The sequence below is a fragment of the Chrysemys picta genome, chromosome 14 (genome assembly GCF_011386835.1).
Source record: "Chrysemys picta bellii isolate R12L10 chromosome 14, ASM1138683v2, whole genome shotgun sequence".
NCBI lineage: Eukaryota > Metazoa > Chordata > Testudines > Emydidae > Chrysemys > Chrysemys picta.
This window is the reverse complement of record NC_088804.1, coordinates 31,535,434-31,679,612: the sequence shown is the minus strand read 5'-3', so window position 1 is coordinate 31,679,612 and position 144,179 is coordinate 31,535,434. Positions and strand designations below refer to the sequence as shown.

The window sequence follows — 144,179 nt, the reverse complement described above, 5'->3', positions numbered from 1 at the left end:
TCGTCTAGCTGGGTGCTCAAAAAGCCATCTATTGACACAAACAATCTCCTCAATTACCACCCAGGGTCTAAAGTTTCATACTTGGTCAGCAGCTCATCCACGTGCAGAGCCCTGCAAAGCTCTGTCCTATCTCCCATCCTATTCAACATATACATTAATACCCTAGGAGGATGCCCCGGACTTTAGGGTCAGAGATATGTAGATATATATTTTCTTAACATCAATCACATGGAACATCATCACCCAGTTTTGCCAGTAAATTATCACCACCTTAATGAAAAGTAGCTAAAACAAAGACAAGTTAAAGGGTGGTATGAGTAGGAAGTGGGAAGCATTTTGAGGAACTTGCAAAATCATAACACTATATTCCCCTTCAAGGATATCTGGCTCCTAATCTTTTAGTTTGGTCTCAGGTTTCTTCCAGGCTCTTCTAGGCTCCAATGAGAGACCTTAAGTACTTTCTGCCACTTAATGCTTATGCACTGAAGAGCCTGTTTGAGGCCAGAATCTGAAGACATGATAGCATGATTCAGCCATGATGGGAGAAAAGACGAGAGACTGTACTTCTGACAAGCGTCTCTCTATTTCTCATGGTTTTAAAACATGGAAAATTTTCACTTTACCACTTCCCAAAATGACACACAATAATAGCAGTCTATTCCTATTCTCCGGCAATGGGCCATATGCCCTGATTTTTGTGGCTTTTGTTTTTAAATTCTTCACTACCTGGGTGAAACAGTGAAACAGATACATGCACATACTGAGAACAGGCAAAGACAAGAGATTCTTAGAAACAAAGAGATGAATGCAGTGGGTCAAATTCTCAATGGTGTCGTGCCACAAAAGAATATGGCCCAATGTGCATTATAGAGACACATCCTGAGGGCCTTATTTAGGCTAAACTCGAAACTCCCATTGAGTTCAATGGGGTGGAGGTAGTCATAAAAGTGTGCGTAAAGATCTCAGGATTTGCCCTGCAGGAAATAAACACAAATGCAGAATGTTTCCATCATGAATAACAGTAGCAAAATACATTACCCAAAGCAATCTCTCTCCAGTCACCACCTCATTCCTTAATATTGCCCCTTGTACATTCTACTGAAGAAAGGGGAATGAATAATAAAACTCAAAAAGCAAGGAAAGAGGCAGCACTGTCCAACAGAACCATTTTTAACCTTAAATCATAATGGAGATATCCCATCTCCTAGCACTGGAAGGGACCTTGAAAGGTCATTGAGTCCAGCCCCCTGACTTCACTAGCAGGACCAAGTACTGATTTTGCCCCAGATCCCCAAGTGGCCCCCTCAAGGACTGAACTCACAACCCTGGGTTTAGTAGGCCAATGCTCAAACCCACTGAGCTATCCCTCACCCCCAATAATAATTAAGATGATTTACTTTAAGTAGGTAAATTATCAAGTAAGTTTGTTCAATAAAAAGTAAACCAGTTAAACAGTTGGCGGTTATAATAGGGAGTTCTGCATGGCTGATAAAATTGGAAGCGGAAAATAAAAAAAATCCCTCAGTAATCTGTTATTCTTATTATTTATCATCTGTATTTTGGTTGCTCCTAGTGAGCCTCATTCTGCTAGGTGCTATTCATATTCATAGTAAAAAACTGTCCCTGCCCTGACAAGCTTACAATCTATACAGACAAGAGAGATGCAGTTAAGTATTGTGTTCCCTGTTTTACATACAGAGAGTTGAAGCACAGAGAAATTAAATGACTTACTCAATATCACACAGCTGTTTCTGGCAGAGCCAGGAAATGAACACAGATCTCCTAAAGTCAAGCCACTGCCTTAAGCACAAGACCATTCTATTTCTCACATGAACATAAGAATTGAGTTGGTGGTTGTAACTGAATGGACCAGCACCCATATTACAAAGCCACCATCTCACTTGGATCTAATTTCCTCTCTTGCAAATAGGTTTAGGTTGGCACATGCATGAAAGTCAGGGTTAAAGCACAACACTAAAGCCCATTGTGTTACTACTTCTCTTGCTATACTGAGCCTGTGGATAAAAGGCAGGATTTCAATCTCCAGGGCTGTTCATCCAGCCTGTTTTGGGACCAGTAAAGTCACTTACAAATTAACATACCACACTAATGTAAATTTCAAATGCAAATTTCAAAACGGTTTAACTTTAATGTTTCTCGGCACCTTTGGAAAACAAATACTCCTTTTGCAAAACTGCAGATGAAAAGCTTTGAACTCCTAAAAAATGTTTTTTTAAATGTAAAGTGCTAACAATCACAGTGCACCATGGAGAAAAGTGCCACAGAAAACAAAAACCAGCTGCAGGAAATAAATGAAATAAATAATAATAAAAATCCTCTTGTGTGATTTCTTCACTGGCTTGGCAGAAACTTGCACTTGATACGTGAAGAGCTCTGTCTGAAATCGTTAATAACAAAAACAATCACCAAATGAAAGAGCAGCCTTGCAAGCAACCATCCATAAAAAGAAAGCCAGTTAATTAAACAAATCACAAGCTATCTCCAGGCTGTCTCTCTCACTTTAAAGTCCACAGTGCAAAAAAGAAAAAAAAAATCTCATCAAATGATATAATCATAACAACCTCAAAATAACTCACACATATTTCCAGATAAATCACTTCTGAAATACCAAGTGCTTGAGAAGGCTAGAAATGAAATGCTTTTCCATCCACTACCTTGGGTCCAATTGCTCCTTCTCTGAGGGGCGCTGTGAATAATGGGTCATTTTCTCTCCATTTCCCCTCTGCTGAACATTCCTTCCTGTTCCTTAAAGGGTCACTTTTTAATATATAACTTTAATTAACCTCTGTATCCATCTCACATGGTGTCTCAGGATTGTTCTACTACATCCCATGACATGGCGTTGAAGTCTCAGAGACTCAGCACTATTCCATTGTTGAGACCCACAAAGCCTCCTCTGTAGGGCCAGGGATCTATGGCTGCAGTAGCAAATTGGCGGGAGAGGTGAAGGAGGAGGGTCAAAGGTAGGGGCGGGCAGTTGTGCATTGTCACCCTTCAAAGCTCATGGAAAAGGTAACAGAGTTAGTGGAACTGGATCCGCATTAACTCTTCTGAGACTCTCTCTGCACTGTGGCACGACCTCTTCCATCCCTTTTAAAGGGGTTCTGGGATCATAGTAGCCTGGTAGAAGTTTTGATGGTGTGGCTCCATTATAAGGCCCTTATGAATTTAAAATCTAATTTGAAGACCAATTTGGATTGGAATCAGAAGCCAATAAGAGGATGATGTCAGCATAAATATGATGCATTTTCTCCTGTGGGCGCCAGAAAGCAATCTCTGGCCATCTGAGATGAACCAGCTGCCATTGCTGCAAAAAAGATGTTGGATAATGTGCAAATAAAGAATTATAGTAATCCAATCTGCATGTTATGAAAGTTCAGAAAACAGACTCCAAGTCCATCTGGGCTAAACAAAATTTAATCCCAGATAAATATCTCAGATGATGGCAAGATGGTTTCATAGTATTTTTGATGTCTAAAACAAAACACCCCTTTATAACTCCACCATGTGTCGTTTAATGGGATGTAGAAAGAGAATAATGGAAACGTACTCAAAGATCTTAGGGCTTGTCTACATGGAGGGGTAATAAGCACCACATGATTTCTAAAGCACACTAATGTATTGTGCATTAATTAGTCAGTGTAGACTCTGCTGGTGCACACTAAAAATTCCCTACTATGTTCCACCAGCAGGGTCTATGGATTGATTAATGAGCAGCATGTTAGTGTGCTTTACAAATCATACTCCCCCATAGTGTGCATTGCAGCTCTGTGTAGAGAAGCCCCTAGACAATTATCTGTATTACAGCACCACCTAGAGGCCCCAGCTGAGACTGCAGTTGAATGGAGACAGTCCCTGCCCCAAAGAGCTTGCATTCTGAATAGACAAGACAGCTCAAGGATGAAAGGGGAAAGAGAGAGACAGGGAGGTGAAGAGGTGACTTGCTTGAGGAGTTGAGGTCAAGGGCAGAGCCATGATTTGATTTATTCTCTACAGAGCTTGTCCTTAAAAACTTCTCACTTTTCCTAAGTACAGAAGTCCTACAGAGATGTGAGGATCGTCACCTAGTTATCTAAAGCAAAACTGGAATGGTTTTTGCAGACAACCACTGTCGAATCAGTTTTATTCAGATTTCACCTTAATTGGAGCAAGATTTACATTGAATCTAATTTCAGCTGCAATTAATTACAGGAGAAAAGGTCACAGATGTAAAACTCCAGTATAACTATGCTGGAGGAATATTGACATTGTATGGTATTAACTTGGCTCCTATAAAGAACATAAATAACTAGAGTAAAAACAACCATTAAGAAACAGAGAAAATGTACCTGTTGCTTTTTTATTAGAGGTGGAAAAAACCCCATAAAGTGAGGTTTAAAGTCATATAATAAAAAAGTGCTGTGAAATCAGGGAACACTGATGAAATGTCTCAGGTGAAATTCCAAGCAGCACTATAAACAAACAACATTGCTGCATATGAGCTATGCCTTTTCTGATAGTTAATAAGGAAAATTGCTCCTGATAACAAAAAACAAACCAAAATAAAATTGCATGCACTCTCAACTATAACTGCAAAGCTGATTCCTGAACACTTCCATGACATCACACTACCTGTAACCTCTGGACACATAGGGCTGAATCTTACATTTAAATCAGCTTCTGCTCCCCCCAATCCTGGGGCCCCTGGAAGCCAGAATAGCTTCCTGGTCTAAATCATGGTTATTGCACAAGCCTGGGCCCTAGTGTGCTCCCCTCCCTGCCTCTGGCACAGCCTTTATGGAGAGGGGAGAGTAAGTAACATAGAACTGGCTATATTGACTTTACATCATCCAGGAGATTGCTTTAGCCCAGGGGAATGAATCCCTGTCTCTCTCTTTAGGGCAGTTTCCCAGCCACTTTGCACCATCTGCATTGAGCAGCCCAAAATGTCTGGAACAGACTGAGGTTCTGGCCCAATAGGTCTCATGGCAGATTCCTCCCACTGCTGACTTTAGAGGGAGTTGGATCTGCCTACTAAGACACTCATTTTATTTTCCATCCCAAACTATGGTCATGAACCAATTAGAAATTTCCTCAGCATACACTGAATACATAGGAAAACAGAGAAGAGCAGATGGTTTTATTTTTGACATACCTGTGTCTCTTCCTTCATTTTCAACCTGTGGTACACCTGCCCTTTCTGCCTATTGTTCACTCCCATGCCTATTTTTATGTTATTCCTTTTAGTTGGATGATAGTTCCAAGCAACACATACTCCCCCTCCTCCACTGTAAAAAAATAAATTAAAAACAAAATCTGAAAACATGCACCACCTGTCTAACAATCACACATCTGCATTACAAAGGACATAGAGGATTTATTTAAGGCGGTTATGCAGGGATACAAATAGGAGTAATTGGATGAAATGAAAGAGGAAATGCAATGTTAATATAATGGAAAAACTTTGTGACAATGAACTGTATTAGTCTGTAAAAGTCTCCCTATGGAAATGTCTAAGGTTTGTATCTAGACAGTTTTAAGGTACAGAACACTAGACAAAATTGTAGAATTATGATCTAGCAAGGATACATTCATATTGGATCATTGGGGCCTTTTCTACTTCTAATTTCTATGATGAATCTATCTTATTCCATGTTTTGTATTGTACTGCATGTCTTGGGTATTGTACTATTTGTTTGTATTACTCAATGATACATTCTCTATTGGTTCAGATAAGATCACTGAGGTAGGGATTTTGTTCTTTTTTCCAAGATTTCCAAGATTTTGTTCTATAAAACACTATGCACAATTACACTATTAGGTCAATAATAAATAAGCACAATAATACACTATCACAAAATAAAGTATGCATATTATAGTGGTCAGTCCTATGTGTCTCACTCACTCCCAGACAGTTCTAAGTCTTTTGGCCTATCAACTACACAAGAGTTACATAAGAACGGCCATACTGGGTCAGACCAAAGGTCTATTTAGACCAGTACCCTTGTCTTCCGACAGTGGCTAATGCCAGGTGCCCCAGAGTGAATGAACAGAACAGGTAATCATGAAATGATCCATCCCCAGTCGCCCATTCCCAACTTCTGGCAAACAGAGACTAGGGACACCATCCCTGCCCATCCTGGCTAATAGCCATTGATGGACCTATCCTCCAGGAATTTATCTAGTTCTTTATTAAACCCTTTTATAGTCTTGGCCTTCACAACATCCTCTGGCAAGGAGTTCCATAGGTTGACTGTGCATTGCATGAAGAAATACTTCCTTTTGTTTGTTTTAAACCTGCTACCTATTAATTTCATTTGGTGTCCCCTAGTTCTTGCGTTATGAGAAGTACATAATACTCCCTTATTTCTTTACACCAGTCATGATTTTATAGATCTCTATCATATCCCCCCTTAGTCATCTCTTTTAAAAGCTGAAAAGTCCCAGTCTTATTAATCTCTCCTCATATAGAAGCCGTTCCATACCCCTAATAATTTTTGTTGCCCTTTTCTGAACCTTTTCCAATTCCAATATATCTTTTTTGAGATGCGACGACCACATCTGCACGCAGTAGTCAAGATGTGGGGGTACCAGGGACTTATATAGAGGCAATATGATCTTTTCTGTCTTATCTATAATTATAGTTAGAGGAGTATTCTGCAACCCTCCATCCAAAGATAGAACCTTCCATTGCAGAAGTCAAAGGATAGCATAGCATCAGTGCTGATTTGAAACTTACAATCATAAATAAGTGGGAACGTACCCAGAGCTCACACTTCAGTTTCACCAGACCCCCAATTGAATATGCTGATGAAACTTGCAGCCAGGCAGGGCTAGGCATTCTTGTTGTGCATCTTGATGGAATTGATTTGCTGTGTTTTCTGATGAATTTCATTAAATGAAATGTCTCTGGCATTTCATACCCCTCCCCTCTCTCTTTTTGCCTTGTGATCAGCACTGTAGACATGAGAAGAATGGAATTACAAATAAGGGCATAATGGATATGAATTCTATATGGACTGTGTTTTGACCACAGATAATCAATTATTTATGTATTGTTGCCTAATTCCCCCTCTTTTGGGAATTATATGCTGCTTTGGTACTTACAACTGCAAAGCACTTCCAAGTTCCTCTCAGACATAGTGTAATCTGATTAAGGTATTAGGGCTAAGGTGCAGAGGTGACCTATGTTAATCCTTGAAGATTTCTCTGATGGGCTGCACTGAAATGAGCATTCCATATGTAAATTCCAGGGGTTGGCAACATTTGGCACACGGCTCGCCAGGGTACGCACCCTGGCAGGCCGGGCCAGTTTATTTACCTGCTGATGTGGCAGGTTCGGCCGATCACAGCCCCCACTGGCCGCGGTTCGCCGTCCCAGGCCAATGGGGGTAGCGAGAAGCGGTGCGAGCGAGGGCTGTGCTGGCCGCGGCTTCCCGCCGCCCCCATTGGCCTGGGACAGCGAACTGCAGTGAGTGGAGGCCGCGATCGGCCGAACCTGCCGCGTCAGCAGGTAAATAAACTGGCCCAGCCCGCCAGGGTGCTTACCCTGGCGAGCTGTGTGCCAAACGTTGCCGACCCCTAGTATATTCCATAGGAACCTGTTAGTCATTACTAAAACTTGAACCAAAAGTGATTTTTCTTTATATATATATATATTGTATATTTATTGTGGTATATATATTAGCAATACCGCAATAAATGTCTCTCACTACTGCAGTATAAAGACCTGACCCAAAGCTCATTAAAGTCAAAGAGAGTTTTTCCACTGACTTCAGTGGGCATTGGAACAAGCCATACATGGAAGGGATGTCAAATTCATATGGATCAATTTCCATAGACTCAAAGAAATGTAGGGCCGAAAGGGACCTTGAGAGGTCATTTAGTCCCACCCTCTGAGCTGAGGCAGGACCAGCTATATCTAGACCATCCCTGACAGGGGTTTGTCTAACCTGGCCTTAAAAAAATATGAGGGGGATTCCACAACCTCCCTTGGAAGCCTATTCCAGGGCTTAACTTTATTTATAGTTAGAAAGTTTTTCTAATATGTAACTAACCTAAATCTCTCTTGCTGCAGATTAAACCCATTACTTCTTCTCTTATGTTCAGTGGGCATGGAGAACTATTGATCACTATTGTCTTTATAATGTTAACATATTTGAAGACTTACCAGGTCTCCTTCAGTCTTCTCTTCTCAAGACTAAACATGATCAGATTTTTTTTTAAACTTTACCTCATAGGTAAGATTTTCTTAAACCTTTTATCACTTTTGTTGCTCTCCTCTGGACTCTCTCCAATTTGTCTACCTGTACGTGCTGACTTCCTGAGCTCCTGGGGGTGCTCTGCCCCAGGCCTTGCCCCCATTTCACTCTTTCCCCTAAAACTCACCCCACCTCTTCCTGCCCTGACCCAACCACTTCCTGCTGTGCTCCGTCCCCTCCCCTGCCTCTTCCTGTCCTTGCTCCTCACCTTCCCCTCCACAGCGCCTCCTGCAGGCTGCTGAACAGCGTATCGCGGCAGGTGGGAGGCACTGGGAGGGAGGTGAAGGAGCTGACCGCGGGGCTGCTGGTGGGTGCCCATGGAATCCTGGCCTATGTGTCCACGTCTTTCTTAAAGTGTGGCATCCACAACTGGACACACTACTCCAGCTGAGACATCACCAGTACTGAGCAGAGCAAGACAATTACCTACCAAATCTTACATATGACACTCCTGTTAATACACCTAGAATATTAGTCTTTTTTTTTTTTTGCGAATCATAGAAGTTTAGGGTTGGAAGAGATCTCAGGAGGTCATCTAGTCCAACCCCCTCCTCAAAGCAGAGCCAACCTTAACTAAATTATACCCCAGCCAGGGCTTTGTCAAGTCATGCCTTAAAACCATCTAAGGATGGAGATTCCACCACCTCCCTAGGTAACCCTCCTAGTGAAATAGTTTTTCCTAATATCCAACCTAGACCTCTCCCACTCCAACTTGAGATCATTGCTCCTTGTTCTGTCATCTGCCACCACTGAGAACAGCCGAGCTCCATCCTCTTTGGAACCGCCCTTCAGGTAGGTGAAGGCTTCTATCAAATCCCCCCTCACTCTTCTCTTCTGCAGACTAAATAAGACCAGTTCCCTCAGCCTCTCCTCGTAAGTCGTGTGCCCCAGTCCCCTAATCATTTTTGTTGCTCCCCGCTGGACTCTCCAATTTGTCCACATCCTTTCTGTAGTTGGGGGCCCAAAGCTGGACGCAATACTCCAGATGTGGCCTTACCAGTGCCGAATACAGGGGAATAATCACTTCCCTTGATCTGCTAGCAATACTCCTACCAATGCTGCCCAATATGCCGTTTGCCTTCTTGGCAACAAGGGCACACTGCTGACTCATATCCAGCTTCTTGTCCACTGTAATCCCCAGGTCCTTTTCTGCCACTTAGCCAGTCGGACCCCAGCCTGTAGCAGTGCAGGGGATTCTTCTGTCCTAAGTGCAGGACTCTGCACTTGTCCTTGTTAAACCTCATCAGATTTCTTTTGGCCCAATCCTCCAATTTGTCTCAGTCACTCTGGACCCTATCCCTACCCTCCAGCGTATCTATCTCTCCCCCCAGCTTAGTGTCATCCGTGAACTTGCTGAGTGTGCAATCCATCTCATCATCCAGACCATTAAAGGAGATGTTGAACAAAACCGGCCCCCAGGACCGACCCCTTCCGAAGGGGCACTTCGCTTGATACCAACAGACACAGAGCCATCGATCACTACCCATTGAGCCCGACAATCTAGCCAGCTTTCTATCCACCTTATAATTCATTCATCCAATACATACTTCTTCAACTTGCTGGCAAGAATACCGCCCGAAGATCCTTTGCTGCAGTACTTCTGCCTAACCATGTAAATTGCGCTTCATGGAGCCTCAGTCCCACTCCCCTCAAACCACACTGATCTACTACCATCATTGGACAATTCACAGAGAGAGATCAAGAGGCAAATTTGGCCTTTCTGTGGTAACTAAACCTTTAGGTATTGTTTACTCAGCATCTTCTCGTTACATACAGCAGCGATCAGAAGGAAAACACTCTTCCCTTTAGGGCTACTGCTATCTCTGTTCTCTGTCTCCTTTCCCAAAACTTCTTTTCTATTTCTCTCTCTCTTTCCTATCTGTGCCTCCACTGTTCTTCCCTCTGTATTTCATTTCCTGTGTGGTGTTCATCTTAAGTATTTGCAAGAGATGTGTCTTATTCATTATCTGGTATCTGGTTCCAAGTAACTGTGCATAACAACAAGACCTTCACAGCAACCTATCACTCTCTGTCTGGCAAGCTCAGTCCTTAAAGACACAGCTCCTAATACCTGCAGCTACTAACAGTTCCAACCCCCTGTGGGATTCTCTGCCACCCCTGCCCCATTGTATCTGCCAAAATGATCAGCACTGAAATAATTAATACTGACACGCAAATGTTAGCATTGGATTTTAGAGGTGACACCTCGGAAAGATTAATTAATAAGGTGCAGGGGAGTTTCACACGTTTCAGTCATATCTATATTTATCTATTTGGTGATATATACTATTCTATTTATTTCCCCAGAGAGAGCTGTCTGGAGTGAAGGAGTTATGGAAGTTTATAAGTCCCCTACTGCCTCATCTCCAAGTAGTTTGCTGGGCCAGGGCTGCTCAGTCACTCAGTGGGAGGGGACAGCCTGACTCAGACAGAGAGAAACTAGGTTTAGTTTCAGTTTTAACTTCAGAGTTTGGGAGCTAAGAGGAAAGCAGAACAGTCACGGAATTTCTGATTAACATCCCCTCCCTACAAATGAAGCCTTTGAACAGCTTTGGGATCTACATAGGTCAGGCAGTTCTAGCCCTGCAGAGACCCAAACAGGCTTCAGCTACGGAGAGCCAGCCAGCACTTCCACAGAAGTCCAGAGCAGGGAGCCAGGAGAGGACTTTGCCCCAACCAGTGGTGAAGACACTATCAGAGGACCCCTTTCTTTGTTTAAAGGGGCCAACCTTCACAGAGCTGCGGTACTCGTTTTCAGACTCACCCTCGGCATACCATCTGCCTAGGACGGTGCCAGGGAGGGACATGGGGTTTGGGAACAGTTGTAAGTGTTGGGAGATAGGAAATTTTAATACTTAATGGTTAACCCTAACCTTTCCCTTCCCCAGATCATTTTTTTCCTGCTTCCAATAAAGCCCCCCTTTGCTATATTGTCACTTTGGGGTGTGTCGTTTCTGTGGGGTTTTTGTTAATGTACTGTATTATTTCTTGTGTACTGATTCTTATACTCCTTGCAAGCAGTGGTAGTATTATTCATTTCCCCAATGAACAGCATCCCCTTGTGTCTTAGGCACAGAGAGGGGTCACCTTGGGTGGAGGCACCAGGTTGCACAAAAAAGAAACCAGGACCCAACCCAGGTGAGGAAAGGGGAGAAGCCACTCCAAGTCGCAAACACCAGGATGGAGACTTGCTTTAGCCATGCTTTGGGAGGACGGGGTACACAATACATTAATATTATATTATTTGTGAATGGAATACAAACAAATCCAGATGCATGTGGAAGTTAAATAACTCTCATTTCATCTTACAGTTTAGATCAGCTATATAAAATTAAATCTAATTTGATGTCTTTTTAAAAAAATATTTAATAAGGAGTATGAATATTTATTGTACACTTCCTAACTTTGCTGTAATCATTGATCTCATCTATCTAGTTCCCTTTCCATTATGGCTTATGGAAGAAAATAACTTGGACTGTCATAAGTACAAATTTACATTTAATAAAGAATAAAACTATAGTACAACATTAAATTAGTTTCTCAGAACTGTCCAAATAGGAAGAGGACATTCAGATTTAGAAACCCCATGATCATAAAACAAATCTTAGGAAAAAGGGAAAGTAAAAATTAAACATTTCATCATGAAAATGAGGAAGATGGTATTTTGATCCACACTTTTCTATCCAGACATTATTCAGCTTGCTGGAACATTAGTTCTTCAAATTGTTTTTAATTACAGGGCCCGAAATAAATATGCACCACCATTAGCATGCTCAGGTTGAATACAAGGGGGTACTCACTTTCATTCCAGTCAAGGCACTATTCCAAGGTGATTTATATTCTCATTATAGGCTGTTGCCTTTCCTATGTAAATTTGTAATCAAATATTCTCAACGGGTGATGACAAATAATTTGGGTAACTACCGCTAGCAGCCTGAATCCCAGTCAGAGGACTTCAGGAGTCTAATTGGTGAATTACACACACACCACACACATGCACAAGCACACAGATATCCTCCCCCCTTCCTCCTGGGTACATTTTCCAAATTATTAAATCTAACAACATCTGAATACATGGAACAAACAACATGTAACTGGTGACAAAAATCTTTTACTATGCTTAATTTAGCAAACTTCTTTCTCATTATATGAGCTATTAGAACAAAGGAACTTTAATTAACTTACTGAATCTTTGGTCATATATTTGCAGTGATAATCTATCATTTTAATAGGCTGTCCTATGAGTGGATTTTTTTAATAAATGTTTCACCAAGTGAACCAACAAAATAATATCTAATAATTCCCTATTCATGGTTCAAATATTATGCATCATTCTATATTGTTTAATTACAATTTTATGATAGTTGTAGAATGCACAAGTGTCTTTTCAAGAGGGCCATATTTTCAGCTGGCATAACATCACTGAAATTAGTGGAGTTACTTCATCACAGAATTTGAATCTTAATTTTTATTCAGGTTAATTTTTAAAAAATGGAAGCAAAAAAGTTTGAGGGATGAACTTCAACATCAAATAGCATCTTCTACAAAACTGAATGCCTGAATTTTCAAAAGTGACTTTTTGGGTGTTTGGGACACCTTAAAGGGGGCTGCATTTTTGCGAAGTGCTGAGTGCCCACCCTCATGTTCCTTTAAAATGTTACAGCTTAGGTATCCAAAAATTGAGGCACCAAAATCCCTAGTCCCTTCTAATAATTTAGGCTAAAATACTTTTTACTCCATTCCCAGCTTTCTCTTTCCAGAAAGTTGCGTGGGAGAAAGAAGTTGTGTGCCTTTTTGGTTTGCTTTTTTTCCTTCCCTCCCCCACCCCCTCTTTCCATTATCAACACTGTGCACAAAAAAGCTCTGACAGAATCATATTACCTCTGAAAAAGAATGGGATGGACTTGACCTACTAGATCTTTTCCATTTCTGGTTTCTGTGATCCTGAGAAGAAAGAATGACTTTGTGAAGATAGAGATTTGACAGATATATTGTAGGGTTGACAAAAAAACCCAACAACCCTAAAACAAAACAAAACAAAAAACCTATTAGATGTTTATAATAGCATTCAGCTTTTGATCTTTAACCAGAACTCCCCTTCTGTAGAGCAAAATTTTCTCTGTATTCTGCAAGACTTTGAAGAACATGGACTCATAGTCATGAAGGGGAGTCCAGCCACTGAATCTTGAAAAAGGCATCTTGGTGAATTGTAGAGGTAATTACAAGAATGAGAGGAAAGATGGCTATATACATGAGTGTATATACACCCCACACAGTGAATTTCACAAAGAAGTTCTCTCTTTGGAGTGAGGTGATGGAATATGAAAACTTCAGTGGGGAACACAGTAAAGAAAACTCGATCCATTAAACAGTACATTAAAATGCACTCCCTATTCCTAGGAAGTCAAGAGATCATTAAGAGAAACAAAAGCACAGGGTGGTTGTGTGGGCACACTAAGGGCTTGTCTACACTTAAAGTGCTGCAACAGCACTGCTGTAGTGCTTCAGTGAATATGCTATTTAGGCTGACGGGAGGCCACCCAGAGATGCGGTAGCTAGTCAAGGGGAGAATTCTCCTATCGATCTAGTTCTGTCTACACTAGGAGTTAGGCTGGTTTAACTGTGTTGCTCAGGGGGTGGATTTTTCACACCCCTAAGCAACGTAGTTATACTGACCTTATTTCCTAGAGTAGACCAGGCCTGAGTTCCATAGGCAGCCTGGTGTGCACTATATGGCATTATCCATATTCCCACAGGACAAGATGGTGTGATCTACCCACAGCCTCCAGGCACAGGGAAGAGAGGTATAATTCCTTCCTGTGTGATCGCTGCTGCTTCAAAGGGGGAGTTTAGATCAATAAGGATGGTACAGCCTGATTCTCTCCAGTCCACCTACCCCACAGCGTATTGGGTCCATTCCCCTCGTCCCCACATTCTCTGAAGGCTGTGTGCACCCTTAGGGACACATGGACAAAAAGGTCTCTGTGTCCCCCATACTCAGGGACTGTGATTACACATGTTCCTCCCCAACCACACAAGTAAAGACAACTCACAATCTAGCCTATGTATGCTTCTGCCCTATGCATCTGAAAAAATAACCAGAGGTCATTTGTATACAGAACCAAAGGGCTGTCATCAGTATTCAGGAGCTGGTTTGCTAACACATTTAGAATCATGAAGCCAGTGATTATATCTGAAAGAAAAGGCATAAATGAGAAAACAAAAGAGAACAGAATAAAAATTCTTTCCACATTTTAGACCTTTTTCCGGAATTCTGTGCACTCCCATTGGAGGTAGGCAAACAACTTCGGATAACAAAGAATTGATCAGGACCACGTCTGGAAATCAAACAGAATCTGGGCCAGAGCTTGTCACAGTTCAGTTAACTTTGTCTTCACTCTCATCTACCTCTGCACTTTCTGCTGTCAGCTGAGGCCTGGAGGAGAAATGAAGCACTGTCAGAGAGGCTGCTCTTTTGTATTACATTCTGCTCATCCGGGACTTACAAGAACAAGAAATCCCTGGAGAAAGCCTCCTCCTGTGAGATTTCCAGATCTTTAGAACAGAGCAGTTGGGATAATTTCAGATAAGCAGCCAAGCTTTTTTAGACTTATCTGAGTTGAACCACTGAACCTTTCAGGGTTTGCCCATTAATAGTTATCATGCCAGAGAGATGATTTTTGGAGAAAACTTAGATGGGAGGCAGAATAAAGGACATAAAATGAGACTCTTTTCTTAAGAAACGTTATCAGGAAATTTGAAGGGAGTTGCGTCTGTCCTTCATTGGCAGGGAGGAGATTAAAAGGTGACAATGGAAGGTTTCTAAGGGCACAATTGTCTCTTGTCCTGTGCACAGGGGAGCAAGAGCTGTAATTCATTTCCTTACCCAACTTTGTGAACTACCTGCATTGCAAGTCACAGATCAGGGGCTCCTTGAGGCTACTATTCCTCCTCCTGCTCAAGTGGTTGGGCAGGGGAGGGGAATGGGTGAAGACAGCACGGAGGGGGCGTAACCAGTTAAACGCACCCTGTCCCCAAACTAGAAATGAGCCCTGAACACACTGATGCTTGGGCTGCAGTGCATGGCCACAGGGCTCTCAGACTGAGCATGCCAAGCTAAGGAAGAAGATGGGGTATGATCTGGGCAGACCCCAGAGCACTATGCAGGATTATTTCCCCAACAGTGTGCTTTTGGAGAGAGCAGAGAGTACGAATTCAAGTAGCTTTAACCACCATGGAGGGCAAACCGCACAGCCTCAATGGCAGAGCAATGGAAGGAAGGCAGGTTTCAGTGCTTAGGGGAATTAACATCTGACTGGTCATGTAACAGATGGGAGACACACAAGAGAGTACATTGATGAGACTGGGACCAGCCACTGCATAGGGGGCTCTTTACACTCTCTAACCTCCTTGTGCACCTATTCCAGGGCCAGTTACAATCTATCCCAAATGGACTATCTGGGGTTGTACTGGTCATTCCAACAATGCTGAGGCAGTGCAAAGGAGGTGTGTACTGGTCATAGCTGGCCAGCTCAGAATTCCCCTGGCATGAGGGAGCTCATAGCTGATGTAAAGCAGTGGTAGCTAGCTCCTAAGCCATCCCTTCCTGGGTATATTGGAGACAGGTCTGGGGTGGGAGGGGCATGCAAATCCCTCTGCTAATTCTCAATTGCAGTTGCTGGAACATACGCTGAGACTGGGAGTAGAGCTGCAAATTGCAGAGAAGCAGGAAGCTTTAACCCACTTTTCTGTGCTGAGTGGATCTAGGTACAGGAAAGAATGGAATTATATTAGAATGGCAAACCATGGAACCTCACATACCGAACAGATTGGGCACTACAGAGATGTTAAAAAAAAAAAAAGACTGTCCTTTCAAATAACATATAGAGGAATGTGCTGTCCAGATTTCACACTCTCCTCCCTGCTCCATTCTCTACTTCCATGTGCAATCACTAGTCTTTTAAAATTCCAGCCTTAATGAAATAGGTAAGCTGCTGAAAAGATTAAACTAGAAAATACAGCAGGAATACAGAATGAGGACAGGTGATTGATCTTTGAGAGGGTATCCAACAGTGCAATGAAATTCTCAGGCAAGTTCTTTTTTATTTCTAAATGGGTTTGATTCAGAGGGATTTTATAGCAGCTAAATCATGCAGTTGGCAGGGATTGTTCAGGCTTTTCAGAGTGTTATACTCTGAAAGATGTCAAATTTGGCAGAAGCAGTAAAGCTTCATGAATTTATTGTTGTTTTCCATTGAATGCTAAAAACCAGAGCATCTAGAGATGACATGGCAAAAGTTACAACACAATTTGTGTGGACTCACCTGTTATCCTGGTGAGCACAAAACAGACATGTCACATGTACCCACCACAAATGAAAGCCACCTGGGCATGGAAAATTAAATTTTCAGTTGCGTGTAAACTAGTGTGTAACAGGAAGGAATTCTCCCAGTTTCACATATAGGCCCTGATCCTGCACACACACATAAGCATGTAAGTTTACTTATGTGAGTAGCACTATTGAAACTGCTAAAAGTGTACACATGCTTAAACATTTTCAGGGTCGGGGCCATAGTTTGGATGTTTAACTACCTACAATCCATTGTTTACGGACAATTGCCATTTTGGGGGCAAACTGGACCACTGTTTTTTCAGCTTTTGCAAACCGAATGCAAAAAGTGTGAAAACATTAAACCAGCCCAAACTCATTGATTTTCTGTTGCTGTTTTGCTTTTTGAAGGGGGTTGGACTTGGTTCTGGTGGATTTTTTTTGTCTGTTTGTGTTAAACAAAATTGAAACTTCATTCAGGTTTACTAAGCTTTATGCAAATCTTAGCTGAATTCCAAGTGAGAGTGGGCACATATTTGAGTGAACCTGGAACAGAGAAGTAGTTATGATTTTGAGTGGAAATCAGAATCAGTGAATTCTCTCATATCCTTTCCTCTTTCAAAGTTTAGCCAATTGAAAAACAAATGAAAATTTTAATGAAAAATTAAAAATTTTGATGAACATTTTGAATTTTTTTTTTTAAAGTCTACTATCTTGGGGCTTCCGGCACCTATGAACAAATAAACAAATTATCTATCCAGCCTATTTGCAAATGTATCTGCTACTTGTGAAATGAATGCAAACCAATACTCCCCCAAAAAATTCTTGTGTCCTAAATATTTAAATTCTCAAATAAAATTATGTTTAGATACAGTTCCAGATTTTTTTTAAATAAAGGTATTAATAAATGTTTTATATCTGCTTTTTTGTTTTCCCATGGCTTATATGGTCTCTACAAAGCCAGGTACTACAAATATACTCACTAATGTACATATCTTCCGAATAAGTGGGTTACATAATGACAATTACCACATGAAAGTTCTAAGAGTGTTCTGACCCTTTGTTTACCCTTGCAAGGAGTCTTTTCTTGCTGCTACATGATACACATACTAATGTTAATTTTTCTGTGTAGTGACAGCAATGCTAAGCTCTTATGTACATTACAAACAGGTAAAATATATCCAACCCAAGTTTATCATGGTGGAAAGAGATGAGATTGTTATTCACAACAGGAGAATGTCATACATTTCTATATACTCTAGTTCAGCATCTTTCTAATTTTATAGACCCTGATTTACATGGGTCAGTGTTTGAACTTCGACGATATTGGTCTACTCAGGAAATGACTTAAAAGGGATGGAGGTCGTGCACCTTTCGGGCAGTACTATACTTAGTCAATGCATAAATAAATTGCTGCACTCGCACGTCAGCAAAAATACATGTCCTAAAGCCCTTTGATGCCAAGAGCAATGTCTGTTAGAAACAAAAGGTTAAATCTGTAGAAAAAAAAAAAAAAAATAAAAAAAAAATTGCAAGGATGCAGTGATGGTGTGAAGGGAATCTGGCTAAATCTTTAGCATAAGTCCAGCTTGATGTTCACTATGAACCTACAGAAATGGAGGTTACAGTAGTTTCTCTGTATTCATTAGTGGATTCTGTGTGGGAATTACCATTTATTTACAAACTAAGATGCAGATTACTAAGATATTAGGTGTTCTTTGTAGACCTGATCCAAAGCACATTGACATTAACAGGAGTCTGTTCACTGACTTTGAGGGTCTTTGGATAAGGCCTCAAATGACAGTAGGCAGTGATAAGAATTACTGTGCAGTTCACTGTGCTCAACGGTCCTCTTTGAAAACCTAGCTACCTATTCAGAAAGAAAAATATATTTCTTCATTGAAAGGATTTTGTTTATGATTGAAGCTACTTTGTGATAGCTGGAATGCACTCAGAAACATAGTTGTTTTTAGTAGGTGTAAGTTTTTCCTCACTGAATTTGGGAGAGCAGTAAAGCAACTCAAAATTTAATAATCTTCTATTCTTCTAAATAGTAAGGAACTATTTCATTGTGGAATGAAGAGCTTGAACAATCTTAACCCAGATTTCTCTTGTGTATGCACAAAGTCTTGAGTGAATTTTTGGTGCATGCAGGTAATAGAATACCTACCGCTTCTGCACTCATCTGACAGAATTTCCATGGGCAATTCATATGTAACAGCAATTACCTACAGTTGTCAGTGATTGTGCGAGCACAAATGGCGGCCAGTTTTTGATCTGTGGTCAAAGAATTTAATATAGGCTTTAGAGAAAGAGAGTGTGTTCCCTAATCAGTGAAGACATTAGTGACTTCCAAGGCTGAGTGATACAAATAAAGATCAAAAAGTTTGGATGCTTAACTGAATTTCTCCAAACGATAACCTCTAAACATTTTCAAAATTCCCCCCTACCCCCAATTTCTGATTTGGTTTCATTTAAATCCTAGGCCAAAGTTTAGAATCAGCTCTTACTTTATTTGAACCCACAACAATAGCACATCAAGGAAATACATGCCATGAGTTTTTGCTCACCTTGCATTGGCATTGTGTATTTGCATACAGAAAACATTTAACTATTTGGGCTCAATGTACAAATCAGGGGTCTTGGACACAACAAATTTGGGTGTCCATAAATGCATTACAAAACATCTTGGGATTGCATGCTACCATTTAAATTTATTTTCAGTATCCTGTACACAGTTGAAATAGAGGATAACCAACTCTATATAACATTTTTCGATTATTGAATAGCAAAAGGATAATCTTGTTTCCATACAGAAGAATGTCATGAAAAGTCATAAAAAGTCAAATTTTGTTTTAAAAGAATGAAATTCATTAAACAAACAAAAACGAAACTGTTAAAACAAGGCATTTGAAAGAAACAGCTGTTAAAACGAGCCCTGAAATCTCCATGCAACATGAGATTTTTATTGGCAAACAATTAAATCTGTCTTTAAGTGCACTTTCTCTGTAGAAGCTAATTTATAATCTTATCAGGCATGTCTCTCAGAAGAATTTGCTCCCAACATAAGTCTTTATCTGCACAATGCAGAATACTAACAATTGTCTTGGATATTTGTTTTCAGCGTCAAAGACTGAAATTCCAATATGAGGTTCTGACTGCTTTCAGAATCTGATTTTATTTTTTAAAGTGCTATCACTTTTGTTCATGTGATCTGTCAGAAAAGGAAAATATAAGAATAATAAAAGGGCGTGTTCCTGTAAGGAAGAGGGGAAAAAGGTGACAAACTGTAGAACCAATTTGCTACAGCTCATTTGCTGTTTTATCATTTTCCGAAGGGACCTTTTTTAATTTCAGCACTAGTCATTAAGGTATTAAGTTTTATGATAAGCATTAAGAAAGTTAGAGGCAAGGTGGAACTAACAGAGTGTACGTTATGTATATTTCACCCAACTATGAAATCCTGTGACTTGTAAAATTTATGATTTTATATACAGCTTAATTTGTGATATCAGTGCTCATATGCATATAACTTTGCTTTTTCTATAATACTGGGTGTGAATCAATAATAAATTTGCTTTCTCAGCCATAACATGCAAAGAGATTTTTGCCCCTAACTGGAACAACAACAAACAAACAAATTTCTCTTTTAAATAGGACCTACTACTCCCCATTTTTGTCAGAATCAAAGCAGGAAGGTAACGGAGGCAGAGAATCAGAGAGACAAAGAGGAGGAAGAACTGGTTTCAGTACAGATGGAAGCAGGGCCGGCTCCAGGCACCAGCTTCTCAAGCAGGTGCTTGGGGCGGCCGTTCCGGAGAGGGGCGGCACGTCCAGGTAGTCGGCGGCAATTTGGCAGAGGGTCCCTCACTCCGCCTGGGAGCGAAAGACCTCCCGCCGAATTGCCGCCGCAGATTGCGATCGCGGCTTTTTGTTTTTGTTTTTTTGTTTCAGCTGCTTGGGGCGGCCAAAACCCTGGAGCCGGCCCTGGATGGAAGAAGGGAAAAAAAGTAGACGGGAAACTGTTATAAAGAAGAGAGTAGTAATAATGTTGAAAGACAACCAAAATAAGGAGAAGTTGTAATAGGCCAGATTATGGGTGGTGGTTGAGCTACAGATAAATGATCTGATTCCACAGGCCACTGGTCTACCCTAGTTATTCATCTTGACAACATTCATAAGAGAACAAAAATAAAGAGTTTTCTTTTAACAAGCAAATCACAACCACTCTGCACTGGTTATTTCTTCTGTTGCCTGACAGCCAAAATTCCAAAGTCGTGAAAAACTGAACCACAACAATCACACAGTGTTTTGCTAGATTTTACACCACTGTGGCTCCTGCCAACTCTTTCACCTCTTTCATAAACAACTAGCGCTGCTGTCCCAGTCTCTCCTTTTATTTGGCTCAGAACACCTGATAGCTAATTCATAGTTAAGATAATTAGCTTTCAGTTATAACCAGTTACACTGTCATCTGTTCAACTTGCAAATGCCTGGAACTTGGAGCGTTTCCAATTAGCATGTTCTGGTCCATGCACTAGTAACATACAGCTGGGAGCATCTCTGCTATGAGGGGATTAACTCTTCACTTGCAAACCGTACTGCCATGTCTCATAGAACAAACCCATCTGGATGTTACCTCTCCTGATCTGATACAGCTAACTACTGCTCTGGAAGGTGGAGAAACAGAAAGAGAAAGCATACATAGGGTGACCAGATGTCCTGTTTTTAAAGGGACAGTCCTGGTTTTTGCGACTTTTTCTTATATAGTTGCCTATCACTCCCCACCCCCTGTCCTGTTTTTCCACAGTTGCTATCTGGTAACCCTACGCATACAGGAACTTGCCCTTAAGTATCCAAGCCACTCTAAGTCATTCCACTTCATCTCTTCATCAGAGCCATGCCCCAGTGCTAAGACATACAGAATAGTTTTCTGTTGTAATAAGTTCTATGACATATGGAGCATAAATTGAGCAGGGCTTTAGGAATTATGGTTTATTTATTCATATGAAATGATAGGTGAAAGATATTGCAGGCTGAATTAAGTAAGTTGGAGATGTCACAGTTACTGACCTGCCTACATCTCTGAATGTAGGTGTTTTTCTTGACTCAAAGCTGATTGACTAGCTGGCCTCCTCTCTAGAAACATTATTACATTGCATCCTTTCCATACCATTCTGTTGGTGCACAGAGCAGAATTAGCCTTTTCCATTCCTCTTTGTCCTTTGCTGTCGCTGCTTCCATTGGCTATATGGTGCTGAGGTTGACTCTTCTGCCCTCCCTGTTAATTAATGTTGCCAACTCTCATGATTTTGTCATGAGTCTCATGATAATTATTGTTTCCCTTAAAGCCCCAGCTCCTGGAGTCAAGTGGATATGTGATGATTTCAGCCTTCATTCTTAAAGAAAAAGTACATTTCTTGCCCTTGTGGCTGTGGAGAAAGCGTCAAAATGTGAGCCAAGTGCACCCTAAAGGTTCAAAAAGAACCCAAGTTCTGTTATTTTTACATAATCTCATTTTTGGTGAGCCTGACTCATAATTTTTGAACAGTTGGGGTTGGCAATACTGGTTCTTCTTAAGGTTTATCTTGGATGTCCTGGTTTCCTCATTACTTGAGAGCTTCATGTGGGAATCTTGTGTTGGCATCTGAGTACATGGCCCAAACATGTCCAGCAATTATTTCTGATTCTGGTGGAAACGGAGCTGCTGGTTGCCGATTACTCAGATTTCTCTTCATTGGTAATGAAGTCTTTCCAACTAATGAACAGAATCTTTCATAGGCACTTATTTTCAAAGATTTCTGTCTAACATTTTTATAGATTTCCAGCTCTTGCAGACTTGTGTTAGCACTGAAGTTACATTTGAATTGATACAGAAAGAAACATGGAATTCACCAGATGGCAAAATGAAAAACCTAATCGACCACAACTGCATTAGTCTGAAATTCAGGTAATCAGTCCAAGATGTAAGGGCATATGGAGCAACAGATGTCAGCAGCAACCATAATCTTTGGATTGCTAAACTTATATTAAATGAGAAAGATAAACTTAAAACAGAAAGAAGTAAAAAAAATGAAAACAAAAGAGTACTGCAAGAAATTGCAGCTTGAACTAAGGAACAGATTTGACACATTGCCAGAGGCAGAGGAAGGTGAGATACAGACAGGACCTGAAGAAAAAAAAAAAAAGGAGTGCTCGGAGACAATGTGATTCAAGTTGTAGCAGCCACAGCTGGATATAAACATAGAGCAAGAATTGGATAAGCCAAAATATGTGGCATCTCATCGAAGATTGAAAATTACTGAAAGGAAAATTCCTGAATGCTATGACCAACAAAATATTGAAAAAAGCAAAAGAGTACAAGAAAACAGATAAAGCAGTGAAAAGCAACACCAGGAAAGATAAATGGAGATATGTTGAAGCTGCTTCTGTGATAGGAATCCTCAGAGCCATTGCCCAAGTGACTAAATCCCTGTGTGGAAATTGCAAAATTGGAAATGGGCGAATGAAAAGCAAAGATGGAAAAATGCGTAGCTACAAACACTGCAACATAATTCCTCAAATTCTGAGGAGGTACTTCTAGAAATGCTGTTATAAAGCAGTAGGGCGGCTAATACACAGATTAAAAGATATTTTAATACATGTGCTGCTTTTTTCTGTGACGTCTGATGTGGATTTATGGCCATTCAGGGAGGTGATTAAGGCACATAGTCTCAAGTCCTGAAGTGAAAAATGGACTCTGACTCCTAAAACTTACTAAGATTGAGGTTATCTTAGAACTCTTGATACTATCTTCTGAGCACTCTTTCTAGTGGCTACATGAGCACACTGCATATATAATATCGCTGAAATTGTGAAAGGGAATTGGGTGTATACAAAAAGTAAAAACATGTTGACCCAGCATGACAGAGAAAGTAATACAGAAAATCCATTAAAAGGGTTTGATCACTAGCATTGTTTGTGCCTCTTGGAGGGTGAGTATCCCTTTGTTCAGAATTTTGTTGACGGGGTTAGGCCAATGACTGGAAGCCTGGCAAATAAATACAACAAGAAGAAAGGGCTGGTTGTCCAGTCCTGTCAGCTCTGAAATCTGGACAGCTTTTATTATTGACCATGGATCCCATTCTCCAGTCCATGTGAACTGACCAATTTCTCATTGTTTAGTACATGCAGTGCGATCATTCTACGTTGAGGATCTCGTTTGACGACAACTGTCTTGATCTGTAGCCGAAAACACTGTGTCTATACAAAGAAGTCTGGTATAGTCTCTAGCAACACCAGAGTGTGTAAACTATAATGTTTTAAATATGGCTCTATAACTCAGTTGTATGAAGGAAGTTTAGCATATTTTAATAAGATTAGTGAATGTAGTTAAACACAGTAAAGGGTAAATGAAACAGTCTTCTGAACTTGTAACTAACCAATTTTTTCATTGCTGATAGGGTCTATTAAATGGTGGTTTTACTAACAAAAGTTCCCTGCTGTCTTATGCCAACTGCAGATTACAACATTTCTCTGACTACCAAGTAGAGTGGGAGGTGGAGAAAAGACTGGGTCCATTCTCTTGCCCTCTCCACCCAAGTGGTCTGGGGAAGGGAAGAAATAAACATGCAGTGTCTGCTTAATGCTTCATGTCCCTAAAATCCAGAGATTGCACCCTGCATGGGGATAGGATATTACTCCACTGCATGGGTATGCAGTATCAGTGACAATCTAGCCCTTAGAGAACAAGACAGAAAGAACATCATGAAGATTTAAAGGAGTTAAAGGAGTTTATTGTCCAGGTGGGAAATTCAAGTGTCTGAAGTAGAGTAACCATAAATTTTGCAATCCAGGTTTTTGAAGGAGCTGTAAAGCTATTTGGTGCAAAAGGAAAGCTCAGAACGAACTGTGGCTGATAATGGGAGGCAGGTTATGATGAGTGGTTTTAAATTATGGTTGGGGATATGTCTGAGCTGAAGCAGGTTGGAACAGAAGAAAAATATCCAATTCTATTATATTGGTACTTTATACCATATTTTGTGATGGTCAAATAAAGTTCAATTGTATAGAATGATTGTTACTTTGTATTAGTGGTGTGTATGATAGTTCTGAACATATCTGCCAGAGTGCTTTATTCAAAGAGACAGAATAGTATTTCATAGGGCGATGATTTCTAAAGCTCTTCCTATAATAAAACGTCGCTCTAAAAAGAAGGAAGGAAAATAAAACAGATTTTGATTTTTTGGTATTTCAGTTGAAGATGAAGAAGTGAATATTTGAGTGAGCCTATTATGCTGATGCTTTGTTGGCCTTTAAACACTTAGGAGAGCGGTGAGCACTGAATACCAGCAAGAGTCAGATTAGCTCAGTACCAGTATATTTAATCTCCAGTTTTCACAATTTTGTGGAGATTTTCATGATATACATCTAAAATGTTTCAGAAAGGCTGGGAAATGAATTTCCTATACAGTTATTGTAATGATGCAATGTGGGAACACAGTAAGGCCCTGGCAGTGAATCATTTATACCTGAAACACCATTACAATGTGACTTGTCTACGAGCTAAGGGCCGATTCTAACATCCTTAGAATAGTCCCATTGGTACTACTCCATACCTACTACCCAACACAAGGAAGGATGGGAGATGAGACCCAAAGGAGCAGTCTGCTTGAATAGTCCCACAGAAACTGTTAGAGCCCACTCCTGCATTTGCATCCAGTCTCTTGCAAGATCAGAGCCTCAGCTAACTGGCCATACTATGGCTCACTTTTGGAAGATCAGTGGTGATTTGAGAAATTTATTAGGCTATCAAACAAAGATAACATGAAGAGAAGTTGTGTTACGAGAATAGAAAACCAAACCAAAAAAAAAAAAGAAAAGAAAAGTTTTAAAAATCAATTTAAAATTTGGAGGTTCCAGTCTATTTCTATAAATTGAAATTTCTCACATAATTTGGACCAAAATGTGGATGTTGCTGACTCTCCCCATCAAATAACTTGAGTCCAGTATTTTCCTGCCCTAGAATTTGATGAGTTCTTTCTTTTATTCAGGTTCTCATACTGCCCTCATCTCCATAATATCTGAGTGACTTCCAGTTATGCATTAAGTGACGTGACTAACATCTGGTTCATTCTGTCTCTCATTCTTTCCCTGGGGGAGAAATGTTGGTGCAGTGTAGTGTATTTTTTGATAGATTTTTTTAAAAAATGTACATGCTGCTATGTGCTTGTGTTAGAGAAGGGAAGGTTAAAGAAGTGAGCCGTGCACTCGGAGCATAATGCGATGTGGCTTGTGATGATCCTTAGTTCCCATGGGAGTTCATTCCATAGTCTAGGACTGGCCCCGGAGAAAGTGCTGTCTCTTGCATAGACAAGGTTTAGTCTTGTGGTAGAAAGTTCCAGTATATCTGAGGTATGGAGTTATCGACCACAGTCTTTGTCTCCTTCTGAGGATAGTGGCTAGGCATACAGTACATGGTGTGCTCCCAAAGGGTAGGAAAACTAGATAAAAAGGAATAACTGGTCCAAAATGTGTAGTCATGTGTGTCCTTAAATACAAATGTATGTGTAAGTGTTTGTGTGTTTTCTGCTCTCTAAAACCATTTTGGAATAATTGAGAAATTAGGTGAGTCTGCCTGATCTTGAAGAAATGCCCAATACATTAGAGAAATTGTTCAAGAGCATTTCAGCCTTGTGAAAATATGACCTCTGTAAGACTGCCAAAGAAAGAGAGAGATCTACTGTACGGATGATGTGCTGAGTAAGTGCTGGTCACACAAGTTGAAATTGCTACACAGCTTTAACTGGAGCATCTTATTCTTCCAGAGTTACAAAATATTTGAAATAAGACTAACTTGCCCTCCTGGGCCAGTTACCTCCCTTTTACACAAGGAAAAGTAAAGGATGGGAATCCTTCATTCCAAAGTCCTTGTGTTTGTGTAGCTAAAACCATTTAGCTAATTTTAATATTTTATAATCACATTGTGACCCTGGGATTGATAACAAATAGTTGTCAGGGCATCATGACCATCCTGCCCATCCCTTATTGTTAAATGGCAGGGGATCCAGCGAGCATGATCCCTGTTAGGGATGGCCAAAAATACTGTCGAAACTACCTTTTGACAGAGAATTGGGTTTTTGACAAAACGAAAAATTTCATGCAAAGCAAAACTTACACTTTTCTTCACAGTCAAACTTTTCCAGGAGGGTGTGGGTGGGAGGAAGTGTCTGCCCAGCTATAGTCCTGCTATGAAAAAGGCTGACAATCATTGTTCCAATGAAAAGTTAGTTCTATAACTGTTTTGTCTAGAATTACAAGCTTGATAGTAGGTCCTGGACAATACTTATTGTTCTGTATGATGGATTTGTTTCAACAAAAAATATTGCCCAAAATACAGTAATTCTTCCTTGCCACCTCACCATCCCCTTCTATTTGCGCTGATAGCCAGATGTGAAATCCTGCTTTGCCTATTATTGATTTTAAGTTGGCATGCCATTATGCATGAGAAAGTAATTGTTTGGACACACACTGTTAATATGCACCTGGAGCCATCACACACTTTCCTAATGGATACAACCAATGAAACCATTAATTATAGAAGGAGCCGTACTCACTGCTAAGGTTGCCGCTAAAGTAACTGTTTTTTTTGACATTTGTGGCATGGCACCAAGGAAACAGAGTTGCTGCATTATCCATTTCTTATTAGTTTAGTTAACTAATTGTGACCCTTTACTGGAGAACACCAGTTCAGTGTTAGAAAAGCCGCATTTAACTCGTTCTGCTGCAGATGTAGCTCTTGCAAACTTGTCTTCCCTTAAACCTCCTTTCTGCCTCATAAGCAGAACTGCTTGAAATTTTACTGGGTTTTGTGTGTGTGCGAGAAAATGTTTGAAAGGAAATGAATGGGCTTAGTTTGGTTTGAAATGTTTCACTTTTCTCCCTTTTCAATTAAAAAACTCCAGAATTTTTGTCTTGGAAATGTTCTAGTTGAATTTTTTATTCTCTTTCTCACCCTTTTTTCCATTGTAAAAATTGAGGAGAAAAATAATATCGAAGTTTCAAAAACAGGGAAAATTAAATATGGGAGAGAAAGTGGTTTTTGGTTGCCTGTCTCTTCCCTTTTTTGCATTTTAGCCCCTTCTTAATAGTAATAAGGTTATGTGGTTACTTAAGCCAACAAAGTACACACTTTGATGGTTTTTATATAACTTAATGCAATGTTTTGTTTGGGTTTTTGGGACACAGTCCTAGCTACCATTAGTCTCAGCAGAAGTGGGTCTTGATGACAGATTTGGAGGACAGGATTGTGAGGTCACCATGAGTAACATCGCAACCCTTGCGAGGGGAGGACTCTCTACATCTACATTTCAGCTGAACTCCTAGGGTGAAGTTCTGGACTTACTGAAATCAATGGGACACTAGCCATTGACTTAACTGGGGCCAGAGTTTCACCCGCAGGACCAGGCTGGGCTGTGGAGTTAAGCTGACTGATTCCATACTGCAGAACCCCAGTGGGCTAAAATTTGATCTAAATCACACTGTTCACAGTGATTTTAGGTCTGTTAGCCCCAATCCAGCATGGGCTTAACTTTACTGAGTCATCCCCCTGAAGTTTAAAACTGTGTGCATATATATTCAGCAGTGAGTCAATAGCTAAATTGCTCCTAATTATTCGTTATGTTAAAGTGGCATTTTAGGGAGTAAACTTTTTCCAAAACTTGTGTTGTGTGAATAAAAACCTAAAGTGATAAAAAAAATGAAATAAAATCAACTCTATACCCTCACACCTGGGTTTAACAAAACTACGCCAAGTAAAAAGTTACAAAAGTACCTTGTCTCTACTCAGATCTCACACTGAGACCACTATTGCAATATAAAAACACACTTTATTTTTTGCAGTGACAAGCTAGCCCAAATGACAGTTAACCTCAACAGCAAAATTCCAGATGAATTTATATAGGAAACATCACAGTGCATTTTAATATGGCACTCAGCTTAATTAGCACTTGGGCAATTCCTTTTGTTCTTCATAAACCAAAGAAAGAATTGTCAAGGAAGAGACAGACGGTAGTGTACCTGCTGCTTTCAAACTAGCCCATCACCACTACCAAACTAATACTTTCTTTACACTAACTTCCACTAAACAGTGCTAGATTTTTAAGTCTAAAAGTGGCAGGTTTTCCCAGGGTTGAATCTGATATCAAAATCAAGGTTTATTAACATTACAAAGAGCACAGCTGTCCTATGGTGCCCCTTTTAACATTCTAAGCAGCTGCCTTGAGGCGATGCATTTAACCTTGGGAAATGTGATAGGAATTCTGGGATGTCAGAAATCCTTGACAGCTAAAGCCTTTTACCTCATCCAGAATCTACTGTACGGCTTTAGCTCCCACACTGAAAGAAGATGAGACCCTTATTTTCATTTGATGTTTATCAATTCTATTCATTGCACTTAAAATTGAAGATACAGTGGCTTTTACTTATAAACAGTGATATTCCATTTATGCTCAAAGCAGCCCTGTGATGAAAATATTCCTTTTCCCCACTGAGAATGCTATTAGGAAGAAAGCACTCTGAAAAATGTTTGTGCTAAATGTTTAAAAATAGTTCTGTAGATTATCTATCCCTTCCTGCTGTTTTATAGCAAAATGATAAATTTCACATTCCATTTTCCTACTATATCACATGTTGCCATCACTACAGTTAAGCGGCTGTCACTGTTTCAGTTTTAAGCCCCTATTTGTCAGGGGTTTTCAGCGTGGCTGTAACAGTTCAATTCATGCTGATGCTTCACATACCAAGTCTCACTTTGGGACCTTCTGAAAGGAAAGGTGCTACACAAAGCACTTCACAGACTATAAACTGTCATCACCTCTGAAATGCAGCCACTTCTGAGGGTGGCAGGGCAGGTAAGGGGGAAAAATGGTAGCCAACTGGACCATAGTACATTGCACAACAGCAAGAGTGTGGAGGGAATATTGGTTCAGGACACTGGACAAACACTAAAATTTAAAAATATACCAAGATTAAAAATCTTTAATGTCCATGAGGGTCAAACAAGGTTTCTTTTTCTTAGGTCTCTGCTGAAAAGCCCATATGGTAAACTACTGGGACCAGCCTGATACTCGGGGCCCAATTCAGAAGTTAAATTAAGAGTCAGAAATAGAAAGAGAGGCAAAGTTAATGTAGTTTACAACAAATAAGACTCCTTCCAGACACTTTTAAAAGTAAACATATTTAGATTATTTTGGACATACTTAGACTATCTTCAATTCTACCTACTTATCAATTGCCTTCTATGATGAAATAACTGGCTCTGTGGATATGGGGAAAGTGGTGGACATGATATATCTTAATATCTTGACTATAGCAAAGCTTTTGATATGGTCTCCCACAGTATTCTTGCCTGCAAGTTAAAAAAGGATGGATTGGATGAATGGACTATAAGGTGAATAGAAAGCTGGCTAGATTGTCAGGCTCAACAGGTACTGATCAATGGATCGATGTCTAGCTGGCAGCCGGTATCAAGTGAAGTGCCCCAGGGATTGGTACTGGGGCTGGTTTTGTTCAACATCTTTATTAATGATCTGGATGATGGGATGAATTGCACACTCAGTAAGTTCGCAGATGACACTAAACTGGGGGGAGAGGTAGATACAGTGGAGCATAAGGATAGGGTCCCGAGTGACCTAGACAAATTGGAGGTTTGGGCCAAAAGAAATCTGATGAGTTTCAGCGAGGACAAGTGCAGAATCCTGCACTTAGGACGGAAGAATCCCCTGCACTGCTACAGGCTGGGGACCGACTGGCTAAGCAGCAGTTCTGCAGAAAAAGACCCGGGGATTACAGTGGACTAGAATCAGCAGTGTGCCCTTGTTGCTAAGAAGGTTAATGGCATATTGGGCTGCATTAGTAGGAGCATTGCCAGGGAAGTGATTATTCCCCTCTATTTAGCACTGGTGAGGCCACATCTGGAGTATTGCACCCAGTTTTGAGCCTCCAACTACAGAAAGGGTGTGGTCAAATTGGAGAGAGCCCAGCAGAGGGCAACGAAAACGATTAGGGGGCTGGAGCACATGACTTACGAAGAGAGGCTGAGGGAATGGGGCTTATTTAGTCTGCAGAAGAGAAGAGTGAGCGGGGAATTGATAGCAGCCTTCACCTACCTGAAGGGGGAGTTCCAAAGAGGATGGAGCTAGGCTGTTCTCAGTGGTGGCAGATGATAGAACAAGAAGTAATGGTCTCAAGTTGCAGTGGGGGAGGTCTAGGTTGGATATTAGGAAAAACTATTTCACTAGGAGTGTGGTGAAGCACTGGAATGGGTTACCTAGGGAGGTGATAGAATCTCCATCCTTAGAGGTTTTTAAGGTCCGGCTTGACAAAGCCCTGGCTGGGATGATTTACTTGGGGTTGTTCCTGCTTTCAGCAGGGGGTTGGACTAAATGACCTCCTGAGGCCTCTTCCCACCCTAATCTTCTATGATTCTATGATTCAATGTATACTTCATCTCTGGCCCCTTTAAGCATGAATTTTACCTGCTGCTCAAAAGTCATAGATGATATGTTAGTTCCCTACTTAAACACACTTCCACTGAGTCAGGCTCTCTTATACATCAGTACAACATATCTAAATAGCTCTAGGGTAGACTGTGCACAACTCACACATCATGGGAGAAAAGAGAAGAATTAGCAAGAAAAACAATATACTGTATGGTGTAAGAATATGTAAGACAATGTAGGCCACCCTCTTCTTTAAGTAGCACCTCCCAGCCATTCAGAATGTGATTTACACCAGCTTAAATTCAGTTACACATTAGTAAGTACGTCTAATGGAATCTACCCGATATATCATGTTGCACATTTCCAAATCTGCCCCTCAGTACTGAGGTATATAACTGTCAGCTTTATTGAATGTATCTGTACGGCATGGGTAGTTTAAAATATCTCCCAGCATGCATTGCTCATAAAACCAGGATTGGAAACTTCTGGACCGGTCTTTTAGTCATTTCTTCCCCTAGCTCTAGTGAGGACTCTGGAGGGGGTGGTTGCAGGACATAACATCAATATACCTATTTCAAAAAACAAAATGAGGGAACTGAACCTGCTGATATTTGGTTCCAAGGAAACCAGTTATTTCTGTCTGTTGCATGGAATATTTAAGCTGTACCCATCAGCTAAACTTTTTGAAATGGCTGCTTTTAAAATTTCATATTTAGGTAACATATTGGCAAATCAAATTGAAGTTTACTAATTTGGGGCACTTTTTTAACCCTATGATTTAATATGGCTCAGATTTTCAAATTGAATTCTTTAGGCCATAATACTTCGCTTATAAGCTCATTGCGGAAGATAACATTTCTTGTACATGTTCTCTGTTCACAGCTATCTCCACCTAATGAGACTCTGCTCTTACTCAGGTGAATTTCTCTAATGATCTCACCATAATCAGCTTCCTGTGCTGACTAATCTGAACTACAGAGTATTATTCTGTTGATTCTATTTTAGCACTTGCTATTTGTACAGTTAGGAAATGGGGATATTTACACTGTGGATTCTTACATTGTCATCGGAGCTCTACTCATTTCAAGCATGCTAAGGGCACAGTTCTGATCTCTGCTTGAACAAAAAGTAAAGAATTTAAATAGTAGTAGGTATCCCCCCCTTCCAGGATATAAACACAGGGCAACATACACCTCCATCTGTCACGAGAGATCCATTTGTGCAGATCTGCATCTCAAAATGGGCTTTCCTTATTTATGTATGCTTGTAAATAAAATAGAGTCAATGTATAACCCATATGTAGGTCTCTTCAAAAGTTTTGTTTGTCCTCTATGTGCCTCATCCTGACCATTCTCTCCAGAGTCCATGCCTTTCTTGGCAGTTTTCAACAGGAAATAATAACAAACCATGATAATTGCAGTATGCAAGCAAGTATCTAACAGCAGTATGAGAGATCATCTTCTGCTGATGCTACAGGGTCCAATCATCTTAGTTAACATATGTCTGAGCAGGAATATTTACTCCTATTTCCATATGTTCCAGACATCTCACTTGAAGAAGTGATCTTGGCAGCTCTCACAAAATAAGCAGGGTGTCCAAGAAATTATGTCGGTGCTCAGTAAGTGAGACTCTTCCTTCCAAGTCTGTACAGTACCCATGTTTCAATGGGATTGCCATGGTTCTGTACTGACTTTCAAGAATCACGTTATTAGCCAAGGTGTGTTGGTTAAATTCTACTCAGGTAGTTACTTTCTTCCTTATTCCTTCCCACTGTAACTTAATCCAGATACGCTATTTGTCACTACCCCTCTTGAAATCACTATTGCATTGTGTTTATACATCAAAGATAGTATTTTATGCATCAGTCTATCCACATAGATGAATAACTGCATTTATTACTGATTCTATGATATATAGAGTGTTACTGAATATTATTATATAATATGCAAACAAAGTACATCAAAAGAATGTTAAGGTCACACAATCAAGCACTTAAAAGTTGGGAAATGACAGAATTCAAGTTGCCCATGCAACCTTAATTTGGCCATCGTGTGCGCGCGTTAATTACATGATCACAGAGTACAGTTTCCACAAATGACACCAACTTCAGGATAAAAAGTGCTCTGGGAAAATTACCAAATAAAAGATGATACAATATAGACATGTAAGGTTACAGAGCAGAGATAGCTTGAGGAGGTGGGGGCATTGGTACGTTGCTTAAATTGGGAAAGGGCAGTATTACATTGCTTTCCACCCTACATGATGTGGTGGCTTCAGAGCTGTGTTTTGGGTCCTGTATTTTATGTGAATATATGCTGCCATTGTAGTCTATTTTGAAACATTTAAATCTGGCTATCCATTGCTATGAGGAAGATAAGCAAATTTAGTTGTCCAAGGCAGCTGGATATAAGGAGAGTGTTCTCTGAGCGGTAAAGGTTGTAGGTTCTTCAGTTAGGGATGCCCTCTAACTTCCATTGATTTAATTCTGGTAAGTCTGATGTCCTTCTGCTCAGCTTGCACCACCTGTTCAGTAATGCTTCTCACACTGCCATCTCAATTGGTGGTACTAATCCTCTCAGTCAAACGAATAGATGTACTGTTCAATGAGAAACTGAGTTTTGAGGCTGACATTTGACACATTATCAAGCTATCTTATTACCACATCTGGGTGACCAGATTAAAATGTGTACTCTCCCATGCAGATGCCAAGATTCTTGTTCGTGTTATCATTATGTCCAGCCTTTCCTAGTGCAATTCACTTTTCTCTGTTCCAAGGAACAAAACTGGCTATGTCACACCTTTTCCAGTGTGCTTTTACAGACATTTAGGGCTAAATTCTGACACTCGATAACTTGAATGGGTATCAGTTACAGGAGATCAATATATTATGAAATAATTGACAGCACTGCATTCGTAGTAGCCAGACATTTAGTTGATATTTTTAAATATATATTTTCAACTACATTCCGCATTAGAGCAACGGGCCAAATGCACCATGAGGTAACCCCACTGGCTTCAGTGTCATTGCTCCCAAGATGAAGTTAACCCAGTGCATCATGGGTTTAAAACAGTGGTTCTCAAACTTTTGTACCCCTTTCACATAGCAAGCCTCTGAGTGCGACCCCTTATAAATTAAAACCACTTTTAAATATATTTAACACCCAGGGCCGGCTCCAGGCACCAGCTTCTCAAGCAGGTGCTTGGGGCGGCCGCTCCGGAGAGGGGCGGCACGTCCAGGTATTCGGCAGCAATTCGGCGGACGGTCCCTCACTCCGCCTGGGAGTGAAGGACCTCCTGCCGAATTGCCGCCGCAGATCGCAATTGCGGCTTTGTTTTGTTTTGTTTTGTTTTGTTTTGGCTGCTTGGGGCAGCCAAAACCCTGGAGCCAGCCCTGTTAACACCATTATAAATGCTGGAGGCAAAGCAGTGTTTAGGGGCTGACAGCTCGCGACCCACCATGTAATAACCTCATGATTCCCTAAGGGGTCCTGACTCCCAGTTTGAAAACCCCTGGTTTAAAATATACTTCAGTATGATATATTTAAATATATCATTTTTCAGTATTAAGCAGCCCATCATTGTTATTATTACAGCATTTTATCAGTAGAAGTAAATTAATTTATTTTATTTAAAAAATATAATTCTTGATACCCATCTAAATTCAAAGACATAGTTTGGTTCCAGTGGTACTTGAATATTGTGAAAAGTTTCAGTGTTTAATTTTGAACAAGCCTGTTAATATTCATGCCCAAACGTCCTCCCATCTGACTCAAGGGAGAGGACTCCACTCTTGTACGTTCCTTGGTAAAGTATTCTACAGTCTAATGTCATACTTTGATGAATTCCTTGATATTCAGCCTAAATATTCCTTTGCTAAATTTCATCTCATTAGTCCTAGCTATATCCCCATGGACCATGCAAAACAATTCCTCTCCCTCTTTGATGTTTATACACTTCTAATACTTGCAGATAATTATCAGTATCCCCCTTTGTCATTCTTCAGCCAAGCCATGCATAGTTAGTCTTCTTAATCTTCCATTGAAAATTAGTCCCTCCAGCCCCCTTACCAGTTTTTGTTGCTCCTCCCTGAAATCTCTCCAGTTTGTCAGCAGCTTTCTGACTAGGTGCCACGAAGGTACAGGATATTCGAGGAGAAAGCTCACCACTGCCACCTAGAAAAGGGCTTTCACCAGAGGCAATCTGAATTCTTCTGGGAACATACAGCATCATGTGAGACAGGATCTGGCATCTTCTCTCCATGAGCCTAATCCAATAGCAGTTGAAGTCAATGGAAAAGCTTCTAGAATCCTTTGATCAGGCCCCATTTGAGCTTCCTCTCCAATGAAGAAAACACAAGGGGCATCCAGGCTGCCTTTAGTGAAATAACTATCGTGGGTGCCAATCCATCCTCCCAAAGAAGCCTTTATTTGGCCCTACTAATGGATCTTTTCTGAGTGTGTTCTTGGTTCCAGGCCAAACAATGTGAATGGGAACAGAAGTGCAAAATCCTCCCCTGAGAAGTGGCTGGTCTTTAGAAGCAGGAAGTGGATCCAGAATAGAAAAAACAAGTGACCCTCGAGGTTGGTTATATTTGTATTTTGGAGACTACGCCCATCCCTTGTGCTTAAAGTTAAGTATGTGCTTTAGTCACATTAACTGTAATGGCACTTAAGTACATGTTAAAGGTTAACTGTGTACTTAGGTGCTTTCCTGAAGAGGGGTGGATATCCATAGGTATTTTGCTGAATTGGAGACACAGAATATTGGCCAGTTACAGTGACATGTGACCATGTCACATGATACTGGAATCCATCTTAATCCTTGTACTTTTCCACTGATGAGGCGGGGGTGGGGACAAGCACAGACAGGCAGGGCTTGGGCAAGCAGCAATGCACATACTAGATAGGGTGACCATAATTCCCAAAGGTTGGGCCTGGTGTCGCTGCTCATTTGAGTCCTTCCTGCCCCCGCGTGCAGCTGGGACTGGTGTCGCTGGTCACTCGAGCCCTGCCTGCCCACCACCCAAGCCCTGTCTCCCCCCCTGTGCAGGGATGGCATTGCCACTTGTCCCGCTGCACATTCTTCCTCACTCCACTTTTTTGACAACAGTGGATATTTGTCCCATTTGCTCTTGAGCAAGTTGGCAAGAGCTCCCTTTTGCAAAAAAAAGTTGGGATGGCCAGGACAGGGCTTAAAAAAGGAACTGTCCCAGTGAAAACAGGACATATGGTCACTCTAACTCTAATATTTCTTTCCCAACAGGTATATCTATGAAAGCCCCTCTTATTTCCTTTACCACCCTTGTCAATCATTAACGCTCTCTGCCTTTCTGCGGCTTCACCTTTTCCCCTCAAAACCTTTAACCTGGTTCCCTCCCCAATACTCCTTTTCCACTGCTGTTTTTTTTTTTTTACTCTCATACATTTGTCGAGTGTCACAACAATGTGGTCATTCGGGTAGCTCCTTGTTCCTTTCATTTTATCTAGGGAGCTACATTTCATGCCTTTTTTTCTCTTTCAGATCCATACGTGTGGCTGTAATAAAGATCCTTTTTGTTTGCCATCTTCTAGTACTACACTATGCTAAGAAACATAAGGCCATCCCTGTGCTCTGCCAGTTCTCCTTAGAATCTATGCTACATGCTAGTTCTTTTAGTATCTCATTATATGTGTCATCGATATCTTGCTTGGCCGAAAGCCACATGGCAACCTGACAAGATGTAGTGCAGTTTGGCAGTTTCCATACAGGGCACAGCTGTCAGCATCTCTTATCCTCCATTTCAGAAAATCAGCCGGTACTGGTAAGCAATCATAAGCTAAGACTAAGCAGTAACTGTACATCCTTTTTAGTAAGGCAGAAATGGAAAAATCATTTCAGAGAGAGTTTTCTGTCCTGGCTTTTCCGGCAGCTCTTTCTCACTGATGAGAAATCAGAAAATTCTTTTTTCTGTTTTAGCCTTTCAAATCAGAGAGGCTTTCCCATCTTCATTCTACTACCTTGCTGCTAAAGCACAGCACACCGCTTGAAGGCACATAAAAGAAAAGCTTCCCCTTACATATATGAACATATGCTCTGCCTGTGAAGAACATATACTCCAGGTGCTTCCTCAAGCCACTGTCAGGAATGCAGGGTATTAGCTTATTGAACGAGAACAGGGAGGTTTTCTGCCATGTTGCCTGATGTCCTATGCTATTAATTTTTATATCTAACGCTGTGGAGATCATGTGACTTGACAGAGTATCGAAAGCTGCATAGGAGAAGGAAAAGAGGAGGGAACCTGCGGGGGAGAGAAGGGATGCATAAAGTGAAGAAAGGGAGGTGGAAAGAAGGAAGAGGAAGACATGTAATTTGCCATGAGTATCAAATGAAAAGTTTCTGTTTGGGTACCTATGAGTGGCTCTTTCCAGAGAAAAAGAGGTATATAAATATAATGAGACCCATGAGAGGAGGAAACAAGAGACACTTGCGACTACTCATGTGAGGAACTGCTCACCACTGTTAACAAGGGGATCACAGTCTGGCCCATTACTGTTAGAAGCAGGGAGTACATAAGGTTTATTTTTGTAGTTATTAGTGATCCCTCCCTCCCTCCCATAAGTAGTCCCACTGCATTCAACTACTCATGCAAGTCCACCATTGCAGGTCAGCATTGTAGACCCTGTCTAACACCTGTGCCTAATGCTAGTGACAAATGTACATAACTGAAGATAAAAAATGCTCATTATCCAGTTGTGAATATATTCTTGGAGTACATGCTCACCAATATAAATAAGGGCTGTATAATCAGGTCCACAGCATCATTGCTCTATGGGTGTCATTAGTGATCTCCATGTATCAAAATAAAAACAGCCCCATACATGCAAAAATGTAGCAAAATGTGCAAGGAGCAGATATCACTTTTGAAAAAAGGATATTTGAAAATAAAAAAGAGACCCACATTTGTTTGGGTTGGGCAGTAAGATGCCTACTATGGAGGAAGCAGATGAAATACTTATACATTATAGCTAAATTGTATGTGGAGTATATAAATCCCTGGATCTCTCTAACCTTGAGTATTTCATATCCGAAGTTGAAATTACATCTCTCAGTGCCTTGGATGGTGAGACTACTTAAACTCCCATGTCACCTTGCAGGTTATACAGGCATCAGTGAATGAACTGTAAAATTGTAATAGCTATTATGGATATTACAAGAAATGGGGTTAGAGATGCATGCACTCCTAATCAGTTTTGGTTTCGTCTATACATTTTTCTGACAGGCTCCCGTCTGAGAGTTTCCATATTCCTTTCTCATTTTTTCTACTCATTTTTCTTTGTGTTGTTCAGACACCCTGCTTCAAACCTGCGGGGCAGACTGCATAAGAAAAGAAAGGGCTGTACTATGGACAGTCTAACAAATCTATGCAGTAAATGATCAACTGTAATGCCTGGCAGACAACATAACAGATCATAGAAATGAGACCTTTGTTAGAATATTACAGTACTGAGGCTGTATGGCGTTACTGCCTGTGGCTGAAGCAGTGAAAAAAGACTTGACTTCAAAATGTGTACATGATCAGCAAGAGTGCCTGTGAATTGATCCCATTTCTAAACAGCACTTCCATACTTAACAGAATCAAAGATTGTTTTGACATATTGAAATTCACTGACAATGTATTTTCTTCTGCCTAATTTGCCATCAAGAATAATTTATTAGACTGGAGGAAAAAAAAAAGGTAAATGGTTATCTCCAGGGGATATGTTGTCTCCCAACAGCATACATGTTAGCTGGAAAAGGGAGCTGCTTTAAAGAATTTCAGCACAACACCCTCACAGCCTCAGCTGAGGGTGCCTATCATAAGGTAGTTAAGATGGTGAGCAGCCTTGGAGTTATACTAGACACATTACTGAGTCTGTAATATTAAAGTCACCCAAAGCAAATTCTTCTATCTCCAGCTAGCAGAAGACTATCTAATCGTCTCAGGTGATGACCTGTCCACAGTAGCTCAGATCTGTCTCACCTCCATGGTGAAATATTGTAATTCAGTCTGTCTGGGTCTGGACAAAAGTTCATGAGAAAGCTGCAGGTGATAGATAAAGCAGCAGCCTATCACCTAAGAAGCATGAGCTGAAGAGAGTATATAACACAGTGCTTCAAAACTGGCATTCTCCCTGCATTCTCTACTAGATTCATTTCAGGCTGCACTATACAGCCCTTAATAAAGTAGACCCAGGGCATCTGAAAGACTTGCACTCTTTTCAGAACTCAGCAGGCAAATATGATTGCCTCACACAGTGCAACTAACAGAGTGCAGGAATAAACTTGAGGGAGCCAAAGGAACAGCCTTCTGAATAGTAGGCTCAAGTCTTTCAGAAACTCAGCCAAGGGAGATCACGACAAACCCCGGTGCCTGTCATCTTCAGCTCACACTGAAACGGCAGGACCAAAATTTTCAAAATTAGGACTCTAAAGTTAGTCTCCTAAATCCTTAGTTAGTGCTTCTGAAAATTAAAGCAGTAAATTATAGATTTAGGAGACTAACTTTAGGGTCCTATTTTTGAAAACATTGACCTCGCTTCTTCAAGAAAGTATTGTGGAAAGAACCAGAGCAGAAGGTATCCAATGTAGCACTTAAAAGTTAGATAACTTCACCAAAGTCTAGGGCAGAGAATAAGGTGTCTGTGATTGACAGATCCCACCGTTTTCTATAATCCAGGTACAGTCCCTAGATATTACAGCAATATGAATTTTAGAAATGCTTGTAGATTGATCTGGGTCTTGCTGTCTACATCCAGACTGTTTAACACTTAGATCTCGAGTCTGGAAGATTATTAGCACATAGTAAAACCAATGGCCATTTATTGAGCTAGCTCTCCAGGTATTCCAGAGCTCATCTCTGTACACCGGAGGAAGGAGAGGCCATAGACACCAACTTTCTGTCTCCCTATTTACTCCCCAATCCTTGGAGCGGCTAGGAGATGATTTGACCAGTTAGAGCAGCCCTGAGGCAGCGCTAACTTCTGAAGGCAGTAAGGCCCCATTTGACTAGATCAGGATCCCTGGAGCAGAGCTTGCTCTGTACATGTCTCCTGAATACCCATTACATCAGGAGGGAAAGGGAGGTGAGGGCAATATACAGACAATCTGCTTATATACAAGCAGAATCCCCACCTTAATGCTTAAGAGAGGCACAAATGAGAAGAGTGGAGTTGAAGATCTGGCCCAAAATTTAAAGTTAGCATGACGTAAGCACACACAAAAAATGTGTTTCATAAAGTGCTTGTTTATGTCATGATTGAGAACTTTCAAATCCATTGTGAATTTAAATGTTTAGTATACATTACAACTTAAGCTATCTCCAGCAAATCCTGTCACAGGAAAATATATCCAAATGTTTCTGCTCTGGCAAAATTAACTACTATTACAGAATGGAGACAGAATATTAATTTTGTTCCAATAAAATTGGCTGGCATACATGTTTGTGTGTGCCAGGCAAGAGGTCATTATAGAAACAGCAAAACAAACCTCTCCACTGTTCTTGTTCCAGCACATTGCATTTAGATTTTAAAATCATGACTGTTGGATACCTTTCCTGAAGTGATGTACAATATCTACTATGCCAGCAGCTATATTCTTTCATGAAATGACTTTGCTGTAACTCTATTTCGATACCCATTTCAACATAAACAAACTTTAACAGTCCTGCACACAATGCCAAATCTCCTTCATTCCTAATTAAGATGAAGGCAAGTAGTACAATTCTCTAATTATCTTTTATGTCATATTTATTTTCTGGTGAATTATTAAATAATGATTAATAGCCTACATTCCAGTTGTATACCTGCTAATTCAGGAGGAAAAATATCAACCCTGTCTACTCATTCAGTTAATGGGCATCACTAATTGAAAAAATGTTCTTTGCACATACCAGTAACTTTCCAATCATTTACTTATTGAAAAGTTTGGCAACTGAAATAAAATGAATGACACATTAATGGAACTCTGCGGAGTGTGCATACTGCTGTGTGAAGCATGCATTCTCCTTTTTTGCAGACAACAGACTTTATCTCAATGACAGATAGATATCACCATCTATCAGTCTCTGCAAAAAAATAGAGGCTGTCAACAATAGCAGTTGAAGTTTGGGGATACTGATTACGTCCCAAATACGTTAGTTTTTATTATAGTTATTTCTGGCATGGTTTCTGCAGTGGGATAGACAGCATATTAACAACCTGACTTGAAAGTGTATTACTCTCTGAGGATCACAAGGGCCACAGTCTGCTGAGTCGGGGATGTGGTTAGGACAGTAGCCATCCCTGCATATTTGTTAATATCTAGCAACAGGTTTTGGGGAACCTGTTTACAAAGTAGTTATAAGGAGTGGTGCAGGGATTGCTGTTCCTAGGTTCCCCTGAAGCATTCTGGCCTATGCTCAGGGAACCTTTTTTCTGTGGTTGTAGCTCCAATTAGGGTGACCAGATGTCCAGAATTTATAGGGACAGTCCCGATTTTGGGTCTTTTTCTTATATTAGGCTCCTATTACCCCCTACCCTCGTCCCGATTTTTCACATTTGCTGTCTGGTCACCCTAGCTCCAATCTGTCATCCCCAAAGTACATCAGGAGAAAAATAAGAATTTGTCCCACAATGTGTATATATGCTGTAAGTTCTACCAATCAGCTGTCTTTTAGCTATAGTCAGTACTAGAAAATTTAGGATAGCTGTTATGCCCATACTGCTTTTTTTTTTTAAATCATGTATTCTAACTACAGTATTCTTACAGCTAAACTTCACCACACATTTACCGAGGTACAGTGGTTATGATATAACTGAAGCTAGCAGACACCTAAGCTATTAGACTTGAGGGGAAAAATATCTAGAAACAACTGCCACTTTGTTTACAATAGAATGCCAGACTGTTTACTATACAATATGTTTCTGACACCAAACTTCATAATCATTATGATCCCCTTGTTAGCACTTTATTACAACATACAAATGCCTCTGAGAACCATTGTTAAAAAAGGAAGATAAGAGAATCTACAGTATATAATTGAATTTAAAGACAAGAATTAATCAGTTCATAAACTACCATACATTAATCTCATTGAACAGTTGCAGGAATCTAACCTCTAAAGTTAATACAAAGGTAACTGGAATCCCCCGGTGAGAACTATTCATACCCATTAATTGTTGCAATACAAGATACCATAGGTCTGAGTCCGCTGCCTGTTCTTCAGTATTTGAAATGTGCTTCTCGGCAGAGTGGAGGACACCGCTGGGACTCATTTGACTCTGACTTTCACATTAATTTCGTTGTGCTGTGAAGAGCAAAGACAAAATCAATGTCCATCAGTGATTATTCAAGGTAAAATATCTAGTGATATTGAATACCAATGGCAGTAGTGAGCATTAAACTTACTTAAGGTTTGTTGAGTTGACAGAACCATTTATTCCAATTCCACTTCATTGTCTATGATGCATGAGCATAGAAAAATAACACAATTATGAAAATGCTGGATTACAATGTTTGGCAATTTAGATGTTAAAGTAATGAATGTATTGTGAATAACACTCCTGTAGCAGTGTACCGGCTCAAGAAAGGATTGAATCATGCTATGATGCAACACACCTCTATGCTAAAAACATGCTACACTTTGACTATATTAATTTTTGGTGATGGACAATTTATTTGAGGCGTGTGGCTGATCTGCACTTAGAAAAATTGGCAAGAAAAGTGGCAGCTCTCCTGTCCCAGTCTCTTCTCTCATTGTTCCCCAATAAACAGTGAGTGAAGGCCTGGCCTCATTGAAGACAATGGGAGGTTTTCCACTGATTATACTAGACCAGGATTTCACTTTATAACTTCTAAAAACTTTGCAAGCATAGCAACAAAGGGCATGAACTGAATGACTATAAGGCTTTTGTTGCCAGTTGTTGTGAGCACTTCTCAAAAGTTTCCCCCTGGGATCCTTATACAACCATCCTCCTTTCCCTCAAAATCTCACTGTTATTTTGAAAATACCATGGGTTATAGCTTAGATAGCTTAGCACATATTTAGCAATGGGGGATCTGATTCTCCTCTCACTCAAACCAATCAGAGTAAATCAGAAATAACTCTAGTATAATCAATGGAGATGAAGATGGTTAGAAAATATTCCACAAACCAGAAAATATTAATTAAAAGAATCAAAATTCTTTTTCTCAAAAAACAGAAAACAATTTTTATCAGCTGTAAGCTCACTGTTTTAGCTATAAGTAAGTAAATTCAATGGAGGGGATGATAAAAAGGCAAAATTTTCCACATCTGTCACACACACAATTTGTTTAGCTGAAAAGCCAGTTTTCCATTTAAAACAATTTTGATTGAAAATTTTTCACCAGCACTAAGTAGCACAAAATTGGTGTGACAGTAGCATCATCAGGATGAGATGGTTAATTCCTCTAATTCTGATAGCCATGTACAAGCATTAGTAGAGGTCCTAGGAACCAGATTGCTAAAGAGTTTTCCATTGGGTTCTTCCAGCCAGTGTCCAAGAGGTGACTGATATCTAAGTAGCAGAGTGGTATTTCTAAACAAATCAAATATATTCAGAACACAAGTAGGTTCACATGCTAACATCATATGAGATTCAAAACAGACTTTTCATCCGGAAGAGATATTGACTAATGCAACACTGAGTCAGTTAAGTGTCTATGAAGCCTAAGAATAACATAAGGGGATTCATCTACTCAGGACGGCATTCCTGACAGACAACATTGGAGGCATTTGGACAGTACAGGGATTGGATAGCACGTATATATCCAGATAGATAAGTAAAAATTTAATATACAATTGGGGTTACCATAAAAAAGTAATAATTGAATACTTATTGTAGAGCTTAAATACACTAGTTATTGGTTAGCAATAGTAAAGAAATCACTGCTGATCAATATTCCACTTTTCTCTGTTAGATCTAAAGGTAGCATTCACTCAGATAGCACTCACCCATAAAATGAAATCAATGAGGCCCCATCTTGTACGGTGATGAGCACTTTCAACAAAGTGCTGGGGAGTCTCAGAGATTTCAATGGATGTTGAGGGCATTCAGCACTGCACACAGGATCAGGTCTTATATTATGAACTACTGCCCCTTCCCCCCGCACCCCGCTCTCCTCCAGTGCTGTCATTGTCATCGGAGTGACTATTTAAAACCACAGGGGATTCTCTCCCAACATGCTGGTCATGGAGGCTGCCATCTTGAAATGAGAAACTAATTTTCCTGAAAATGTATACCCACATTGACCCTGAAATACTGCCCAGTAATGATCCTAATAAATCCTGCTAGTCACCATCTGAATAAAATTGTCAATCTCAGTGGCACATCTATATTTACAGTGCACTGGAATCAGATCCCAAAACAACCAGGCACGGGATCTTACACCAACAGCTTTCCTTCCCCATATCATATGTGGGGAGGAATAATGACGTTAGGAAACGGAAGAGGTCACTGTGATAAGAAGTCACTGAACGTGGGAGAAAGGCTTTTACAGGTGTGTGTACCCTCTCACTGCAATGAAAGCAAGCCTAGTTCCTAAATAGGAATCACTAGAATGTTTTAGTAACACAAAATCTTTGAGTTTTTCCCCACTTGAAGAGGAAACACTGTTCACTGTTTTGACCTATAGCAAAGAGACACAGGGAAAGGAGAACTAGAATGGAATTTAAAACAAGAACTCTGAAAAATATAAGCCTTAGGGGAAGGGAATTTTCTTTTTGTTTTATGTTCATATTTTATTTTTATTCCGTGTTTTGTCCTCATTGGCATTATAACGAATTAAATTCTTCTCTTTAAGTAAAATTCCTAATTAATATTTATTTATAACCCAATTATAGTTTTGCATTGCCCTATAAAAAGACTATGTTTGTATATGTTAATCTCTGCAGCTGAACATACAATAAAACCCCAACAGTGTCTCTTTGGTACCATAACTGCTTTTATTGTCCTGAAGTAGCACAAGCTTTCAATCCACAGTCTACAGAGTACAAAATAAAGCCCCAGTCCTACAGTGAGATGTGCCCAGAAAGAAGGTGCAGCAGTCTGGGGGTGTGAATCACAATGGGAGACTTAGGCCTAAGAGCTTTTAACTCAAGAATAGAGTTTTATATGCAGGTTTACTTTACATTTAAGCCTTTCAAAAAGTTGTATAGGAACCCTCCTCCTAAGTGCTGCTAGGAAATGACCCCCCCCCCAAAAAAGTGAGAGAACTAAGTTGAAGAATTCAGTTAAGCTAATGAAGAGAGAGTGAGGTCATGTGAATAATAGAAAATAATCTTTTTTTATTATAATTTACGATATGCAGGGGAAAACTGGACTTGTGGCCACAATAAATAAAATTATTTAATGCTAATACTTTGCAATTCTATTGGCCATCCATAAATCTCAAATCTCGTTACAAAGTTGGGTAGGTATATTCTCTCCATTTTAAAGAAGAGTAAAGTGAGGCATGCAACATAAAATGGCTTGCCTAAGGTTGTAAGTAGTCAGTGGCAGAGTCAGATCTAGAATCCAGGACTCCTGCTCCCAAACTCCACTCACAATACACTAAACTGTGGCTTCCTTCAGTAGCAGAATCTGTGCACATAAAGGACAATCCGTGTGCATGCTACTGAAAAAAATTAAAATGGTGTTCAGTGTCATAACTTTCAGCTGCTAGCTTCTGCCTGGCCCAAATGAAGGCCAAAGATATCCTGAATGTGAAAGAAAATATTTGCTGTTTGTAAATTGATTTTTGTTTCCCCTGCTAAACTAAAATCAACCATGCAGATCCAGCCCCGTCAGTTTAAAATGTCATGCAGTGCAGCATAACAGTCATTCAAGTGACACTGTCATTCAAGTGATCTCATAAGTTAAAGGGGACATGCCAAGGACAGTCTTGTACAGTGATGTGAAACTAATATTTCAACTAGCATCTCCTACAAAAATGTCCACCCTTAAATTATTTTCTTAAGTGTGCATAAAGATGTGTGTTCCTAGGGACAGGAAGGATAGAGGAATTGTGGAGACTGTTCATTTGTTTTTCAATGTAACCACAATCACTCTCTCTTAGCCATAGCCAAAGAAGGGAGGGAGCACCACTGAGCAAATACACTTGAATTAAGCTTATTTGTCAGAAAGGTTTCTATGAGGTCCCTAAAAATTACACTGACTATATTGACAGTTGCGTGCAGTGTTCAACTTGTGTTCTTTGATATGGGAGTTGGTGGTCCACGGTGATGTAGAAGGCTTCAGGGTATTCTCTTGGGAAGAAGGTTTGAAAAGGCCTACACCTTGGCACAGTCTGTTGATGTCTAAATGAAAGAAAAGCATCGCTTTGCAAACAAGTTTATCAAAAGGGTTTAAGATGGGTGTTTTGGCAGTATCTGGAGAAGGGGCAAACTCCATCAGAGTCATCTGTTCAACTCCTCTTTCAAATTGGTGGTAGAATTGGAGCTACTGCCCTCCCCACTTCCCCCAAACCTCACTACAGTGCTTTCTACAGCTCTGATCTTCGTAAAAACAAACATTCAAGACATACAGCCATTTTGCCATTTGAGTAGTAAGTTCAAGTTGGAGAGGGAAGGTAGCCCCTCTCCTTCCTCTCACCATGAAATAATGTTACCATGTTGGCAGCTTCTTCAAAACATTTGGCCAAAGAAAAGCTGGTGCAATTGATTTGCATCAATCATCTAATAAGCTGCTTCTTACCCGGTCATGACTATGATTCACAACCCAACTAAAATGCCTACATTCTTCCAGTGTTTGTCTTAATGATTACTATTCCACCAACTCTTTTAGAGTAGTTACCAGCTTTAAGAAACTCTTTGTCACATATGCCTTTGTGAAAATGGCAGCAATAAGCTCATAGGTGTTCTGTACTGCCACTTATGCTAAAATTGCTGCGTATCTTGCTGGTCAAAGAGTCTGAAACCATAAGGGAAGCAGTGGCAGTGGAAATCAGTTTTAATAAATTGTCATCAGACTCTTGATTCAGTGTGTCATCGTTGCTTGCACCACATCTCAATGGCCGAATTAAAACATATTTCTAACCCAGATAGATATAAATTGCAGAAAGGATCCTTTCAAAAATAAAAATAAAAAAGAGCTGAAGGCCATGTCATAAAACGCCTCCACTTCCTCCTCTTCTTTGTTTGTCATCTTCCTGGCAAGATGAGTTGTCTGACAAATAATTTATTTTGAGAGCAGTCAAGAATGCAAAAAGGATTAGCAAAAAGAAAAAGAGTCATCCTGGCACTACCAGGATCAGCGGCAGCAGTAAAATTGGGAAAATGCCCAGTTTACACCATTTTAAAGCGTAATAGAGCTCACAAAATACTTTGTCCTTTCCTTAGCACAAGATGACTTCGGTATATGACTGAACTGTGCTTATGTACAGTAAATAGGTAGTTCTCTGTTAAAAGCAAATGTTGATTACTGTCCATGAGTATGGCTTCTAAATAGCTAACTGATACACTGTATTGTTATTTGTTAACTATTTGCACCTAGAAGCTCCAGAAAAGTTTGTTTACTTAAACATTGGATTCAGTGGGAGCAGAGCCAGCTGCCATATATTATGTCAGTGACTCTCTTTTAAATATATTCCGTGTTAGCAGATATTTTGACATTTTCCTTTCATTTTCTGCTTATTATTCTCATTCATTTAAGCTGTGCACCTAGCATTCCTGCATAGCTAAGATCAGTTTATGATTTGTGACCTTCCTTGGAGGTTTTTAAGGCCCGGCTTGACGAAGCCCTGGCTGGGATGATTTAGTTGGGAATTGGTCCTGCTTTGAGCAGGGGGTTGGACTAGATGACCTCTTGAGGTCCCTTCCAACCCTGATATTCTATGATTCTATGATTTCACATCTCCAGTTTTCTTTTCCTCTTCCAACTCTTAGTCCAGCTCAGTTACTGTCTTCTGGTATGGTACTTTTCTGTATGCTGCAATGCCCAGAGTACTCTTTTCTTCTGTGAAGAAACCCACAGATGTTCTTTGTCTCCAGCTTTGCACAGGGATTTGCTGAAATTAATCACTAACTAGTTTCAGTCTTTCACTGGAATCAAAGCTCATATGGATTTTTTTTAAAGGTTTAGTCAAAAAAATTGCATTCTTTAAAGAATTGTAGAGGATGCTTTTACAATTTATAAAAAAAATGAATTTTCTTTTTAAAAATATTGTTAAAAAAACAAAACAAGAAAAATTGGCCCCTCAAAATCTATGTAAATCACAAAGGACCCAAAGTATGCACAGATAAGTACTCTATTTTTAATTAAAATAGCAATATCCAGATCTGTTGCTGGCCTGGCAATATGCTTATGTCTCAGAAATCAAAGAACAGCATCTGAGGAGGAAAACAATGGAGGAAGCAGGTCATTCTGGGGGAAATCTCTATCCACAGACAACCCCTCTCACTACAACCTCATTCTAGTCAGATGCTATTGGCCCTCTTGGAATAGGGCAGAAGAGCGATCCTTGGAAAACATAGGTGCTATGTCATCTACATGCACTTGTATCTTTGCTAGAAGGTCACTTTTCCTACAGCTACTGTCAAGTGTCTGCCATAGCGGTGTCTATAAGCCCCGTCCTCCATCTCCAAAAACAACCATCTCAGCAATAGTATCATAGACTTTCATGGTTACGTCCATGGTACTGGTTTATTAAACCGTAGGTGAAATCCTAGTCCTAGTGAAGTCAATGGCACAACTTCCACTTACTTCAATGGCGCCAGGATTTCACCCTGTGTTATGCTACCTACTCTCGCCTATTAGCTGAGGGGGGCAGCAAGAATGGCCTATTCTCATGATGGATAACAGCTATGGTGTCGTGGTTAAAGTAATGGCTATGTTCAGGCACAAGAAGCACTGATACTTCAATCAGTGGCACACCCACAAACTCCTGAAGGGAAGGTTTTTGTGAAAGAGAGGGGTTTGCATTGCTACACCCAGTCTGCAGTGACCCATTGCCAAAACACATCATTATGGAGCTCAGACTATGCACCTGGTTCACCATTGGAAGAGGTCTTTGTTTCTTTGCTTTGTGTGTATTTCTTCTTGTGTGTACGTAGAGGAGAGGTAAGTCAGTTTACTCACCAATTCTGTGCTACAGAATTCCTTTGTTTGACAAAATATTTGCACAGATCGCAAATTTATATCCTTGTGCGAAAGTACAGCTGGATTTCTGTAGGCACCCTCTAAATACTAAAAGTGGAAGTTACAATAGGATTCACTTTCTTTCTGTTCCAAGGAATCCAGTATCAGTCTTTACCATAAGATAGTTACACACAATTAATAGTTTCAAATTCCTTTTACTGAATAACATTCCAAAGATAAACCATTACAGCACAGAAGTTACAATGCATCCTAGCTAGACTAATGACACTAATGAGAGACTTGTTATTTTCCTTTAAAATGAAGTCTATAACACAGGGCCTAAACCCTACAAAATAAATACAGGGATTGAGACTTCTGACAATCAGAGATCTTCTGCTTTCATGTAGGCTCACCCTGTGTATTCTATTGACAGTTTAATAAAACATTCAGTTGTCCTACATAACCAGCTGTTTCAGCATCCATGCTATTGAGTACATACTCAACTTCAAATAAGAAAAATTCCTGACAATGACTGTAGCGGCTAGGCTCACACATGGTCTTTGGTTCAATGATGTTATACACCTCATGATGACATTTGGCCTCCAGTCCACATTTCCTCCTGTATGGTGTTTTTCCAGTCTCAATCCCACTGACTTCTGTGAAGTTACAGGAAACTGTACTAAGATCCAACCTACAGATTCAGTCTGGATTCCCCCGGGCAAGTCTATCTCCTCTCTACTGGATCTGACTGGTGCTCAACATGGCTGAAGTTTTGTATCCCTGAGAGAACTCACTAGTGATTAGTCAGGAGCATGCAGCTTCTAATTAAGGGTTTTATGTGTATACAGGCAGGAATGTCTTCCCTTAATGAAGCCTTCCACACCACCTTCAAAACAGCTACTGAGCATGGTTAGCAACTTCCTGCACTCCTCCTTCTACTGTGCTGAAATAGCAACTACGTACTTGTATGTGGTCACTCAAAGGCGCCATACTGCCACCTTGTCTGGGAACGTTTCCATATCAACACAGAGCAAGTAGAAACAGCAGCTGTAATTACAGCAACAAGGTATTTTTGTCTGTTTGTTTTTTGCTGAACACCATGAAATAAGAAAAAGAAAAGGTGGCTGCACCAACATTTTACACATTAAAAATAATTAATTAATTAATGGAGATATCCCATCTCCTAGAACTGGAAGGGACCTTGAAAGGTCATCAAGTCCAGCCCCCTGCCTTCACTAGCAGGACCAAGTACTGATTTTGCCCCAGATCCCCAAATGGCCCCCTCAAGGATTGAACTCACAAGCCCGGGTTTAGCAGGCCAATGCTCAAACCATTGAGCTATCCCTCCCCTCTATTCTTATGAATTCACTTCACTCATATTGGTGAGAATTTCTTCTCATCTCAGTGAAGATTTTTGTCAGGTTCTATGTGCAAGGATCTCACTTTGAATAAATATTCATGCAGGTGTTTGCACTGGAGATGGTCTCCTGCCCATTTTGGAAAGCTTTACTATTAATTCCAGGGGAATCCTGGTGAAGAGAGCCAGCACAAATCGTATGCAAACCTTTTTGATCTCTTATGTGGTACATCTACATGGACCCTTTGCTGGCCCTTTGCACAGGTATGAATTGTACCTTCAATAGGTTCATCAGACAGCTACAAATATCCATAGACGACTTGTGAACAGACAAGTTTAAGAAACACTATTCTATAACTTAGGTGAAAATAAATTAACCGGGAATATTCATTAAAACCAATGACTGATTTGCTCATACAAACTATTCCTTGAACAGCTACAAATAATGAATTAAAAAAAAAACTTATTCACAAGGAATTATTGAACAGAGAAGAGTTAAGTTCCCTAGATACAATATTTGTAAAGAATAAATTATCAGTTCTACTTATTCTCTAAGTGACTACAATAACACGTTAATACAAACTGTTTTTTCAATATAACAAGATTGTTGGGGGGCAGTATTGTTGTATTTTAAATGAGCTTTGTTTCCCAACATTTATTTTATTGAAAAAGAACATTTGCTTACTTTTATAGCAAAAAGATATTTACTATACAAGCAAATAAGAAAAATGGTTTCAGGCACTGCATTTTTATTTGTTGAAGCTTCAGCATATAGAGTGACAACACTGAATTGTTTTAATTTGCAAAGAATTCTTTGTGTGATTACTTTGTTTTGCTTCAATTTAGATCTGCCAGCTTGGAAATGGCTATTTAAAGGTTTGTGGAGGTTGTCAGCATTGTTTTATCACTGCGTAGGCTTATATTAGTGGAGGTTGCTTTCACAATCGGCTTGTATCTTGAAAGTTTAAGACATCTTGCTTTACTAGGCAGCATAGAAATCTGGGGATATATTTTCCACTTGGCTGAGGCCTGAAATCCCTTTCTGGTGGCACAAATTGCCCCTGCAAAATGCATGCGTATTAAATGAATTGTGCCCACAGTTCAATTTCTGGGGCAGCCTCTAAAAAATATTTTCCTCAAGGTTTAAATAAAATTTAAGCTTCCCAACTGAATCTGAAGTGTTTTGTTCACATTCTCTGACAGGAAAAAAAAAACCAAAATGTTGTGGCAAGCATTTCCACAACCATTTCCAGCCCTGATCCAGTCAAGGAACTGGAATGATACCATGTCAGTTATGTGACAAATCACAGCTCTAAAAGGATAAAATCCACCCATGTGCTGAGTGACCTACATACCACATAACTCCCACTTGATGCATCTATTGTGGATTCAGATGGGCCTTATGTGATGGAAGACTTGCATTAGTCTGCTGGATGAATTTCACCCACAATGAATACTTGCAGGCAATCCATAATGTGTTTTTTTTAATCAAATAATAAATGTATCTGAGCAAATTGTGATCTGCTTAGGGATAGTCCATAAGTAGAAAAAGAAAAGAAAAGTTCATTTAATAAATTTACTGAGGTGTGGGGGAGCTTACATATGATGGGAGACTGCAGGAACTAGTATCATTCTTTCTTTTAAAGCAGAAATGGTTAAAAAATGTGCAAGATCACAGAACAGGAAAAAACACTTAATCCTTTTAGTGTCTTTCAGAAATCAGAACAAACCACTTATTCAAATCCTGTGTGCTTAATCTGATCTGTAACATATACTTACTGTTATTTGTATTGTACTGTCAGTGTACGTGCACTAGACATGGGCTGTACAACTGCACTGTGGCAGACTAGATTTCTTAGCTGCTTCCACTTCCAAACCTAGGTCCCTCTCAGTATTTATGACTAATTTTTTTCATTTCTATGCCTTCTTGCCATTACAGTTTAGGTAAGGTGAGCGAACTTATAGAAAACGGGAGGTTTGGTGAAATGCACCTAGGCGACATTGCATGACAGGAAGAAATAAGCCCATTTGCAAGTATTCTCAGTTTACAGCCTCTAAAGCTTGAGAGGACTTCTGGAGTTAATGAACATACATCTACATTGTTTTCAACCTTTATTTTCTATTTCAAATTCTTCCTGCGCCTGCTATTTAGTCCTTTCATTTAGGGTGACCAGACAGCAAATGTGAAAAATCAGGACAGGGTGGGGGGTAATAGGAGGCTATATAAGAAAATGACCCCAAAATTGGGACTGTCCCTATAAAATTGGGACATCTGGTAACCCTACACTCATTATGCCAGTTGTTCCACTTAAATCAGTGAGGCCATTCATACAACAAAATGTTCTTCAGTATTAATAAGGGTGGAAGAATCTGGTCCTCTGCTTACTCCTACAATTGTGCTAATAGCATTATTAGTAACAGCATCTTACATCTATTGTAGTTTTGGGCACTGACAAATCCCTGGCTGGGATGATTTAGTTGGTGTTGGTTCTGCTTTGAGCAGGGGATTGGACTAGATGACCTCCTAAGGTCTCTTCCAACACTAATATTCTATGATTCTATGGGTACGTCCAGACTACCCGCCAGATAGCGATTGATCTATTGGGGATCGATATATCATGTCTCGTCTAGACGTGATATATCAATCCCCGAACACGCTCCTGTTGACTCCAGAAACTCCACCAGGGCGAGCGGCGGTAGCGGAATCGACGGGGGAGCTGTGGCTGTCTATCCCGCACCGTGAGGATGGGAGGTAAGTCAAAATAAGATACGTTGACTTCAGCTACGCCATTCCCGTAGCTGAAGTTGTGTATCTTACATCAACCCCTCCCGGTGTAGACCAGTCCTATCTATTCAGCGGAATTCACTCTTGTTTTTACTTTGTTAGAAAGAATTCTTTAGGAACTAAACTTTTCACTTCTACAAATCCAAGAATCCCAGCATGCATTTATGCCCCTAAGGTGGAATGTGGAGAAGTAAACCCCCATTAGCAAAGTCCTTTTATAAAATAAATAAGCCACTTGAGCCACTAGAGCACTGATCTTATCTTCAGTTCTGAGATAAGATCTGTCCCAACTTTCCAGCTGACTGTGTCACACAGTAATTTTGTCCACATTGAACTACAGATGGTGATACTGTATGATTCAGATGCACACCTCCCAACCAGAAACTTAACAAGGATTTCACTAGTTTTCATGCAGAAAGGGGATTTTTTTTAAAAGCTTTCATAGGTGATCCCCTTGCCAGGGAAGGTTCTTTACTACTTTGTACTAACTGTAGATGGCAGGTGAAATGAACTCAGAGTAGATCGGGCTTTCAGGCATAGTCCTGAGCATGGGGTGGCTTGTAGCTGCACTACTCCAGAAGCCACACCAGGTATGCATTCAGTAACAAAGGCACATTTCTTTCAGAGTTTCCTTTTTTCATAAAAAGAACAGGAGTACTTGTGGCACCTTAGAGACTAACAAATTTATTAGAGCATAAGCTTTCGTGGGCTACTGCCCACTTCTTCGGATGCATATAGAGTGAAACATACATTGAGGAGAAATATATACACACATACAGAGACCATGAACAGGTGGGAGTTGTCTTACCAACTCTGAGAGGCCAATTAAGTAAGAGAAAAAAACTTTTGAAGTGATAATCACGATAGCTCAGTACAGACAGTTTGATAAGAAGCAAGTGTGAGAACACTTACAAGGGGAGATAGATTCAATGTTTGTAATGGCTCAGCCATTCCCAGTCCTTATTTAATCCTGAGTTGATTGTGTCTAGTTTGCATATCAATTCCAGCTCAGCAGTCTCTCGTTGGAGTCTGTTTTTGAAGTTTTTCTGTTTTAAGATAGCCACCCGCAGATCTGTCATAGAATGACCAGACAGGTTAAAGTGTTTTCCCACTGGTTTTTGAGTATTATGATTCCTGATGTCAGATTTGTGTCCATTAATTCTTTTGCGTAGAGACTGTACATGGCAGAGGGGCATTGCTGGCACATGATGGCATATATCACATTGGTAGATGTGCAGGTGAACGAGCCCCTGATGGTATGGCTGATGTGATTAGGCCCTATGATGATGTCACTTGAATAGATATGTGGACAGAGTTGACATCGGGCTTTGTTACAAGGATAGATTCCTGGGTCAGTGTTTTTGTTCAGTGATGTGTGGTTACTGGTGAGTATTTGCTTTAGGTTGGGGGGTTGTCTGTAGGTGAGGACAGGTCTGTCTCCCAAGATCTGTGAGAGTAAAGGATCATCTTTCAGGATAGGTTGTAGATTTCTGATGATGCGCTGGAGAGGTTTTAGTTGGGGGCTGAAGGTGACAGCTAGTGGTGTTCTGTTATTTTCTTTGTTGGCCTTGTCTTGTAGGAGGCGACTTCTGGGTACTCGTCTGGCTCTGTCAATCTGTTTTTTCACTTCAGCAGGTGGGTATTGTAGTTTTAAGAATACTTGATAGAGATTTTGTAGGTGCTTGTCTCTATCTGAGGGATTAGAGCAAATGTGGTTATATCTTAGAGCTTGGCTGTAGACAATGGACCGTGTGGTTTGTCCTGGATGGAAGCTGGAGGCATGTAGGTAAGTGTAGCGGTCAGTAGGTTTCCGGTATAGGGTGGTATTTATGTGACCATCGCTTATTAGCACAGTAGTGTCCAGGAAATGGACCGCTTGTGTGGATTGATCTAGGCTGAGGTTGATGGTGGGATGGAAATTATTGAAATCATGGTGGAATTCCTCAAGGGCTTCTTTTCCATGGGTCCAGATGATGAAGATGTCATCAATGTAGCACAAGTAGAGTAGGGGTGTTAGGGGACGAGAGCTAAGGAAGCGTTGTTCTAAGTCAGCCATAAAAATGTTGGCATACTGTGGGGCCATGCGGGTACCCATAGCAGTGCCGCTGACTTGAAGGTATATATTGTCCCCAAATGTGAAATAGTTGTGGGTGAGGACAAAGTCACAGAGTTCAGCCACCAGGTTAGCTGTGACATTATCGGGGATACTGTTCCGGATAGCTTGTAGTCCATCTTTGTGTGGAATGTTGGTGTAGAGGGCTTCTACGTCCATAGTGGCCAGGATGGTGTTTTCTGGAAGATCACCGATGGATTGTAGTTTCCTCAGGAAGTCAGTGGTGTCTCTAAGATAGCTAGGAGTGCTAATAGCGTAAGGTCTGAGGAGAGAGTCTACATAACCAGACAAGCCTGATGTTAGGGTGCCAATGCCTGAGATGATGAGGCGTCCAGGATTTCCAGGTTTATGGAAATAGAATAGCAAATAGAATGTCCCTGGTCGGGGTTCTAGGCATGTGTCTGTACAGATTTGTTCCTGTGCTTTGTCAGGGAGTTTTTTTAGCAGATGGTGTAGTTTCTTTAGGTAATCCTCAGTGGGATCAGAGGATAGTGGCTTGTAGAATGTGGTGTTAGAGAGCTGTCTAGCAGCCTCTTGGTCATATTTCAATTTATTCATGATGACGACAGCACCTCCTTTGTCAGCCTTTTTGATAATGATGGTCAGGGTTGTTTCTGAGGCTGTAGATGGCGTTGTGTTCAGCATGACTGAGGTTATGGGGCAAGTGATGTTGCTTTTCCACAATTTCAGCCTTTGCACGTTGACGGAAGCAATCTATGTAGAAATCCAGTCTGTTGTTTCAACCGTCCGGAGGAGTCCACGCAGAATACTTTTTTTTGTAGTGCTCCTCAGACCCTACGCTACCAGCACTCCTAGCTATCTCGAAGATCTGGGTCTGGGGAGTATCGGATGTGCAGCCCTCTGTCCCACCACATACTTGAAGGCAAAACTCAGCCAGGTCCTACCATAAATGCACAGGAATGTTGGATGGGGGCCTGTCACAGGGGGACCTCCCTCTTCATGCATTTCTCTTTGCAAACAGTCCTCACATTCACTCCACTATAGGTCCAACACTGTGTGCGTTATTTATAATATCTTATACAAGCTCATGTCCCCACAGCATAAGGCTTTTCCCAAGTTTCAACCTGCTAGGCACAGAATGAAAGGGAAGAAGAGTCTCACCTCTCTGAGATCCTGGGCTTCTTTACCCTTCCTTCCAGCCTCCCCCTCTCCCTTCCTGTCTCTGTTTTAACCATCCCCAGCTAATGAGCTGAATGCCCTAGTTAACCGGTTAATCACCCAGTCCTTAATTATCTCCTCTGTTTGGCCCCTGAGGGGAAGCTTACAGGGTGGTGAGTCAGCCTTAGGCTACTCCCACTCTGTCACAGGGTCTTACTGCTCTGCTGCATAGTACTATTGGGGAGGAATGTTACATTTTTATATGTAAAAAGACTTCTCCATGGCAGGGATACACTGTTTTCATTTCACATTAGTTGCCCAGCAAGGATCTCCCTGTACTGAGGAAGGCTGAAATGTTTTATTCCATTGGGTTTGTGAAAGCAACGCGTACTGAAGAAAAAGATACAAAGAAATAAAACACTAATAATACTAGATCAATGGAGGGTGGGAGCCTAAATTCACTGACACTGATCATTATTGATGTGTGGGATACACAAAGCCAAGAATATTGGATACTATGTTGGTCCTGCAATAACCAACCCTAGTCCAGTTATAACAAAATATTACCTCTGCCAAAATAAATCCAGGTCAGTGAGTGTTTGAAACAAAGCTAACTAATCTGTTTGTTTGTCAGTATGATAGTCAATTAATGCTATGCCTCTTGCTGTCAGTATCTGATGCTGGACTAACATCTGCAGCAGCTGCAGTGAGTGCACAAGGAAAACAGAACGCTATTTCTTATTTAGATTGGGGTTAGCGCTCCACTGGACCTACAATGCAGCATGGCTACCATGAATCAGCAATAACAGATTGATTGAAATGCTGCATAGCCTTTCACGGGGATTAATATTGGACTTGCTAAAGAGCTAGATTAGAAGAAGGAATGACCACTTTCATTTATGGGGTGTACAGCAGAGAAAGGAATAGACAACATACATTAACTCTAATCAATATAAGAAGCCTCCTCTGAACGGTGTTCAATTTTAAAACCAAGCATGCATTATTTTCACTTATTGCCTTTACTTTGAGCCATTATGAAAGTCTATACCCTTCCTTCTCCACAAATGGAGATTCTACAGAAATGTTGTCACCCAGCAGGAAACTATATAGTGTAGAAAAGAAACCTTTAGTCAACTTAAAAGGATTAATGCATTGCTTTCAACAAAAGCTCAGCAGGTCTCCCTAGTCAAGCTCTTTGAGATTACTAAGATTTTTGTTTGTTTGATTAAAACAAGTGTAAACTTGAGATTTCATGTAGGATAATCAGGTTTGTTTGGTACCAAGGGAAAAGTGGCCCTCTTGGAAAATCTCATGTGCTCAGATGTGCAGACGAGGAGGCAGTAGGGATAGGAAAGAGATTTTGTGTATAAAATCCCAAGCTTAGCATAGTTTTCATTTTTTTGACTGCTTTAAAGCCCATACACAGAAAAGCTTCTTATAATTTCATAATGAAAGATTTGAACAGTTTCATTACATTTGATGGTTCCAGTTCTTGTTTGGGTGGTTACACCATAACAAGAAGCTTAGAATCAGTTTCATGTCATTGTTAAAGTACAAAATACTGATGGTGCTGTGTGTGTAGAAATATCTTGTGTTATACACTGAAATGAAAATAGATTTTCACTATCTTTGAACAACAAAAACTGAGGATCATATCACAATTATGTTACAGACATACATAAAGTACTATAATGAGAGAGTTAAAAACCTGGACTGAAATTGATTCCAAAATTAAAAATAAATAAGACAAACTGTATATTGAACATGATCTCCTACATAATTTGGAATTTCAGTGCATTACTTATCTGTTAATCAAAGTCACCTTTCTTGTAACCTTAACTGTTTGAATATATTTTCTGTTAGAGTGTCAATACAAGTCAATAGAGAAGGTCACTGAGGCTGCTTCACAGTTCACCCAGTGTCCTTTATCATCATCATGGTGTATTTGCTGAAGAGCCAAACAACTGAAGCACTAAGCAAAATCAGCAAAACTTGCATCCTTGGAATTGCAAAAACAATAATTTCAATTAAAAATAGAGCTTGTTGACAGATTACATGAACTAGAGAAACCCTGATAATTACAGTGGGGGTGAGATGCCAAAAGGTACAATTGTCCTGCTGTAACATGACACTGTTAGCAGACAAGCATTGTCTTCTTTGTGATTGAATAAGGAGAATACACCTTTGGGGGCTTTATGGTCAACTCTCCACCCATCCACACAATAACTGGATGAGCCTTAAATATTTTGGAAGTTTAATTCAGCTGCACAAATATTTGGGCTTAGTCCTGCAGATACCGCCTTTCCATGGTTACTTTACAAAATCTAGTGGCAGTAGCAGCAGTGCTGTCCTTACTACTTATATTGCTATAGTGTCCAAAATATACAAGGTATTTTCCAAACACGTGTTTTCCTGTCCCAAAGAGCTTGCAATGCAATGGCAGACATGACTCACCATTCCCAGATCACCCCTTTGCAGCACTGCAGTTGCGCTATTTCAGCTTCCCCAACACATTCTTCAGCCTACTATATCTATTGGCCTTTATGACTTGGCCCTCTGGCCAAGCCAACTTAGAGCATTCCACCCCTCTAGAGAAAGGGCAACAAAAGCACAAAACAAAGGGATCTTCAGCCCAGCTAGGATCAGCATCCAGACCCCTTCCATACAGGCCAGGCTCAGCTGCAACAGCCTGTCAACTCCCACCAGCAGGTGCTGGGCTCAGATCCTCCCAACAATCCAGTCCAGGTCCACCCGCCTACAAAGGGCTCAGGCCTGCACTCCAGACAGCTCCTGGCCCTCAACAAAGTTTCTTGCCCCCAGGTGGGAGGGCGCGAGCAGGCAGTCTGATATCCTCCAGTCAGCCCTAAACTGCCGGGTTTTCTTCCTCTTAAGATAAATACCCGGTGCAAGCATAGCAGGCCTGGGCTAACTAAACAGGGCTGTCTGGCCCCAGGTCTCCTGCACCTTAGAGTCTCTGCACCCTGTTACAGAGCTCCAACAATACATGGGGGAAATAGGAAGACTGGTGGATGAGGGGGAAAAAATAAAATCATAGTGTTACTTAGTTGTGTTTCAGACATCTAGTTACAAATGTGTTCTACAATATATACAAAATTCCTTCCCGCCCCACAAGGCAAAGAACCTTTTTACTCAATCAGCCATCCTCTCCTACTGTCAACTAAATGCAATGCCAACCAAACACAAACAGGGGTTCGGAATGTTATCCCTGATCCTGTCCTTTTCTGTCCAAACATCCTCCACTATCCAGCTTTCCTTTCCACACTCTGTCCTTTCATACAATCCAACCACACTCTGTCCCCACACTAACTGGCAATGGAGAGAAGATGCCAGGAGAGAGAGAGATGCCTGACTCAAGTGATGCCAGATAGGACTGCTTGGTCCTTCTGCTGTCTGACCAGAGATTAGAGGACTAGAATTTGCAGTAAGTTGTGCAAATTGCAGACTGTGCTTGAAAAGACTCCAGGGGAGTTTGAAGGAGTCTGTGGGACTATTACTTGTTTCCCAGCTTCAGGAAGCTGGTGTGCCCTACAGAGTGTTTGAATACTATTCCACGAAGATTGGGAAGGGTAAATCCTCCAAGAGACGAACTCTAGTGAAGTGTATATTTGAATTATATTTTGCATTTGAACTTGTGGTAACAACAAGTATTAAAACTTGGGGAGGGAGGAAAATGGTCAATTTTATCTTTAAAAAGTTGTTATTGACAATATTCATAAATGTTTCTAGGGTTATAGGTAAACTTATGCATTGAAAGATAGATTTCATAAACATTTTCCATTAAGAAGTTTCAATCACTCTTGTTCTCTCACAGATTTAACTCAGATAGATAGAATCCTGAAAAGATTAAACTCCGTTCTGTACCACAACAGAGAAGTAAGCTGAGCTACAGGAAGGGGAAAGAAATATTATACCTGAATCAGGACAATCCTGTCACATTTGCCAAGGTTTTAATTGTGCCCATTAAAAATCTGTTTTCAAAAGTGTAGTGATAAACACATTGCACATGCCAGGTAAATATAAGGAGCACAACCCCTAGGCTTTCTGGACCTCTCACCGGGTGCTGAGTACCTTAACTCAGCGGAAGTTGAAGGCATTCAACAACTTGCAGAAAGGCACACAGCAGCCCTCATAACTGACCCTTAAATTCATTTTGTTTGTTCTTCCACTGGAATTTTCGAAGGGGCCTAACACCTAATGATTTAGGCACCAACTCCCAATGACTTTCCAAAATCCCAGCCTTCATGAGTAAAGTCAAAAAAATCCAGTATGAAAAACTCCAGAAATTCCAGTAGAATGAGAAAGGACATGGATGTGAGTGTCTGTACGTCTGTCCAGGTTTGTCCATTTATTCTTAAGAACATTCCTAGGTTGGGTTAAAACTAACATTTTGTAACTAGTATTTATAAATCTGGATGTTTTTCATTTTAATTTTGCATATGTTATTACAATACTCTAACCACAACAGGAAATCTATAGAGAGCAGACATCCCTAAAAGATGTAAATGTGCTACTTTGATTTGTTCTGATACCGGACTACAAAAATAAACTCAGGTATCTTTACATTTTAAAAGCTTATCCGCACTGCAGGTTTTTATGCAGTGAGGTCCCATTTTAATTAAACAGCCCTCCTTTGGTTCTGCAGAATCTGTGCTCGTGGTCTGATGGAAGAAGCATTTAGTCAATTAACTATTTTATTAGCCAATTGATTTTCTTCTGTAGGTTCTTAACTCCTTGTACCTGTTAGGAATGGTTATGAAAGCTGAATAAATTGGTTTCTTTCATCTCTAAAAGGCAACAATAAATATTAAAACAGTTTGAACAAGGTTTCAGTGGGGAACCTAAATACGAATAAAAAATACCTGCCGTGTATTATACAATGTAAAATACTAACTGCTCGGAGCAGCACAGTATTTCAATAAATCATTTTGTCACACTGACCTTTATTAATATACTGTTTCCCAACTTAAAGCATCAGTCCTGCTGCTTTAAAAGATCTTTTTGGTGTGAGAGACCCGAGGAGTCATCAGGTAACAAAATAATGATTTGTTATCCAGAGGATTCACTAAATCAATAGTTTAAGAGGAAACATAAAAAGATGAAAATTATCATTGGAGCAATTTAATTTTTGAAACTTATCTGGCATCACAAAAGGACAAATACCCATTCCTGAAACAAACAGAAAATGTGATTTATATAACCAGTTAGTGAACTCACAGGAAAAACAAACCACCATCACCATCACTTCCATTTCCAGTAGATAATAGACTGCTTAATTTTATGGAACATCCTGCTGTTATGAAGTGCTGAAGTGATGCAATGACAATATGGCATTATAAAATGCAATTCACTACACTGGCTGAAATGCAGCAGATTTATTAGTTTCTTTGTACCCAGGGCCTAATTGGACAAGTTATCACTGTGTGTGAGGTAAGCATTTGTGCGGTGATGGAAAAAAGACCCTCTTGCCACAGTGCATGTGTTCCTCTAGAGAACCCTCCGTGTTTAAATACAAAGGAATGAAGAAAGCTCCAGCTCTAGTTAAAGATCCAGACTGTGGTGGAGCTAAAAGTGTGGGGTTTCAGTTGGAGGGTGAATCTGAGCTGGGGGATCAGGCTGGATTGAAAAGCACTCAAATAACACTTTCACGAGGTTTCTTTTGTTGTGAACGATAGGGATCGTGTGGGAACCTTTGTACTCATGGATCTTAGGAATGTTAGCTCACTTTGGTTTTGGATACAGATCAGAACCAAGAAGTACAGTGAGAAGGGGAGCAAAAATGCAGCGATCAACTAAAAACAATGGTTTTGTGATACCACCCACAGTACATTCCTCATCCTCCATACAGCAACTATCTGCCCCTCCATTCGAAATCCAGTCCAGTAAGGAAGAATGTGTCAAAGAAGTTTATAGCCTGGCAGAAGTGGGATGTGCTTGAGGAGCAGCTCATTTGATGCTTCCACTGTTGGAGACATATCTGCTCTATTCATGGGGCTGAAATCTTCAGCCTACATGCATTCCATGGTCTGTGATCTCTCTCCCTTCCTGGTTACTAGCTCTGCATATGAGTTAGCTACAGAGGATGGAGAAGATGATGCGGTAATTGTTAGGTGCTCCATAAAATTTTCCCTTTCCACATATTTTTTCTGTAGATGAGTTTATAGCAACATATTAACCCCTGAAGTGCCGCTATAGAAATTAATAGTATTTTCTGTGAAATCAAAGGGTTTGCTTCATTCCATAGACATATGACTTGGGAGGTGCTCTCAGCTCCTCCCACATTTTTCCTTTCCTCCCCTTCTGACAGCCCCTTCTTACCCCCTTCTGCACTGCTGCTGCACTGCAGGCATGGCTCCCTGTGTAGCCTCTTCACCCATTTGCCTTCCTCTCCTTATGTCTTCTTTGATGTTCCTAGTTCCCCCCACCTTGCTTACTAACCTCTCTCCTACTCCTTGTGGTTCCCTCCAGCCTGCCCACCTCTGCCTGCTTCCCTAGCAACCCAACTCCCTACCACTATTCACAGGTGCCAATTTTGTCATTTCCCCAGGGGTACTTGACCCCCACTCCACCCCTTCCCCAGCACCCCATCCTACCCCACCTTTTCCTGACCTGCTCCGCCCCTGCCCTGTCTCTTCCCACCCCATTCTACCCCTCCCCTGAGTACACACCCTGTCCTTGCTCCGCCCCCTCCCCCCAGTACATCCTGCTTGCCACTGACAGCTGATCGCAGTGGACGGGAGGTACTGGGGGGGAGGAGCTGATCGGCAACCCATCACACCGAGCACTCTCAATTTTGTTTCCCATGGGTGCTCCAGACCAGGAGCACCCATGGAGTCTGCACCTATGCCACTATTCCTCTCCCATTCTCCTCCCTGTTTGCACCTCCCTAATATGGCTCTCCATCCCTGCCAAAGACTAGGGAAACATCATCCTCAATGCCTATATGAGCCTCCTCATATACCTGTACTTTCCCTTTCTTATCTCTCCACCCCTAAATTACAAAAAACAAATCAGGAATGAAGAGATCAAAGTCAGCAATCATTAAATTTAAATGCCAAATGAAAATGCCAGCATATTGCATTTTCAAATCCAATTTAATCAAAACATACTAAGGTTATGCTTTACTTTTCCCAGCATGTGACATCTATGATGCAGACATGGCATTGCTATGTTAGCAATGATTGCATTAGGGAGTGTCAGACATGCTGGAGACACTAGATTTTTGACATTTTTGAATTCACCTGCCGTGCACCCTGTCTAGCCAGGCCCAGAGCACTACAGGAGAAGCAGGGTATAATAAAGTTGATTGATTTGTGTTTGTCACTCTGTGACAGGGTCGGTAGCTCACCGCTGTGGCGCCTCCTCCTGGCCGCTTCGGGGAATTAGTTTTGCGCCAGTAGAGCGCCCTCTTTGGGTGGCGTTCCGTCTGTCGTCTCGCCTCTGTGGGGTGCACGGTCTGGTGTTGCTCCCGACGTCGGCGTCCTCTTCTGGAGCACTGCCCTCCGGCAGTGTCCCTCTGTCCAACCACACCCCCTTCCGGGGGGGGTTAAACAACAGCCCCACACCTTCAAGTCCGATCCTCTCCGTCTAGGATCCGGTGTGGTTCTGACCGGCCGCTCCCTGCGGCCCGTGGCTGTGCGTGGGGTAGCACAGCAAACAAAGGGGGGAAAAGGGGGGGGGGGGGACTCAGGCCCGCCCACTACTCTGAGTCCCGGTCCAGAGGCCCTCGAGTGACAGTCTCACTGTCCTCCTTCTCCTTACTCCTCTGACTATCCCTCTGGACCGCTTCCCCCAACAGCCCTTCACTACGCTAGGCCTCCTCCTCCCAGGCCTGCCGCCTAGCAGGCTATGGAGTAGGGCCTTCTCCCACTCTCTGGCTGGACTGGCCTGCACTGCGCTGTCCGAGGTGCTGGCCTCCCAGCTCTGGAGACAGACCTTCCCCTCTGAAGGCCTGGGACAGACTGACTGCTCCTGCTCTGGGCAGTCTCTTATATGGCTGAGGCGGGCCCTGATTGGCTGGCCCCAATCTGTGTTCTGATTGGCCCTCTGTAAGCCCTTCCCTGATTGGTTGGGCGGCTGCGCAGGCGCCTAGACCTGCTGTAGCCCACCCTCTCTGAGTGTGGGCAATCGCCCCACCACACACCCTCCCCCTTAAGAACCTTCCCGGGGGGGGGGCATCCTAGTCGGCCTAAGGTTCAGGAGCTCGGAACTTAGCCTTTATCCCACAGTGTCTCGGCTTACCGGCTCACAGTCCAGAAACATAGCCCTTGTCACGGAAATTAGTCTTTGCTACCAGGCAACCCGGCTTATCCGCTGCCTCAGCGGGGGGATCCCACCGAAACACGCTGAGGCTTACCAGGTCCGACGTACCAGTCTGTCGATTCCCTGAAGCTGTCTCTTATCCGTTCAGCTGCCGGAGTGTCCCACGGGTCCCCTGATTCTCCACGGGTCTCGTGGTCCACCGCCTCGGCTGGTCCCTCCCACAGTGAGGCTCCCTCTCGACCTGGAGAAGTCACAGTCCCTAGCGGTTCCAGGAGTGTGGGCTGGTCCTCCACCGGGGCTTCCCGCAAGGGTTCTTCTCCCACGACCGTCTGCCTAGGCTGGGGTATGCTCCCTCTTTTCACGCTCTCCGTGCATTTGGGACACACCCCGTACGACCGTGACGGATCCTCTGCCGTCAGGGCTGACTGTCTAGGACCTCGGCAGTTGGATGGGGGCTTGGCTGCCCCCTCGCAGACCACCCCCTTCGCTACAGAAACCCTTCCCTGATCCGATTCTTTGCCCTCCTCCCCTAGCCTGGAGAAGAAATCGGCATTAGTATGGGCCTTACCCGGTCGGTGGAGCACCTGGAAGTCGTAAGGCTGAAGGGCGAGGTACCACCGCATAATTCTAGCATTTGTGTCTTTCATGCTGTGGATCCATCGCAAAGGGGCGTGATCTGTGATTAATTTAAAACTATTCCCTAGCAGATAGTAACGGAGGGCGTCGATAGCCCACCGCACCGCCAGGGCCTCTTTCTCTATTGTTGAGAAGTGTCTTTCTCGGGGGAACAGCTTCCGACTCAAATACAGTACGGGGTGTTCCTCCCCGTCTACTTCCTGGGAGAGTACTGCACCTAGGCCGACTTCTGAAGCGTCTGTTTGTAGAATAAACTCCTTCGTGAAGTCGGGGTGCCGTAGTACTGGTTCTTGAGTGAGCCGTTCCTTGAGCGTGTTAAAGGCTCGCTCGCACTGCGTAGTCCACTGTACCTGTCGAGGCTGGGAGTTCTTCGTTAGGTCTGACAGGGGGGCGGCTATAGATGCAAAGTCTGGTACGAAACGACGATAGTACCCAGCTAATCCCAAGAACTGACGCACTTGTTTCTTCGTCGTGGGGGTGGGTACATCTCTGAGGGCTTGTACCTTGCTAATCAGGGGTGTTAGTTTCCCCCCTCCTACTGTGTATCCCAGGTAGGTCACTTCTTCTTGGCCTAAGTGACATTTCGCCGGGTTAGCTGTCAGGCCGGCCGCTCTGAGGGCTTGTAGCACTGCTGCCAGGTGGTGTAAATGGCTCTCCCAGTCAAGGCTATAAACCACGATATCGTCGATGTACGCCGCCGCGTATTGGTCGTGGGGCTGGAGTACCTTGTTCATCAGACGTTGGAACGTGGCTGCTGCTCCGTGCAAGCCGAACGGCATGGTTACGAACTGGAAGAGGCCGAAGGGCGTAGGGAAGGCCGTCTTCGCTCGGGAGTTTGGCGTCAGTGGGATCTGCCAATATCCTTTAGTTAAATCTAAAGTTGACAGGTACTTGGCTCCTCCGAGGCGCTCTAACAGTTCATCCACTCTCGGCATTGGATAGGCATCAAAACGAGAGATAGCGTTGACCTTTCTGAAGTCGATGCAAAACCGGGTCGCCCCATCTGGCTTCGGTACTAAGACGATAGGGCTTCGCCACTCGCTCGTCGATTCTTCTACCACTCCCATCTCCAACATCGTCTCCACCTCCCGCCGGACGGTGTCCCACATTTTCTTGGGTAACGGTCGATGGTTGTCCGTCACTCTCTTCCCGGGGTCTGTGGCAATATGATGACTCATTAGGGTCGTCCGGCCCGGGCGGGCCGATAAGACATCTGAAAACTTCTCCAGCATCTGTTGCAGTTGCCCTCTCTGTCTGGGGTCGAGGCCTGACCCCACCACAGCCGGTCCGGGGTCGGGAAGATCTCCTGCTAGGGGTCCAAGTTCCGACTCTGGGGTGGACGGGCCGATGAACATGGCTTCCCGGGCCTTCCAGGCCTTTAGGAGATTAATATGGTAAATACGGGTCTCTTTGCGTCGACCAGGCAGTCTGACCTCGTAATCGACTGGTCCCACTCGTCGGATCACTTCGTAGGGACCCTGCCATTTGGCCAGGAGCTTCGACTCGGACGAGGGCAGCAGCAGCAACACCCTATCGCCTGGGGCGAACTTCCTCCCTCTGGCCCTTCGATTATAGAGGCGCTCCTGACCTGCCTGGGCCCGTTCCAGGTTTTCACGGGCGAAGGCCCCTAACGTTTGGAGTCGCTCCCGGAGCTGTAGTACGTAGTGTGTGGTCCCAAGGACCCGTGTTTCCTGTGCTTCCCACTCCTCTTTCAGGAGGTCCAGTATTCCTCTGGGCTGCCTGCCGTATAGGAGCTCGAAGGGCGAGAACCCCGTCGAGGCCTGTGGTACCTCTCTTATTGCGAACAACAGGGCCGGCAACAAGGTGTCCCAATGTGAGGGGTCCTCCTCCACAAACTTCCGCAACATGGCTTTTAGTGTACCGTTGAACCGCTCTACCAAGCCATCGGTCTGCGGGTGGTACACCGATGTCCGGAGGGTCCGGATATGGAGGAGGCGACATAGCTCAGCTATTAACTTGGAGGACACATTGGTGCCCTGGTCTGTCAATATTTCACCGGGTATCCCCACCCGGGCGAAAATCTTTACCAGTTCACCCGCAATGGTCGGTGCCGTCGCTGTCTTTAGGGGAACGGCTTCGGGATAGCGTGTGGCGTAGTCCACGACTACTAGTATAAAGCGGTTCCCTGTCTTGCTTCGCTCAAGGGGGCCGACGAGGTCCATCCCGATCCGTTCAAAGGGTACCCCCACGACTGGCATGGGTACCAGGGGTGCAGGAGCTACCCCTTTCGGTCCGGCTCGCTGGCATTCTGGGCACGAGGCGCAAAAGTCTGCCACTTCCCGGTGGATGCCTGGCCAGAAAAACCGGCGGGCCACCCTCTGTAGGGTCTTCTCGCGTCCGAGGTGTCCAGCCCAAGGGTTCGCGTGGGCTAAGTGGAGGAGACCGGCTCGCAGTCTCCGGGGGACCAACAGCTGACGGAACGTCTCCCGGGTCTGGGGTTCCTGCGCTATTCGGTACAGGCGATCCTGCCATACCTCAAAGCGGGGGCCCTGCGGAATCCGTTGCGTCCCGTCCCCCTCAATGACCGGGTTGGTGGCTTGCTCCCAGGCTCGGCTTAAGGTTGGGTCTTCCCGTTGCTCACGTAAGAAGTCCCCGTCGCGCTCTAACTCTACCCGGGCGTCCTCCACCGAACGGGGTCTGTCTCCCGGACAACTCGCAGGGGTCTCCGCCGTCGAGGAGGTCCCCTCGCCGGGGTCATCGCTTAGCCTGCTCCCAAGCAGCCCCGTTCCCGGTGCTATAGTCCTATCCGGTCGGGGCTTGGGTGGCTGATATCTTAGGAGGACCTCTCCGAAGCCGGGCCAATCTCGCCCCAACACCACCGGGTAGGCCAGCCTAGGGGCCACTCCTACTCGGAGACCCTCCTCTCGGCCGCCTACTCCCATCTTGACCCAGGCTGTGGGATACTGGCAGATGTCCCCATGCACACACTGTAGGTAGATCGGGGGTCCCGAAAGATTGAGATTTGGGACGAGCCCCTCTCGTATGAGGGTCTGACTACACCCCGAATCTACGAGGGCATTGGTGGGGTTCCCTTCCACCCGGACCGGGACTATCAACTTTCCTGCCCCTCTCTTCCGGGCCCGTTGTCCGGCCATCCAGGCCTGCCCGTAGCTGCAGTCCATAAAAGGGCAATCTCGACGGAAATGTCCTTCTTGACCGCAGTCCCAGCACCTCTCTCGGGTCTCGGCCGTGCTTGTGCCTCCTCCGGGGGGGCCTGTTCGCTCAGGGGGCTGTCGCTCCCTCCGAGTCGTCCCCAGTAGTAACTTGGGTCGGGGTTCAGGGTTGGGAGGCCTCGGACGCCCATGGCTGTGGCCTGCCAGTGGTTCGGAGGCTCCCGCCCCACGAGAGTTTACCTTCTCTGCACCGCCCTTGCGACCAAGGCTTCCAGCCGCTCGGGGTGGCGCCTCCGCCCCCTCTGCCGACAAGTAATCCTCCATTAAGGCCACTGCTGCGGGGAGGGTGGCCGGTCGATGCCGTCGCACCCAGGCCCTCCCTCCCGGGGGTAGGATCTGGGTGAACTGCTCTAAGGCTACCAGCTCCGCCACCTGGGGTCCCGTCAGGCCCTCTGGGTCCAACCATCTCCAGCAGTGGTCCCGGATGCGTTGGGCCACGGCGCGGGGTCGGGCTCCCGGAGGATATTGTTCTTTACGGAGACGCTGTCGGTAGGTCTCTGGGCTAATGCCGGTATGGTCTAGGATGGCCGCCTTGACTCGGGCATACTCGAGTGCTTCCCGGGGGTCGAGGCTCCGATATGCGGCCTGAGCCTGCCCCGTCAAATAAGGGGCTAGTAACGTGGCCCAATGTTCTGAGGGCCACCGGGCAGCAGTCGCCACCCGCTCGAATGTGACCAGATAGGCCTCTGGGTCATCCTCGGGCCCCATCTTGGTGAGGCGTATTGGTAGGGCCTCTGGGGTATCCCCCAGTCCGGTTCCCATGGGGGCGGCAGGGGTGCCTCCTGCCGGCCGTAACAGTGCGGCCATCTGTTGCACCAAATGTTCCTGCTGCACCCGCTGCTGGGTGGCCAACTCTCGGAGGAGCTGCTGCTGATTCTCTTGGTGCTGAGTCATCAGCAGCTGCTGCTGAGTGGTCATCTGTTGCAGCATTTGCATCTGCTGCTGGTGCTGCTGGGCCGACTGCTCTTGCTGCTTCTCTAGCAGCCATTTTAATAACTTCTCAGCCTCCATGTTGGGGTTCAGCGGGTTACTCCCGGTTCAATCCCCTCACTCTGGACCCCTTTGGTGGGTCCGGGTCTGTACCCACAATCTGGGTCGACCGTCTGTCTGCGCAAGACACTGCTCTGGGCAATAGTCCGCAGTCTTGGCGCTGGCCCCTCGTATCAGGGGCGGACCGCTATGCCCGCATTCTCCACCACGTGTGACAGGGTCGGTAGCTCACCGCTGTGGCGCCTCCTCCTGGCCGCTTCGGGGAATTAGTTTTGCGCCAGTAGAGCGCCCTCTTTGGGTGGCGTTCCGTCTGTCGTCTCGCCTCTGTGGGGTGCACGGTCTGGTGTTGCTCCCGACGTCGGCGTCCTCTTCTGGAGCACTGCCCTCCGGCAGTGTCCCTCTGTCCAACCACACCCCCTTCCGGGGGGGGGTTAAACAACAGCCCCACACATTCAAGTCCGATCCTCTCCGTCTAGGATCCGGTGTGGTTCTGACCGGCCGCTCCCTGCGGCCCGTGGCTGTGCGTGGGGTAGCACAGCAAACAAAGGGGGGAAAAGGGGGGGGGGGGGGACTCAGGCCCGCCCACTACTCTGAGTCCCGGTCCAGAGGCCCTCGAGTGACAGTCTCACTGTCCTCCTTCTCCTTACTCCTCTGACTATCCCTCTGGACCGCTTCCCCCAACAGCCCTTCACTACGCTAGGCCTCCTCCTCCCAGGCCTGCCGCCTAGCAGGCTATGGAGTAGGGCCTTCTCCCACTCTCTGGCTGGACTGGCCTGCACTGCGCTGTCCGAGGTGCTGGCCTCCCAGCTCTGGAGACAGACCTTCCCCTCTGAAGGCCTGGGACAGACTGACTGCTCCTGCTCTGGGCAGTCTCTTATATGGCTGAGGCGGGCCCTGATTGGCTGGCCCCAATCTGTGTTCTGATTGGCCCTCTGTAAGCCCTTCCCTGATTGGTTGGGCGGCTGCGCAGGCGCCTAGACCTGCTGTAGCCCACCCTCTCTGAGTGTGGGCAATCGCCCCACCACACACTCATTCAAGTGGCTTCCAGTTCGATGTTTCTCACTATCATTCTTTCGTTGTCATTTGGAGTCACTGAAATTTCAGATTCCAAGCTGTTGGGTTGTCAGCTAGTTCAAAACATCTGCACAGCAGGAACAAAATTCATTGTCCTCTGTGCAAACTGTTTTGGTAGCTCTGATAGAGAGCACAGCTATCCCTCTTTTATGCTCTGGTAGATAATATTCTGCCTTTTCTCATGAGAAGAAAAGTTTTTATTTGATAGATTTTTTTCCCTATTTTTTTTTAAATACAAAAAGCCTCAAATGCCATAGCAGCATGCGGCCAAGGGAGTTTACAGTGAATTTGAATCACTGCATGTCCTTATTATAGTCTCTCCTTAGATTTAAAATCTTGGTGACAAAAAAGTACTGGTCTCTGAAATTGCTAAGACTAAAATGTGATGCAGCTATTATATAACATGACTCATGAAGCACCATACTCTTAATTGAAGCATTAATAACAACAGAACATAATTGTTTGTATTTGCTAGTCCAAAAGTTCTTTCCATTGAAATTTATCGTCAGTGAATCAGCTTGTTCCTGTGAACTTGCCAAACAATTGCATTCTATAAGAACACTTTACATCCTGGCCAAATTTACCAGGCTCAGCCTAGGAGTTTTTACAGCCTAGGGATTTAAACAAACAAAAAAGGAAGAAGAAGAAAGAAGAAATCAAGTTTTTTTTGTTTTTTTTTTAAATAATCTTTATATACACAGCGTGGTTTGTTGCTGTCAATCCAGAAGGGCCCTGATGGGAGACACAAGGTCACTGAAGCTGAAAAGAGACATTTCACAAGTAGTTAGAATGAAAGAAAATCCCACTGGGCCTTTGAATTTACTATTTCCTGGCTAAAGGGACTCAAAATAAATGTATCACTCTCTGGAGTCACCAGCCATATTCTATCTCATGAGGCTAACATTACAGTCAGAATTAAAACAGGTGAAGTGGATGAGACCGTTATGTATTATACATACATCAGTGACTTGGCAGCTGTACATGAGGGGACTGGTTCCATTGAGAAGTCAGCAGAAAAGCGCTCATTGACTATAATGGGGCCAGGATTTTACCATCAAAATGTTTTAGGAGAGACCATCTGATTTCACTTTCTTCAGAAAGTGAATAGTTGTATAGGTATATGGAAGTTTAAAGGAGGAAACTGATGATGATTCAGAAGGATCGTCATTAAATTGCCTCCTTACCGAAAGCAAAGTTTATTTTCATTTTCCTTAGAGGAGCATATGGTTCCATTGTGGGAAAAATCTTTCAGGATTAGGAGCAAGCAAGCATTGAGGTTTGATAGTCTGGGGCCTAAACCCTAGACTCAGGAGATCTGGATTCTGTTCCTAGTTCTGCTACCGACTTCTTAAGTGACCTTGGACAAGACATTGAATTTTTCAGCTCACCATCTTTAAAATCGGGATAAAAATACTTCCCTACTTCATCTGGGTGTTAAAAGAAAAAGAAAAAAGATTAATCTATGTGTGGTGCTGATACTACGATGAGTGCCCTAGAAAATCCTTTTTAAAATAACCACAGTGACATAACAAACCAGTTATAGGTCAAAAGAAACATGTTCACATTGGAGGCTCAAGAGGTGCTTGATGGAACTAACCCGTCACACACTTTTGGAGGTTCACCATGTGTCCGTCATACAAGGTGATTTAGTGAACAACCTTGTCAGCACTCTCTCCTGTCCTTGAGAAAAACCAAAGAAACTCTCAAAAGAATAAACTGTGCTCAGACCTGAATTCCATGTCTGACCTCACACAAGGCCCAGCTGCGACCTACAGCTGGGTCATTCAGTTTAAAATTGACAAACTCACTGAGGGATGTGGGGGAACTGCAGCTAAATTGTGTAATGTCCTCCCTTATGAATTAAGAGAGAACTCAATGGCCAGCATTATACAACTAACCTTTATACCTCTATGCAGGATATGAGTTACCTGCTTTAGCTTGTTTTGACTAATTCTTCCCATCATTAGTGAAATTTGGGGTAATGGTTTAATCAAGCAACTGAATAATGAGGAAAGTTGACCTCCAAAAATAATATAACAGAATCATAATTGTTTAACTATGAGTTCAGAAAATTTGCCACTTAAACTTTCTGGACTTGATGCTTAATATTGTGCTGAGCCTGCAGCATTATGTCCAGTGTTGTCTGTCATGTTGTGTGACTGATGTCATGGGACGTGATACATCGCAGTCAGGCAGCCATCCACTAGAGTTAGAAAAAAAAGCTTTTTTTTCTATGGCAGAAATGGGAGTCCTCTGAAGTAATCTGTTAAGTTAAAACGGCAGTTAAGCTCCTCACCAGTGTTTCATGCTCTTCAAGCCCTCACAATCATACAAGCAGCTGAGTGCTGTACATCCGCTGGACTTGTGAGAAAGAACAAGTCAAAAATTTGTTTTGCCTGTAAGGCAAAGGCTCTTGATGAAGGCTCTTGATGAAAAGTGACCTTTAAAAAAAAAAATCTGCCTAAATTCTTGCCACTGATTCTCTAGGAAATTCAGCTTGCTTCAAACTAGAGTGACCAGACAGCACGTGTGAAAAATCGGGATGGGGGGGGGGGGGGGGTAAATAGGAATATATAAGAAAAAGCCCCAAATATCGGGACTGTCCCTATAAAATCAGGACATCTGGTCACCCTACTTCAAATGCAAACTTCATCAGATCAGCTGAAACCTCAAGGTAACAATCCAAAGGAGATGACTGCCTCATCATCTTGCTCTGAATTTTTTTTTTTCAGGGAGGGGCTAGAGGGGTGCATGTCAGTATTTTGCAGTTTGATGACACACACAACGTTGAGACATGAATTGAGCCATAAATGCTGAATGTAAGGGCTGTATTTTGTCCTGGACCTGAATGTGCAGCCCTCATTGATGTTAACTGGAGTTGCTTACATTGGGATTGAGGGGGGAGATATGGTTCTGAGTGCCTTGAGGATCAAAGAAGACTGAATGGAAAGGAAGAGGGAGGTTACATATTGCTCTTCCTTTGTTTCATCATCCTCATCAAGAGACTCTGGTGAAGTGGTGGGTTTTGAATTTGTTCATCCCTGTGTCAAGATCTTCATGGTTCTTCTGAGTTCTAGAGGCAGAGAGCTCCATAGCAGAGAGGCAGCCACTATTTGTCCTGCTCTCTTGACCAAAACTAACTCTGTTTTGGTCAAGAGTGCTCTTTTGCTTAGAGAGCACAGCCCTTATGGTAAATCATCTTGGAGAGAAAGGCAGCTTAGTCTTTGAGAAAGCCTAACCTCAGCCCACTGATTGCTTAGTCTGGCATTGGACCAGGAGCCCACATGATGTCCAGTGCACTGAAGAGATGTGTCAGAATATTCTTATGTTACTGCTACATTCTGAACCAACTTTGCTGGGGCTCTTGTAAGCATTCCTACGATCACGATCAGAGGGCATGAATTCAAGGATCTCTGTGACTAGGACTGCACCCATTAAGTGGAGGCAGAACTTTGCCACTTATAGAAACAGGAAGGTGCTTCTAACAGCTGTTGGTGTCTTGGTAACCCAGAAGCGGTGTAAAAGCTGGACGGACAGCCTGGTTATACTTCCAGCTATTTCCCCATTTCACACAGTGCAGTTTTAGCCATATTTAGCTTCAGCCTGCATTTTGGGCCCCCCTGTTGTTGACACACTCTACTAGACGTTGGTCATGAGAAGCACACTGCTGAGAGACTCAGTGGATCAATGTTCATCTGTTGCTATAAGAAGACTATCCATCAAGGTGACCAATGCAGTCACTAGCTGACAGTCATGGGAAAAGTCCAGAACGATGGCGATGGCAGAGGTTAGGTGCAGCTGGACATGGGTCTTTGTCATATACTTGGCTATGTTGCTTAGAAATGGGAAGTGGGACACCAGGCTGTAGTTTCTTTGTATACACTCCATTAAATGTACATTGAGGAATAGACAGTGCAAAGTGAATTGAAGCTACTCCTGATGCAGATGTTCAACTAGTACCCCTCGATTGTCCCCAGGAGGAAGGGAATAATTTAGTTTGCTTCTCAGCTCTGGCACACTCTACTAGACAAGCTGATACATGCTTCTATGAGCAAATCGGCTTCTAAAACTTACTTATTACACTATACAGTCATCACATTAGAAATGATAAGATGACCTGGAAAAAGTAGAGATAATGCAAGCTACAGGATAAATACTGAAAAGAAATACCAGTAGAAATGGTTAAATATGATTATGAGAACATGAGAAAGAGAGCGGATATAATTATACTTCATCAAGAAGTATAAACTGTATAAACATTGTAAAATTCTATATCTGGAACATATGAATCAAACACATGTATTACAATTCTACTACTTATATGTTACTACTTATGCATATTCAAGCAAGCTGCATTCCCTATTAAGTTTCCTACCTCTGAAGTGTGACTTTATGTTCTACCAGATCAACGCATACCTCATTTCCTTTGAGAGCCTACCCACTCATACTGAGGGCAGCTTGGTTATGTTCCTAGTAATCAAATTAGTTTTTCTGTAGCTTTCCTTTGTTTAAAAGAATATGCCTTTAATAAACACTGGATGGAGCCACTAAATTGCATTTACAGTAGAGGCAATATACTATATTCTTCACTTGGTGAAGAGAGAGGACCTAAAATATAAGGTTTGGAGAAGACTGCCGGAAAATGAAGTTCTTGGAGACCAAGCTGTATATACACTGATGAAAATGCACTTTGTAGATAAGATAAATATGTATGTGCAAAGTAAAAATAGTGCAATAGTAAATAAAGATTTACACTCAAGTAGTCCCGCAGAGGATTAAAGTTATGCACATGATAAGTGTTTGCAGGAACAAAGTCTTAACCTGTTAAAAATAAAAGAAAACAAAAAGTATGTGCTACATCAGCCTTGCAAATTTTTACATGCAAATTTACCAGCCAAGGCACATCTAGTTACCTACTTCTTTCATGATGACCATTATAATGAATAAAGTGATATTAAAATAAATTACTTGCCTCAAGCAAGTGGGCAAATAGAGTTATGCCAATTTATATTAGACAAGTAAAACCTCTGAAAGCTTAAACATGTTCTTCTAGCCAAATCCAGACCCTCTTAGGCTGGACAATTTAATAGGGTGCTTATTTTTTAATCTCCTTCCTCTGATGAATTGGAGGGATGGCCATGGTTGGTAATGGGACATTGGATGAGGAAGACAAGGGCTCTGAGATGGCACAAAGCATTCTCTCTCTCAGGTGTTTGGGGTGGCTGGTTCTTACTCGTGTGCTCAGGGTCTAACGAATTGCTGTGACAGATATGGCAAATTCCTATAATATTTCTGGGAGACCTTACTGAATTAAGTTTAAGTTTATTATTGTGGGATTGTCTACAACTAGGTTGAGGCATGGGAAATGTAAACCCTGGGGAAGGGTTATGAGAGTCTAAGAACAATTTTAAATATTGCTCCAGACAAGGAGGAATTTTTGGGACAAACAAAGTTAAGTGGGTTCACATGAAATACCTTAAGGGAGAAGAATGCAAATTCCCACATCTGGACCCAACTTTTTGAAGCTGCGCCCTGAAGCGAGACCAGTTGTCTGGCTGATTATCTGTTCATGGTCTCTGGAGATCAAAGAGCCAGACTATAAAGGGAAGGCTAACCTATCTTGTTCTGGGCAAAAGCTGTTATTAAACTTGTAACCAGAGAAAAATCCCTGTGTGGGGTTTGAAAGACTGATCACCTACCAGAGCCCTTGTTGGAATTTGGGGAGGGAGATCTCTGGGAAGCTTAATAGCATGTGTGGAAGCTCTTTTATTATTTTAATAGGTTTTCTCTATAATCCTTTAATTTTAAGAATAAATATGTTTGCTTAGAAAGAGCAGTGTTGTAAGTTATAACTGTGGGGAATTATACTGTTTACAGCTGCTGGAGAGAAAGCAAAGTGCAGACGCTGGCCATTTACAACATCTGGCTTCCTGAGGAATTCACAGAGTAGGTAGGGAACTGTGCACCCTGGAAAAATCATGGTCAGGTGGGAGAGAGAGAGGTTTCTGCCCAAGAGACATGACAGCAGAGGAGGCAGGAGACTAGAGTGGGTGCTCTTGCTGGACCACAAAGGGAGAAACAAGGGGGCCAGTTCCTCTGAATTGTGATAAGTGCCATACATGTGATCAGGAAGGAAGTTTCTCCCAGGTCAGATTGGCAGAGATATTGGCGGCGGCAGGGGAGGGGAAGGGGGGTGAGGGAGGGAGAGGGGAGGTTGTTTTTCTCTGTAGCTAGAGTGACCAGATCACCAAAGACAAATATCGGGACGCGGGGGGGGTTGGCGTGGCGGGGGGCGGGGCCAAAAAAAAAAAAAAAACACCTTCCTCCGCAAGCGCTGGAGGGAGGCCCGGGAGACTCAGGGGAAGCGCGGGGCCGGGGTAGTGAGAGTCCGGCCTGGCCCCGAGCAGGCAGGACTCAGTTGGGTGGTAGGGCGAGGAGGGGGGCGGCCCGCGGGGCCAGGCGGTGGCTGTTCTCACCCCCGGGCAGCGGGACTCGGGAGCAGCCGCTGCTGCAGCTCCCACTGCCGCGGGGGAGGAAGCGGCCATGGCGCTCCGCAGCTGCGGCTCTGGCGCCCCCGAACCCCCCGAGCCGGGGCCTGCTGCGGGGACCCAGCAGCGCGCACGCTGCGCCCAGCCCCTGGCCAGTGTCTGGGCTGCTGCCCAGCTGGTGCTATCCTGCGGCGGCCCCGGAGTGGGGGCAGCAGGCCCCAGCCCCCCCGTCCCGCAGGGGAACGAACGGGGCTGGGCTGCCGATGCCTCCGCCCCGGGGCCGCCGCGCGATAGCACCAGCTGGGCAGCCCAGACGTGCCTAGCCAGGGGCTGGGCCCAGCGTACGCGCTGCTGCAGGCCCCGGCTCGGGGGGTTCGGGGGCGCCAGAGCCGCCGAGCGCCATGGCCGCTTCCTCCCCCGTCGCCTGGCCCCGCGGGTCGCCCCCCTCCTCTCCCAACCACCCAACTGAGTCCTGCCTGCACTGGGCCAGGCCGGACTCTTACTCACCCCGGCCCCGCGCTTCCCCTGCGTCTCCCGGGCCTCCCTCCAGCGCTTGTGGAGGGAGGGGGAATGGTGAGCCCGGGGAAGAGGCGGGGATTCGGGGAGGGAGCCAATCGGGGGAGGAGGGGGCGGAGTCGGGGCAGGGGGGGGGGCGTGAGCACTTCCGGGCTCGAGGCTCGGGGCATTTCCTTGTTTGTCCGGTTGTCCCGACCGCACGTCGGTCGGGACGCGGGACAAACAAGGAAATATCGGGACGGTCCCGATAAAATCGGGACGTCTGGTCACCCTATCTGTAGCATGGGTGAAGGGGTCACTTGCCAGCATTATCTTGCTCTCTCTCACTCATTTCCTCTGCCATTGTGGATGGCCTTAAGCATTGGAGCACCTCGGTCCCTTTTGTTCGCTTCCTGTGGCACATTACAGTCTAATCTCCTGTGGGCTGTAATGCTTTGGTCTAATTTTGGTTGTTGTGTTTAGCATGCAAGTGCTTGGTGCTCAGGAGGTCAGATTATATGGCCTGGCTGTCCCCTTCTGGCCTTACATCTAATGAGGTCTGCCTCAACAGTTTGATAAAAGACATCAAAACGATAATGTCATTATCGCTTCAGGTGCACTGGAACAATTTGTATACTAGGGGTCGTGAGAGCCATTGAACCAAACTGTAAACCCTGTGTATGATAGAAACCACTTCAAGCCAGGGGGTGCGGCAGAACCTCTAGTTCCAGCACCTATGCATGGCTTTGACGTTGTTGAAGATATGCACTGAATTTCTAAGTGAGTGAATTGGAAGCATTAGCTCAAGGGATGAGTGTCTGCCATAGCAAGCCGGAAAAAACAGGGAGCCCTCAATAATATCACCATACAGCAAGTCCTGCCCTTCAGATATAAATTTAAGAAAGAAATTGGACTCAAACTTCAGCTAAGTACCATCACCAGGGGTAACTATTCCATCTAAAAGAATGTTAGGCCTGAAGGCTCTGTGGCGCTTTATAACACGTATCTCTTATTATTGTATCCGTTCCACATAAATTAGAGTATAGATTTTGTGTTCTTTTGTATAAAAGTACAAGAAAGCTAATTCAATGCTCTTTGGGGGAAAATCCATATTGGAAGAAAAACAATCTTTTAGATGCGGACATCTGATTTAATAATTCTATGGTAATTAGCCAAAACATCCAGAGAGGTCATGGAAGTTGTTTCAGTTAGTCCATATTTCTTTAAAGAAAAGATTTAAGTATTTCTGTAAAGGCTACTCTACTCCTGCAATTTACCATTTCAGCAGACTATGCAAATAATTTCATGTCTCTTGTTTCACTAGTGATTGGCAATTATAGTGATATAGGACATTTCCACCGAAAAGGTTACGTTATGCGGAGATGTATTACCCAGATAGTCATGAACAGGCACAAATCATTCCTGAGTTTTTTCCTCAGTATGTTAAAAAGAAATCACCAATCATCATCCATTTTCATATGTACATTTTGGGCTCAGTTTTGGCTTCAAGCCCGAGGCTGTGGGTAGTTCAGAGATGCACTCCCTCGGATGCTCAGAGGCACTGTGCCTAAGGAAGATACAACGCTTTGCACAACAGGAGTGGAGAGTGTCGCTGACATTCTTTAGTGGGGTTCAGGATATGCTTCTCCCCCACACACATTGGCAGCTCTGCTGGTTGGTGTTGGGGGAGGGCAAGGTCACAGTCCTTGCTTTAACTATAGGAGGTTAGTACAGACAGACATGTAAGCTTAGAACAGTCCTTGTATCCAGGGGATTATGCATCAGGTGTGCCGGGGAAATGATCTGGTATCCATCCCCCTCTTTCACACCTGCACATGGGTAGGCACAATGAAGCCCTTAAGCTTCAAAGTTATAGGGTCTGATTGATACTGCAGTCCTTGCCTAGGTGCTCAGGCCAATTTACTTCGTTAGGATTTCTTGCACTGCCACAATACAAAGAATCATAACTGTAACAATCTTTTAAGGCTCTAAAATGTGACAAGACTGACAATTGCCAGAATTCAGATTACTAATTCCTCCTGTACCCTCTCATTTGAGAGTGTTTGAATCCAGCTCATCATACAGTGAACAGCAAAGAGCTTCTTTGCTTAATCATAAGAAATAGGATCGGATTCTCCATTGCATTGCCCATGTGAGGGTGTAAAATGTGACTGCCATTTTGATTGAGTGTAGAATTCTCATTTGGAAAGGAATATGCGGGGGAAGAAACATACTATTTGGCTGTGGAAGTTGTGCTTCTTAACGCTCACAAACTTGGCTATGTGCTTATTCACGGCAGCCTATACTGGAAGTAGTAACTATTTAATGAGTATGATAATACATTGTAAAATGCCAGAAGGAATATATACATACTTTCCTAGTGTTCTCTGATTAATTGGTGATTTGTAAAATTAAAAAATACAATAAAATAAATAAGAGAAAAATGGAGTTTTCAAGCCTGAGCATAACTTGCAAAGAGATTTGGCTCAATAACAGAGAATTTAAAAACACTTGAATACACAGATTATGGAATACATGTATTGGAAAAGTGGTTAGCAAAGCAAACTGCAAGGCTCAATAGTTATCAGTTTCATTAAGAAACATTTTATGTCCCTTTTCAAGCAATTTTAGATGAATAATAAAGCTGCCAGCAATCAGTTTTAAGTAGCATAAAGCTTATCTTAAAGGCAATTACTCTCATCAGCATGGTGTCTTAAAAAATTAGCCATGACGACCCTGAAACCTGGTCGCAGTTATAATGATTTCTAAATGGTGGAGTCCCACCACAGCAATTTGCTATCAGTGCTGATGCTTCTCTATCAGGTGTTTATATAAGGAAGATATGCTACGATTATGCAATGCGGATGGATCTTAATACTACTGATGGTACCTCTACTTGCAGAATCAATAAGGACTTGTTTAAAGCAGTAGTTCTCAGCCTCTAGTAAATGTACCCATTGGTTCTTCAGACTTTTGCATCTGGGACTCCGAGCTCCCCTACTGGTAGAGCTATGTCTTCTGGCTCAACAAAAATCCATCTTCCAAGTACTCCATGGAGAGGTGGTGGTGGTGAATAACTACTATAGGCATGAAGCTGCAGTAGTTTCTAGAGATTCCATCCTTCTTCACTTTCCACAGAATTGCCCCTGCACATATCCCATTTACTCAGGCTATAAAGAGGGACTAGGTTTTACTTCTTAATGATAACTTATAAGCCTCTGTACTGGGCTGTACCGTTTAGTCATGCACATGTAAACATGCCCTATAACTGTCTTGGGCTTCTCCAAATTCTACTGTGGAGGTGAGAGTGAACAAAATTGAATAGGAGACATTGCCAAGCCAATGCAAGTCTTTTTAATCTGATAAACTGGTAAAACTGCCCCCCAAAAAGTTTGGGCATAAAGGCTCTGGTTTTAGTTGTTTAAATATTTCAGTAAGTGCTCAAAGAGGGGGAACGTGTAAATGTAAATTTTAATGTTTACATATGGATGTTAGTAAATTCAAATAAAATGTTTGCCTATAGACCTTCGATCCTGAACTCCTCCTCTAGCTACACAGGAGGGTAAATGGAAATAACAATGCTTAGATCTTATATAGCACCTTCCAGCAGAAGATCTCAAAGTGCTTTATAAAGGAAGTCAGTATCAAGATTCCCATTTTTCAGATGGGGAAATGGAGGCACAGGAAGGTGACGTGATTTGCCACAATCAAGCAGGGCAGTGACAGAGCCAGAAATAGAACTTGGGTCTCTTGAGTCTCAGGGTAGTGTTCTACCCACTAAACCAGTGGTAGGTGTACCCCTGGAGGTACGCAGAGGTCTTCCAGGGGGTACATCAACTCATCTAGATATATGTCTAGTTTTACATCAGGCTACATAAAAAGCACTAGCAAACTCAGTACAAGCTAAAATTTTATACAGACAATGACTTTATACTGCGCTATATGCTATTCACTGAAATGTAAGTACAATATTTATATTCCAATTGACTTTTTTATAATTATATGGTAAAAATGATAAAGTAAGCAATTTCTCAGTAAGAGTATGTATGCTATTACACTTTATGTCCTATTTTGTAAGCGAAGTAATTTTTAAGTGAGGTGTAACTTGGGGGTACGCAAGACCAATCAGAATCCTGAAAGGGGTACAGTAGTCTGGAAATGTTGAGAGCCACTGCATTAAATAAACAACACTGCTCTGAAAAGAAACCAGAGTGTAAGAGATCTCCACGGATGAAGCCTCATCTCTCAGAAGGCACAGTCCCCAGTATGTGAATTTTAGGACATCAAGTAAGCCCAGCTCAAGTGACTACAAAAGAATATATGCAACTCTCCTATGCAAACCCTTGCCATTTCACTGCAGTGCTTCTGTCTTTCAAAACTCAGAGGAACTCAATAATTTGCAAATAATGTTCAAGAATAATGTGTAACACACACACACTAATTTGGGTTTCCATTCATTAATAAATCCTTATCCTTCATGATAGGGGGGGATGGTGACCAGAGGTAACTGGGGGAGCGGGATACCGGGAGGAAATACAAGGAGGAGGGTACAAGACAGGAACCCTCCTGATTCATACTGAGAAAGTAGGGCAATTGGCTAGTTATCTTAGGTGCATGTACATGAACGCAAGAAGCCTGGGAAACAAGCAGGAAGAATTGGAAGCCCTAGCACAATCAAGGAATTATGATGTGATTGGAATAACAGAAACTTGGTGGGGCAGTTCACATGACTGGAGCACTGTCATGGATGGATATAAACTGTTCAGGAAGGACAGGTTCGGGAGGAAAGGTGGAGGAGTTGCATTGTACGTAAGAGAGTGGTATGATTGCTCAGAGCTCCGGTATAAAACTGGAGAAAATCCTGTTGAGAGTCTGTGGGTTAAGTTTAGAGGCAAGAGCAAAAAGGGTAATGTTGTGGTGAGCATGTGCTATAGACCACCAGATCAGAAGGATGAGGTAGACGAGGCTTTCTTTGGACAACTAACTGAAGTTTCCAGATCACAGGCCCTGGTTCTAATGGGGGACTTCAATCACCCTGACATCTGCTGGGAGAGCAATACAGAGAGCAGTGCACAGACAATCCAGGAAGTTTTTGGAGAGTGTTGGGAACAACTTCCTGGTACAAGTGCTGGTGGATCCAACTAGGGGCCGTGCTCCTCTTTATCTGCTGCTTACAAACAGGATAGAATTGGTAGGGGAAGTAAAAGTGGGTGGCAACCTAGGCAACAGTGACCAGGAGATGTTTGAGTTCAGGATCCTCACAAAAGGAAGAAAGGAGAGCAGCAAAATACAGACCCTGGACTTCAGAAAAGCAGACTCTGACTCCCTTAGTGAGCTGATGGGCAGGATTCCCTGGGAGGCTAATATGAGGGGGAAAGGAGTCCAGGAGAGCTGGCTGTATTTTAAAAGAAGCCTTATTGAGGGCACAGGAACAAATGATCCTGATGTGCAGAAAGAATAGCGAATATGGCAGGCGACAAGCTTGGCTTAACAGTGAAATCTTTGGTGAGCTTAAACTCAAAAAAGAAGCTTACAAGAAGTGGAAATTTGGACAGATGACTAGGGAGGAGTATAAAAATATTGCTTGAGCATGCAAGGGTGTAATCAGGAAGGCCAAGGCACAATTGGAGTTGCAGCTAGCAAGGGATGTGAAGGGTAACAAGAAGGGGTTTCTACAGGTATGTTAGCAACAAGAAGGTGGTCAGGGAAAGCGTGGGACCCTTACTCAATGTGGGGAGGCAACCTAGTGACACATGATATGGAAAAAGCTGAAGTAATCAATTCTTTTTTTGCCTCAGTCTTCACAAGCAAGGTCAGCTCCCAGACTGCGGCACTGAGAAACAGTATGGGGAGGAGGTAAGCAGCTCAGTGGTGAAAGAACAGGTTAAGGACTATTTAGAAAAGCTGAATATGCACAAGTCCATGGGTCCAGATCTAATGCATCCTAGGGTGCTGAGGGAGTTGGCTGATGTGATTGCAGAGCCATTGGCCACTATCTTTGAAAATTCGTGGTGAGCGGGGGAGGTCCCGGACGATTGGAAAAAGGCAAAGATAGTGCTCATATGTAAAAAAGAGAAGAAAGAGAACCCGGAGAACTACAGACTGGTCAGCCTCACTTCAGTCCCTGGCAAAATCATGGAGCAGGTCCTCAAAGAATCCATTTTGGAGCACGTGTAGGAGAGGAAGGTGATCAGGAACAGTCTCCCACAGTATTCTTGCCAGCAAGTTAAAGAAGTATGGATTGGATGAATGGACTATAAGGTGGATAGAAAGCTGGCTAGATTGTCAGACTCAACGGGTAGTGATCAATGGCTCGATGTCTAGTTGGCAGCCAGTATCAAGCAGAGTGCCCCCGGGGTCGGTCCTGGGGCCGGTTTTGTTCAACATCTTTATTAATGATCTGGATGATAGGATGAATTGCACCCTCAGCAAATTCGCAGATGATACTAAGCTCGGGGCGAGGGGGAAGAGGTAAATACACTGGAGGGTAGGGATAAGGTCCAGAGTGATGTAGACAAATTGGAGGATTGGGCCAAAAGAAATCTGATGAGGTTCAACAAGGACAAGTGCAGAGTCCTGCACTTAGGACGGAAGACTCCTATGCACTGCTAGAGACTAGGGACCGACTGGCTAAGTGGCAGTTCTGCAGAAAAGGACTTGGGGATTACAGTGGACGATAAGCTGGATACAAGTCAGCAGTGTGCCCTTGTTGCCAAGAAGGCCAACAGCATATTGGGCTGCATTAGTAGGAGCATTGCCAGCAGATCGAGGGAAGTGATTATTCCCCTCTATTTGGCACTGGTGAGGCCACACCTGGAGTATTGCATCCAGTTTTGGTCCCCCCCCCCATTACAGAAGGGATGTGGACAAACTGAAGAGTCTCCAGTGGAGGGCAACAAAAATGATTAGGGGACTGGGGCACATGACTTACGAAGAGAGGCTTAGGGAACTGGGGTTATTTAGTCTGCAGAAGAGAAGAGTGAGGGGAGAATTTGATAGCACCTTCGATTACCTGAATGGGGGGTCCAAAGAGGATGGAGCTCGGCTGTTTTCAGTGGTGGCAGATGACAGAACAAGAAGCAATGATCTCAAGTTGCAGTGGGGGAGGTCTAGGTTGGATATTAGAAAACACTATTTCACTGGGAGGGTGGTGAAGCACTGGAATGGGTTACCTAGGGAGGTGGTGGAATCTCCATCTTAGAGGTTTTTAAGGCCCGGCTTGACAAAGCCCTAGCTGGGATAATTTAGTTGGTGTTGGTCCTGCTTTGATCAGGGGGTTGGACTAAATGACCTCCTGAGGTCTCTTCCAACCCTAATCTTCTATGATTCTATGACTGCTGTCATCCTGACGGTGTGGCAGCCATTTGAGCTCTGTAGTTTCTGAAGATTCCTCAGGGAAAATTTACACACTGTTTAGCAACTATGGACCTTCTGACTATGCCCAGAGGCAATTAGGCTTTTTGTAATAACTCTCAGAAGGATTCCACTGAGAATTAATTTTTGCTGTCTCTCTCTGTCTTCAGTGTACACTAAAAACAGCAAATATAATTACGTCTCTGAACATACAGATAAAGTATGTCCCAAACCATGGTTCTAACGGGTATCTATCTTTTTCAATACTTGGCAAGATGGGATAAAGAGGGATATGGGGAGGCCAAATCTCTTGGCTAATATTGGAGGCTGTAGCTTAAGCTTCATTTGTTCTTCAGACAGTTGTTCTAAAACCCATATGTTCTGGGTGGATGGATGTGTGTTCTGATAGCAGTACAATTATATTTTCATCTCTCTTTCTCTATGATAAATCTGCCATTATCATTCCAAAATCCCAATATGTAAATACATCACTATCTTATGTATCTAATCCTATTAAAGACAAATCAGCAAGCTTCCAGCCTAACAATCAGTATTTCTGATTTAAGGATCATTGAGGTGAATGGGATTTCTTCAGCAAAGTGAAGGAAGAACAGACTGTTTAGCACTCATTACTTTATGCTTCTATCTGCACAAGAACTGAGGGCCTGATCTTGCAGTGCTAACACAGGATAAAATTCTATTGAAGTTCAAAGGAGTTTTGCCTGAGACTGCATGATTGCCAGTCAGAGTAACAAAAAATACAAGGACATGTTAGGAGAATGATTTAGTTACAGTTTGAAATGGATTCTCTCAACAGCTCAAGAAGCAAAAATCAGCAGCATTTTTTTCGATGCAACACTTAGGCAATTTGTTTTTGATTTCAATATCTTGTGTGTTTGTTGCTTTATTAAGGTGTGCAGCAAGGTTACCTTTAACCGCTGCACAATGTCATCGGCTTGTTCCCCCATCAACTGATTCCTCTCTCCTATGAGCCTCAAATGCATAAGTGAGTTGATTAAATCATTTATTTTTGTCAAGATTTTTTAAAATTCAATATTTCTAATTATAGAAGAAGGCAACACAGAGGCACTGATGTCTTCTGCTGATTTAATAAACAGCAGATTTAATTAACTGAAACACCAGCACTTTATATATTAGAAAGGAAAGTAGATTTTTTAATAGTTCAGTCATATCATTTACTTCATTGCTCAAATGGTACTTTTTCAATTTCAAGCTATTTTCAACTGTAACTTGTCCAAAGAAAAGTAATGATATGTAAAGTTCAGGGGAACACTGGCCTCATAAAACAGCATTACATTTAAAACTTAATGTTGAAGAACATAACATGAAGCATCCAGTTTGAAGAAAAGCTGAATGTTATAATAGATCTAGTACTGTAAATTGTAAAATTAGAAGCAGATTAAAAATACTTGGCAGGGTTAGCGGTCATATACTGTACATTAACCCATGCCAGATTAAGCCTTGAAAAACATCCTTTCTGAAGCTAAAAGATGAAACATCAGAGCAAGGAGAAAGTCCCTTAAAATACACCCTAGAAAGGGATTAGGAGGGGGAAAGTATAGAAACAGCCCTGCAGAATTGTCATGAGATTTTGGCAACCTATATATTAACAACAACAATTAGTATCCCTAACTTAGTTCCTGGTTTCAGTGGCCCTTCTGAGTATTGCATAGTTGAGGGATAATGACAAGCTAGCAATGATCCCGCCACAGCCTCTCTTACTCACCTGGGATGTCTCTAATGACATATTTATATAAATATAATTTGGGAAAGGAGGAGAAACAAGTTTATGGCACATTTTGTTCCTGTTTGAGGTTATATACAGTGTTATATACTAAATAAGACTTCTCCACTTTGTCTCATTCATTCAGCTCTCTAAGATTCTGCCCCCATGTACTCCCTGTGACTAATACCTTGACTCATGGACAGATCCACTTAAATCCACAAACTCAGTGGGGTAAATAGAGCTGTTTAGGAATTTTCCATCTAAATCTTTTTGCCTACAGACAGAAAATGGAGGATTTGACAAAAAAAAAAAAAAAAAGCGCTCAGGGCTGAGAGTGAAGAGGCCTATTCCCAAGCACCAGGTTTGAACCACACTTGATAATGATAAAAAGAAGCTGATTAAAATATTTGTTTCAAAGCCAAATTGGAAATGTATATTAAATAATAATTAAGGGAAATAATGTGTTTAATTTTTCTAGCTATATTTTTTCTTCCAATGGATATTTTAAGGACTAAAGACTAGGAATGAAATCCTGGGCCCATTGAAGTCAATGGAAGTTTTGCCATCAGCTTCAACGGGGCCAGGATTTCACCCTAGAGGTACTTTAAATACAGATTATAGCTTTATGTCTTAAGAAAAAGCCCCAATAAAATATCACCCAAAGATTGCTTTGCCAAAGAGTCTGACAGATAATACATCATCAAAAGGACAACCAGAGAGGATGATGGACACTCACTGAAGTGACAGAAATCCAGTTTTATCTATATGCATCATTAGACTGTTTGGTTTCTGTGCCTCTAAAGGTGGATTTCTTTTAAGACAAGTAGACACTAGATCAGGGGTCGGCAACGTTCGGCACAGGGCTCGCCAGGTTAAGCACCCTAGCGGGCCAGGCCAGTTTATTTACCTGCTGACGTGGCAGGTTCAGCCGATCGCAGCCCCCACTCACCGCGGTTCACCGTCCCGGGCCAATGGGGGCGGCGGGAAGCGGCGCGGGCGAGGGATGTGCTGGCCGCGGCTTCCCGCCGCCCCCATTGGCCCGGGACGGCAAACCGCGGTGAGTGGGGGCCACGATTGGCCGAACCTGCCGCGTCAGCAGGTAAATAAACTGGCCCAGCCCACTAGAGTGCTTACCCTGGCGAGCCGCGTGCCGAACGTTGCCGACCCCTGCACTAGATCTAAGCTATGTCTTCACTGTATGCAAATCAGTAAATTAACCTGTGGTAGCCTAACCTATAATTAGGCCTAACCTAGCCTATAGTGCGATCACATTATTGTGCTGTCATACCCCATGTCCACATTGGTGCTTAACCTGGCTGTGACAACCAATACAGGTAGCTGGGCATATATTCCAAAATTCATAACTAACTGTGCCACTCTGCTTGGATTTGCAGGGTGTTATGAGACAATTTGTCTGCCCACCCTGGAGATTGAGAGAAGAAAAGGTCTAGGCCTGCAAAATTCATTTTCTGGCAGGATCCATGCTGGTGCAGTGGTGGTGTGTAGGTATGTGCCAGAAATATGGATCCTGCGCTCCTTAATAACTCGGACTAACAGCTGCTGCTTTTAATGGAGTCAGTGTTTTCTTTTCATGCCAAATGTCCTTCTAATGCATTCAAATCAGTGTTCAGGTCTGATTCTGGCATCCAATCTTTTCTTCAAGGAAACCCTGTTGTACTGATTATGAGACTGTCCAACACTCAATAAAACCTTGGTCTCTAAATTTGCCCTGGATAATAAATGGAATCTGGCTATGACTAAGGAAGCAGCCATATGCCCAATGTCCATCTTGAGTACTACACCTATGGTGAGAAATTGAATAGGAATCACATATTATGCAGTTCTCCCCTTAGCTGCCTCAATTTCCCCACTTTCAACTGAAGTCTGAGGTACACCAAAAACTGAGGAATACATCAGTTTCCCCAATTTCAACCAGGGTCTTTGCCACACCACCACTCAAATGTGCCACAGTTACCCTTGTAAGAGAAGGCACTTAGCATCTCTATAAGGATGTGGGTAGGTTTCCTCCCCGCTCCGCACTGCCCCAGCATCAGCATGAAGCAGCCAATGTTTAGATTTGCCTCACTGAAGACAGACTATTATATAAAGGGAGTGCTCACCACACCATATTCCCCCTTCCACACAGTGGAGCTATCTCAACGGCCCTGCATTTCCACTCTGAGGCAAATCAGAGGAATTTGATGTCTGTTAGGGAGGCCTGTATTCTGTTGGCTGCTGCCCGAACCCCAATCCCACACCCATGTATGACCTTCAGGTGCCAGTGGGGTCACTTGTCTACCCCTTTGTTTCCAAACACTAGGAAATTCTGGTACTTTCTGGAATGATGTTGGCCTGCCCCCTGCCAGAGTTACCCCGGCCACAATGACCTGACAGTGTATGTGAGGTCACCATCTTTAAGAGCATGCCACCCTATCCCCTGCCAGCATGACCTCGTACGCATGGTGCGTGTGAAGTCGTGCTGTACAGGGGGCGCCATTTTGAAGTGCCAGAGTGGTATCCTCACATCCAAAACCAGACAAAACCACGTCCAGTTTTGTCCCAGTATCAGATAGGGGACAAACCTCTCAAAAACAGGACCATCCAATCAAATACTGGGCGAGTGGTCTTCCACCTATGACTTGGGAAATCCCAGATCAGTGATTCTGAACCCTCGGACTGTCTTTGCCCCTCCTGGAATTCTCCTTTCTGCCCCTCATACTCTGTCCTGGAGCAGAGAACCCAGTAAACCAGCCACTCACCCTGCCTCCAATCCCTGGGAGCCATGAATGTATAACTCTGTGCTGGAAGGGGAGAGCAGAACCAGCCTCCTGCCCCTCTAGGAGCCACCATAATTCATTTTTGGTCAGAGGGCTTATGGGAATGGATTGGAGGGCCATTATGTCTCAGCTGTCATGACTGCCCATCTTCGCTGCAGTTACCTCAAGGTAGCAATATGCATTAACAACTGGTTACCTCAGGGTTTGCCCTATAGCTCAAGGAGTGGTGGTTACCTCATTGTATAGCACTGGTAGAGGCATATGGATGTTTGAAAACAGTGCGTGTTAATAGGCTTAATCATAGGTTTTCCCAAGTTAAGTCTGCAGTGAAGACATGTCCTGACAGGGAAAAAAAAATAGCTGGGTGTTAACACCTCTGTGAGTACCACCATCTGCATAAGTACATTATGGACTAACTAACTATTAAAGTTTTTGAATCAAGGATGCATCTGATGGGGTTTCTCACGCTTGTGTAAATCATAACTCCATTGACCGCAAGAAAGCAGAATTAACTCAATGGAGCTATACCAATTTATACGAGAAGCTGAAACTCTCCATCCTTAGCTGAAGTTTCTGTACCATTTAAATATCCAATCCTGTGAGAGGAATCTCATGAGAATGGGCGTTTTAGTGGGACTCCAGTCAGACCAGAAACTCAGCATCAACAGCCAGATATCTGACTTTAACCTGAAATACCATTAAAGGATATGCTTTTCTGCAGTATGAACGCATAATGCCTTAAGGCTAGTAAAGCAGCATAGCTATTCACAAAATCACCTTATAACCCTGGGTCCGACTGTGACCCCCTTACTCACATGGATGAGCAGCTACATGCATGAGAAGTCTCACCAATGTGTATAGGTTGCACAATCTAGCTCTCTGCGATCTGAGGTAAATGGGCCTGGATATTATATCTTTGTTCCTACTAAATGAATTAATGCTAACAGAGGCGAGCCATGAGATCAAAAAGGTATATTTCCTACAGAATTCTTTTTCTCCCTGGATCCCAAGTGAAATTTAAATCAACATTTTTAACTGCCTGTTATAACTTTGCGATAATGAAACAGAAGAGTTATGTCTAAACTTTGGAGCAACAAAAGCTAATCTAGTAGCTGGTAAACCAATTTTGCTGAAATTTGTAAACAGTATATTATGTGGATGAGCCTGCTGATGTCAGTAATTGTGGACTGAGTCCTTTATAGTTGCTTATTCTAACACAGCTTTCCAGCCTGTTAAAATGTCATATGGATAAAGGAGTAAATTCTGACAGCTGTGACAGGATTATTGTTGCTGAAAAAAAAAAATCATCACATCCCTGGTACTCATATGTTCAAGTACCTCTATTTTGCTTTTTCTTTGGCCCTGCCTGAACCAAAATTACTTTTCTAGACAAGAAAAGAAACATTAAAAATTAATTCACTTTTATGCTTTATATTGTAACAATAGGAAGCCAATACTTTAGGGGTTGTATTAATGTATTTTGTTAAGATTCTGGGGGCAAGACCAGATTTAGCTTTTCAGAGACATGGCCAAAATCTATTTCATTTGTGCACAAGTGGTCACTGTGGGATTTTACTTGTAAATACATTAGATGAAAAGTATCACAGAAGCCTGCACTAGTGTTCGGCACTCAATCTGTGCATCCATGTGTTTTATGGATAAGGATGACCCCCAAAATGATATTTGCAATGCTCTAAAAATTACTCCGATCTTTAGGACCATAGGAATTACCAGACTGGAGCAGACCACTGGTCCATCTAATCCGGTATCCTCTCTCTGATTGAGGCCAGCATTTGATGCTTCAGAAGACATTTCAAGGACCTTGCAGTAGACAACTGTAACTTCTTTTATTCCTTTGTTCTCTCTCTCATCCCAATATAAAACTGAAACAGCTTAGGGACTAAAAGAGTGAAAGCAACTGCTACCAGTGCTAGCATTGGGATATTCTGTTTCCTAGGGTTCACTGCTGAATTTAGTAAAAGGACATATGTAAGTTCCACTACTTGAAATCGTGATTTATGAGTTTTGAAATATCACCCCAGAAACACCAGCTTCCAGTGCTGAATAGATTCTAACTATGCAGTAGATATCAGCTGTAATAATCAATGATGTTATTGGGGTGCATCTGAAGGAGCAGAAGTGTGCAAAGTATTTGATTAAGATTTAACAAGTACTTAACAGTAGACTTAATTCAAGTTTTACCTTCATGGGAACATGCAATATTTTGTTAGGGTTCTTTTCTACTCAATAGTTATGTTGTTGACTCCAGGCAGGGCAGGCTATTTTGTACAATCTGGATGTCTGCAAAATAGTGTCCAAGGCAGCTTTTACTGGTGCATTCCCATTAAATTGACTGAAACAGCACTTATTTTGGTGCCCAGGCTGCCTGAGCCTGCCAGGTGTACTTAAGAAGATGTGCAGAAGCCATCTTGACTCACCTTCTTAGGTCTGGTTTACGCAAAAGTTGTACTGCATAAACTATACCACTACAAAGTGGTACAACCCCTCCAGCGTGAACACAGTTATACCATGATGCAGGTATTTACAGCAGCATAGCTTATCCCTGTAAAGGAAACGGAGCAAACTACACCCATATAAGGCATCTTTATACTGGTATATCTGCATCCATATCAAGGACTGTTCCAATATAACTATCAGTAAAAAATGATACCCCAAACCAACACATTAATACCAGTGCAAAACTATCAAACAGTCCCTAGAGGAAGAAGCTACATAGAAGGTATTCTCTCTGATCAGTCACAAAAATCACCACTGTGATAATGTGTCTTTAAGGAGAGTGGTCTGCTACCCTATTGCCATTTGATAGTCCCTCATGTATACAGCCTGGAAATCAATGTACATTTCCAGTATTTGAGATACTAACCTTGACATTATTTCTTATTCTTATTATACTGGAGTTACAGGGAAACATATTCCCTTGAGAAAAATCAGTATTCTGTTCTGTTGTTTCATCAAAGGACTGGTGACTCTGTCTATTTATTGAGACATTTGATATTCTCTTCCTATCACAGATGACATCTCCCCATCTCAATACAGAAGATCAAAATAAACCACATTGTTATTACACTGTTTTACAAGGGTGCCCTAAAGAACGAATGAGAGCTAAATCCCACAAACACCAGACCATTTATGAAATACTTGTCCTTTTCAAATGAAGGTAGCTTTGCATTTAAAAACAGGCCAACATATGTGTTTGCCCATGAAAATAGCCACTTTATCAACTATTTAATAGAAACATTACGTTTGAGGAACACAAAATTGACAAATAAAATGTCAAAAAGACTTCATGATGAGGTTGCATGAAACAAGTCACTACCTTTTCACAGCTCTAGTTATTTATTTCTATTCTATTCCCAAAGCAAAAACAAACAAAAAACACAATAAATCTGGTAACTCTGACCCCAGGTCACCTAAAGTATTTAGGTGCCTAAAGATGCAGATAGACTGAAATCAATAGGAGTTGTGCACCTCAACTGCTTTTTTGTAAATCCCACTAGGTGCTTGTCTGCACTTCATATGCCTAAATACTTTAAAAATCTGGCCCGATATCTAAAAAGTATCACATGTGAATGAACTTGGCAGTACAGCATGCATCAGAGAATAACTACTGCTGCCCTATGGCCCAAATGATCAGAGACTCCATTTCATTCCATTCCCAAACCTTGCAGCCGCTTGCTGCATCCATTTTGTTTTTGCAGAACTCACATTTCCACTTGCTAACAGGCATTTCATGCTCAATTAACCAATTTGCATTTGTGAATGTAGAGTTTTACATTAGCAAACAGGTGCACTCACAACACTGACAATCACATTTTGAAAGGTTCATTTGGAGATGTCAAATACTGATCTCCTTATACTTGAAATGAACTTCAGGCTCCTGCACCCCCTCCCCCCCCCCCACTTAAGCAGTTTTATTTAGAGGATGAAGCAGGCATAGGATCTGATTCAAAGCCCTTTTAAGTCAATGGAATGACAAACGTTGGTGGGCTTTTGATCAGGTTATGGAGAACTATTTGTGACCATCATTGTGTTTTAGTCAATTTCTGCTCCCCTTGATTTTTACTATTATTTGCATTGTGTAAAGGTGATACCTACTGAATGGTGAAAGCAGAACACACTACACAAAATGCCTTAAGGTGTTCTTGCTTGAAAAATTCTATAGCTTCTAACCTTGACAATATCCTGCCAAATGTCCTCTAGCTGCTTACTCTAGCGTAGAATGTAAACAAGAAATATGCAGCGACTTTAGAGTCTTTGACAAAGCATCAATTATACATTCATGGACATTTTGTTTCTGTAGGTACTTTACCACTGAGACATTTGGGAGTTCAACCCTGACCAGTAAGAGGTTGTGTCACTACCCGCCTGCAACTCTGGGTGCATTAAAAGGCTATGCTGTTATGCCTTACAGCCCTGACATCAACAGCCAGCATACAAATCACACCCTGGCTTCCACCACTCAGTTACTATTTAAAGAGTCACCACAACACTCTCCCAATTGTGAATTTCTCCAAAACAGTCTGCCCGGTAGTGTCCAGCCCTCTCGCTGAACACAGAGAAACTAAATTCATTAATCCCTTAAAGAGACAGTACCCAGTAGTTTATTGCCTTAACTGGGATTAACAAACTCTCAATTTTAATCAAAGCACTGAACTGGTTTATAGTAAAACGTAGAACAAGCTTAACAACAAGTAGTCATGGGTTTAAGTGATACCAAGTATAAGGAATAAAGATAGAAAGTTACAAGCAAACAGAAGAAAAAATACACATCTAAGATTAAAGCTTAATTTCAGCAAGTTCCAGTCTTTGCCTAAACAGGTTTTTCACCAATATTCAGATCACAGAGACTTCAACAGCTTTGGCTGCAGAATCCATCATTCTGTGATTTCAAGAGCCCCTTTAGTCCCTCAAGTGATGAATGCCAAAATGGCCTTTTCTCTCTCCTTGTGTCTTCCCAAAAAATCATTGACCCTGCTTCAAGGGGCAGGGACACTTCCTGTGGGTGTAGTCTCCATCCTCGGTTGAGATTGTTAAGTGGTTATCTTTCCACCCTTGCTCTCCTGACAGCTTTGTTTACCTTGCACGTAAGTGTGGTTTTGGTCATACCTTGCTTAATTTATATTGGAGACATATTCAAGCAGGCTTTACCACATTTCTTTTTCTGGAACAGGTGTGGCTTAGGCATTGCTTTTTCAAACAAACATATCTCCGGCATATTTTTATATATATACATAAAATAAATAAAAAAAAATAAAACTCTTTGTGGGTTTACCATACATACAACACACACACAAATATTAATAATCAGCATTAGTTTTCCAGTGATATATTATGTCCTCTTTTGGGTACCTAGCATGACAGCATGCCAACTAGCTTTGGGTGCTCTTAATGTCACATCTACCTACACATCTCTGCTCACTCTCAGTGTTTTTACAGCAGTAGACTTCATGATACTGTAAATGATGTTTTGTCACCACTTTCATTATTAACTTGCTTACAAAAAATTTTTCCAGTCTGAAACTTGGCATAGTAGGTCTCATTCTGTTTTTATGGGCTCCTCAAAAAAAAAAGTACACATTCTATACAATGATAAGAACTCATACCCCAGGGAGTTGGGACTAAAACGGCTTTTAGCCACCTTTGCACTCTCCTGATCCTGGGCTACTCTGGGGTCTGGCAAGGTCCCTGTGCTAGGTGCTGTACAAACTCATAACAAAATGATAATCCATATAAGTCACACTACATCTCTACAATTTACACTAGAAACTGACTGACTACTGTCTATGATTCTCATTGCTGTTACTGTACATGGTTTATCTCATAAATGCTAGTCATGGAAATTGTTACTTAGATTAGCTACATTAATTCTACTTTGCTTGAATTTTTGGTGATGCTTCTGTGTCTGTTTCATTTTGGACTCATGTCCTTTTGTGATGGTACTTAGCCTTGACTTGTACTATGGTCATATATAAATTTTCTTATTGTTTATGTGCATGACTTAAATGATACATCTGGACAGCTAAACAGATTTTGATGTGTGGTCCAGAATTTAAATAAGTCTTTTTAAAATTTGCATATTCCATCAGAGAAAATAACATGTGGAGAGGCTTAAAGAAAGTTGAGGAAGAGAACAAATAGGCTTGAATAAGTTCAAGGGTAACAGAAAGGTGCTGCCAGCAGAATGGATAAAGATGGAGACCAGGCATCTTGAAAATGAGACCACTGGAAAGGGCACAGGAATGATAATCCTTTGGGTGATGATTGCATAAGAGATGAACAGCTCTTGAGACTTGAGGCACTGGGCTGGTCCAGCAGGACAACCCATTTTATTATATTTCTCATAAAAAGTTCATTATGTTTTCAACAGAACAACACATGGTCCTTGTTCGTTTATTTTTTCTCAGCAGTTGTAGCTTTTTGTAATAGACATTTAGCTGCATTCAAACCTATTTTAAACCTTTCAACCTGCTTGTTCTTGTTTCCTCATTTCAAATTTAGTAAGTATGAACAGAGAAACCATGCACTCCTGTAGGCTAGCTCTTTGTTGCCAAAATCTGTGGTTGACAAATCCTCCCAGAAGTGTGCATACTGGGCCATCAAGTGGGGTGGTGCTAAAAAATGTTGTACACGTTGATTTGACACTTATGGAGCATATATTTTATAAGGAGTGGACTCAGAGGAGGGTATACAGCTTAGCTGATGCTTCTCAGCCACAAAAAAAGTTTCCATTCTCATGCTGTCATTTGAGCATTAGAATGAGTTCTTTAATAGCCAACCTTCACTTTCCAGATACAATTACTGGTTTGAAGGTAATGTAATTTGTCAATCGTGAATACCTGGGGGACTCAGTTATTAATGCTTGTGACCGATTGTACCCCTGTGTTCACACCCCAAACACTATTGTAATGTTTATACCAGGAATGCCTTGGGAGGTATCATTTAAAAACTCAATTTGCTGATCAATAATATCGTGGCAAAATGCACATATCGGCGTAATATGTTACCTTCCAAACATAACTGAGATCACGACTAACAGTATGTTTTCCAGAGAAGTCTGGGGAGTGGCCAAACCTGTTCCCCAGAGACAAAGGGCCAGCTGACACCTCAACCAGATGTAAACAAGGCTGATAGACCATTACCTGCTAAGTGGCCATTCTTTGGCAGGAAAGGGGCCAGAGGCAAAAAGCTACATCTTGGCAAAGAAACATCCTGGAGTTCCCTTCTACACCGACTGCCTGTTACCTTGCTCCCAGCTGGAAATGCTTCTCACCCCCCACCAAAAGGAACAAGCAGCCGTTGGACTGGGGGAGGGGTCCAGGCCTAAGAAGTTTGGCCAGTAAGACTGCAGAAAGCATGTGCTGAGAAAACTTTGCTTTGAATGTAACAGTTTGTTAAGTTAGGCACCAGTAGCGTTTTATCTTTATTTTTTCTTGTAACCATTTCTGACTTTTATGCCTCATTACTTGCACTCACTTAAAATCTCTCTCTCTCTTTGTAGTGAATAAGCTTGTTTTATTGTTTTATCTAATCTAGTGTGTTGAAACTGAAGTGTCTAGAAAACTTTATTTGCGGTGACAAGGTGTGTGCATATTATTCCTTTTAAAGAAATAACAGACTTAACATAACTTGTATTGTCCAGGAGTAGAAGACAAAGTACAAGACAAATTTCTGGGGGGAGAAATTTAAGACTGGGGGTCACTCTGCAGTATAACCACAGCTGGTAAGGGCCAGAGTGTAACCCAAATGTGGCTGGCAGGCTGCAGTTGCACAGACCCTCAGGCTGTGCCTCACTTGCTGGAAGGCTCTTTGTGAGCGACCCGAGTGGGAGTTACTTCAGCAGGGCATTGTAAGGCACCCATGGTTGCATGGCAGGGTCAACACAGCTGCTCATGAGTCTAGATTGTACCCTGGCATGTCACATTACTGGACCATTTCTAAGTGCTGTGCAAGTAGCTTATCACTGCATGATTCCAATGTTCACAAAATTGCTCTCATAGGTTCCAATTCTGCCTCAATTGGGGCGAAATTCCCATTTTGACTTCAGTATGAATGGGATTTAGGCCATAACCTATAGAATTCATTAAATCACAATTGTTTTTATCCAGCCCATTTGGTAAATTATTGAAAGTGTTCTTTAAATACATTATGGTAGCTTTTAACAGGTGATACGAACATTAAGACCAAATTAATGCTGAATCTGGAGTACTTTCTCTTCTATTTACATTTATCAGCCCTACCACCACATGCACATGTGTTTTCACTAGATTATAGATATGCCAATTATACCTCTTTCAAACAAAAAAAAATCTATGACCCTTTAACTAGGATGTATTGACATATAATTGCTTGCTATTTAATCAGGAACAAACTATATAATATTTATATTGGCAAACATGATATTTTCAAAGTAGTTCTTTTGAAACACTGAACTTGTCAGATGTGATGTTCATGAAAAAAACAGAATAGGGAATAAACATTTCTTTTGCATGCATATGCCTATATCATTTTTGGAGATAACCTATTCATACTGCAACACAATCGGCTTTAAGAAAAATAAAATCAGACACTCTTATTTGAATGACTTAAAGACATATCACCTCTGTGAAGTTATTCTACTAGGACTTGGTATAGATAAACATAAACTTAAAATATTATGCATGGCTAAATCTGCTATTTTCAGGTCCTATTAATTTCTTAGCATAACAGTTTTAGGGTTTCTTATCTTGCTTCTTGAGGGGAAAAACAAGCATTTATCTGTCTATTGGGATTATTAACGGTAAGTGATTTGCATGTTAACATCAATAGCAATAATGAAGATGTCTTTTTCAATTTATCCTGGGGAACCCTGAGTGAGAACTGTTATTTGGCTCGGGCTTCATCTTTTAATAGAGTCCAAAGATAATTGACTATTGAAAATTCTATCAACCAAATAAATCTTTCAGTTACCAAATTAATAATTTCACTGATGCCATCAGCCTTCAATTTTCACTCCATTAAATTCCTAAATTCATGTTAGAATGGCACAGCAAACAAATTAAAATGAGATTCTTATAAAAAATGAGAGATAAGATTGTGCCTTCTGAAAAAGCAATTTAACTCCAATAAATTATTTTTAAATTATTTAAATGAGACATTGCATTAACTATAAAAAAGGAGCATAAAAGGGCATTGGTCTATGAACAGTGAGACATCTATAGACCTCTACAACCCTGAACAATTATATCTGTAATAATTGCATCATAAAACTTTATGATGTCTCGTACAATATTTATTTTTCTCCTAAGCCAGGATTCTCAGTGAAATGATTAGACAACAAAAAGACTGGATCAAATTTTGTCTCTAGAGCACATGGCTAAATGCTTTCAAACAGATGCTTGCTCAACCTACAGCATTAAAGGAAAGCAGTATTGATTACTGAATCACTCATTTAAAATATTGCATTGTTATAGTAAGGAAGCTAAGTGTCAAGAAGGGCGACAGTAATAATTCAGGGGAAAGGCAAGAAGATTCTGAAACTCTTTACTTTAGAATGTAGGCTTGAAATAAGAAAAGCCTGAACCTTCAGATGTCAGGTCTGACTATTGCTGTGAAGGCAGGGGACTAGACTCAATGACCTTTCAAGCTCCCTTCCAGTTCTATGGGATAGGTAGATCTGACTATGTTGTCTGCTTTGGTGTCCTGGTCCAGTCTGGGGGGACTAGACTCAATGACCTTTCAAGGTCCCTTCCAGTTCTATGAGATAGGTAGATCTGACACGGTTGTCTGCTTTGGTGTCCTGGTCCATCTCAGGGGATGCTGGAAGATCAGCAAAAATGAAACAAGAAAATGAAGAAGACTCTTGGTAGCAAGACAAGGGAAAGCATAGTATTTTCACATGTGTATATAGACTAATCTTCTGAAAGGACCAACTACAGTGCTCCATTTGTGGAAGGACTCCCTATTGATGCCCTTAGATAATGTACATGTGGGCAATATGTGGCTGCAAATGAGTGTGTTACATATATAAACTAGCAACAGAGGGTCCTGTGGCACCTTTAAGGCTAGCAGAAGTATTGGGAGCATAAGCTTTCGTGGGTAAGAACCTCACTTCTTCAGATGCAAACTATAAACTAGTGGCAAACTTAAAGAGTCCAGACTTTTATTCAGATAAAAAACAAAACTTGTGTCTGTCAGGACCCATGGAATCCATCCCCAGTCCTTCCTTGCCTGAACAACTCCTTCCCCACCAATTCCTGATTCTCCCCATCTGCTGTATACTTGAGAGCCATCCTGCAAAATTAATTGGAGTAGGATTATTCATTGAATACACTGTAGAGTACTCTTGGCCCCACTGACATCAGTGGGAGTTTTGCCATTGACTTCAGTGGGGCCAAGATTTCATCCTATATATAAGAAACCTGTCGTAGAGTCAGATTTACTACTCACTCTTGTTTTAAGGGGATGACAGACATATGGACACTACTGTATCAAGTCTCCTTCTTGAAAAGCTAGCAGGCATGAACCTGATCTCACAAATATTCTCTGCTTGTTTCTTCATAGGGCAATGAGTCACCCTTCTCCCTGATAGCAGGGTCCTGTAACTTCAGTGCTGGTTCCAACTGCCTGAGTTCTTTAACAATTAGGAGGGCTTTCTCCCCACCCAGAGCTTTATATTCTTCCAAAAAAATAAAATAAACATTGTTTATAATGTTGTCTGGTTGTGAACTAACAGTTGCAGACACGAATTATGGACCTACACAACGATGTGACTACAGTATACATTAATGCACCACAAGATGTGGGTACCCCCGACCTCTGTACCATTGATTTCCCAGTGATGTCCGGAATAATTACCTTAGTAAAAAAGTTATGAAGCCAGCACATTAAGATAGAGTACATTGAAGCTACCAATTCAGCCTTTGATTTTGTCTGACAGACAATTAAAAATTAATGAACAAAAATTAATAATAAATGTATTCATGGCCTTATTGGGATTCACAACTCTTTCCCCAATGTTAAACAAGTACAACCAATTGTTCCTCTTAAAGGGAAATAATGTCAGAGATATTAAACTGTACAGTCTCCAGACCCTATTGCAATGTATTTGAGCTAAGGTACAGTAGAGAGAATACAAACATGAGAGCTCACATACTTGCCTTAGGGTGCTGAATCCTGTAATGTTAGGATTTTCATGAAAGCGTTTGGAGCAAATTATACTTTTCCCCCTTTAAATAACAATATTACTTAGCACTTGTATCATCTCTAAATACAGCTAAACCATTAAGTGCCAGACTCCCATACCCTTCCTTACACTGAATAGTAAGTACTTTTGCCTGAAGGCCGATCTATTCAAATCAATGGGATCATTTGCAGAATAATGGGCTACTTAACACGAGTATCAAAACTTGCCCCAACTAATTCTCATAATGCCTTTGTGATGCATTATTACCTCTGTTTTGAAGATATGGAAACTCAGCCGCACACAGGGCAAATGAAGTGTCTCTTGCCACTCAGTGAGTCAGCGCCAGAGCTAAATTTAGAAATCCTGTGCTCATGCCCTAGACCATGCTGCCTTCATATACAATTTTAAACAATCAGGAACAGATCTGGATATCTTAGTTGGGAATTGGTCCTGCTTTGAGCAGGGGGTTGGACTCGATGACCTCCTGAGGTCCCTTCCAACCCTGATATTCTATGATTCTATGATCTTTACTTACGTTTAGTTATAACTTACACCATGAATAATCAGTGGGTCTACTTATGGAGTAATATGTTCCCAAGCTTCAAGAAGGGCATCAGAATCTGGACTCAGTTTCACACCTACATTTCCACCATCCCGTTATTCAGAGAGTTGGCAAATGTGTGCATTTGCTTACATTTAAAATGTGGAGGATTCCTACCATTCACAAAAGGACTCTTCTCCCATAAATCAATCAAAAACCTTCAAGTATACTCCATTTCCCCCTAGAGATGCCCAATCCAGAGCAGGGAGAAAGCAAACATAGCCAGAAATAAAACAAAATAGATGAAAATCCAATTTGAAAAACAAACAAAACAAATCCCCTACTGCATATGAAAAGAACCCCTAGTTCTTTGAACAAATACTGGTCTGTATAGTGGATTGAGATTGAAAGATTTAAAAGCAAACTGCTCGAAGGTACTATGCCTAGTACAAGGAATGTCTTAACAAATATAGAAGTTACTTACCATCAAATGCATATCATATTTAACATTGAATACGGTTGTTTCTCGTAGGATTCTGCAGAGATCGGTACTAGGCTGGCCTCCATTCTACATTTTCATCAGTAATCTGAAAGTAAATATAAAAATCACTGCTGAGAAAATGTGTGGATTACACAAAGATTGGCAAAATGTTAAGCTCGGAGGACAGCACAATCAGACAGAGCGATCAGGGTCACTTGGTGAGTTTGGCCCTTCAAACAAGGGTTTTAAAAACAACCAAGCCAAGTGTGATGGGTTGGATCACAAAAACCCCCTTGGGAACTGCCAACTGATGTGCCAAGACTACTTCTGCCCCTGCTTTCCTACCCTGGCAGCTTGGGACTTCAGTACCCTGCCTGGTTTAAGCCAGACTCGCTAGCCTGCTGTAAACCCAGACCCGGGTCTGAACCACATCCCCTAACAGCTGTAGGCTTAACTGAAAGCAGCTTAAGAAGTGTGCCTGTCTTTAACACTCAGATGCCCAACTCCCAGTGGGGTCCAAACCCTAAATAAATCCATTTTACTCTGTATAAAGCTTATACAGGGTAAACTCAAATTGTTCACCCTCTATAACACTGATAGAGAGATATGCACAGCTGTTTGCCCCCTCCCCCCCAAGGTATTAATGCATACTTTGGGTTAATTAATAAGTAAAAAGTGATTTTATTAAATACAAAAAGTAGGATTTAAGTGGTTCAAAGTAATAGCAGACAGAACAAAGTGAATTACCAAGCAAAATAAAATAGAACACGCAAGTCTACGTCTAATACAGTAAGAAAACTGAATACAGATAAAACCTCACCCTCAGAGGTGTTCCAATAAGCTTCCTAGAAGGAGACAGACAAGTCTCCTTCTACTCTGGGTCCAGCAATCACTCCCACCCCCTGTAGTTACTGTCCTTTGTTCCAGTTTCTCTCAGGTATCCTTGGGGGTGGAGAGGCCATCTTTTGAGCCAGCTGAAGACAAAATGGAGGGGTCTCCCAGTGGTTTAAATAGACTCTCTCTTGTGGGTGGATACCCCTCCCTCCCCCTGTGTAGAATTCCAGCTACAAGATGGAGTCTTGGAGTCACATGGGAAAGTCCCATGCCCTTGCATGACTCAGAACTTACACGTAGCAGCCATGGTTCACATGCTACCTTGAATGTCCTGAAGTAGACTTTTTATGTGGATTGGAGCATTCCAAGATCCATTGTCGATTAAGTGCTTCTTGATTGGGCACTTAACTTGCACATTCCTTTCTCTAGAAGCTGACCAAATGCTTTACTAAGGCTACGTAGAAATCAAGCAAGTATACAGCCAATATTCATAACTTCAAACACAAAAATGATACATGCATACAAATAGGAGGAATAGATTCAGCAGATCATAACTTTTACAGAGATATGTTACATGGTATATGTAGCATAAAACATATTCCAGTTATGTCATATATATACATTTATAAGCATATTTCCATAAAGCCTTATGGGGTGCAACATCACACCAAGCAGTAAGGAATTCAGGCCATACTTGGAGAATGGGAGACTGTATCCTGGAAAGCAATTACTTTGAAGAAGATTTAGGGTTCATAGTGAACATGAATTGCTGGGGTGCAATGCTGTAGGGAAAAGGGTTAATGTAATTCTTGATGTACAAACAGGGAAGTAGTGAATAAGAGAAGGAAGGTGATCTCATCTCTATATGGACATTTGTGAGACTGAATACTGTGTCCAGTCCTGGTGGCAGCATTAAAAAAAGGGGGGGGGGGCTGAAAAAAATGGAGAAGGTGAAGAAAAGAGCCACAAAAATGATTTGAGGGCTGGAGAAAATGCCAAATGCCAGTGAGAGAGAAAGAGCTAAATCTGTTTAGCTTGTCAAAAAGAAGATTGAGAGTGACTTGATTACTGTGTCTAAGTATCTTCATAAGGAGAAAACACCAGATACTAAAGGCCTCTTTAATTAAGCAAGTTATATTAGTCTCACCCTTTCACCCCCAAAACTTCTCCCCTACCCTGCCCATCTCCTTTCAAAGGCTTATAATGTCATCAAAATTGGGCAGATTTTCACAGATGCAGCAACATTTATACATAGAGGTCATATCCAAGTGATAAATCGCCGTTATGATATAATGTATTTCTTATACTATCACACATGTGCTAGTGCCTAGAAGGACCCCATACCACACCAGATCTCATAGGCCAATTGGGCTAGGCACTGTACGTACACATAGAAAGAACCATTTCTTACCCTGAAAAAGCTTACAGTCTAAATAGACAAAGCATGGGAGAAAAGTAGTATTAATATCCCCATGTTATGTGTTGGGAATAAGTAATGACCTCTGTTGTAAATAATAGGGTAGGCAGACGACAACCTCTAGCGTAAGATTCTGTATTGTGAATGCTGCCAGCTTTGACATTGTTCATAGTGGACACTAGTGTATTCCAAAGTAACTGAAAATGTGGGTTCTCTTCAGGGTGGCTTATGGACAACAGGGGAAGCTTGCTCACTGAGGGTCAGATTGTGAGAGGTCTTTGTGGCTCAGAGCAGCATCAGAGGAAGCAGAAGACTCTTTTCGGACTTCACCCAACTCCCTCCCTGTGCCAGCACAGAGCAGAGTCTCTCCCCAGTGCTTATCACGGTGGCATCGCTCTGCATTGTCCCTTACAAAAGGCAGAGGCATAGAAGCCATTAGCTAGTCCAAGTTCTCCCTGCTGTCCTCCGGAGCAAAGCATGGGTACTGTGTTAATGATGGGGTTCAGATTAATGCTGATTTATTAGACTGAGGTCAGTAGCCTTCAATCTGAATCAGTAAACGGTGGGGTGGACTGTCTAATATGCCAGCCCTTTTATTGTCATGTATATTCTCTCACATTTTAATTTATATCAGACATTAACTACCATTATCTTTTCAATGCACTTGTTTGTTTAGGGTTGACATTTTATCCTACATGACTGTATTTACTGATTAGATCTAAAGTTAAAAGGAAAATGAATACAAATGAAGGGTTTTGGTCTACTTACAGCAAGGTTACTAGACACTCGTAGTCTCTTTCCAAACACATCTCTGTAGCTGCTTCCCCAGAAGCAGGCTCACAAAATACACAATTAAAACAATGCTAAATCCCTGAGGGGGAGGGGTGGAAGGAAAAGAATTTCTGGCAAAACCAAATATCTGCACAGCTGGTGAGAAAATTGATTGTCCAGACTCCAGCACTGCTGCTTCAACACATCACAGGATATCCAGATCAAGTGTCCTATTGAGTTATAAGAGCCTGTTATAATCCAGCTCACTCAGGAAAATCAAGGAAATTTTGCCCTGGTATCAAAGTAAGTTATGGTGCCATAAATAATGGTGATGCCAAATTAGTAGCAAAGAAAAAAAGATTCATAATTTGTTTAAAGAGTATGGTTTCATGGTTCAGAGGAATGTCAAAATGTTAAAAAATAAAAATACATATTACAATAGAGAAATGGAATAAAAGAGGTTACACGTGGGATTGTTATTCTTACAGTACTGGCCTTCCCCTAAGCCTTTACAGCATTAATTCAGTAGTTGGCATATTGGGCCATATGCACTACTGGGGTAATTCCATTGGACATCAAAGAAGTTGCCAAAGGGACAAATTTTATCCTACACAACTATAGGATAAAATTGGGAGTCTTTCCATTGACCCCAATGGCCTTTTGTATCAGCTCCTATGTGCTAGTTTACGCCAATTTGTAAGACACCAGAGAGTTAAGGCTCATTGGGACACATTAACTTTAAATTCTTATCAAATCCGTACACTGTTTCCAATCCATAAAATTAAATAGAAGCTCATAAACTTATAAATATGTTTATTAGTCTTTCACAGACAGACACAGACTAGTAAACATTTCAAAGTCTGCATCCCTCTAGCCCCAAGGGTGTCTTCTTTAAAGGAGTCATTGATTTTTGTCATCAAAAACCAAGTATTCAAGTAACAGTCTCAAACACAGGCTGATGGTAAAGTACCAAGATTCCCAAAGGTGCCATCTGTAAAAGGATCATTGATTTTGACCTTTTGGGTGGATTTGTCTTTTTTTCCTAGTGTTTTATTATGTGCATCAATAACAGGCTAGGCAAGGAAGACAAAATGAGAGACAGAAAATATAACTTTTTAGAGCTTTACATTTGGAATTCTGCCAAGAAAACATTTTGCGTTAAATTATCCCAGTGTTACCAGTTCCTAATCCAAGAAAATCTCTGAAAACTGAACATGATTTAGACCAAATCATCTGCCCAAGAATTACTACAATTGTCTGTTCTTCCCTGACTGTTCCATTTAATGGCCTTAAACCCATATCATGTGGTGTAATACAGCCACTATAGTAATACACCATGTCCCCCATTTTAAAGTGTAGCTCTTTATACTTTGCAACAGTACAATGAACTTTTAGTTAGGAGAAGAAATATTCAAAGGGTCAGATTCTGCTGTAAATCTAGAGCACTGTTCCTGAAGCCCATGGAGTTACTCCAGATTTACGGTAGTTTAATCAGAAGCAGAATTAGGCCCAAGCTATCTTGCGTCGAGAATGCTTTAACATTACTTTCAGTTACTGTGCGTGGGGCTATCCTGTCCCTCCCTTTGGGCTCCCCCTCCACACACCAGGTTGGGGGAAAGACAGAAATCCCCAGCCTCAGACTGACATTTTGTGGAAGCAAACTCCAATTCTAGATTCATGAAGAGGGGGACAAAACGTAAGTGGATAATCAATTCTGCTGGGTTTCCACCAGTCATGATCTTTGGCAAATTCCTCACAAGCAGGCCTCTGAAAATAGTGGGAATCCTGTTCACTGCAGCTGCTTTGCTTATTCGGACTCCTGGCTGGTAGAAGTCTGCATGCAGTCTGACTGGTCTGCCTTTATCTCCCCCAACAACACAGCCAATCTGCCAGTGGAGGAAAGAGCATGGAAGAGTGCCTCAACTGGTGCCAGATATTGCTTGGCAGGAGACCAGACCAGCAGGTGAAGCCATGGCCTCCTGCCCTGGATGATCATAACAGAGCACTCACACTAGTGCAGGGGTCAGCAATGTTTGGCACGCGGCTCGCCAGAGTAAGGACCCTGGTGGGCCGGGCCAGTTTTATTTACATGCTGACGCGGCAGGTTCGGCCAATCGCAGCCCCCACTGGCCGCGGTTCACCATCCCAGGCCAATGGGGGAGGCGAGAAGCGGCATGGGCGAGGGATGTGCTGGCTGCAGCTTCCCGCCGCTCCCACTGGCCCGGGACGGCGAACCGCGGCCAGTGGGGGCCGCGATTGGCCGAACCTGCCGCGTCAGCAGGTAAATAAAACTGGCCCGGCCCGCCAGGGTGCTTACCCTGGCAAGCTGCGTGCCGAACGTTGCCGACCCCTGTTCTAGCTTATACTATGTCCTGTTGATATTTTGCCATTACTATTCATCTGCATCTTGGGTCACATTAGACTTATATAAAGAGGGAGTGCAGTGTCCAAATGTGGAGTCATTAAAGTAAAATGGATGTGGCTTGCCCCATTAAGCAAGTTGCATCTGTTCTTGACTCCCCAAGCATATGCTGCTCGTGAAAAATGAGGAGTGTAAGTTACAGCCACACTGCCTATCTGTACTCCAGCTGTGAAGCATTAAACTAGTGCTCTTTTTCAGCTCCTACAATGGATTTAACTAAGGGCAATTTTGCACATTAGTAAGAATTTTTCTAAACAAAACAATCTTTTCAGTGCAAGTGAAGAGGCTTTGAATAGGATTGCAAAGTGGATTAGGATCACTTACAGTAGATAGCTGTTGACAAGATATTGCTTGCAATTGCCATGAACATACATTGATAGATGCCAGAGAGGAAGTTAATCATTGAAATAATAAGGACATTTCAACATATGCACTAACAGAACATGTTATGTTAGAGAATTCCTGTCATTTCTATAAGGACATTTCCTTTGGCTATCTACCAATATACATTCAAAACAGTCCATGAGTGATTTCATACTCTGAGTCACCCAAATGATTCTAATCCACTTTGGAAAGAAATAATCTTATCCTATGGATTGTGTTTGCACACATCCATTTTACATGTAAAACAGATGCTCATTCATAGAGCAAATTTACCAAATATGTCAAATGTCAGACAATCTCTCTAGTGCACTCCCTGTTTCAATCTTCTTTAGAACTGGCTAGTAGACTACAGGATTGTCACCTTGCCCTGTAGTGAGGTGCCTAGTATTTAGCTAGTAACCAAGACTAGACTAGACTAATTTTTAATGCTTCAGATGCATTTATTCCCAATGATCATATATCCCTGAAATTGTTACCCAGCAAAGACAGTGATCTTCCCAATGATGGCGTTATATACTTTTTAACCCGTGCTCCAGATAAAACAAACCCCCAAGATTTAAATAATCATGAGAAATGCAATAAAATAAGGATTTTCTGCTACCCCTTTTGGTGTGCATATAAACACGTGTGCGCGCACACACACACACACACGTACAAGTCAAGAGAATGAAGAAGAGAATTAATTTAGGTGTAACCTGACATCACTTGTGTGGACTGGAATAAGATCAAGAATTTGCAGTGGTGAGTTTTTATTTTTCCTGGTCAGTTACTAGTGAGTCTATCTTATTCTGCATTAATTTTAGAAGAGTCAAGTTTGTTGGGTTTTCCTCCACAATTGTCCTCTAGAAGCTCAGGGATCTGAAGCAAGTGGAGATCTGGATGCAGACTGTGTGGTTTTGGTAGGATCCCCATTGTTCTGAATAACTTTGTTGATCAGTTGTCTTTGTTGCAAATGAGAGGTTTTTACTCTTTTGCCAACTGAATCAGCCTCAAGTCTACTAGGGCCCTTAAAGGATAAATTATTAATGCTTCCCTATCCTCCTGGGCATTTCTGCCCTTCTCTCTGCTTCTTTTCCTGTCTCTATCCTCTCCCCTTCTTCCGCCTGTGTGTTTCTTCCCCTACCTCTTTCCTTCTGATCCTATGACTATCTCTGTTCCCTCCACCTATTTCTCTCCCTGGGATTCTGGGAGAAACTCAGTGTTGTCATATGGTTTCAATGGATTTGCACCTGCTTACACCAGTTGTGAATTTGACCCTTTATCTCTCCTCTTGTTCCACTCTGGCCCCATTCACTTCTCTCCTCCTCCCATCCCTGACAGATCTCATTCCCACAATGTTTCTTTCCTTTCTCCACTAACACATTCTCTCCCTACTTTGGGTCTACTTCCCTCTTCTAGCCCCTTCTAAGTCCGGTCACATCATGCTCCCATTCCAGGTCTCCCGCTTTCCTGTCTCCCCATCCACTCCCTCATTTTTGTTTCCCTTCTCTCACACATTTCACCATCCATGCTCCCCTCACTCTGCCCCCTCCACATTTTTGTTCCTTGCTGAGATTAATCCAGTTAATCAGATCATGAGATGGGAGAAACACTTATCACAGTCATCTGACAAGGAGGGAGTACAGTAGTATAGACCAAAATGGTGCTACTGAAGAGGAGAAGTATTGCACAGAGAAGAGGGAATTTTGGTGCTCCCTGCAGTGTGGCATCTTAGACAATTACCCAAGACACTTTCATTCAGGCTGACACTATTTGCCAGTTACAGAAGACAAATATAGTTGTCCCTAGAGTTCGCCTAGATTCCCAAAGAAGACAAGCAGTCAGTGACACAAAAGCACCCATAAACCCCAGAGCCTGGATTCCAGACAGAAGCAGGAGTAATCTGAGAATTCAGAAAGGTACTTCTTGGCCGCAGGCCCACAAGATGTTATTATTTTGTGCAAACTTGGAATGTGATGCTGGAAAACCATCGTTGTGAGCTGTCGGAGTTTGCTTCATTCTGGCACTGCCATTCCTCCTTTTGAGATGTTATTGTGTCTGCCAACTGGTGGTCAGAAACTAGGGGAGACTGACCAATTAGTGGAGCCCTCATCTGGGGGAAGGTCACACTGCATGTTTGGCCTACACATTAGTGCATCTGAGGCTCGAAATAGGATTCATGTGGTGCCCTGGAAGCAGGGAGCCTCCCACTGCGTGAACCAGCAGGTGTTAAGTATATGCTAAGCTGGTCACAGCTGGAAGTCACTTTTTCAATGGGAGGGGATTGTCTTGCATATTCAACGTTTTGCTGAGCTGTTTAAACCAGAACCATTGAAGGAATAATGTTTCTTTTATCCATTTCAACTTATCATTAATGATAAAGTTAGTCTGTCTCTCTTTTCAGACAGGTTCGGTAATATTGTAAATTTAAGTGAAACTGCTAATGGGAGCAATTAAACTGAAATGAAAACAGCTTCCTGCTTATTATTATTATTATAAAAAAATAAAAAAAATAATGAGTTTGTTACCAAAATAACTTTCAACTGAGAAGACAACGCAGAGTTTCATCCCATAAAAGAGTGGGTTAAGTCACTTGATTTTTCTAATGGGTCTGTGATCAAGTGGCTTCTCTTGTTATGAATAAAACCCCTTCTTTCTGTATGGAGAGCTCTGTGTTTGATATTTGGAGGGGTCAGCTGCAATTATTTTCTTGGTGATAGGCCAGGGACTGAATGATGTTTACTATTTACTCTGAATCCTGATTTTCCATGGTTCAGCTAGGTTTAACTGTACACTCCATACTCTGGAACAGAGAAAAAAAAAATCATACTTGGGCTTGTGCAATCTTATCTTAAAGGGCAAAAAGTGAGCGTTTACAGATACACATATTACTACATGTAATTAAGTGTAAAAGTTTACTCACTACTAGGCATTTCAGGCAATTCCTTCCATCTTAAGAACCCTCTGATGCAAGGCAGATGGTGTATTATGTCTAAATTTCAGACACCTAGTGGCATTATTTATTCACAGGCTAAGGTGGTTCAAATAATGCTTGGTATTGGGAATGTATCCTCTTGTATGGTTTCCTGCTTATGAGAAAAAGTAACCATGTGTGTTATGGTAAAGATCAACCATATGTAGGTATACTTTAGGCTTGTTCTCTGATAGCTGTAGAATATGGATATGGGGGCTGCGACAGTGACCTTGAAGACAGAACAATTCAGCTTGCTCATCCTAAGAGCCGTGCTAAGTGGCCTCACCTGCCTAAGAAAGGGGCTTGCAGGGCACCATGGGGGCAGGGGGAGGAGACTTTGAAGGGACAAGCCTTAGGAGCAGCCAAGCACAGGACAAAGCTCAGTCTATGGGTTATGTCAGGTTATTCTTAAAATTGTGAATATAGGAAACATCGGAAAGATGGGCGACTTCTGGGCAATATTGGTGCACATGTGCACTGAGTGGGTGGAGACTGCCAGTTCCCAGGGCACAAGAGTGATGTATTAACTTTAAAAGCCACTATCCTGGTACATAACCCACCAAAACTGGAATGTTATTGAAATAGGCATATGCACTAGTAACAATAAGATTAGGCTTCAATGCCAAGACTCCTATTAACTTCAATCATTGTTGGATCAGGCCCTGTGCTAAGAGACTCAAGAATCAAGACTACAAGACAGATTTCAAATTCATTGCTCTAAAAATGTTTCCAATTAGTAAATCTTTCATGGCCATAAAACAATATTTGGCTTAATAAGTATCTGTAACAAGTTTAAAATTAAATAGTGAAGGCTGTATTCTCTCTCCTAAACTGGACCTGATCTGTACTCACTCCTCCTAGCTCTTTGCCTAATGAAAAAGCCCTAGCTGCTGTCATTTTAAAAGAAGACAAAAGAAACGGGAGACTGGAAGACAAAGGCAGACAAAATGCATTAGCAGGAAGGTCTACAAAAACAGCTGTGAAAATGAAAAGCCTTTCCATAATTGACGAGTCCTGGCTGCTGCCTCTGTGCAGCCAAACAAAAGGGAGGGCAACCGTGGAGACAAAGGAAGGAGATCTTCATTAGGAGAATTATCTACCCAATATTTCCTCAAACAAAAGCTTTCTACAGGACTGATAATTCCATTAAAAGGGCAGGGAGTTCACTATGGGAAAACGTTCAGTTTGAGACATCAAGTTTTAAGTTTGACCCCTTGTGGGCCCTCCACACCCTATCATTTTATGATTTTCAATTAGTCTGCGTACCGTACTTTCCAAAGTCATGTTCTGATGGGCCAGGTGGGCCTTACGGTGAGATTACAGCCATGCACCTGGTGTCAATGGGACAGAGATGGGACTTTGTTATCACCAATAAAACCCCTACAGTCACCTGATTTTCATTTACACCAAGTCCCCTTTATATTACACAAGAAGTATAGATAGGCACGTATTCCATTCACACCCACATTAAGGCCCCTTTACAGTGCCAGAGAGGTAAAGGGATTTTAGCATAACAAGAATTGGGCCCATTAGGCTTAGTGGGTAGAAAAATCATGGGAGGTTGGTTTAAAGTGTCCTTCAGCCCTCACCTTCCCCTATTTCAATTTTACATTTAAGAGAAATGTGCAGGCGTTTTCTCCAAATGTAACCAGTTCCTATAACCTTCCATTTCTCTGTTCCCACACCACCTTCAGTGCCACTCTGCCTCTGTTACAGCCAGCAAGACTCCTTTAAGGTTTTCTTCATCCTTAAAAGGCAGGAAAGCAGAGCCATAAATTAGCTTTGAAATCAACTTTTTAAAGTAGGACTTAATAAGCCCGGCCACTTCTCAGGAACTGCTTGGTGCCACTTCCATTCCCAGTCTTGCTGTGACACTCAGCAGCTATTGAGAAGTGGTTGGGCTTACTTAAAATGCTGAATTGAAAGCTGATTTAGCTCTCTTCTCCTCCCTGGTCTAGCAACCCATATTCCCAAACCTACAGAGATTTCAGTTAAAAGATCAAAGGAAAGTTACCAAGGGGGAAAAAAAAATCAGCTAAAGTTTATATAGTAAAGTGGGTTTTACTGATCACTTTCCCCTGTCACCTAGCCTTTGGCTAAAACAATGGAATCTCTCTAGACACTGCTATAGGAATAATAGGATAGAAATAACGGTTATACTTGCCTTTTTTCGCTTGAGTCTAATGGGGAAAATGGCTGGAGATCTGTGATCTTTTCCAAATTTCTTGCAATATCTTGTGAACAGCTTACTCCAGCTCTTCGCATTAACCTCCAGACCTTACTATTTAACTGCAAATAGAGTTAGGTCATGCATCTCTTAGCAAGGCATGGTAAGGTAGCTGGTGGCACAGCTACATCTATAATCTGTCACATAGGTCCTATGATGAGGATATCAAGGCCTCCTTAAAGTAAGTCTTGGTGAGGCAGTTAGAAAAACTCTGATTTTATACCAAAGGTGTCAGGCTTGGACAGCTGATCTGTAAAGCTCAGCTCACAGATATGCTCATGTTATCTCAATAGGTGTCCAATGAACCCCAGAAGGCTAGGGCATTCCCTGCAAGTCTTGCCTAACTGTTGTAACCGGGCAAGGGACGCTAAAGTTAAAGAAGTGAGTGAGCTGAGATGTGCAGGTTAGAATGCAGAAACTCTGGAAGAAATTTGGAGCTGTGTGTGGTCTTAAAGAGGAAAAGAGTAAATGTGGCACATATACAGACAAACAAATGGAAAGGTTGGAAAGCCAAGATGCTAGCAGAGGGCTAGTACTCAGGGAGTTCGTGCCTCATTAACTGGTGCTGAAATTATTCTAGATGAAACTATGCAACGGCATGTGATAGAGGTTGCCAAAAGGTCAGACCAACTGGTGAGTGTTAAACAGTGTGGGAAAGAGGGCACTATCAATATACTAAGTACATATCACAGTTAGGAGAGGCACAATAGGTAAAAGAGGAGTTTTTGGATGAGTTTTTCTTTATTGGAAACATACCTTCTAATGAGAACAGAATTATCAGAGCAGATCTAAATGCACAAGTTCATACTGTGAAGGCTGGATATGGAGAGCATGGCATAGGAACCACAAACTCTGAAGGAGAAAAAGGTCCTACAGACTTGTCTGGCACTGGAGTTGGTGATCACAAGACACTTTCAGAAGAGGGAAAGCCACCTCATAACATATGCCAGTGGAGGACACAAGTTTCAAAATTGATTTATTTTTAATAAAAGGAAGAGGTAGATCATGAATGACTGATTATAGGGTAATATCCAGTGAGTGCACAGAGACAGGGGACTTCACCTTAGGAACTTCAGAATGCAGAGACCTCAGAAGAACCTGAACCTCAGGATCCTGGAAAGGCATAAGTGGTGGAAACTTAAAGATGGCAATAATCAATCAATCAATAAATATTTTAAAAAACAACCTTCAAGCAAGGAATAATAAACAGACTTCCTAACTACACACAAGGATGTGTAGAGAACAGCTGTTACAAACTAAACTCAACTTTTGCTGGAGATGGTACATGAAACTCTAGGAGCGATTAAACCAGAGCTCAAAAGAATAAGAAGCAAGATTTGGTGGTGGACTCCTCAAGGAAAAAACAAAGAAGAAATAAGGAGTGGATGTGCTGAAGTCATTGGGAAGAAAAGAAAGCATTTTACAAGTCTGTTCAATGATATTCTTAAGAAAGAGAAAATGCCAGATGAAAGAAAGAAAAGCTTTGTGGTTCCTATTTTTAAGCAGAAAGGAGTTATTACACTGTGCACTAATTATTGCCCAGTTAAGCTGATGTCACATCCTAGAGTATGATGGAAATATGAGACAAGATTATTGTAAAGTGCCTGATTCTTGCCAGGAAGGAGCACAACTGATGCCATTTTTGCACTCTGAATCCTCATGGAGGAGTTCAGAGAACAAACAGCAACTGGGCTTGGTCTTCGGACCTGGAGAAGAGGTATGGTCATGTATAATGGTCAAGGCAGCTAATTTGACAGAGTTTGTGATGGAGAAGTGTGTCAGAAGGACATATCAGGGATATGTATGATGGAAGTCAACTACCGTAGTCAAAACTAAATGGGCTACAGTAGAGAATCTCCAGTAAGTGTTGGCCTGCATCAGGAGCATCATCAAGCCCCTATTAATTTGTGGTTGTCATAATTGAAGATATACAAAGGAAGTAGCCTTGGAAATGCTGTTTGCTGGCAACTTAGTGATATGTGTTGTAGACTTAGAGACCCTGCAAGCCAACTTTGAACAGTGGCCATGTAGTTTTGAGCAGGCTGGACTTAAAGTGAACATTTGGTAATACTGAGGCTATGATAACGAAGGGAGAAAAATTCACATAAAGGATATCACAGGTATAGAGCTTAGAAGAGTGAAAGAATTGAAATACCTACAATCAATGGTTGCTGACAATTGTGCCCTCCTGAGTGTTGCCCAGAATCATAGAAATGGCAGGAGCTGACCCCAGTTTTTCATGACAAAAAGTTGTTAATATAGTTAACAGACAGAGTATATAGAACTGTAATTCAACCCATCCTATGTATGGAACAGACTTGGCCAGCCACAAGAAAAGAAATCAGGATGCTTTCCACCATGGACATAAAGATGTTGAGATGATCAACAGTGATAGGAAACAAAATGAAGTTGTAAAGGGGCCTAATAAGAGTTGCTCCAAATTGAAGACAAGTTGAAGGAGGCCCATATACTGGTATGGGCATATACAGTGAAGACCTAAGAGCTATACCAGCAGGATGGCTCTTGCAATGATCGTGGCTGAAAGATGACAAAACAGGATACCCAATGCTTGGAATATGGACTGGATATCAGCAGACCTCAGAGAGATCACTCTGAATGAGAACCTGGCATACAATCATGAGTTTTGGAAGAAGGCTATAGAAGTCACCAACCCTGAATACAGAAGTGGCAAGGAAGAAAGACAGGAGATTTAGGTCGTGCATATTGAATTGTTTTGATGACAGTATCGTGTTTAGTAATAAACTGTACTCAAGAAAATTAAACTGTTCAAAGCAGTGCTCCAGAACTGCAGGTTTGGAAAGAGCAAAATGTGACATGTCATAGAACTCAAAGGGACCTTGAGAGGTCTTCTAGTTCAGTCCCCTGCACTCATGGCAGGACTCAGTATTATCTAGGCCATCCCTGACAGGTGTTTGTCCAACCTGCTCTTAAAAATCTCCAATGATGGAAATTCCACAACCTCCCCGGGGAATTTAGTCCAGTGCTTACCACCCTGACAGTTAGGAAGTTTTTCCTAATGTCCAACCTAAACCGCCCTTGCTGCAATTTGCTTCCTAGTCTAATTTTCAGAGGCTAAGGAGAATAATTTTTCTCTTTCCTCCTTGTAACAACCTTTTATGTACTTGAAAACTGTTATCATGTCCCCCCCGCAATCTTCTGTTCTCCAGACTAAACAAACCCAATTTTTTCAATCTTCCCTCATAGATCATTTTTGTTGCTCTTCTCTAGACTTTCTCCAAATCTTTCCTGAAATGTGGCACCCAGAACTGGACACAATACTCCAGTTGAGGCCTAATCAGCACAAAGTAGAACAGGAGAATTACTTCTTGTGTCTTGCTTACAACACTTTTGCTAATACATCCCAGAATGATGTTTGCTTTTTTTGAAACAGTGTTACACTGTTGATTCATATTTAGATTGAGATCTACTATGACCCCCAGGTCCCTTTCTGCAGTACTCCTTCCTAGGCAGTCATTTCCCACTGATAATGGCACAGAATTTAAAAGTGAAAGGCTGCGTGCTGGGGCATCTGCCCCACACTGGCCCATAAGGGGTTAATAGAGCCCTAGGGAGGCTGTGCAGGATGCATCCAATTAGAGAGGGGCCGCAATGAGCAGCCAATCACAGTCAGGCTTGCCCATATAAGAAGGGCTGTGGAGCAGAGCAGTTTAGTTGCTCCCAGGAGCTCAAGGAGGGAGGAGTAGCTGCCTTGAAGAAAGCTAGAACCTTAGACAGATCGGTGCTTAGCAGGAGCAGGGGAACAAGAGCGACTCCCGGCTGATTGCTGGGGCACTGAAGCAAGGGTGAAGAAGGTGCTGGGGCTGCAGGGAAGTGGCCCAGGGAAGTAGAATGAGAGGTTAGAGGGGATGCAGCATGTGCCTGCTATTTACAGAGTCCCTGGTCTGGGACCCGGAGGAGTGGATAGTATCGGGTTTCTCCCCTCCCCCTCCCACACCCTATCCCCACTTGGCACTGAGGAAGTGGCTGAACAGTGGCCGGAGGTAGGATCAGAGGCTAAAATAGGGAAAGAACAAGTTAGAAATTTGAAGACACCTAACTTGTCTAAGTAGTCACCAGGACCTGATGAAATACATCCTAGAATACTCAAGGAGCTGATTTAGGAGATATCTGAGCCATTAGTGATTATCTTCTAAAAGTCATGGAAGATGGGAGAGATTCCAGAGGACCAAAAAAGTGTATAGTGCCAATCTATAAAAAGGAAATAAAGACAACCTGAGGAATTACTGACCAGTCAGCTTAATTTCAGTACCTGGAAAGATAATGGAGCAAATAATTGAGCCAATAATTAAGCAATTAGTTTTCAAACACCCAGAAGATAATAAGGTGATAAGTAAGAGTCAGCAAGGATTTGTCAAGAATAAATCATGTCAAACCAACCTAATAGCTTTCTTTGACAGGCTAACAAGCCTAGTGGATGGGAGGAAGCAGTAAATGTGGTACATCTTGACTTTAGTAAGGCTTTTGATACTGTCTTGTATGACTTTCTCATAAACTAGGGAACAAACCTTAATGGAGCTTCTATATGGTGGGTGCATTACTGGTTGGAAAACCATTCCCAGAGAGTACTTATCAGTGGTTCACCATCAAGCATGAAGGGCATATCAAGTGAGGTCCTTGAATGATCAGGGTCCGGTTCTGTTCAACATCTTCTTCAGTGATTTAGATAATGTCATCGAAAGTACACTTATAAAGTTTGGGGACAATACCAAGCTTAGAGGGATTGCAAGAGCTTTGGAGGATTGAATTAAAATTCAAAATGATCTGGACAAACTGGAGAAACGGTCTGAAGTAAATAGGATGAAATTCAATCAGATTCATTGCATTTCATTCCGTAAAATTCATCAAATGGGAGCGAAGAAGTAACAAGGGTATTGGCAATGTTCAGGACCATCTTTACTTTTTAAAGAAATGATTATTAAGAAGAAATTATGACAGAGATAAAGGGATAGAAGAGAAAATCAGGAAATAGTATGGTATTACAGAGTAGGTGTCAGAGCTTGCCGTTAAAAGACAGACGTATAAAATCAACAACTGTATTACAAGATGGTCTCTCAAATTCATTTCCCCCCTTGTATAAGATCTTCTGGTAACTTTGATAATTCTGTGTCCTTTAGAGAACTTTATTACGTAAAGGCAATGTAATTATTGGTATACAAGACAGTGTCTTATTTTTTCCTCTTTTCAATTTACCTCAAACTTTTGTAAATTTATTGATCTTGTCACTGAAATATTAATGCAAGGAGGTTCCAGAGGGAAACAAACAATCTTCTTTTCACAAGTTGTAGTTGGTGTTCTGAGACAACTCCATGGACTAAGCAAACAGTGAGAATCAGAATTATTTTTGAAAATATTTGCCTAGAGCACATGCTCCCCACCAATTTAGTATATAATTGAAATCTGAAGTTACAGAATTACAGGGCTAGATCCTCAGTTGTTGGTAAATTAGTGTAGCTCCATTGAAGTCAGAGCTACAAACTGATGGGAACAGCCCTAAATTATTGTTCTGGTTCTTCATCATATTTGATTTGGGATCTTATTCTTTTAAGCACAACAAACAGATCAGGTTATCTGCCACACTGATCCAAATTTAAGCTACTTCATTAAATATGCTGTTCATGGTGTTTAATTAAAAATGTTCCATCTTTGAATACAATAAGGAAAATGAACCTCACTGTGGAGAGTGAACATTAGTCAGCTTTACTGAATGAACGAACAAACAAACGTGGGAAGAAAACATCAGGCATTTGGAGAAATGGATTAATGAATAAAATGACAGTGGTGAACAGCACCTTTCACTCTGTTATCTGCTGGAGATCTGCTCAGCTCAGTGATGATCAAAGTTGTTACAATCCAGCTGTTCAGGGTCTTAGGTGAAATCAGTTGATGGTGATTTCTAATACAATTAAAGATGACTAATTCTCTCCCCCTCCCCCCCCCCACACACACCATTTGTCGTTCCTTCATGAAGAGTCCAAGGATTCATTGGGTATGGAGAATGAAATGGCTTCTAACCCCTAACGTTGGCTTCTTTATTTCAGGGTTGACCTGCTTTAATAAAGCTATTTGGCATATTTTATTCTGTCTCTGCCCATATTGTATATCATATCAAACCGAATTCTTCATCATCTTTTTCATATTCTTCACAATTCTTGCCTAGCTTTCATCTTGAATCTTGTTTCCCCACAACAGTTTATCACATTCCCACCCTTCACTTCACCACCACCACCAGTCTCATCACCTCATGGGTTTTCTTCTCCCACTCCTATTGTCATGTTTTCTTCCATGGTGCTCCCAAGGCATGGATCCTATCCCATAATCCAGTTTCAGACTCCACCCTTTCCTCATTCAAATTCTTCTTAAGCAAACTTCTTCTGTGATACTTGTAAATGGTAACCCACAACAGTCAAATCCTCCCCTAGCCCCCCCCCCCCCAAAAAAAAAAGAAAAGAAAAAGAAAAGCAAGGAACTGGGAGGGAAAAAACTCAGACCCAGAACCCATGTTCACTGGGTCTCCTGGCAAATCCCATTGTATTATACAATAAGCTCCTCAATGCAGATAATGCCTTTTTGTACGTCTTGAAAACTGAGAGACTGTCATGCTTAACACAGAAGAGGCCGGATCCTCAGCTAGTGTAAGTTGATCTACTTCCATTAAAGCCCATAGAGCTATGCTGATTTACACCAGCTGAAAATCTTCCCTCAAAAAAAAAAAAAAAAAAACAAAATCCTCCCCAATAGAGAAAATTAGGAAAAATTCTTAAATCGATCTTGTTACAGTATGCACAGGCAGTCCAGAATGCCAGTTGCTACACTGTAATATTGTACCTTGCCATATGTTCAGGTAGATTCCCTTGGAGAATTCCATCTCTCTTATATGGACAGAAAAATGAGAACAATATACTGTTGAAAAGGTCACCAAGATATACAAACATTGCAGATGGCATAGGTGAATGCACTGAAAAAAGCAAATTGAAAGATTATTATTGTAGGAACGTCAGTCTTTAATTGGCAGTGTTAATTGCACGCCAGCTTTATTAATATTAAAAGGGTTACTGAAATTACATCTTACATCCCACTTGCAACTGATCCTTACCCTAGAGCCTCACCCTTCACTGACATTCCACACTGAATCCCCATTCAGTGTGTGTTACGGATAACTAAGAGTCCAGCAGTCACAGAACTGCACTCATCTGTCTTATGTCCTACACAGGAAAAGGTCCTTCTCTCTTCCCCCCATCCCTTTCACCCACAGAATTACTCCACAGGGAGCTATCTTGGAATTTTAAACTACATTTCCAGAGCTGTAACAAACATTGCTTGACTCACATATGTCTAAAGATCCCCAACTACTAGTGGTATATGTTAAAGAAACTGAGGAAAAGTTCCAGTACTGCATTCCCAATATCCTCAGTAACTCCAGTCTTTATCAGCTGACATAAGTTTTTAGGATTACATTCCACCAAACTCAGGACAGGAAGAAATATATACAGAAGGTTGTTTAGATATCATGAGTGAAGTACAAGATAAGTGGAGGCACTACGATAGGTAGCTGGTTATAGAGCTCAGCTTGGCAAACCAAGCTGAGTATGTCCAGTTTTAGCATCAGATTCTTGTGTTTGTCAAGAAGTGTTTAGTCTTGATAAGAAGTAAAACTGGCTGTTTCCTGTGAAATGACAAGCACTAGTCACCATTAAAAAGAGTCAACATATCCTAACAGCCACTGAGATAGAACAATCTTTCTTCATAATTAGAATAGGAAAGAATTGTGGTATTTCAGACAGCACTGCCCTGGAAACCAAACTAACTATAAAAATGTAAAGAATCAAGGCCAATCGATTAAACATGAGACTTTGTCACTTAACAAAACATAAGCTTGATTGCCTCTGGCTCTGTGCGGGTGCATGAGTGAGGGGAGTGGGCACAGGGACATCCTCCCCTCCCTTCAACATTATCATCAGGTGGGTACGATCTGGGCCTTACATTACCTTGATATCAAGACTCCTTCACGCTAATGTCAACCATATTACCATTGCTCCCAAAGTGGGTAGGAAAGGGATCAGCAGCAGGATCCAGACTACTTTGCACCAGCCAGGAGAATGTGGTCCAGTCGCAAGGAATCTTCTGAATTCACTGGAGCTACTGGAAGCACTATCCTGCCAAGAGCTCCCACAAGATAGTCTGAGTTATGACTTTCTTCCACTCGGGATAGAACAATGAAGAGTTCAACACATTAACACACTGTATGGAATTAAACGGTCATCCCATAGTCACAAATGGGAAAAAAAAAACCACCTTGGACTAAAAACACAACCGTACACCTCTACCTAGATAGAACGCTGTCCTCGGGAGCCAAAAAAAATCTTATTGCATTATAGGTGAAACCGCGTTATATTGAACTTGCTTTGATCCACCGGAGTGCGCAGCCCCGCCCCCCTGGAGCACTGCTTTACCGCGTTATATCTGAATTCGTGTTATATCGGGTCACATATCAAGGTAGAGGTGTATCATATATTATTAGGCCAGCCAGAGAGGCTGGAGAAGGGATGATCTGCGCCAAGGATGTGCAATAGGTTTGGAGAAAGTGACAACAACAGAGTCATTATGACTTCACAGCAGTTTCTTTAGAAACGCTGTTGATCAAAAGGTGCTAAATTCCCACTTGCTGGAGTCGTTTTGTTCATGCTAAATACCTAAAGTCTCAGAGCAAAATGAAGACCATACATACGCATAAACATGCGCCTGATCATATTATAAACCAAAAAGCCTAACCTCAAGAATGCATGCCCAGATAACCATAAGAATCAGGCTATCAAAAGACAAAAGGTAAAAATAAGCATGTCTTCTTCTGTGGAGCCTGCTATATTCCTGAAGCCTAAGTACCAGAAGTCCGTATGGATTTGAAAGGTAGGAGTATTACCTTTTTTATTTATTTAGAGCAAATTCCAGCTCTCAAATCCGTTTTGTTGGATATTCTATTTTCCTAAAAGACATGCACACAAACACGGAATATTAAAATCAAAATCCACTTTGTAGATCTGAGATCATAATTTCACCCTCTCAAAGTATCTGGTGGGGAATGCTTGTTAAAATTTTAGCGACAGAGGTGAATATTTTTTAGCCTAAAATACTTGCTTTAGCAGAGATAGAGAGAAAGAGAATTACAAAAATATCAAATAAAAGGAAACCAATAGGAAAGAGTTCTTCTTAACCACTAGATCTAGTCTGGCTTAGTACCGCTGTGGCCCTTCAGATAGGACACAGTGGTTTAAACGAAGGGTCATGGTCATTGCATTAAAAGGTATAGGCTTACAAAAAATAAAAAGGAAAAACTTTTATGTTAAAAAATGGCTCTTCAAAGCCTTCCTGAAGATCTAAGGGACTCAGAAGAGAAAAGGCGCTCTCTCGCTGTCACTTATTTTTTTTCTCTTTCTTTCCTTTTTTCTCTTTTATTAAGGAGGAGGAGTTACAGCCAGGATCAGACTTTGTATTCCTTACTGTAACTATACCTCTATTAGCTTTCATAAAAGCCTTCTCATGGAGTACCGCTGTTCATTTAGAGCCCTAACTAGAGGTTTACTAGAGATTCTAATTGTGACAAAGTGCACCAAGCTCAGGAGATCACTGCGGTTCCCTGACTAAACCAGAGATGAAGAGCAAATCTGCAAAGAATTTTTAAAATAGGAAGAAAATCACCTTTTGTGCAAGTCAGAAGAGCTGCTGAAGTCAGGACACCATTCAGAATTAGATCTCTTGCATTATGAACCTATTGAGAACATAGTCGTGTGCATTGGATGGAGGTTCAGTCAGGGTGACAGAGGAAGAAAGATGAGGAGCATGGATAAAATTGAACAAATTATTTTAAGCCTCCTTTTTCCTTGAGGTTCAGAGAGACAAGAATCAGAGCCACAAAACCAAACCTGACCCCCGGAGGTGCGGGTGCGGGGGGAAGAGATTAATGATCCAGCTAGTTTCTGGGAAACCAGTGTATAGTGCCTTCCAGACTGGTCAATTGCATGCCAGCTGTACCATATGTGCTGCACATTCCACAAGTACAACATGCCCCATATAATCCTGCTTTAACTTCAATGAGGTTGTTAGATAATGTAATTAGGAAAAGAAACTGTTTCCAAGTCTTAGCAGAGAAGCAATACATTCAGATCAGTGAGTTCAGAGGAGAAATTGTTTAAGCACTCCTAGCAGCTGCTTTCAGACCAAGAAAAGCATGACAAACTTCCGAAGCAATCACATGAATTATTGAAGCAACCACTTGAATTTCCTACACAAAATGTTTCTTCTGGTCTCACAATTTTACCATATTTCTCGCCAAAGAGCATTATTCCTCCAACTTCAAGGATCCCACACCTGCACCATCAGCCATTTAGTTGCTACCTTAATAAGATCTTCCTCCCTATTTTCTGCCATCCAATATCCCTGAACAAAAGATCACTAACTTTTTCAAAGAAAAGATTGCCAGTGTCTGTGCCGAGTTCCTTGCTGCATTCTAGAGAGCCCCCATGCCCCAGTGAAGGCACCAGGGACAGGGACACCGCAGGAAGGCAAAAGGTCTCTGAATGAAGAACCCTGGCATCCTACTGATGCTCCAGGATTTGGAGGGGGGAAAGCCCTGTGCAGAAGGGCAGAGGGTTGTGGAAAGGGCAGGATGGGCAAATCCTTCTCATCCTTTAAATGGAATAAGGAAAGACACGTTTTTGTGAGGAAAAGCTCTCAGAGATTTCCTCCTCTTCTCCTGCCAATTCCCCAGTTTTCCCACTGAACAGGCAACCAGGTCCTATGTCAAATGAGTCACATCATCTACTGATACAGCACTTGATTTGATGTACCATTTCTGGTGCAAAAAAATATGCTTTGTTTTCCAACTAGACGGCACCAAAAAGATTTCTGGAGGTGATTACTCACAGATGCTTGGATTGCAGATAGAGGGGAACACATGAGAGACAAAGTATGTCTATTAGCTCTAATCTCCACCTCATCCCACCCCTTCTTTAATCAGTTAAAAAGATGTATCTTTAACACATCCCCTTCTTCCTTGTGGGAGTGATCTTGAGTACAATGTGAATTGAGGGAATCGCCTAAGGCCACCTAGTCATTGGATATGTTCTAGTTCAACTGCCTTTACAGATGACATTAGAAACACAAGAGGAACTGCATTCATGATTAGAGATCAAAAGAAAACTGACAGCTTATGGTATGCCAGAAAGTCTCCTCAATAAGACTATTGGTTTTGTTTGCTTGTTTTTAAAAGAAGTTTGACAACACTAGGACCAGCATACAAGTCACATGGAGCAACCCACAGAGGACCACTAATCAAATGAAAAAGGAGGGATACAAAGAAATGAAATATTAAACTAGGGAAAATATCTATTGTCATGAGAACAAAAACAACAAGGAGTCTGGTGGCACCTTAAAGACTAACAGATTTATTTGGGCATAAGCTTTCGTGAGTAAAAACCTCACGAAAGCTTATGCCCAAATAAATCTGTTAGTCTTTAAGGTGCCACCAGACTCCTTGTTGTTTTTGTAGATACAGACTAACACGGCTACCCCCTGATACTATTGTCATGAGAAAAATCAAAAACTAAATCTCAACTCTAGAGCTATAGAGGTAAGATGGGTGAAGTAATATCTTTTCTGGACCAACTTCTCTGTTGGTGAGAGAGACAAGCTTTACAGTTTACACAGAATTCTTCTTCAGGTTTGCATCCTATTGCCTAATATCCTGGGATTGACAGAGCTGCAACACTGCATACAACCCTAGAGCTAGTCAAAGAAGTTTTGATGGAACCATATTCCATGTGAATATGCAATTCCATCAGCACAGAAATGCTTCATGAATCAGGTTCAATTCACCAGACTTTTTAAAAAAAAAAAAATGACATTGTTGAAAAGGGACATTTTCAGAACAATGTTTTTATTTCTCTTATGAAACATCTTTACTTGAAATTTTGTTTATTTAGTATTATAACATAATACAAAATAAAAAGATTAAAAATCAAACCAAAACATTTCTGTCAAAACAAAACATTTTGAATGACCTGAAACAAATTATCTTGGGAATTTTCTTTCACACAAAATTTCAATTTTTTTGGATGGTGCTCCAATTCAGAATGAAAACACACTTCGAAATCTTCCATGAAATGGAACTTCCATCCTGCGCGCAGCTCTGCACAACTCACTATTAAACATATTAAACCTCTGGAAGAGAGAGGCAGCTGGATTTCGCATCACCCTACACCATGTGAATTCATTGGGCAAAGTGGGAGTAAAATGCTACTACGTGGTAGTATTTTATATCCACTTTGCACTCTACATGCTCATTTAATGACACAAGATGCAAGGCAATGGAGGATTAAGCCCAGGATGTTCTCCTCAGCCAATTACCTCTTAACACAAATTATTTTAAGTTTAGGAAATAACTTCTGTTACACACATAATACCAGTCTATGCTGCGGATTTTGGGCCAGAGTCTAATTCCTTGGTTCCTGCCAAGGATCTCCTTACTTCATGAGTAATAAATATTACTCCAATAAAGCAGCAAAGGAAAAATAAAGATAGGTTGAGTCTTTCGCTTGAAAAACTTCCTTGCCTTTCTACAAAAATTAATACTTCAGTTTGTGTGCATTTGAAAACGGACACATCAAAGTGTAATCCCAGGAGTAAGAGGCACTGCCCATCCCTCCCCCGTCACAAACCAAAGGCCAAATAAATGTTGGCGAACAGAAATGTGATGAGTTATGGTATTTTCTTTGCTGCAGTAGCCAGAAGGGGGAAAATTCCCCTAGAAAGCTTAAGCAGCAAACATAAAACAGGTCTGGAAATTCTTATTCGTTGATGCCCCAGGGCAGATACTTTTAACACCTATTTTTGAAATGTACCTGCCCTATGAGGCTCCAAAGTCATTAAATACTGGACTGTTTTCAGATATAGAATCTCCGACTCAGTTGCTGCAGTGAAGTTTACTAGTGTTTCTCTGATCAGGGTAAATCTCAGACCGAAAGAGGGTCTCTAGAAAAGTATTTATTGAAATATTTAATTTCCTGGGATTTTATACAGCAGGGACCCTGAACTGGGTTTTAACTCTAAAATGATTCCTCATTTTAAAGCCGTCTGAACTGCTGATTCCACATAAGGAGCTGTCTAAATTCTATCCACTCTAAAAACGGTTACACAAGTTTAATGCACTGATTTAAAGATAGTTTTCCTTCAATAAATTTGGCATTCAGTGTATGAATTTCTCATTCATGGTACGTATGCAGTCTGGAATATTATTATTCCCTAATGGTCTGAAGATGTTCTCCTAGATGTAATTGTTAGTTCTTAGGGAAACAGTCATAAGATTACCTTACCCCCTACTTACTGCTATTCCAGCCCCCATCAGGAGGGGATCCTTCATTTGATGTTTACTAATTGTTTTTATTTCAAGCACATTCAATTCTTAGAACCTCAGAGGCTTTGCTGCCTCACTTAAAATGTGCAGGTTTACAGTAAAATGCCAGGCGTATTGAGATGAATCAAACCCACCTGAGCATGAATGAAATGTAGTGAGAAAGTCCCTTCTGGCATCATTTCTGGGATTTGTAATTTGTGAAACTGAGGTGATGCAAAGGAACAGCATGAAAAAGCCATTTCCTTCCCCTTTGTCCAGTCTAAATGCAAATCTGAACTTTCTTGGCAGTTCATTTGCATATTAATGCATGTACTATTCCACTCCAGAGATCACTTTAGATCTTCTAAATTAAGTTGGGTGGGTAGGCTGAGGGAAAGGGGTCATTTTTTTACACCACTCTGACACTGCATTACTAGGCACTGCACAGAAAGACAGACAGACAGAGAGGGGCATTATTTTAATAGCCTGACCACCATTCCCATTTGCCACCTAGTTCAGTGAGGTGGTAGGGGAGGGAGGGAACAGATGACCAGAAGCAGGGGAATGTTTCATGTTGCTCTGACAAAGACAAAAACATGATGAAGTTAAAAAAGGGTAAGAGAGCACTCTGGGCTAATTAGCATTTCCTCCTGGTAGTTTGGGAAATGTCAGCCACCAGTTGGTGGCAAAATAAAGATGTAATGTGAGTGATAATGAATTAAATTGTGGCTATTTGCATTGGAATGCTAAGATAATGATCTGAAATTACTATTGTAAATATTCCCCTTGACAGTCCAAAATTGGACGTAAAGCTAATAGCACTTTGGATGAACTTTAAGCCATGAAATCACTTTTAATGCTTTACACACTTCTTGGCTATGACAATAGGTTTCAGAAAGTTAATTTACCTCTGTTTTGTTCAAGCTGTTTGGTAATTGATGCATATATCATGGAGGTTTTAATGAACAACTACAGGGACTATTTAGTTTATTTACCAAGTATAACTGAACCACCTGATTATTATTTCTAATTCGAACAGACAAATGGAATTGAGCACAATGATTGATGTTGTAGGAGGAAGAGGAGTTCAGCTACATGCAACAGAGGGCAAATATTTCCAGAAACTTTGAATATTTCAGGTACCTTATCTTGCATTAGCGGTGGTTTTTATTAGCATTCAGATTCACTTAGGGAGAATTTGCGTTCCTATGTCTACAGGGTAGAAGTCCGGTCATATAAAGGTTAACCAGCAACACACAGAATCAGCAAATATCTTCACAGCATCTGTTGTATGAATAGCTCTCTAGTAACAGTCCATTATGATAGTGCATTTAAAATAAGGATTCCCCCTCCCCCACAGAATGTGGCTGCAAATTCCATTATTATACCTATTTCTAAAATAAGAAATGCTTCATTTAAAAATAGATGATGAAAAAGCTATAGCTATTGCCTAGAACTGAGGCATACATCTGAAAAGCACTTTTACTTTAATATGGTTAAAAATAATAGTGAAGATTTTATTTTAAAAAATCATGAGTGATTCTGGGTGCCCAGCTTGAGATACCTTTAAGAGGCCTTCTTTTCAGACAGAGGGATCTCAAGTTTGCCTCCCTTTTTGGGTGCCCATCTGAAAATGTGGGACTGTATGAAACTTTGTGGGGTGATTGAGATCCAGAATAGGAAACCTACATTTATCTGGATTTGGTAGAATCAATACTCAGAAAATGTCAATTTCTGCTTCTGGAGCTCTGCAGCGGAAATTACCCCAACTCAAGCCAACTCTCTTCCAGTACCCCTTACCACTCCAGTACCACCTCTATTCTCCACTGGTCTGAGGGGAGTAGCCCCACAGGACCCTGGCAACATGCTCTTCAGGACCATATATGTTTTGTATGTGTGTGTAAAAATACACACACACACACACACACACACACACACACACACACACACGTTAGCAGCTACAGAAAATTAAATGCCAAAAACAAAACAAGAGTAAATACAAAGCAATGGCTTGAAAAGTTAAATATCACAAGAAATCAGGATACACAAAATATATAGCACGAGAATCAGTGTTAACTGATTGCAAGTTCTCTAGGGCAGTGGTCATCTCTTTTATGCTGTTTGTACAGTACTCCGCATATCGGGGAACTGGTCTGTGACTGGGTGTAAAGGACCCAAGCCAAACGATTAAAACAATTATGTCCTCTTTAAGAAAGTACCTTGGAAGGAGTGGTCTTAATAAAATTCATAAGGCCCTTACCTCAGGGCCCTCATTCAGGACTCCTAAACTTACAGTGAGCAAAGTCCCTGAGCCCAGTCAGTCTAGTCTCCTGGAGCCTGAGAGCAAAACCACAGCCCCATGGCTTCAAGCCAGGTATTCAGCTTCCTCTTCCTGTTTATATAGCCCAGCCCCCAGCCTGGCACAGGGCAATCTTCATTGCTCTCAGACTTGCTTCAACTGTAAACTACAGACTGTTCCTTAAAGGAGTACTACACCCCACCATAGTGGGACTTCTGGATGCTACAGCAATAATGACGGTCATAGCACAAAACACATACAATGAGTAATATATAACTAAGCAGCAGTGCTGTCATTGTGTTTCTGACAGAGAACCCTACTGCAGGAGCAGTTGTGAGGCAGCTGCCATTTAGTGTTCCAGCACAGGTACAAAATGTTACTGAGTCACTGCATATTCTCTAAGACTTAACATGCTTTCTTTCTGTATTATTTTCTTGAAATATATATTTTTTCCATCTAGATTACCTATCTGGAGCTTTATCATAAGTGTTCTGTTTTGTGCAGCTCCGCCTGTTTGGTTTGTCACTGAAGACAGGGTATCACAGATTTCCACACATGCCTTGCTCCTGCAGTTGCAAGGGTAATACATGAAAGCTGTACTACATCTGACAGCTCTGTCTGAAGGAGGAGAGTGGGAGCTGGGGGATGTCTGGAAGGTGCTGAGCAGCTGGGTGCCGTGGCAGGCAATAGGGTGCCTGGGGCATCCTCTCAAGTTACCAAGGCCCAAATGTGGGCTGCAACACATGACAGAGACCCCCAGTGAAGAGCATCAAGTTTATGGCATGAATAACATTTAAGTCAGGTGGGATTCTTTTCCTTTGGTGTAAATTGTTCTTGGGATAACGTTCATGTCAGGATTCTCTATTTCTGCTGTAAATAATTTTTAATGATAGAAGGGAAAAGACATCACTTTCTGTGGACAGTACGTAACTTCGGGATGAAAGTGAGTGACAACCCTTGAAATGAGGTACTCCAGGGGTGTATACATTGGCTGGGGGATAGAGGAGTGGGTCCTTTCTGAGGGTACATTCAACTATGGGGTCCTTTACAGACTCACCACCAGAGTGCTCCCTCATGGGGAGACCCATCATTGTGGCACTTCCCCCCACCCCTCTCAGTTTCCCCTCAATAATCTTCATCTTACTCCCCAGATAGAGGTGACTCGGCCCTCTGGCCAAGCCACTTCCCCGGCAGGGGTTAAACACTGTGTAATAGAGTTCCTTAGCCTAAGCCCAAAACCAACATCAAAACAGAAAAGTCTTTGACAACATGGGACTCATCCTTCAGCCCCCTTCTTCTCTATCAGCCTCTGCAAAAGGTGCACCATCACCTCCCAAGCACTTCCTTGTGGCAAAATAGAACTCTGCTGTTGCCTACCTCAGTTTCCCTTCCTTAATGAGGAAACCATGAGGTCACTTAAACAGCCTGGTCAAGGAGAAGCCAATCACTTTACAGTGGAGTATCTCCTTTTAATAAAAACCTTCTGAAAGGAGCATTGTACAAGGATTTAAAGGCTCTTACCTCAGAGCCCAGATTAAAATGTAACAATCCCAAAACAAAAGTATCTGGGTTTCAGCAGCAGCACCTTTTGCTGTAAGGCCTCAGACTTCTCCACTGCCTAGAGAGATCTGCAGTCTCTCCCATGGTTGCTCAGGGTCTCTCCCAGGCCTTGCTGCTTGTATAGCTTTTCTCTAGTCCAGGCCCTCTAGGAGCTCCCTTTCTCCTCTAAAGCTTTTTTTTCCCCAACTTATCTCTCCTAAGCCTTTTGTTAGGCCTAGATGTTCCTTCCTTGCTTCCTTAATTAACTGCCAGTAACTATCCTCAGGTGGATCTGGGTTGGCTCATTGCTTTCAGTGGAGCCTATCACAGGCAGGCTGGACAGCTGACCCTTTTAAAGGGCCAACCCTGTGACATGCTCCTAATAGTAATGGTGTGTCTTGATATCTAGCTGCTGGCTCTTAGACTCCAACCAACCCAACCATCTGGGTCAGACCATTCTCTTACTAATGGCCTCTGACAGGCTATAGCCCTTAGTCTGTTCCTAGCTTTCACCCAGCTTCTTGCTTCACTTGGGAGCAGCCTGTCGTCTCTCCCTCCAGCCAGCCCTTAACTGCTGGGCTTTCCTTCTTGCTCCCTTAGTTCTAGTCCAGCCTATGGGTCCTCTTAGGCTCAGTTTTTACATGTCTCCCCAGATACGGCCTCACCAGGTTCCTCCTGGCCCAGTCATCCCAGTTTTCAATTCAGTATCCTGGTTCATTTGGCTTCTCAGACCTTCCCTGCTTCCTCTTAACCCTTTTAATTACCATGCCCTACATGGGCATAGCAGGGCAGAGCTATTGATCAGGTCTGATTAGCCCTGGGCCAATTTGTTCTGAAAGGGGCAGGCCTTCCTGTAACAGCTCCCTTACTGTCTGTCTTCCCAGCTGGCTTCACCTCTACTGCTGCCTCCTCCTACTCCTGGTTGCTCTTTCCCCTTTCAGACCCCGCATGGACAGTAGAGAGGGGAGGCAGAGAGGTTGTCTAGTCACTTTCAGAGCTGACCAGGAGAAGGAAATGCATTGCTATTCCTGTAGCCCAATTGAAACCGTGAGATCTGGGCATGTGTGATAGATAGACATTGTTCAGCTCTGGTTTTATGCATAGGAAAATAAAGCACAATACATATATTTTTGACACAAAGAGTAAGTGTATATTGCTATGTATTTAACCATAAAAACAGGGATGGGAAATGCTATGCTGTAACGATGCGGTTCTGGCGGGACCCATCTGAGAGTGCCAATTCAGGACAAATTGCTAAAACAGGGCAGTCACAGCCCAAGGCTGGGGTTTTTCCACCTCTAAGGAAAACCAAACCAGCCAGACTAAGAGGACTTTGGTCTTACCCCACTGTCTAACCACAAGTCTCACAAGCAATTCCCTTAGACACTCCAGTTTCCCAGTATCACCACCAGTGCCACTCGTTATGGGGACAAATGGTTATGAAAACCAATGCCCCAGTAAAAGAAAAAAGGTTCTCTCAATCCCAAAGGACCAAGCCCCAGACCCAGGTCAATATACAAATCAGATCTTACCCACAAATCACGCTGTTGCCAATCCTTTAGAATCTAAAATCTAAAGGTTTATTCATAAAAGGAAAAAGATATAGATGAGAGTTAGAATTGGTTAAATGGAATCAATTACATACAGTAATGGCAAAGTTCTTGGGTTAGGCTTGTAGCAGTGATAGAATAAACTGCAGGTTCAAATAAAGTCTCTGGAATACATCCCCAGCTGGGATGGGTCATCAGTCCTTTGTTCAGAGCTTCAGTTTGTAGCAAAGTTCCTCCAGAGGTAAGAAGCAGGATTGAAGACAAGATGGAGGAGAGGCATTAGCCTTTTATAGTCCTTTCCAGGTGTAAGAACACCTCTTTGTCCTTACTGTGGAAAATTACAGCAAAATGGAGTCTGGAGTCACATGGGCCAGTCCCTGCATACTTTGTTGAGTTGCAAGGCGTATCTGCATTCTCTCAATGGGTCAACTGCATAGCTCAGGGGTCGGCAACGTTCGGCACGCGGCTCGCCAGGGTAAGCACCCTAGCGGGCCGGGCCAGTTTATTTACCTGCTGATGCGGCAGGTTTGGCCGATCGCGGCCCCCACTGGTCGTGGTACACCGTCCCGGGCCAATGGGAGTGGCGGGAAGCCGCGGCCAGCACATCCCTTGGCCTGCGTCACTTCCCGCCGCCCCCATTGGCCCGGGACAGCAAACCGCGGCGAGTGGGGGCCGCGATCGTCTGAACCTGCCGCGTCAGCAGGTAAATAAACTGGCCTAGCCCGCTAGGGTGCTTGCCCTGGCGAGCCGCATGCCGAACGTTGCCGACCCCTGGTATAGCTGATGGTCCTTAATGAGCCATCAAGCAGGGTAGGCAGAGCTAACGCCAACTTGTCTGGGATGTTTCCCAGAAGCATAGCATAAGTCTGAAATACAGACAGTTTAGAGCCAATATTTATAACTTCAACTACAAAATCGATACACACATATAGACAGCATAATCATAACCAGCAAACCATAACCTTGTCTTAGACACCTCATTTGACCCCCTTTATACAAGATTTGGTGCCACTACAGAACTTTGATTGCAACCATGTTCTATACGGTCCCAGATTATATCAATAACGTCACATATGGATCTGCATCCAGGAGAAGCTGGTTTTGCTGATGGAAACTTCTCTTTTGACTTTCTTATTTTGTTTTGTTCTGTTTTTGTTTTTGTCTGATTGTGCAGAATTTACCTTTGAATTCACAGAGCTTTTGACATTTGATTGCCTGGGTTTTTTATGGCGCGGGGGAGAGGAGTAATTACCCCTTGTTAACAATGCTACCACTTGAAAAGTAGCAGTTAAGCTCTGAAGTGTTCATTCCCTTTAGGTTAATGGAGTGGCTGTGGGCTGAGGTCTTACGTTTGTTTCACCTGTATTATCTGTCTGGAGACAGTTTTCTGCTAGGCTAGTGTGACAGGAGGGCAGCACATAGTTCACGTTCTAATGGGTCTGTGCTAGGTTTCACTTAATCAGCTAACATGTCAAAATACAGCCTGCATTGTCCGCACCAGGTCTTTAAAATGTGTTGGCTAAAAAGTTTCCGCTATCACACCTTAGCAATACATCTTTTATTCAAGGCCCCTAGTTTAGACAAGACTCCTGTGGATAGCCAGTACAGGAATAGCAATCAAAGGCAGCAATGATCAGACAGGATCATGATAACAGAGGACCAATCAGCATGGTTTGTCCAAATCCTTAGATATGCTAAATAAAGCCCAAAGTCTGAGCCATGTGTGAAGCCCAGGTAGCTGGGGAAACAAACAAACAAGCCCAGTCTGTGCAACAACCATAGAGCTTTATTGCAGCCAGAGCCCTACCCCTAAGCTACATAATAACTTTAGCTACCAAAGCCCTAATAGGATTCCAATCCTTTTCCAGGCAGAAGGTGTGAGGATCCATCTAGCACCAATGGATTCCCTAGTTCTGCACTGACACACAAGGAGGCGCTGAGGAGCTGAGCTCCACGTCCTGCAGGACGTGTGTACGACCTCCACCAAACCTGACTCTTAATTACAGAATGGAACTGCACCAGTTCCGCTGTCAGTACACGAGCGTGGCTCCGCACGTGTGGATGAAGGGGGGCTGGATTTACCCCCTAAATGCTGACATTAGCAGCATCAAGTGTCTATAGAAAAAAAGGGAAGTGGGGCAAGATGAAGTTTCGAGACAGCAGGGCAGCATTGTATATGGCACAATGCACAGCAAGCGCTGAACAGAATGCCAGGACACACAGCATGTCTGCTGAAAAAGAAATGGGAACAACGTGAGAAGCAAAGCTGATCAAGAAATGACAAGGAAAGGATGATGGGAAGCCCTGGAAGTATACAGATCCTGGCTGCCTGGAAGGTTGACCTATTCAGTATATAGGTCAGCCTGCCATATGTAATGAGATGTTGCAATATGTTGCAAACACTACTGCAAGAAACTGCTTCTATAGCTTTATCTCTTTCCTATTAGGAATAAAGGTCAAGGACAGACACCTTCTGTTGCTGTTGGCTATTCTGAGCAAGGACCTTGGAAGGAACCCATTGCAAAATGAAAGTGAAATGCTCCAGGCCAGCAAATTGTATAGCCAATAGGAAGGCAAAGGACACATACAGATAATATGTTAGTAAATCATTTAATTTCTTGGCTACCTCTACCCTCATTTTTGGATGGAAGCTGATGTTTTAAAGGCTTTCAAATTCAGCTCTTATCAGGAAATGAAGTTAGTTGTTTGAAAAGCAGCTGTCTGAAACAGCCTTGTTCCCTCTCAAGCCCCACTGGAGGTTCAAATAGGCTGCCAATAGAGAGAGATGCAAATGCAGTCTTTTTGTTTTAAAGTTAAAATAAAATGGGTTTCCATTCTTCAAAATGATTGTATTGTTTCAGTAGAGAGACAATTGTTTATTAGGGACACATAGGCCAATGGATTGGGCATTGGAATGGGAGTTGAGAAACCTGGATTATAGTCCTTCCTCTGCCAGTGACTTGCTACGTGACCTTCGGCAAGTCACTTCATTTTGCTGTGCCTTTTCCCTCTCCTTTCACACTATGTATTTGGGCTGGTCTGCACTGGGAACCTACATCAGCATAGGTATATCTCTCCGGGGTAATTCATCCCCTAAAAGACATTGCTATGCCAACCTAACCCCCAGTGTAGACAGCATCAGGTCAATGAAGCAATTCTTCCATTGACCTAGCTATCATCTCTTGGGGAGGTGGATTACCTACGCTGATGGACGAATCCTGTCTCCTGGCATAGGTAGTGTCTACACTGAAGCACTACAGTGACACAGTTTCAGTGCTACAGTTGTAGCTGTTTAAGTATAGACATACCTTCTGTTTGTTTTGTGTGTTCGCTTTCAAACTGTAACCTGTTTGAGGACAAGGACTGTCTATTAGTATGTGTCTGTACAGTGCCTAGTACAATGGATCTACCTTGCGGCCTTTAGGCACTAACGTAATGCAATCAGATTATAATAATCATCATAATAATTAATAATCAATCTTTCTGTTCCCTAATAGTACTCAGTGAAATCCTTATTTATTTATAGTAAAAATTTGCATGATTGGCTAAACGCAACCCATCAGATTAATTTCAAGTTGTAGGCATATTAAAATTTATTTTGCCTATAATACCTAATTGTATTTTTTCCTGACACTCCCTTACATCAGTACCCGTTAATTTGGGTCATCTTCTTCCAGGCATTTGGTAAGCTGGGTAGTAACTCCATTAAAATCCCGTCTGATAAGAGGCTGTCCTTCTGATCACTCTTACAATTGTGATTACACTGCTCTACAGCCAAAATGCTTCTGAAATGAATGTAGTCAAACTTTACTAATTCTGGGTCACTGAGAACGAAAATGATGCTTAAAATTGTTGATTGGCTCTAGTTTTCAAGATATGCTATTTGGTCACTATATACGACTATGACTTGGGAATGGCGGAGGATAAGTGAGTTATAAAGGGAAGGGATCTCAATTTAAACCAGAAATGACTAAAATACGTCTTTGACTGGATCTATGAATTAATCGACTGGGTTTGGAAAGTACTTGCTTTTTAGGCAAAACAATGAATGATGCAATCTGAAGCTGGTATTGCGTCATACATGATATGAATTGCATCATGTTATTCCTAGAAGTCATGGATGATGCAATCATAACGAAGCTTACATCACTCTGCTGAACAAATTGCCCTATATCAGCTCTAGAAATCATACAGTGTTGTGCTCTCTTATTTGTCAGTGTTCGATTTTGCAAAGGGACACATTTCTGTTTAGTCAAAGTGAGCAGAGATGCCTCATACTTGTGTGAACAGTGCAGATAACTTCTGCTATGTTTGTGGTGAAGTGACTTTTGCATCACAAAAGCGCAGTATAACCACTATGGTTAAGAAAGCCTATCACCTTTATTTTGGCTGCAAAATTGGAGATCAGGACAAGAGGTGGGCCCCACACATATGCTGCAACACTTGTGCAACAAATCTTCGCCAGTGGTTGAACAGGAAAAGGAAATCTATGCCTTTTGCAGTGCCAATGATTTGGAGAGAGTCAACAGATCATACCAGCAATTGTTACTTCTGCATGGTGCCTCCAGTTGGGAAAGGTGTGTCAAAGAAGAAAAAGTGGACTGTGCATTATCCAAACATTCCATCAGCTATACACCCAGTACCCCACGGAGAAGGACTGCCGGTTCCTGGTGCACCAGAATCATTCTCACTTGAGTCAGACGAAGAAGAGGAAGAGGATGAAACTTCTGGTCCTGAACCATCAATGTCACAGGACCCACATTTTCTCCCATCCTCCTCCTCTGAACCACACCTCATAACACAAGGTGAACTGAATGACCTTGTCAGGGATTTGGAACTACCCAAGAGTAAGGCAGAGCTGTTGGGCTCCAGACTACAGCAGTGGAAGCTCCTGGCAGGTGATGTTAGGGTTTCCATGTTCCATGACTGTCAAAAGGATCTTGTCCCATTCTTCTTCATGGAAGGTGATCTTGTAGCCTGCAACAACATCAATGGTGTGATGGCAGCCCTCAACATTGTTCACGATCCAGATGAGTGGAGACTGTTCATTGATTCATGGAAGACGAGTCTTAAAGCTGTTTTACTGCATAATGGCAATGTTTTGCCATCAATTTCAGTTGGTCATGCAGTCCATATGAAGGAAACCTATGACAACATGAAACAACTTTTGAGGTGCATAAACTATGACCAACATCAGTGGCAGCTTTGTGGCGATTTGAAGGTTGTTGCTCTCTTGCTTGGTCTGCAGACTGGATACACAAAGTACTGCTGTTTTCTCTGCGAATGGGATAGTCGTGCAAGAGATTCCCACTACATCAAGAAAGATTGGCCACTCCGACAGTCATTGGAGCCTGGGAGGAAAAGTGTTCAGCATCCACCACTTGTTGAATCAAGGAAGATTTTGTTACCACCCTTACCATCAAGCTGGGTCTAATGAAGAACTTTGTCAAGGCCATTGACAAAACACAAGCAGCTTTCAAGTACCTCCATGGAAAATTTCCAAGGTTAAGTGAAGCTAAGATAAAGGAAGGTGTCTTTGTTGTCCTCAGATTTGTGAACTTCTTCGAGATGATGCATTTGACCATGCACTGCGTGGCAAGGAAAAGACGGCATGCAGTTAGTGGCAATAAATTTTCTCGGAAACAACAAGGCAGACAACTACAGGTTGTTGGTGGAAAACCTCCTCAAGGCATACAAAAGCCTTGGTTGCAACATGTCACTAAAGATACATTTTTTGCACTCTCATCTGGATTTTTTTCCACCAAACTGCGGAGCAGTGAGCGACGAGCACGGCGAGCGATTTCACCAGGACATTGCAACAATGGAGAAACGCTATCAGGGCAAATGGAGCCCATCAATGCTTGCAGACTATTGCTGGACAGTGACAAGAGATGCTCCATTTAATGAATGCAAGAGACAAGCCAAGAAGTGCCAAGGAGGCACTGAATAGAACTAAACTATGTACATAATAGTTTTTTGCCTTTTGTTTCATAATACATTTGATTTATATAACCCTTTTGCTGATTTTTAAAGTGTTACATAAACAGGACAGGTGAAATATTATCGTGTAAAGCAACCATAAACACATGAAAAGACCTAGGTTTACAATTTATGATTAAAACTCTACTATCTATACAATATACATAGACATAAAATGTAAAAACTTAAATATCTTAGAAACAGTAGCAATCAGTTGTTTTAATTGTCATATTTGAATGCAGCACATCAAAATACATAATAAATAGCACATTTTATCTCTGAAGCAGACGACTTCTCAAAAATTGTAGACCAATGTTACAAGTCAGCTACTGTACAGGGATTTTTGCAGGACTTATCTTCAAGACTCTGAAAGTATAGATTGCTTTTCAGTTGTCTTCACTCTGTATTTATGGAAACTGAAAGTGATATATTATTACTGCAATGAGAACGTTCCTTTCAGATATTTTTTTTTGTGAAGTTACTTTTTTTTTCTGTCTTGTACTATTGCTGAGATTGATAGATTTTAATGATTCCTCCTACTGATCTTGTAATTGGCACTACTCTGACTTTGTTTATTGACCAATTTCATTTTAAAAGGGACTTATGTATTTCATAAAATTTAAGTAAATTAGTACATTTTCTTCCACTTCAGAAAATCTTTGGAGGCAAAATAGTTCTCATGGAAAGTGTTTAACCTTTCCTGACATGATTAATCTGAGTGTGAGGGGGCTCAGAGAAATATATGAAGATTTCAAAACTAGCATAAAGTCCTACAGACAGCAAGACATGCCCTTATATAATAAAGTAAGAGTATCAAAGAGCAAACTCAAGGTAAGGCAATTTGCCAAGCTAATTAGATAAACTATTTCAATACTTTTAATTTAAATTGATATATTTTCATCATTGGGCCCTATAGCTTATGCCTGGTACTATTTTTAAGCAGATTTGTGTACATACTAAATATTCCCTCTTCAATTTATGCCTCCTACTGTTAACCTATTCTCCCAAAGTGGCAGAAAACATTAGTAAAGAGAAATCCAGCAGGTTAATGATACCAGAGAGAGTAACAAGTGTTTCTGATATGTTTGACAAAACTACATTAGAGTAGGATTGATGAAAATCTGCTGTTTAAGAATCACTTCTTAGGTTTGCAAAACAACATTTATTACTTTGATTGCAAACATTTTATTCCTTTGTGCCCTATCTTCCGTTGCGGTTTTTTTGCTCTATAAAGACCACGTAAAAATAATTCTTGTCCTTATTACGTTCATTCCACATTTTTGTGTATGTGTCTAGAATTGTTATTCTATCAGATTCTGGAGACTTTTCTTTAAACATAGAAGGGAAAACAAAGGACCCAACATATTCATCCTCCAAGACTGTAAAATACTTCTCTAGGCTGCACTCTACAGAATCTGCAATGTAAAAGAAATGTCATTCTCTACTTTTGTCCAAACTGGAATTCCATTAAAAGTAAACCTGAAAATTGTGAAATGTATAGAAAAGTCCTCAAACTAATAGGAAGGGTGAAAGAGAATAAAAGAAACTTTTAAACTATTCATTTGGGTCCTCACCAAAAGTCCACTGAAGCCAATTGAAAGACTCTTAATGACTTCAAGGTTTTCGATCAGGCCTTTGATTTGTGTAGGAATGTGCTCAAGCATTATAGTGCTTGACTGGGTGTTAACATTAAGGGATTGTCTTCCCAGTTGTGCCACCACCTTGCTTTGTGACATTGGGTAAGGGACTTGACCTTTTGGTAAATTGTGTAATTGTCTAATTATGCCCTTCTTAGAAAAACCAAACCAACCAAACAAAATTAAATATTAAACATACCAACTTACTAGGTGCCTTGAAGTGTGAAGAACTATTATGACTCATGAATAGTCACATAATGCAGGTATGGGACATATTGATACTTAGCCATTTTTAGTTTGTTGCACTGACCTTGGAAATATATGCAAATCCTCTATTGAAAACAAAATGGAACTTCTTAATAATTTAATCAAGCAATGTATTGTTCACACATTACTAAGATAAAGAATGATGGATTTGGAATTTTAACTTGGAAATAATTATAGGCTCTGCAGTCGACATTCAAGAGGTTATTGGTATATATGTAAAATTCACTAGCCATAGATAACCATCCTTGTACTACTGTTAGTTGTTTTTGTGACATAGTAGCCAAATTCTACTTTGAAACATCCCAAAAGAGTTACCCTTTGAAGTTGTATCTTCTGCTTCACACTCTGAACAATAAAATCAAAGATACACAAGGATTTCCAAAATAATTTTAAAATCTGGAAGGCACTCACTTTTTTGTGCTAAATGCGGTTCTTTGTCCATCAGTGGGTTCTTGCAGCAGTTTAATAAATAATACAGTTACATAAAATTTAAACACTGCTTTGTGTGGACAAATTACCTTCATGGCTGTCTACATCCAAATTCTTATTTTCCAATAAATGAAAGGAATTTTCATAGTGTTTTCCCCCTATTGTGAGTACACTGACTCTATTTTGAATACACATTGTGGATATACACTGACACTATTATCCTATACTATCCCTGATTAGTGTTTCATGGTAAATGGTTGGGGTCCCTACCACAACTACTACCCAGAATCCCTTTGGATTTGATGCAGCAAGAGTTCCGAGAACCATCAGAGTAGTGGATACACCATCAGCTGTGATCTCTAAGTAACCATCTCTAAGGGGCTGAAGGACATTAATAAACCAGTTCTTTAATTTAAGAGCTTGGGAAAGGTCTAGAAGAGCATTTGCTTCACTTTCTTTGTAATTGTCTTCACAATCATGCACATGTTTTTGTTGTTCAGGCATACAACTGGGATTGCTAATAAACTGGAGTCTCCTAATATCCTCTGTGTTCATGTGATGCTTCATCAAGTTTGTTGCAGCCTATTCAGGAATTTTGTTGGAGCATTGAAAAAACTGGATCTTTAAGTCATCTATATAGTTTCTTATTCTGGTTATCATAGCCCAGCAGGGACTCAAAAATCCCTGTTGCAATTTAACTCCCATGTCATGGTTTGGCAAGGCTTCCTCCTAAAAGCACCACTGAAACAATGAGAAACATGGATGTAAGATCAGACAGCACCAAATTAACTGTACTCACTATCACAGGGTAAAAAGTTTGCATCAGTAAATTGGACCTAAAGGAGTCCGAGTCTGAGTCTGCACAGGTGTGATTTAAATGCTGCAGAGCCCAGATGAAGATGTAAATTACCCACCATGGACTCTCTGAGGTCACCTCTGACATAATGGGGGTTGAGGATAGGGAAATGTCTTTGCAGAGTACGGGCTATGAGTAAAGAAAAGGGAAAGAAGAAGGTAAGGTAAGAAAGACGCTCTCATTGGGTTGACAGTAGCAAGAAGATGGGCAGAATACAGATTAAAAAGCAATGAGGAACAATGAAGATATCAAATGGTGTGATACGAACCAGAACTGTTCACAACTTACCTGAACAGAGTCTCAGAACATTCTTAAGTTCACCCATTATTTAATAATTTATAAAGAATGGAAAGTAGAACCGGAAATTAAGGGGAGAGTATAATAAAAAAAACCTTATATCACTGCCAATCTGTAACATGTACACTATACAATAAAAATCTATAATAAACAAGAATCCTGAGTAGCATCAATCTATTTATGTAATGCTAAGATAATAGAGATCATATGTACAACACCTCAGTTTTACCTTTGGTCTTATGTTGCTAAACTATTTGTTATTGACATGTTTCAAGCTACTTTTTCTTGATAGCATGAGATTAAGTCAACTCCTAAGGATCCCAATCATTGGATACTGGCAGCAAGGTTTGTGAATCAGAGGGGATAATCAGTCTGACACCAATGCCTGGTACCTCCAATATCCATTGGACATCACAGCAACTCTGCAGTCACACACATCATAGTAAAGCCAAGATTGAGAAATTCTTGCCTATTCTGAGTCATGCCTGTGCTTCTTCCCATTAGCATTAGTCAGACACAGGTTTAGGCTCTTTGAGAAGAAATCAATGTTTGGCCTAACCAAGCAAAATCTTGACAAGCGTTTATGCATGGTGTGTTCGTGAGTGTGTGTTCTTTCTCTCCTATTACATGCATATATATACATACATCAGGAGATGTTAGCTTTTTTCTCTAGGTTCAAATAGGGGAAGAAATACTGGAAGAGAAAGGAGCTGGATATTTCATGAAAAGGGGCCCCATAATCTCTAGTAACAGAGATACTAAGAACAAGAAAGTAACAAAGAGTCCTGTGGCACCTTATAGACTAACAAATGTATACGTGCCACAGGACTCTTCGTTGCTTTTTACAGATCCAGACTAACGCGGCTACCCATCTGATACTAAGAACAAGAAAGAATTCCATAGAGTCATTTCACTGTTGTTTGCAGCCCAGAGTAAGCAACAAGAAAACGTGTTTAATTGTTTAGAATGTGTAGCATCTAACCTTCCCAACGATGAACAAACATGGTACCCTGCACGAAATACAACTACTGCTTTGCACTTCTAGAGTTCTTTTAATTGGAATCTCAGAGCACTTTACAAACAGCAACTAGTTAAGCCTCATGATCCTTTATGGATGAGGTAAGTATTTTACCCACATGAACTGAAGCACAGAAAAGTTAAGGGGAAGAAATCAAACTGGAGTGTCTACTGTCAATCACTTAAGTCCATATTTAGGCATGTAAAATAAGTGGTCTGACTTTCAGAGGTGCTTAGAACTTGAAACCCTGCTGAAGAAGTGTTCCATAATAGATACCCATATTCTGCCTTGGTCTGCAATCATATCCCATATGTTGTTATTCCAAGTTGAATCCTGATATTGCCAGTCATAGACTATTGAACAGAATACTGGTGTAATATTTGGAATTGCCACTGGGCTGTTGTTGGTCCCAATTCTGTTGTACACGTGTCATGAACTGCACCAATGCCAAACTTCTTAATCCTTTTTACCAACAGTGTTAACTTATTAGCTTATTTTCACCTATGTGCAATGGTCACTAATAAAAGTCAACATTTGTGAGCAGCTTACCACACAATTGCCACTATTGTCTTGGTATCCTTGGAATGATTTCTGCTAACTGGATGATAAGGGTTGGGAAATGTTGATGTTTTAAATAGGTTCTCACATGCTGTGAAGATGAGGTGTCACACAACATCATTATAATAAAAAAGGTGCTGCTATAAATTCCAGACCCAGCAGGATAGAAAAAAAGAATATTGCATACTAAGCAACATTTTTATACGTAACCTAATGGTAAACAGAGCACTTGTGTCTTTTATTGTGGCAGAATACCAAAGATGGGAAAAAAAGAACTTTCTACGTCTCAACAGGCAGACATGAAGGTAAACGCTCCATTTAGAAAGAAAACACATCAATGAGGGAAAAAAAGGTATTTTCTAACCTAGAATCAAAACTGTATCAATTTGTTCATTTTAATAAAGTCTAAATCCAATGAAAATTCGTTCAGAGGAAAACAAATGAATAAAAAGCAGAGAGAGACCCGAGCTTCAACATTCAGACCTAGACAGAGATTCAGATCTAAACTGTTCCATTGTTAAGGACTGTTTGAAAGGTCCATTGCCTAGGAAGGGACTAACTGCAATGTTCAGACCTGGAAAAGAGAAAAAGGAAACACAATACCCAGAGTATTTCTCAATTGATCCAAGTTTTAGATAGCAAACTCTCTGGGGGCACAGACTGAGCCCTTAACACTGATGTGACATGCACACGTGCTAGAAGCCCTGATCCCATAATCTGATCCATGTGTAACCCACACACCTCCAGGCTGTGGTGCTCTGTCCCATCTAGTGGCACCGAGACCACTTAGAGATTAATGAGTCTGCTCTACAGCCTTAGCTAAGAGTCATATGGCTTTTAGCTCATACAGTAGAGGCTCATACATTTAGCTCCAGAGGTCCTAGATTTGATCCCGCCCGCTGACGACCAGGGTCTGTGGGTGTCACACGTGCAGTTGGGTCTTTACACCTATGTGAAAGGTCAATGAGGCAGGAGTGGCCCTAGCTGTTTTGCCAACCTATCAGAGCAGAGAGAAAAAAAAGCTGAGTGGCACAGTGGTCGAGCACCCCCTACAGGTGGGTGCCCCGCAGTGGGGATCCACATGGATGAAGGGGTGTACCCACACAGTTCAGATTACAGGATTAAGGCTATTGGTATAGTAAACAGCACATAATAGCTGGAATGACATTCTCCCTGTTGCCTCCCAACATTGTCTGAGTATTTTCTGCACAAAACAGAATTGCCTGTGGTGATTTCACAAAGGCAATGCCTCTCCTTTTAGAAAAAAAATACAAGAAAGGTACAGCCTATTTTTAAATCTCCATATTTGTCACAAAGTGACAGCAAAGTCATAGCTTTAAATTAGTAAAATAAGGTAAAAAATATATTTGATAGTTCAATAGTGTCTGGTACATGCATTGTGCAGTTGTACACATCAAAAGCTGCGCTGACAGCTTTTTTCATACCAAGTAAAGAGAAAATATAATTATTTGTTTATATTTGAAAGTTCTAAGAACATTGTGTATATATTTCATTTGACTATATCACAAAAGAATAATTTAT

General features: G+C 41.9%; 1 long non-coding RNA gene across 2 annotated transcripts; it reads right to left on the bottom strand.

Annotated features, from left to right (window-relative positions):
* Positions 1 to 41,991: 41,991 nt before the first annotated feature.
* On the bottom strand, positions 41,992 to 128,595 carry LOC135975574 (uncharacterized). Of its 2 annotated transcripts, XR_010592491.1 has the most exons (4): positions 128,469 to 128,595; positions 101,778 to 101,880; positions 42,474 to 42,524; positions 41,992 to 42,372 (listed from the first exon to the last, which is right to left on the bottom strand). It is a non-coding gene; the product is annotated as an uncharacterized LOC135975574 (long non-coding RNA). The 2 variants fall into 2 exon arrangements; XR_010592490.1 differs by lacking the exon at positions 42,474 to 42,524 and having other exon boundaries at positions 42,000 to 42,372.
* Positions 128,596 to 144,179: the final 15,584 nt, after the last annotated feature.